The 144,179-nt window shown below is 44.1% G+C and overlaps 2 protein-coding genes and 1 long non-coding RNA gene across 5 annotated transcripts; 2 read left to right on the forward strand and 1 right to left on the reverse strand.

Annotated features, from left to right (window-relative positions):
• Positions 1-10,160: 10,160 nt before the first annotated feature.
• Tbpl1 (TATA-box binding protein like 1) lies at positions 10,161-35,941 on the forward strand. 3 transcript variants are annotated; one of them, XM_006980095.4, is made up of 7 exons: positions 10,161-10,391; positions 29,529-29,707; positions 32,298-32,380; positions 32,531-32,594; positions 33,197-33,300; positions 33,388-33,482; positions 35,411-35,941. In XM_006980095.4, the coding sequence occupies exons 2-7, from the start codon at positions 29,573-29,575 to the stop codon at positions 35,488-35,490; spliced, it is 561 nt and encodes a 186-aa protein (XP_006980157.1). In that variant the 5' UTR covers positions 10,161-10,391; positions 29,529-29,572; the 3' UTR covers positions 35,491-35,941. The 3 variants fall into 3 exon arrangements, with proteins under 3 accessions (XP_006980157.1, XP_006980158.1, XP_076408753.1); XM_006980096.4 differs by lacking the exon at positions 10,161-10,391 and adding an exon at positions 10,826-11,192; XM_076552638.1 differs by lacking the exon at positions 10,161-10,391 and adding an exon at positions 20,400-20,533.
• Positions 35,942-37,558: 1,617 nt separating this feature from the next.
• Positions 37,559-95,108, reverse strand: Slc2a12 (solute carrier family 2 member 12). Its single transcript, XM_006980097.4, has 5 exons — positions 94,848-95,108; positions 73,746-75,086; positions 52,685-52,807; positions 48,191-48,323; positions 37,559-39,641 (listed from the first exon to the last, which is right to left on the reverse strand). The coding sequence occupies exons 1-5, from the start codon at positions 94,960-94,962 to the stop codon at positions 39,497-39,499; spliced, it is 1,857 nt and encodes a 618-aa protein (XP_006980159.1). The 5' UTR covers positions 94,963-95,108; the 3' UTR covers positions 37,559-39,496.
• A 29,792-nt stretch (positions 95,109-124,900) lies between these two features.
• Positions 124,901-129,604, forward strand: LOC121823180 (uncharacterized). The gene is made up of 2 exons (XR_013045032.1): positions 124,901-125,858; positions 129,405-129,604. It is a non-coding gene; the product is annotated as an uncharacterized LOC121823180 (long non-coding RNA).
• Positions 129,605-144,179: the final 14,575 nt, after the last annotated feature.

A 144,179-nucleotide genomic window follows, 5' to 3' on the forward strand; every position in this document is an offset into this window, starting at 1 on the left:
CTCAAAAGAAGGAAGGAAGGGGGGAAGGAAGGAAGGAAGAAAAGAAGGAGGAAAAAAGGAAGAAAAAAAGGAATTTTGGTATTTATCTTTAACTTTACTTTGGTTAGTCATTTAATTTATAAAAATGTTCAACTGTACTTTTCAGTTTAGCAACACATATTTATCTCCTTGCCCTTCGAAAATCCAATTAAATTAACATAATCAATAAAACATAAAAATTGCAAGTTGGGTATGATGGTTCATAAGTATAACCTCAGCACTGGGAGTCAGAAGTAGGATGCTTAGGAATTCTGGGTTATCCTTGGTTACATAGTAAATTTGAGGTCAGCCTGGGCTACGTAAGACTGTGTCCCAGGAAACACAAAAGAAAGAGCTAATGCTTGCATTCATTGCTGAGCAAACTCATACCCACCCGAGCGCACACTTGCAGTGGGTTAATTAAATCAAATGTCAATAACATCTCAATAAACAAGTAAAGCTGTTAAACAAATATATTGAAATCCTAACCCCTAGGACCTGTGACTGGAACCTAATCTGGAAACAGGAACTGAGGAACTGGCATGAAGTCTTGAGGTGAGATCACTCTGAAGTAAAGGGTAGGTCCTCAAGCCAAGGACTGGTGTTTTTATAAGAAAAAAAATTCTGGGAAGAGGGGCCGACAAAAAAGATGTAGGGGTGGAGGTGAAGAGACAGAGTGATCTGTCACCAACCAAGGAATGCCAAGGATTGCCAGGCAGCCGACAGAATGTAGAAGAAATCATGTACCATCTTCCTTCCCACGCCGCATGTAAGGAGCCAATCCTGCTGACACCTTGACTCCAGACTTCTGGCTTCCAGAATTAGGAGACAGCGCATTCCCCATGTTTTCCAAGTCACTGACTTTGTGGTGCTTTGTCACAACGACCTTAAGGAAACGAGCCCAAGGAGCAGCTTGAACATAGAGGAGTAAGAAAAAGCCCGGAGTTGGTATATGCAAACAGGCAAATAGAGGGAACCAATAGCAAATTAGCAAGGACACCATGGCCTTTTGTTTCTACAGTTCTCATCTAGTGGGGCTGTAATTAATACTCTAGCCTTTTCTTCTGATCATTCTGTATTTCCCATGCCCTCAGCCAGAACTTCGGCTGCTAAGGATCCTTTCTTTGTTGAGTTCACTGGGTGAAGAGGCCAAAACAGTTGGTGACAATCTCACTGCCTTCGTGTATCAGTGTTGCATCACCTGATAGAAAGCCTTCTCCCCCTGGGCCTGTTTTCTGAAGCTGCAGCAGCCAAGGTTCCCAGGCAAAGAAGAAAAAGAGGAGGTTATTAGATGATAGTCTGAGAGAAGCCGCCGTCACATCCTGTTTCAGACATTGCTTTTTATGGGAGAGACGGTGTGATGTGACCTGAAACCAGAATCCCATTTTTTCCGTGGTACTGTCTCCAGCTGGGATCATAACTCAGTTTTCCATAAGTCATTTCACCATTCATTTAAGCCAGCTGCTTCCCAGTGGTGTGTGTGGCCAACCCAATTAATTCCCTCGCGGTGAAATGAGCCCTCTGATCGGAGGTGATGCGGACTAGAACACACTGATGCGGGGGAGATAAGGCATCTTGTGAGCTCACAGAGAGTGGAGCTGGCAGAAAGTTTATGCGCAGTAAAAGCAAAACCATTCCCAGAATATGTGATCATTCCAATCAGGGTGAATCTTTGTTCCTTCCACGATGGAAGAGATCCAGTGTAATCAACCTGCCACCAGATGGCTAGCTCATCGCCCCTGGGAATGGTGCCATATGAGAGACTCAATGCTGTTCCCTGCTCTTGACAGATTAAGCACTTGGCAATGGTGTTGCCAAGGTGACCCCTGCTCGGGGAAAGTCCACGTTGCTGAGCACATGTATAGCCTCCTTCCCTACTGCCATGCCCATTCTGCTTAAGGGTCCCTTCACTCAGCCGTGAGATGGCTGACTGGGCAAAGACCCTGACCATCATCTGGCTACTGTGCTCTAGTGTGTCTGCCTGATTAGTAACAGTCTCCTCTGCAGTGGATATTCGTAGTGTGTATTCAGCTAGAATATAAATATTTTTACAGCTTGTACCCATTCAGAGAGCCCCCATATAACGATCTCACAGACTTCCCTGTCATCTGTTTCCCAATCCTGTCTAGCTCCTTCCAAACTGCTGACCTTCTAGACACACCACCAGCAACTGGTTTTAGCTCGTTCCAGTGATCTGTCCGTCATGGTTTGTGTTTGCTTCTGTTTTCTTGTGTTTTTCCCCAGACAAGGTCTTGCTATGTTATCCAGTCCAGCCCCAACCCCTAGACTTAAGTGATTCTCCTGCTTTAGGCTCTGTGAAGATTGACAGATGCATGCCATCATGCCAGCTTTATCCTTCACTGTTGGCGTGCTGGACCAAACAAATACCGCTTCAATTTTGTTAACTTGGAGACTTCACCACTGTCCGTCAGAACCCTACGGGGGGGCTGGGGAAGCCACCTGTGCTACAGCAGGTGGATTCTAGCAAGGTCTTCTACACCACAGGATTCTATCGGGGGAACATACTGAAAGAAGAAAACTGTACTATCTTCAGTATTCTCAACAAACAGAAACCCAACCTTGTGCTAGCTAGTACAAAAAGCTATTTGAAGGATTTTTTTTTAATGTTTTTTGTGTTTTATTGTGGTCATTGTTTATTTGAAGGATCTTGGTCCGCAGTTCTCAACCTGTGGGTTGTGACCCCTTTGGTGTTGAATAGCAGATATCCTGCATCTCAGATATTTACATTATGATTCATAACAGTGGCAAATTACAGCTATGAAGTAGCAATGAAATAATTGTATGGTTGGGGGTCACCACAAGATGAGGAACTGTATTAAAGGGTCTCAGCATTAGGAAGGTTGAGAATCACTGCTCTAGATGCATCTTAACCAAGCAGGAATAAAAACGAATTTAGAATTGAGAGGCAATGAATCAATTATGGCACACAGATTCTATCTAGTTGGCCAGCTCAGGTCAGAAACCCACTTCTCTATTAATTAGAGAAGTTCTTGTTTGTTCATTACATTGGGGACCAGAAGAGAGAAGGACTTCCTTAAAAGGGAGAGGAGCACTCTTCCCAATGGAAGAGTTCTATAGAATAAAAAAATTTTTAAAAGTTCTAACAAAAATGTTTTCCTGGGCTATTCAGATGGGTGAAGGCACTTACTGTCGAACCTGACAGCCTGAATTCAATCCCAAGGATCCACAAGGTGGAACGAGAGAACCGACTCACGAAAGTTGTCCTCTCACTGTGTGTGGTGACATGAGGGTGTGTGTAAGCATTGCGGTTCATGCGCACACTCACCCACCAATGTAGTTCTGCTTAATGTCAATCGGCTCCCCCGTGTGCCACCACAAATATGCCATCCATCCCTAGTAGCGGAAAACTCATCCAGCTGCTGAACTTCAGCTCAAATTCAGACATCTTTGAACACTCTCCAAGATCAGCTCCAGCTGTGGCCAAATGATGAATGATAAATTCATTCTCACTATACAATTGCATGCTAAAGAAGAGGGGAACAGCTGCCCTGGCGGTGGTGGCGCACACCTTTAATCCCAGCATATGGAAGGCAGAGGCAGGCGGATCTTTGTGAGTTCGAAGCCAGCCTGGACTACAGAGTGAGATCCAGGAAAAGACTCCAAAACTACTCAGAGAAACTGAGAGAGAGAGAGAGAGAGAGAGAGAGAGAGAGAGAGAGAGAGAGAGAGAGAGAGAGAACAAATAAAGAAAAGTGACACGTGATGTGGTAAGCATCTACAAGATTTTTCCCAACAAGAGGAAGTGAGTAAGGACCACGCTTCTACAGCTAGGAAGCAAGATCTCTGGTCATCCAACCAGAGTTCCAAGTTTTCCCTTGTATTAGATTCTGCTTCAAAGGCCCAAGAAGAAAGTAATCTAACTCCTCATTCTACCAGGATTGAAGCCTGGGGACACTGCCCTTGGAAAATGGACCACCTTAGGCACCCTTTGCCCTGTTGAGAACTTTCTAGAAATGCCTTAGAACGTGGCTGTCAGTTAATGACATTTGAGGAACTCCATCCGCTTGTTATCAGAGATCTCACAGAGACATGAATTTTGAGTATGAATCTTCCCCTTCTATTTCTTGGAAACTAGCCTAGCCATTCTACCAATCTCCAGAGAGCTTAGTTCAGTCGCTCTTGTCATGGACTCTGTCTGGGAGGAAGGGGAGGGGACAGGCTGGTGTTAGGAACCCAGGGTATAGCAACATACTCTATCCTCTAAGCCGTTTACCACTCAGTTGGTGTAATGGGAGGGACTGTCTTTACGTTAAGGGGGCATTTCAGAACACTCTGAGGCGGACTCCTGAGGAATGAGAAAGCTCTGGCCCCACCTCCTCCCTGGTCTCCATAATCATAGTTTGCATTAACTTGATGGGAGAGAAAAAGGCTAGTTGCTCTAACTGGCACAGTAGATACCTGGTGCCACCAGTACAGGATAACTAGCCCACTGGCAGAAAGAACTGTGCCTGGTGGTGTGATGTAATTTTCATCCCAGTACCCGTCTCTTGTAGGACTACAGGGAGGCGAGAGGAGCCAGCACATTTCAGTAGCCTCATTTTAAGATCTGAGTTTTCTCACAGGAAGCCTTGCTGAGCCCGATAGTTGACTTTTGTCTTAATATGTCTGTAATAAAGGATACATCTTGTAGGGGTTTTTTTTTAGTTACTAAAACACTGCCTGTAGGTGCTTTTATTCATACAAAATGTGATATTAAATTATTAAAAATTCGACATGTCCCTTTATAGTTCTGTGCTTATTTCATTGCTAACTGGAACAGCTTGTAGTGATTTTAGTCTATGTACTAATAACTTTGTTTGTTTGCTTGTTTTTGGGACAGGGTTTCTCTGTATAGCTTTGCGCCTTTCCTGGAACTCACTCTCTAGACGAGGCTGACCTCGAACTCACAGAGATCTGCCTGGCTCTCACTCCCGAGTGCTGGGATTAAAGGCGTGTGCTACCACCACCTGGCCTAATAACTTTTCTTTTCTTTTTTTTTTTTCCTTTTTTTCCCCCCAAATGTCCTGTTTATTTAAATAAGTGCACTTCACAGTAAGTTTCTCAAGTCCTATGACCCTGACGGCATCACCAGCTCTGTCTCTTTGTAGGGTCACAGTCGCAGTGGCTGCATGGCCTCTGTCGGTGCGGGTACAGTGTCCCCATGCTGAGCTCCACATTCTCTAGTGTCAGGGACGGACAGCTGGGGACAGACAGACTAGCAAGCCTCACTCCTTTCCTAACACAGTGCCTCAAGGGCAGAAGCAGCAACATAGTGGAAAAAACTCAAAGATGTGTCAAGACCAGGACTCAGGTCCTTACAGGGCTTCCATCCAAAGCTGTACATCGCCTCACTGAGAGGCCTCCAAAGAGGTGTGGTCTGCTAGGACCAATCACTCTGAAACTCTTCTCCCAAGAGCAGTGAGACAGGGATGGCCAGGGTCTTGCTGTCCGGGCTGTAGGTGAAATTGGAGACAGGGACACCATTGGAAAGGGCCTGCGTAGGGGCTGTGGTCACTCCCAGGATGGTCACCTTCCTCAGCAGTAGGTCAGCCCCCTCCTTGGTCACATGTACCAACTTGTTCACGATAGTATTGTTCTTGGCCAAGAAGGTGACCAGTGTGTAGGCCCCACGCTCCAGAACTCCAAGGCTCTCTCCATCATCCCAGAACAGCTCTCCACAGGCCTCGCCGCTTTCTGTTAATGCCACAGCCAGCGCCATGGGCTGCTTTCGGGACTCCGTGGTTGTGAGGCTGGGACCCTATAGTGGTATGATGTAGCCTGCCCTCAGGTGCACATTGATGGTGTCGAGTGAGGCTTCAAGCGTCAGCCACTCACCCTTGCTGTGTGGACAGCAGATCGGAGGGGTGACGGGAGGAGACGATGGTGGAGCTGGGAGGCTGCCAAGGCCTTCCACTGGTACCATCTGCAGGCTGTACCAGGTGCCCTCGGGGAAGCAGCCAGTCACTTCAGTTTTCCCAGGTTCAAGCACAGGTGTGATGAGCAGGGCTGACCCCCACAAGAGCTGGCGGTCCACAGTCCAGGTGTTGGGATCCTCAGGGAACCTTCACAGGAGAGACAGGCATGAGGGTCTGGAGACCGGAGTTCTGCCGTCAGCTGTTCAGCTGCAGGAACAGTCAGGAAGCCAGTCTCTGGGAAAACTTCAAGCTCTGTGCCAGAGTCCGGAACAATTCTTTTGTTTGTTTTTTTTTTTTTTTTTTTTTTTGAGACTGGGTTTCTCTGTGTAGCCTCGGTTGTCCTGGAACTCACTCTGTAGACAAGTCTGTCCTTGAACTCACAGCAATCCTCCTGCCTCTGCCTCCTGAGTGCTGGGATTAAAGGCATACACCCCCAAACCCTCATGCCACACATCCAGTTTTTTTGTTATTGTTTTGTTTTTCGAGACAGGGTTTCCCTAATAACTTTTCTTGAGGATGTAGCGAAATGTCTGACAAAGGGAAGGGAAGAGGGGTTTGTCTCCAAGTTTGAGGGTCCACCCTATGATGACAAGAGGGCATGATGACAGGAACGTGAGGCAGCTTGTCACATTAAATCCACACTTGGGAAGCAGAGAGAGATGAACACTAGCAGTCAGCCAGTCCTCTCCCTTTTATTCAATCCATGACAACAGCATGTAGAATGGTGTCATGTGGTGATATTGTGTCCCCCAATATATTGTGCACCCTAATAAATTTATCTGGGGTCAGAGAACAGAACAGCCACTAGACATAGAGGCCAGAAAATGGTGGCACACACACCTTTAATCCTATCACTTGGGAGGCAGAGATCCACCTAGATCTCTGTGAGTTCAAGGCCACACTGGAAACAGCCAGGCATGGTAACAAGAGCCTTTGATCCCAGGAAGTGATGTCAGAAAGCAGAAAAGTATATAAGGCGTGAGGACCAGGAACTGGAGCTGGTTAAGCTTTTAGGCTTTGAGCAGCACAGTTCAGCTGAGATTCATTCAGATAAGGACTCAGAAGCTCCCAGTCTGAGGAAACAGGATCAGCTGAGGACTGCAAAGGCGAGGTGGCTGTGGCTTGTTCTGCTGCTCTGATCTTCCAGCTTTCACCCCAATACCTGGCTCCAGGTTTGTTTTTATTAATGAGACCTTTTGAGATTCATGTTGCAGTGTCACTCACATTTTTGTATTAAGCTTTCTCACTGGACTTTCTTTCGGGACCACCAGCCCCCAAATAATGAGGAGACTTAATATTAATTGTAAAAGCTTGGCCTTTAGCTTAGGCTTGTTCCCAACTAGCTCTTATAATTTAAATTAACCTGTATTAATCTATGTTCTTCCACGTGGCTTTTTACTCCTTCTCCATGATCGACTTCCTAGTGTCCTTCCTTGTCTCGCTGGCGTCTCCCTCCTCTCTTCTTCCCAGAGTTCCTTTCTCTCTGCCCGGAAGTCCTGCCAAACCTCTGCTGACTAGGTCCTGGCCATTCAGATCTTTATTAAACCAATCAGGTGCCTGAGGAAGGCAGGGTAAAACGGCGACACATCTTTTCACAGTTTGCTCAAATATCCCGCAACAACATTTGTGGTGATATTGTGTCCCCCAACATATTGTGCACCCTAATAAACTTATCTGGGGTCAGAGAACAGAACATCCACTAGACAGACACAGAAGCCAGGCATGGTGGCACACACACCTTTAATCCCAGGACTTGAGACCTCATGTCTTGCTTGGGAAAGACACATGCCTTTAATCCCAGGAATTGATGGCAGGAAGCAGAAAGGTATATAAGGCGTGAGGACCAGGGACTAGAGATCTTTTTTAAGCTTTTAGCAGCAGTTCAGCTGAGATCCATTCAGATGAGGACTCAGAGGCTTCCAGTTTGAGGAAACGGGATCGGCTGAGAAGTTGGCCAGGTGAGGTTAGCTGTGGCTTGTTCTGCTTCTATGATCTTTCAGAATTCACCCCAGTATCTGGCTCCCCTGAGTTTTTTATTTAATCAGACCCGTTTAGATATTTGTGTTGCAAACATTTAGTGTCATTTAACTTCAGTTAACCCAATCGAGAAACTCCCTCACAGGCATGCGCGGAGGCCGGTCTCCTAGGTGATTCTGAACCCTACTAAGCAGACAGTCAATATTACCCACCATGGTCTTTATGTTACATTTACAGTTTCGGTCATCTGACCAACGATGCTAACTTTTCTGGTCTGGGATGAATAGGGCGCCACTGTCCATCACTCCTGGACTAAACAAGATCTACCTTTACAGCAATGGTTCTCAACTTGTGGGTTCCAGCCCTTTGACAAACCTCTACTTCTGAACATATTTACATTGATTCGTAACAGTAGGAAAATTTCAGTGATGAAGTAGCAGTGAAATAATGTTATGGCTGGGGTCCTCCACAACATGAGGAACTGTATTAAAGGGTCACAGCATTAGGAGGGTTGAGAACCACTGTTTAACAGCTAAGACAGTTGTAACTCTGCCTCTTTAGCTGTCAATATCTGTGTTAATGAAGGCACTTGGTTTACAATGGACCACACATTGCAACTTCACAACACAGTCTTCTGGGCACATCAGATAATGGCACATCATAAGAGGAGAGACGATAATTGTTTTACTTCTTTCACTAGACAGGAATTTCTTGGTCAAAAGGACAGTATATGGGATAGTTTTGTTTTGGTTTGGTTTTTCGAGACAGGGTTTCTCTGTGTAGCTTTGCGCCTTTCCTGGAACTTACTTGGTAGCCCAGGCTGGCCTCGAACTCACAGAGATCCGCCTGGCTCTGCCTCCTGAGTGCTGGGATTAAAGGCGTGCACCACCACCGCCCGGTGGGATAGTATTATAGCACAGAAGTATTCTAGTTGTTAATGGGAAATGGTCATATTAATTACTTTTGTCTGGGAGAACAAATAAAGGGGGGGGGGGGTTCCACAGGCATCAGTCCACCATGACCAGGAGTGCCTGGTAGAAGAGTTCCCATCATCCTCCCAGGAAGAAAAGTGATAGAAGGGACCAGAGCAAGGTACATCACCTAAAGACACACCCAATGACCTGTTTCTTCCAAGCAGGCCTCACCTACCTTTCATTACCACCAAATAATGCCATCATACCACAATGAATCTATTGAGAGAGCAACCCATTTGTGTCTGGAGGCACCATCACAGATACACTCAGAAGTGTGCTTTACTAATCATCTAGGGTTAATAATAATCCAATCGGGCTAACAATCAAAATCAGCACCACAGCTAACAGAACTTGCAGGGAAATTATATCCAATTCTATAGAGGTGACTCCCTGGCTATCATAAAAGGCAATCCAAAGTAACACACATGCTGCCTTCTGGGTATCCTGCTGGGCTCCGTGAAAGAAGGTATCTCAAAAAGACCTTAGAATCAGTCACCATTGTTGTAAAATTGCCTTCTAAGCAAGGACAGTAGCTCTTGGAAATGGAGCGTTTCTGGTGCCATTTCCTTAGCAAATCATGCCCCGTCACTCTCCAGCACAAAAATCTCACTTTCCTTAGCATTTGGAAGCAAATTCAAACTCCTGTCTGTAAGGCACAGATGGTTTCAGGTCTTCCTTAGCTCCCCTCCAACTTTATCTGCAGCCACTCTTTCCTAGCTGTGTGTGTGTGCCATGCCCTATTCCTGTTAACACCGCAGCTAGCCAGACCTCAACATCCTCTTTCCCTCCCTCCTCAGTCCCGTCCCTTTTAGAGCTGTCAAAACCAGTCTCCGCCGGCATGACTTTCTCACCCAGCTTCTCGTCCATTCTATCCCACACGAGATACAGCTTACTCGCTATTGCTCAACAATAAATCAGTATGAGGACTGAAACAAATCTGCCCTGCTGAGCTTTTAAACGTTCAAGTGCTTTTGTGCGTCCACTTCGGAGTAGGGAGAAGAGAGATGGGCAGGCATCCTGGGCTACTGCTCCAGTCATTAAATTCTCAAGGGCTCGTGTACTCCCCAAACCCTCAGATGTCAGCCCAAGACGTTTTCAAAAGGCCAAAGTCCCCCCCCCCCCCCCCGATCAGAGGCCAAACCATTGTAGGAACCCGATGCGCGTGGCCTTTTCCAAAACCCAGGCTGCCCCGCTGGCTACCTCCACCGTCCCGGGCTAGGCAGCTCGGGAGAGGGCCGGGGCCAGGCTGGGCCGCGCGGTGGAGGCGCCGCTCCGCTCCGGGGCCGTTAGGAGCCTCGCTCCGCCGCCCGCAGCACCGCAGCACGGCTCCCGCCGCCCCGAGGGGTCCCGAGGGCGCACTCGGCCCGCCCGGTGCGGCCGTTCAAACCGGCCAGGGTGCGTGGCCAGCGTTCAGTCTGGCCCCGCCGCGACCGCCCGACGGACACACGCCTCTGCTGCGCCCGCCGAGCCCGCCCGCCCTCGCTGAGTAAGGCCGGGGAGAGCCCCCCGCCGCCCCCGCCACCACTTCCCGGGTTCAGGACCAGGGCCCGATGGCTGTGAGCTGGGTTCTTTTGTATACACCGATGGGTTCTGGTTTACAAAAACACCACCACCACCATGAAAGCCGATCTGCGCTACGCTGCTCCCCGGCGATCAGCTGGAAATCGGCGCAGCGCAGGGTTAGCAAACTCTTCTTCCCCCTGGGCGAGCCACAAGGAAAAATGCAGCCGGGGCTCCCAGCGCCCCCGGGGCCACTTCCGCCGAGCCCAGCCCTTGGGCTGAAGGGCCTGCCCGGCAGCCACAGGAAGCAGGAAGGCGAGCCCGAGCTTAGCGGCTGGGGCGGGCGGGGAGGACGGGCGGGCGGGGAGAGAGGACGGACGGGCGGGCGGGGAGAGAGGACGGACGGGCGGGCGGGCGGGCGGACGGGCGGGGAGGGAGGGAGGAAGCAGCGAGCGCCGGAAGTGGGCGGCTAGCGAGGATCCCCGGAGCGCCCGGGCCTGGGCGGCGCTCTAGCCCGCCGCGCGCCGTCTCGGTGCCCGCCCGCCTCTCGTCTATTTATTGTCGCGGGGGAAGCGGCGGCCGCCCTGTACCCGGAACAACAAAAGCCCGCAAGACCGGAGCCCGAGCCCCGGGGGCTCCTAGCAACGGGCCGGGGCGGGAGTTCCATGGAGACTGGGGAGCGGGTCCGCCTCATCCTCATCCTCTTCCTCCAGCTTTTCCTCCGCGTCCGACGCAACCGGCAGCAGCGCTGCCGCCGCGTCCTCTGCGACCGCCCCGTCTTCCCACGGTAACCCCCCACCCCCCCACCTCCCACCCCCGTCGGCGGTCCTTGGTGGGGGTAGGGATGGGGATCGGGGATTGGGGGTGCGGGGGGAGGGTGGTGGTGGTGGTGGGGAGGCGGGCCCCCGGGGGGCAGCCCGAGACCGGGGGGCCGTCTGCCTGCCGGGCTGCGGTGGTGGGCTGCGCGGGGATGGGGGGGACCCGAGCCCGGGGAGCGTGGCCGCGGGGCCACCGGCTAGTGGAGAGGACCCGGTCGGGCGGCTTGGGCATCCCAGTGTAAAGGATAACGGGGTGGGGGTGGGGCGCCCCTGCTTCACCGGGGGAAGACCGGCAGGGATGGTCCCCGGTCGTGGAGCCCGGCTCCTTCCCAACCCCCCGGGGGGGAAAAGGGGGCCATGCCACTCAGCGAGGGGTCCGCTGCTTCTCGGAAAAACTTGCAGCGGCGGCGGCGGCGGCCCCCCGTGCAGGGGCGCGAAGGCTCCCCCAAATAGCGGCGCGGCCGCCTCTTGCTTCTGGCACTTGCCCGGAGGAGCCCCGCTTTATAATAATAGTCATAGCCGAATTAGGCTTCGCGGGGTGGGGGGTGGGTGGGGGGACGGATCTGGAAGGCGGGAAGAGAAAATGAATCGGGAATAGGTTTTGAGCAGGGATGAGAGGTGGTGGTGGTGTTGGTGGTGGTGATGGTGGCGGGGGATAATCGCTTCATAACCGCCAGCCAGGACGGGTCCTAGAAGTAAATAAAATAGGAAATGACTGAAAGAGAAAAAAAACCCTCCTTGTGCCGAGCTGCGCATCTGCAGGCGCTGCCAGTGTGCACATTGCACCCAAGAGTCAAGCCGCAGCCAGTCCACATCTGTGAGCTCTGTGACTTGCATCTGTCACCTGCGGTTCCAGAGCCACCCTGGCAGTGACTAGTGTGAACTTGTGTGTTTCTGTTTAAAGAGAGTGCCTTAGAATTGTGACTTGTGTGTGAAACCGTAACAGATGCCCTGGGGTAATTGAAAAAGGGAAAAATGTAAGAAGGGCATTTAGTCTTCCGGCCATAATTTGCAGTCTCTTTCCAAGTTTGAGAAAATAGCAGTCCATTCAAATCAAGAAGTGACTTTAAGCGCTGTCAGGTTGAAAGAATTATTTAGGGTTTGGATATGCCCGATTAAATATTCATCGGTTTGTGCTCTTCAGCTTTGCCTCGCAAACTATTTGTTTTATGCTTTGCTCAACCATATTATGTTGAGTGTCGTGGCACATGCCTATGATCCCAGCATTTGGGAGGCTGAGGCAGGAGGATTTGAGTTCAAGGCCCACTTGGGGTACATAATAATAAGTTCCAGGTCTTCCTGATATATATATATATATATATATATATATATATATATATATATATATATATATATATATCTGTCTCAGAAAACAAAAGTGAATTTTCCATCAGTAAGTGAGTTTCTCTGTGGTACAGGAAAGGTCATGCTCTACAGTCAAAACATTTTTGTGGTCAGTAGGAACAAAGGCCTTCATACAAAATTGAAGATTAATGATGAAAACAACACTGATAATCATAAAGGCAGTATGTCAACCATGGGTTCAGTTTGTCCCTTGCTAAGCCTGGCTTCTCCTAAGCAGAAGGATGTCATCATGACGCCCGGCCCTCTCCTATACTCTGTGCTCCCAAAATGAGTACCAGAAGCTGTAATGATCTGCTGCTGTGTGCTTTCTCGAACAAGAACCAGACAGGGTATCCTTTTTTCAGTCATATGTTTTCATTTTAAGCTTCTAGCCAGGACTTTTGGGTCCAGGGTTGTTAGCCGAAGTACTTCCAGGTTTACAAGGGAAGAACAGTTTTCCTTTTTAAAAGGATTGGAAATTTGAACATTGGAAAACAAATTAGGTTTTAAAACTCAGTATTTTCGAAGCCGTGGTGAGACTGCTACCCATTTTTTATATGGCTGTTCTGTGGAGGCTGTTTGGAGATCACCCCACTGGAGGCTGTGGTCCTGAGCCCCGAGGTACGCCCTCCACCTCAGAGCTACCTTTAAACCGTTGTACTGTACAGCTGGGCCGTTTGCTGAGACCTCTGTCTCCTCCGGTCCCTGAATGCAGGTCAATTCTAGCTTCTTCCTTTCATTAGTTCAGGTTCTGCTTTCTGTGGTATTAACCCTAGCACTCATGTTCTTACTTTCTCTGTTTACTTGTGTCCTGATCGAAACTGATTTTTTTTTATACTTTTTGTATTTTTTTCTGCCTCTTGTGGAGTTTTTAGCACATGCCCTGGGCTTGTGTATGTTTTTCATTAATGGTACTTTGTTGCATTTTCATATGAATCCTTTTATTTGGAGAACTGGAGTGGGCATGTCAGAAGTTCTATATTCTTTTAGAATAACTGTTAGCTGTAAACCCATTCCAATTCAAAAGACTATTGGAATCATGTGAAAATATTTGAGCTCTTTATCATGAAAGGTGTTTAAGAAGCACGTGTGGCACTACTGTTATTATAGACAGTCACATTTTTTGAAGATAAAAAGGTATTGCAGACATTATTGTGTTAGTGAACCTAAGATTTTGTAGTTCTTAGTCTAAAGTTATATTTAACACCATCTTTTCTTACCATTTTGCATCTGAATATCTGACTAAAACTACATTTTGCAATTTTGAGGGAAGTGCATAAGTAATTTCCACACATTTTTCTTCAGGTGGGAAATAGTATCATGAAAAATTTTTGTAGGTATATCTATGAGTAGAGCATGCAGAATTTGCTATAAAGTACAACAGATCATGGAACATAACAGTATTTTAGAACATGGCATTTCTCATCAGAAATGCGACATTCTTTAAAAGTTAGCCAATTCTGTATAATATAGTTGAGTGGGCATGAGCACATTTTAAACAAAGGAGGCCACTGAGTAACCTGGTGACTGATTTCTTTCTGTTGCATCATCAACCATGTGATGAAATTATTACTATGAAAAATAAAATTTCAATTGACTTTGAAAGAGTTTAGAGTAGAAAGTTTTCATCATGTCTCCAAATTAAAGCTTTGAGTGTCATGAGATTTTTAGCTGACATTTGAACTATAAAATTTTACTGAAATTTCTATCCATTTTATTTCCCCTCTTTTTTTGACTGGTGCCACTTGAAGAGTGTGTGTGTGTGTGTGTGTGTAGATGACAGAGAATTGACAAGCATGGGTCACAAGCATAGCTGATGCACGTTTGGATTTGAGATGTTGTATTACATACCTATTGGTTCTGTAATTGTTGGTGTATAGATGTCATCCTGCCTCATATAACGAAGCTTCTAGAGCGTCAGCACCGAGTCGTCATCATATTGTGTATTCGTATCCTCTATGTGTATTTTGGAGATTAATTTGTTTACTAGGTGGAGATCACGTTTATTTTTATTGCACTTAGGGCTTTCCAGGAGGAGGAGAACCTCTTTTTGTAGTGCCAAGGTTGGGACCCAGAGAAGAGCCTTTCTGAAACCTAACTTTTTGTCTGTGTAACATTCCAACTTCTCTGTGTAGTGGTTCGAGTTATAAGCACCCAGAACATCAGAGACAGGATTAGGGCTTTGTTTTAACCAATCCAAGCAATTGAAAGAATGACCGATCACCACAGCTTGAGTGATAGATGCGGGGTTGTTTGTATCTTAGGAGTGCCACTGTGGGACATTACTAGGAGTTGAGACAGACCTGGGGTCTTCCAGGACATCTCAACAAATGTGATTTTTGTATTATGGTGCATTATGTCTTGTCTTTAGAAAGGGACATAGAGAATGTGTTGCTTTTATATTTGTGAAGATTCCAGAAGTATGTCACTAGTCGGTTCACAATGGAAATTCTGCTCACTTGGTTTTATTATTTGTGATTAATGATAACACAGAAGATAATTTGTCTAAATGGCTGGGTTTGTGCAAGGAAACATGTTACCAGGGATCTTATGAAATGTTTAAAAATTACATCAAAGTGTTTTCTTGGGCAGTTTAGATCTCTCTTCACATGAAGTCAATGAAACTTTAAGATTTCATGCAGTACGAAAGTTTGGCTCTAGCTTATTTCAACCATCTCGTATTCACTCATGACAAAGAATGCTGAGGCCTAGGCTGGTGGCCAGTGGGGGAAGCACTTGGCTTGCACATGTGAGGAATCCACACGAAGTCAGGTGAGGTAGTGTGGCTACAAGTCTTGTGGTCCTGTGGCTAGAACAGTTGCAGAGACTGAAGACTAGTAGGCTAGTTAGCCCGGCATAAGCAGCAGTGAATCCAAAGAGAACCTGTCTTAACTAGGTAGAAGGTGGGGACCCATATTTGCGGTTGGCCTCTGATCTCCATGCTGTGGCACATGCATGTCCAAACTCAGGCACACACAGGCATGAGCCCATTTGTGTACACACACAAGATAGAAGTTAGATGGTGTGTTGAGGAAGCATTTGCTCATGACTTGTGAGTGACAGTACTAATGGTGCCTAGCAAGAAAGACAGCTTCGTGTATAGATGGGCCTGGATAAGGGTAAGTTTTCCTCACTAGGTGAAGACTTGCAGCCTCTTAGAAGTAAAACATTAAGTAGTTTCTGTGGGGTTAGCCTTCCTTCTGCTCTAAGTTTGAAGCTCTTAGTTGTAAGGTAGTAATTTGATCAGGATTGGTTCCATTTTCTTGGTGTTAGAGTTGCTATGACATTTAAAAGTATGGACTATGCCTACCTAGCAGCTGCCCGCGTTCACCATCATGGTTCTGCTTTTTGTTAGTGCTATGGCGTCATTTTGACAAGTGTCTTTCACCTCCCAAAGCCCCAGTTCCCTTGTCTGCAATGTGGAGTTAATGTCTGTGCTACTGAAAGGGTTGCTGTGAGGTTTAAGTGGAAGGACTAAGAAGGCATTTGAGCAGGTGCTGTGAGCATTGGTGCTACAGAGTGTGTTCACGGGAACCATCAGATCGCTGATTCCTTTCTTTTGTTCCCAGACTGTCTGCTACATTATTGAAGGTCCTTTTGCTCCCAGGCTGTTGAACTCATCTCTGCCGTTAGCTTTTAGTGTGCGTGTGGTGGGGTACTTCTTGAAATCTGTAATTGTCACACAGGCATCTGGTTATCACTTATGGCAGACCCACAGAGCATGGTCTGGTTCTGGGTTACAGCTGTGGAAGTGTGTTTCCCTGTGGACCCGACTGCTTCGCTCCACAGTACTTCCAAATAAAAGAAATAGCCCCATTGATTCATTAGCGGAATTAGTCTTCTTTAGAAGACCTTCCTTTTTACTTGTGTACTAACTGATGGTAAACTGAAGTTTGTTAGAGCCCATATCAGTCATTTGAGTTTTCCTCGTCACTATAACTGTTGTACAGTAAATAGTTTTCTTAGACTTTTAGAAGTGGCTGAAGCTGTTGGTCTGTGCCAGTGATTACAGAGGCTTTAGAACTGAAAACTTTTTTTTTTGATAGTAAGGCTCAAACCAGACATTGTGGCTACCTAATCAGGGAAATAATTTGATAATTATAGTTAATTGTCAAGATAGCTAACTAAGTTAAGTCCAGGTCTTGTAGTTTAATTGAACGTTGGAAACCACCCAAAAAAGAAGTTAGCCTGGCCTGGTGGAGCAGGCTTGTAATATCAGTACCCAGAAGACTGAGACAGGCGATCACGGAGTTCTAGACCAGCCAGAGCAAGACCCTGTATCAAAAAGAAAATTTTTGCTTAAACAAAATGGATTTCAGACTTCTGTCTTCTATTTTGTCTAATATTTAAGTCCTGTTTTTTTCAAAGTAATATTTTTATAAAATACTAATATACCATCATTAGACTACATTAGCTGAGGATTCAACTCAGTGGTAGTTATTGCCTAACATTTGTGAGGCCCTGAGTTTAATTCTCAGGTCTCGGTCTCTGTCTCTCTCTTTCTGTCTCTGTCTCTCTCTTTCTGTCTCTGTCTCTCTCTGTCTCTGTCTCTCTCTCTGTCTCTGTCTCTCTCTCACACACACACACACACACACACACACACACACACACGCACACACACACCAATAAGCAAGGTGTGTAATGTTTTAAATACATAGGGGTGAAGTTCCATAACTCCCTTTTCCATGTTTCAGCTGCATTTTACACATGAGATTAGCAAGTATGTTTGTATTCAGAGATAAGACTTTGTTCTCCTGATTAAAGAAAGTGAAGTCAGTTTGATCCTGTTGATTTAGTTGAGCAACTAGATTAGTCAGAATCCATCCTGTGTTGATCAAATTGTGTTAACCCTGTTTTCACAGCCACATGGATGGATCCCAGATATATTAGGGGGCAGGGGAGTGAGGAGAAATGATTGGCTTTTGTGCCAAAACACAACAACAAAACCCTATATAGGTTTATAGCTCCTTTAACTTCAAATACTCTGAGGATAGTGTCGGAATACTTTTGAGAATGCAAGTCCTGAGCCTGGCTTGGTAGCTCATCCAGTGCAGTGGAGGTAGAGGCTGGCCAGAGCTACATATTGATGTCCTGTCTCAAAAAGAAAGGAAGGCTGAGTGGTGTGAGAGACTGAATGAATGCCTTACTCTTTATGTCATGTTGCTCTTTACAGCAAAACTTGCTGGTTTGGAGATAGTTCTGACACACTGCTAAGTGTTTCTCAGGGTTCTTTGCACCATACTGTTTGAGGACCAGATGTTGTTGTACAGATACGAGGCTATAAAGCTAATCTAGAACAACGGGGTGCAGATAGGAAGATGGGTTATGGTTTGTCTGAACCTCAGCTAACTCACAGTGAACCTGAAGCTTTTGTGGAACAAGCTTTTGTGAGGCCCTGAGTTTCATCCTCACCCCTCCCGTTTGATTTGCCTGACTCTTTTCTGGAGCCCCAGGACCTTTCTCACTGTCCTGCTTTTGGCTGCTGTGTGTCTTGTACATCTCCTTACCCATATCTTCAGGCAGCCTGGGGAAGTAGTCCTGAGCAGCCTTTCATTGATCGTGGGTTGGCCACATCCTGGGATCTCTGCTGTTCTTGCTTAGGGAGGACATGGAAGTCCAGCCATGCTAAAGAAGGTAGTCATCAATTTATAGATCTGCAGCAGATGTGGTGTGCTACTCTGGAAGGTTCTCTGTTCTGTGGTCTTGTCGAGGTACAAGGAAAATGATGTATGGCATAGCATATTAAAAAATTGGATAAGCCAGACATGATGACTCATACTTGTAATCCCAGCACTTGGGAGGTAGGTGGAGGCAGGGGGATTAGGAGTATAAGGTCATCCTTAGCTGCATAGTGAGTTGGAGTCCCTACATCAGAACATGTGCTCAACTACAATAACAACAACAAAAAATAAAAATAAAAAGTCCACATGAATAATTCTCACATCTTCTCAGCAGCATATTGCTAATATGAGTTCTACTATGACAACTTAAAGCTTGTCAGTAATTTAAAAACTCACTGCTGTGCAGACCTACTTGGGCAGTTTCATACCTATCTAATGAAGGTGTGGTTACTGATGAACCACATATATGATGGTGGTTTCATTGTAATGGAAATGAAAATTTCCTGTCACCTAGTATGCTGACTGTATCTTTTCTATTTAGGTTTGCTTAGATACACAAATAGTCACCATCCTGTTACTATTGCCTCTAGGATGCAAGGCAGGAATCACACTGCACACATGTGTAGGCCTCGGAATGGTAGGCTGTACCACACAGCCTGGGTATATCCCAGACATATCTCTGAGAAGCAGCGAGTATTTAGCTGTGTGTGTGTTAAAAATGTGCACATTCGTTTTAGCTTTTGGGTTTTTCACTTGTTAAAATTAGAAGAGCTTCAGATGTCTGAAACCAGTGTGTCTTTGTTTGTCTTGAGGTTGAGGTTGGATCTTGGGTTGTATCCCTGACTGGCCTTGAACTGGTGATCCTCTGGCTCCCCCATTTCTGAGATCACACTTGAGGGCCACCATGTCTAGCCGTGAAACTATATTAGTTTGTCTAAATAGAGAAATGACCATTATCTATGAAGTGAATAGTATCCTGAAAGAGCCTTGACAGGTTAATCATTCTGTGGTGACCAGTTTTTATGGAATAGCTTTAAGAGATGCATCATGAGGATCCTTGTGTGAAATAAAGAAGGGAGTAATTGGGGGGGGGCAGATGTAAAAAGTACTATGTATAAATGAGAATACATACCTCTTGGTTTACCATTTGTTTTAAATAAGTCTAAATCTTAATTTCTGTGATACTTATTGCCACCTTGAATAAAATCTGTTCTTTCCACTTGCCCCTAGTCCCACAATTATTTGATTTGTCCCAAAAGTATTCAACCAAGTTGCTGATCCAAGAGTTAAAGACATTTAAATTGAGTATTTCTCAAGAGATCTGGAATCTGCAATCTAGTAGAGAGAACATAGACAGATCCCTTCCTTTGCTGATGTCTTCCAGTTCCATGGGCTGGCTCCTTAAGATCTCCTTTAAGACTCCTGTCTCGTTTCTCCAGATAGTTGAAATTACTTCCGTCCATCATTCCTCCTAAACTAGCTCCCCTTATCTTGTTTATTTCCTAGGCCACACCTTCTGATTGTTTTCATTGCTGGCCTGTTTGTGGTCTGCTTTACCACTAGACTATAATGGCTAAGAGTTCCTCCCCTGATCCTTTTTTTCTGAGTTGTATCCCCACAGGGTTTAGTTGACGTTAGTTATATACTAAATGTGCAGTTGGAGTAAGACTTTGTTAGTTGAAGAAATGGGGACAGGCAGAAAGTGATCTGCCATTACAAGCAGTATGCTATAAATTAGAGGCTGGAAGGGTGTGTTTTAAGTAGATTCTGTTATAAAAGGAAAATTGGAGGTGGGAAGCACACAGCATTCCAAGCCAAGTAGATTAGATCCTATTTTGTTTGTCTAAGAGAGGCAAGGGATTTTTTTTTTTAGTAGGAATGTGGCAGAGTTAGGAAGATAATTCTGGTAGTTATCTGGTAGATGGACTAGATTTTGGAGATTGCAAACAGAGAAGAGTTCTAGTGGGAGGCTTTTGCCATAATGGTGTGCAAGAAATCCCGAAATAAAGTGGTTGCTTTGGACACAGAAAAGAAGCTAGATATTATTAAGTTATCTGAGCATAAGAGAAAAACGGTACCTCAAGGAGGGCTCTGAAGTTTCATGGGGTATGGGTTTCATCCAGGGTCTCGCTCTAGCCTAGACTAACCTGTAACTCTGTCTGTAGCTAGAGTTAGCCTTAAACTAATGACAGTCCTCCTGCCTCAGCCTCCACAGTGCTGGGATAACATACATGAGTGAACATGTCTGAGATTCTGACAGTTTCAACTGAGATGAGTGAATGTTGGCTGGTGACTTTGTGTATTAACACTAGAAGAAGCAAAGTCAAGTGTTTCTGATGGGATTGGTAAGTTTTGTTTGGGTGATTTGGTTCAGTTTAATAGATATACCTAGTAGGTAGTTGGAAATGTGAAATCAAGTCTCTGATAGATCACGATTGACCAAGGAGCCAGCCATAAAGTTCATAGATAGCAGCTGAAGCCCAGAAAGCCACAGGAGGACTATGACTTAGGACATATTTTTTAAAACATGAAGAAAACAACCACCTCTTCAAGCACACAGAGGGTTTGTCTTTATCCAGTTTTAAGGTATCCCCAACTGCTGCAATTTTAATTTAACTTCTCAAGGGCTACCTTAGACTTGAAGAAGGACATCTGATTTAAGGAGTAGACAGAGCTAGAGAAAGACAGAGTCTCACTCTGAAACCCACGGTGACCTGGAACCCACCTTGTAGTGGCCTTAACTCCAGGCAGCCCTCCTGTTCTGCCTCTGGTTACTGGAATTACAGGCATGAGCCGCCTCACCCCCCAATCCCTTCTCTGTTTAACGACAGTCTGTAGTCAATGAAAATAGGGACACATGGAAGACCCGCTCAAGAGGACCTTAAAACGAATGATCATCTTAAGCTTAACTTTCAAATGTAATGCCTGAACCTGTAGTACATAGAGTTTTCTGGCTTCAGTAGGAATCTAAATCAAATTTAGCAGAATTATTTTACAATATGTGTACCTGATCAGTCTTTGGTGGTCCTGCCCACTTTCCCACATACCTGCTTCTCAACCAACCATTTGTCCCAATCCAGACTCCCAAAGTCAGTAGTCACCATGCGTTTTGATTTAAAATAGTTTTATCAAGGCTAGAAGTATTTTTTAATTTATGGCTAAATCTAGGTTCCCCCATACTAATTTTGTTGATCTGCTACATCAAATTGTATGCTTTATTTTGCTTTTAAATTTGAAGATACGTGAAGTGTTTTTGTGTCCCAAAGCTTGAAAACGATAATGAGTCACCAGAAACCCTTTCCATTTTTGAACATTTCTCTGCTCATGGAAGAGGAAGAAAGGAGATAACAATAGTAACAGCAAGAATACCTAAATCAAAGCTTACCATGTGCAAGTGCGGTGCTAAGTGTTTCCCATGTGTGCCCCAGCACTCTGGCAGGTTGTGGCCTGTGTTTACACACGAGGGCACCAAGGCACCTGCTTCAGAACCTTTCCCCCAGTCGAAAGGATCATAAAAGATTGCTTTCACTCAGTAATTTGCTGAGCTCTTGCACGCCTGTGTGTGCGTGAGAGAACAATTAAACTCTACACATTCTATTGAATGTGTTTAGTGCCTTGGGAACCGTGCCAAGGCCAGGATACAGAAGAAGAATTAGACGGTGCTTCTGAGCAGCCTCTGTCTCTCAAGAAGAATCAAACGGGACAGATTTCACTGGAGAGATTGCACAGAATGGAAATGTCTGTAACCGAGCGGTGCACAATAGCATGGTAATGGAATTCAGAATAAGGACACTCTGGCTTTGTTCTGAGTGGCAGACTTCTCAATTACATTTTTTTTTTCCAATTTTACTCATAATGATTTTAATTACTTTCTACATTAGAGTTTCTAGATTTTCATTTCCAATCCAGACCAAGACCCTGCTTGAAAGGTAGATGCTTTGCTGATGATTTATTCTGTATCTCCTTGGATGTCTCACAACTTTTGGGAGTTCAGAATGTCCCTCTCCTGGGCAGTCAGTCCTTCCCTTCAGTGTCAGTAAATGATAAGCTTAGCCAGAGACCTGAAGTCACTCTCTGTTTTACCGTTTCTCATCCCTGTATCTATCACGAAGCATTTACCTGGTCCCTTGAACTTTTCCTTGTCACCTAGTACTACTGGGGTCCACTCTTCCCTGGACCACTGATCAGGTTTCCTCACCAAGCTCATCTTCTAGTCCTCCCATTACAGAGTGGTAATGATTTACTTCTTAGATGTAAATGCATGACCTTCCCACCCCAACCTTCCAGCTCACCACCGCAGCTGGGGCAGATAGAATCCTTCACGTGGCAAGGGTGACAATTTGACCTGTCCTTGCCTTTCCTCTTTTCTCCCTTTAAGTCTCCCACTCTCCATGCTGGCTCGCCCTTCAGGTCTAAACTTATTAGTACAATGAACTGTTTCAGCAGAAGGAATACATTAAGTAGGCTGATATTTATAGATGAGCCTTATGAATAAGGAAAATGAACCAACGATATAAAACAGTTAACTTCGTTGGGCGGTGGTGGCACACGCCTTTAATCCCAGCACTCGGGAGGCAGAGGCAGGTGGATCTCTGAGTTTGAGGCCAGCCTGGACTACAGAGCGAGTTCCAGGAAAGGCGCCAAAATTATACAGAGAAACCCTGTCTTGAAAAACCAAAAAAAGTTCAAAGACCTGTAAGTGATTAATAGTATTTAAAGAGTTTACTCTTATTAATACTCAGGAAATACTCAACTAATTCAGTGTTGCTATTTTTTTGTATCTCAAATTGTAAAAGATTTGTTATCATTTTTTGCTTTATTTTGTATGCATATATGTCTGTACATCACACATGTTGCCTGTAGCCTACCGAGGTCAAAAGAGGGTGTCAGATCTCCTCGGACTGGAGTTACAGACAGTTGTGACCCACCATGTGAATGTGGGAGGAACAGAAGCCAGTGCTCTTAACACTGAGCCATCTCTAGCCCTTGTCAAAGGGCTTTTCTTGTCAAAAGATTTTTACAAAATCCCTTCATGACTTTATAAGGTAGCACTTGTATATGATCACAGTCTTGTTTAATATGCTCAGATAAATATATGAATCCAATAGCCTAGAAAAACTTAACCGTGATTATGATATGGGTTTCTTTTATTCTCCTTTTGAGTATTTCAAATACAATCAGAAATGACATGTTTCTTTAAAAATCACATTGCAGTGGGTGGTGACATGTGCTTTTAATCCCATCACTTTGGAGACAGAGGCAGGTGAGTCTCTTGAGTTTGAGGCCAGCCTGGTGTACTAAATAAGTTTCAGGCAGTCAGGGCTATACAGTGAGACTCTGTCTCTAAAAGAGGTGAAAATGTATACATACATATAGAGAGTTGCGGACAGACAGACACACAGACTAACAGTGTCTCAGTTTCCTTTTCTGTTGCTGGGACAGAATACCCTGAAAGCAACTTAAGGGAGACAAGATTTATTTTGGTTCACAAGTCACGGCTGCAGGAGTTTAAGGCAGCTGGTCATATCACATCCATAGTCCAAGAAGCTCGGCTTCTTTTCTGTCTAAGGAGTCCAGGGTCCAGCCTGGGAATGTTGCTGCCACAGAGGCTGGATCTTCCCACCTCGATTAACCCAATTAAGGTAATTCCTTAAAGCATGCCCAGAGGCTCATCTCCTGGGTGATGCTAGTACCATCCAGTTGACAATTGAGATTAACTATCACAGTTTATTTAAAATACTAAGGAATATATGTAAAATCAATTTTGTCTGTGCATAATAAGGAACTGGTATATCTTTATGTTTGAACCCCCAAATTTAAATTTGTATTTAATAAAATGTGGATGGCTTCTGGTCTCCTGTGGTTCAGCATACCAAGGTACAAAAACTGGATTCTGTAGAAAGCATATTCAGAGTTGGAATCTCCTTTCCCTGGCTAGCAGTGGTTCTGGTAAAATTCACTCCTGGGGTGCAGGGCAGTGGCAGCAAGCCACAGTCCCCAGGCAGCTGCGCAGCCTGGAGGGGAACCTTCTAGTAGTGCTCTCATTCAGAACAGGAACAGCGTTTAAATCTCTCCTACTGCCTTTTAGACACCATTGCCTAGAGATAGTGACTTCTTTTCATGTTGCTTTGTGTGTGTTTTCAATAGATAGTTGCCAACAATCAGAGATTATTCCTAATAATAGTCTTCGTAGCTCTCTGTAAAGTTTTGTCTTATTCAATTGTCCTTCGTTTATATTTATTTATCTCGGTGTGTATGCCCACATGTCCACATCAAGTGTGTGGAGGTCAGACAGAAGACAACTTGCTGGAGTTCTTTTCTTCCACCATGTGGGTCCCAGGAATGGAACTCAGGTTGTCCGACTTGGTAGCAGTGAGAGCCTTTACGTATGGAGCCTTCTGTATCTTGCTGGCCTTCTCTGTAGAGTAGATTTAAAAAACAAACCCAAAACCATGATAATCATTGTGAAGCAAGTTATTTACATGAATGCCATCTGTTTTCCAGTCTTCGGGCTATTTGTTTGTGAGGCAGGTCTCACTTTGTGTGGCCTAGGCTGGTCTTGACTCTGCAGTGATCTCCTCCTTGTCTTCCAGGTGCTGGGTTTACAGGTATTAGGGTCTATAGTCAGAATAAGTAGTACAGTTAGTAGGTAGAGGTGTGCATAGCGAACGTTAATTTTGTTGACTTTAATGTAATGAGCTGTGTTTGCTTCAGCATTTACTCAGGGTTTCATATAATATCGGTGCCATATCCTTTCCTGTGGCTTTCTGTGAGTCCAGGCATACTATAAATTCTTTTCTTGCATACTTGTATAAAAAATGATAATTGTAACTCCGAGGACTGATGTCAGATGCATAAGTTCTGGAGACAAGCACAGGAATGTCTTCATGAGAGAATGGCACCTCCAAAGAAGCTTTTAAAGGTTTCCAGTTCTCCTCTGCAGCTGTGCTGTGCCCCACACTGATCTGCCTTTTTCCCTCTGCTGCCCCTTGAACGGGAAGGTGGTCTAAAGGGAGTGCAGGAAGTTTAACCTGGAGATAATGTATCGAAAAGGACAGCAGTTCTAGAATTAAAATGGAATTGACTGTATAATTCCTGAATTTGCCTGCATTGTGTGTCTTCATCTTCTCCCATGAGACACTCATCTTTGAATAGATTGTGCAGATTTGTGTGGCTAGATTTCAGACATTGAAAGCCACCTGGACCCCAAGAAATCTGTTACTGAGTTTTGATATGGAAGGATTCTTGTATTTTCAAGTTGATGAGGTAGATGACATTCTCTCCTGAATACTTGTGTAAAGCTCTGTTGGGGATGTCCAAGTTATTACTCCATTATCTCACCTAACAACAGTCACAGTCGTTCCCTACTATCACTCACGCCCATTAGATCTGCAGCGATCTTTGAAGCTACCCTTTAAATCCTTTATATTGGTTTGTTCAACCAGAGTCCAGTCAACGACCTTTTTACACGGATTCTTTTTGTTACTTTTAATTTTTAAAATGGACTTTGTGTTTTTCAGTGTTAAATATTTTAGGGTGTACCTTAGTGGATTGGCCAAGGAATCATCAGACTTTTTTAGGGGCCTATAGTAAATAGCTTAGGCCTACGAGTCTTGCTCAGAACCATTCACCTGTGCTCTTGTCATTATGGAAACATGAGCATGGCTGAGTTCAGTAAAACTTTTACTAACCAGGTACTGGCCCATGACTGGTGTGTTGACCCCCGCCTAACCTGTAAGGATCTGGTTCTTTCCATCTGTTGCTTTAATGGCTCTCGAGTTTTCTGTCAACTCATTCAGAAATGTTCCGTTGCCATAATTTGCTGGAAATGCATCCACAACTTTGGTGCATGATACTTGCTGTGTTCTTGATAACGGCACTTGACCCTCCCTTCGCCATACTTAGGATATCACCAGTTTGCAAAAGAGGAACTGAAGACTTGGAGAAAGCTGGCGACCAACCGACCAGTGTCACAGCAAATGCAGGCAGCATGGCCAAGCCCTCCTCTGCAGTTGACGCTGCTTCTCAGAGGGGAAAGAACATTCTTTTCCCGAGAGGCAAAATACGATTTTTTTCTCTTGTTCTCGGGGGAGTGTGGACTGTTGGGTAGTGTGATGGAATCAGGAAGTACAATGGCTGTTTTCCCATCTACAACTCGGGAGCTTTATAGAGAATTGGATGTTGGTTTGGAACTGTTAGTTTGTCTGACTTAGAAAAGAGGGATCTCTTGGGAGCAAATGAGTGGGCCTGTGTGGCCGTGTAACTTGGTCTGTCACCAGTCTTGCCCTGCTTTGGCACTTCTCAAATGATGGATGCTAATTTTGTGGTCAGCCTTTGAGGCTGCTCTAACATCCACAGCTGCAACACCAGTCTCTTAGGGTAGCACCATTCTTTTGTTGTGTAGAAGCAGATTTCTTTCATTGTACTTTTTTGGTCCTCCATGGGAGGTTAAGGTTACTTTTGCTTTGTTTCTATGACAGTGTTTATTGTGGCCTCTCCGGTTAACTCTCATGTGGAAAGTGTGGTGTGGTTGCTGTTGATGAAGTTTGTCGTCAGAGCCGGGAGGTGGCAGTGTTTGCCAGGCGATCCAAGGTTGCAATTGCTGAAGTAACTGCAGTGAATACCAACCACCAGGCTAGAGAGCCAGAGACCGAAATATAAGTGCTGTGTTGTCCATGCAGTCACTGCCCAGGCGGAGGCTGTCAGCTTCCACTGTGTAGAGTGCTGGGAACTCGGCATTGCAGGAAAACAGGGCAGCTGGGACGTTCAACACTTTACTTGGAGATATTTGACAGATCAAACTCAGACTAGGTTTTTACTTGAAAAATGAGACAAAACACATCAGGCAGTGAGTATGCAAGTTGTTGATACTTAAAATAGAAATAACTATTATTTAACTGTAATCCTAGTATGTATTTGTTGATTTAAAAATTCAGATTCAGTTGGTACATTACAAGTTCAAGTTCATCCTCAGGTACATAGAGTTTGAGGCCAACCTAGGCTACATGAAAGCCTGGCCAAAAAACAAAATCCAGATTCTACTGAAATGGAGGAAGAAAAAGTCGCTGTAATGTGCTAATTCTCTGAATAGAGAAGTTAACATTTTGACATATATACACACACACACACACACACACACACACACACGTATATTTAAATTTATAAACCAAAATAAACTATCGGGACCTATACTAGTTAAATGTATGTGTGTACAGGTGCCAACAGAGACCAGAGCTGTAGGATCCCCTGGAGCTGGAGTTAGAAATGTTTGTGAGCTTCCTGATACTGAATTCATACTCTGGAAGAGCAGCGAGTGCTCTTAACCACTGAGCCATCTCTACACAACTTTATACGCTAACAAACAACACGAACCTCCATGGAGCTTTTGTATTTTATACTATTCATCAAAGTGTACGTTGGGCCTGTAGAGGTGGCTCAGTGACGAAGTGTACTTGCTGCCCTTGCAGAGGACCTGTGTTCAGATGCCAGCACCCATATGGTTGGTACATAGAATTACCATCTGTAATTCCAGGTCCAAGGAATTTGATGGCTCTTCTGACCTTTGAGGGCTCCTCCAAATATGTGGCACACATAGATATAAGATTTAAATACATAAACAATAAAAGAATATTTCATAGTATGTGTGATGCTCTTTTTTTTTTTTCAAGACAGGGTTTCTCTATGTAATAGCCCTGGCTGTCCTGGAACTCGCTCTGTAGACCAGGCTGGCCTTAAATTTATAGAGATCTGCGTGCCTCTGCCTTACTAGTGCTGGGATTAAAGGCGTATGTCACCACCACCCGGCTTGAGTGATTCTCTATTTAACCAGTCCCTTTTAGATGGGGACAGTTTCTGTGTATAATCTTGTTTAGTCTTTGCTTGGCCCAGTCACTGCTGGTTGACAGCAGTTCCACAAGTGCTCACATATTCTAAATCTTGATGACTCCGAATACATAATTCATCCAAGAAGAACAGTAACAAAATTATAAGTGTTATTAGAATTGACAGGAACTGAAAACATACACCCAATAAAGCGACACTGAACCACCAGGTTATAATGGCCTTCGAAGTTTATACAAAAAGAGGAAAAAGGAATTCATGCTTAAGTATTTTCCAGTGTAAGAATTTAGGAAATGAGTTGAGCAAATCTAGGAGATGAAATAAGCATGGGCCAAAAAAAAAAAAAATCCAGAGAGGATCAACTCAACCACAATAAAGACCTGTCAGCAAGGTGTGAGGACAGAAAAGCACAGGAGAGTGACTCCAGATTTAAAGTGGGTGAGCGGTGCTGTGGCTGAGGCTTGTATGGACCAGTAAGAAACCAGGAAAAATTCTGTGCCCTGGAAATTAAAAAGTAAGAAGATACAGAAATTTTAATTTAGCATAGCTACAGAAGACGTCAGTTATCCCAAAACACTTACTAATGATACTGAATTAATTTTCAAAAAATCTCAAGCAAATTACAAGTTCAAATATTTTGAAAATAAGCTTTTTTATATTGTTTTCCAGAGAATTTTAAGCAATAAGAAACTACCCTAATTTTTCTGAGACAGGCATAATCTTGATACTCAACTTAGATAGGACAGTACAAAAAAAGTGTGTGTGTATATACATATACACATATATAAATATATACATATATGTGTATATGTATATATGTTATCATTATAGCCATTAAAATCCTACTTACAAATGAGGATACATTAACCCTAAGTGAAGGATTAAAGGGAGCTCAGATGTACACATGGAACAGAAAATGAAAGATTAAAGGCCAAGAGTATAAGAAAAAATAGTGAAATTAAGGTATGGTTGGTACATAGAATTGAAATCTGTATGGTTGTATATAGGTGTTATAAGTTTTTACTTAATTTTCTGAGACAGGGTCATACTAGTCATACCTCAAACTTGGGGCCATCCTCCTGCCCTAGCCTCCTAAGTGCAGGGATTACCAGCAGGCACCACTGTCAGTCACATAATTGGATCCTTATGTAAAATGCTAGTTTTTTTTTTTTTTTTGTATTGTGCCTGCAAGGCCTCAGGAATGACTGGACATTGGGACCATGAGGTCTAGCCCTTGAGTGCAGTGTGCTTGGAGTCTGACTATAGCGCACCTGGAACATAGGGGCAGGTTCTTACATGGAAGAGTTACTCACTTTAAAGGATTGAAAGTTATTTAAAGATAATGTTTATCTATTGTGGCATTTTTAGTGGTAAGAGGAAACATGATTTGATTCTTGTAATATTGGTAAAATTTCTTTCATTTTAGTTTTAAGAATATTTGTGAAAAACAAATTAGCAGAACACTTAAGGTCAATGACTTTATTTTGTTTTATTTCCCAGGATGTGATCTTCGTGGTGGGAAACTAAGTTTTTAAACTACCCCAATGGATGCAGACAGTGATGTTGCATTGGACATTTTAATTACAAATGTAGTCTGTGTTTTTAGAACAAGATGCCATTTGAACTTACGGAAGATTGCTTTGGAGGGAGCAAATGTAATTTATAAGCGTGATGTTGGAGTAAGTATCTGAATCTCTGGATATGTGCTCTCTAGCCTAATCTGACAGTGCTGTGAATGAGAGTGTGTACGGAGAATTTGTGAGCACCTTGCTCTGTGCTGCTTGTAATTGATGCAACAGGGAGCCCTGTAGAAGTGCCTTCTCATCCAGTAGCGGGTACTGGGGGTAGCCATTCACTCTGAGTCTTAGTGGCTTTATACCCTAATTGAATGTTTATTGTGTGTAAATCTTCCTGTTCCTTTTTAGTTAGCTAAGATATATTTTTAATAATAAATTGCTTAAAATGTGATTCATATCCTAACCTAGATTTAAGAGTTTGTTTATATTTTGTGAAACCTATTACATTTGGGCCAGGCAGTGATGGCACACGCCTTTTATCCCATCACTCAGGAGGCAGAGGCAGGCGAATCTCTGAGTTTGAGGCTAGCCTGGTCGATAGATCGAGTTCCAGGATAGCCAGAGATACACAGAAAAACACTGTCTTGAACCCCCCACCCCTTGCAAAAAAAAAAAAAACCCATTACATTTGAAAGTGTTCAGTGTTGTCTTAGTGATTTGGTGTCAGCTTTATAAATGACCATGGGTACGCATTTGGCTTTGATAAAATACATGTTGAAAAATGCAGCTAATAAACATTAGAAATGTGAGAAATGCAAAATAAAACTACATCAAGATTACTGGTGTTTTAGTTACTTTTCTATTGTTGTTAGATACCATGACCAAGGCAATTTATAGAAGAGTCTATTGGGAGCTTACAGTTTCAGGGGTTTTAAGATCCTCCTGATGGGAAGGTAGGCAAGCAAGCCCGGGGCCGGAGCAGTGGCTAAGAGCTCACCTCTTGATCCATAAGCCTGGGGCAGAGTCGGGAGTCAGGGAGAGACTGACACTGGGAGTAGCATGGGCTTTTAAACTTCAAAGCCGGCCGACCCCCATGACACACCTCCTCCAACAAGGCTACATCTCCTAATCCTTCCCAAACAGTTCCACCAACTGAAGATCAAGTATTCAAACATATGAGCCTATGGGCCATTCTCATTCAAACCATCACAGCTGGCAAGGATGTGGACGGAAAAGGTCGGGGAGAAGGGAGACCTTACAGACTGCTGAACTGAAAATTCAGCATCTATGGAAATAGCTAGGTCACAGAATCAGGGTAGGTGTCCATACGCATCTGAAAGGATAAAGAAAATGTGGCATAAATATACAATGAGTATGTCATTTCTTGGGAAAAGGATGCAATGAAAGTCAGCATGTTAAGTGAAATAAGCTAGACTCAGAAAAACAAATATCACATACTTTCTCTAATTTGTGGATCCTAGATTTTCAAATAGATAAACCATTCAAGTTAATATATATAACATACACATATGACACAGCAGAAGGAAGACTGGAAAAAGAAAGACTATTTGAAGTGGGAGCAGGGAAAAAGGAAAGAACATGGATGGTGAATATGAGGAGAGTCCATGATGCACTTATTAATTAAAGCAATGGCCTTATAAACACCAGCACTCTACAATGACTGTACACAACTTTTGAAATGGAGGGTTAGGAGCTGGCTTAATGGGTAAATCCCTTGATGTGTTAGGATGCTCAGACCCATGTGGTGCTAGATGCGGTCGTGCGAGTGTGCTGTTCTGTGCAGAGAAGGGAGGCAGAGGTGAGGTCCCTGCAAGGGCATGGGCCAGACTCAGTGGAAAGCAGGGACAAAGACATGCCGCGGTGTACGCCTGCACACACACGACACACCATGGTGTACGCCTGCACACACGTACACATGAACAGTCATACCATCGATACAACAAATGATTTTTGAGTTAGGATTGTATCTGAAGGCTCATTTATATTCTAAAAGCTAAATGCCAGTGTACCCTAAGTAAATTATCTCAAGTTCTTAGAACTAGAAACTAAGAATGAACTAAATTCAGCTAAAAAAAAAAATCTCATTGGTGGCCAACTAAGATTTTGAAATGTGTTAGTAGTATCTTCCTTTAACAAAGAACACAGGGGGTCAGGTGCCAAACCCCATGTCTGTGTGGGGACTATAGACTGTAGGATCGCGCATCGTTGGCCAACTTGGGTTCCCTGATAAGGCCCCCACTCAGGAAAGCAAAGCAAAGCAAGAATTTGAATTGACAGTCTTGAGGTGGGAGAATAATAAATGTAGAGTAATTTCATTTCTCTGTTTTTTAATTGTGAAAACTCACAGCATGTTTTAGTTTCACCCTCTTGATCTTTGTAGATTGAAGTCTTCCTCAGATTGAATTATGTTTTAGTTTCACCCTCTTGATCTTTGCAGATTGAAGTCTTCCTCAGATTGAATTGTGTTTTAGTTTGCTAATGTGCATATGGTCAGGCAAGGGGAGAACTCTGCAGGGAGAGATGTGTGCACACCGTCTTCTTAGGCCTGTTTACACACTTGTAACTCAGTCTTCAGACTTTATGTTTAGTATGAACTCGACTTAAAGATGGTGACTTGATGAACAGTTATTTCAGCCTTGCATGAGCTTGGCGTCACATATGGACATTACATGGGCACGTAGGACAGAACAGTCTGAGGATGGATGCTTATTAGATGATTCTTTTTTTCCAGAAAGTATTAATGAAGCTTAGGAAACCTAGGATTACAGCTACAATTTGGTCCTCAGGAAAAATTATTTGCACTGGAGCAACAAGGTGAGTGCCGCCTGGGTAAGCTTTCTCCTTTGCTTGGCTCTCCACGGGGAGGACGTTTGCCAGGACCGACAGTCAGGTACAGTCGATGATGCTTTCAGTATAGAGTGCATCGTCCGTGCCACTAATCATCTTTTTCTACTCCATCTCCAGTGAAGAAGAAGCTAAATTTGGTGCCAGACGTTTAGCCCGTAGTCTGCAGAAACTCGGTTTTCAGGTAACATTTTCCAAAAATATGCATACTGTTCAAAGATTTAATTCTATAAAGTTAAAAAGTTTAATAGACTAAACAGATCTCAAGAATTTGGTAGCTAAGTGTGTAGGGATTTGGAAAAGATCCTGGTTTTTCCCTAAATTGCTTTCCCATGGAGACTTGTTTTCTTGCAGGGTAATGCTCTTTAAACTCCAGTTGAAGTTTCTTTCCCTAGCATAAGCTTACCAGTGTCGAGAGAAACCTCTACTATTTAAAAGCAGCTTTTGACTGGCTCATCACAAGGATCACTGCCATCTACCTGAGCCCACAGAAATGCCTTTGCATTGAATTTAAGAGCCCAGTCTTCACTCTGTGAATTGAATTCTCTGACAGCTTTTCCATTCTGACTTTTGAACTCCTTTCCTATTCTTGCTCTTTTCTGTTTTAAATAATCCATTTTCAATATTGAGTTATACCTAAAATTTAAAAGATGACATACATAGTTTCAATTATATAATCATTTTAAAAAGGTGTTATTGAGGGTTTTTAATTAGTACAGATTACCTTCATAAGCACTTTTTTGTATGTTTCAAAATAATTTATGGAATTTTACCTCTCTCCCATAGGTAATTTTTACAGATTTTAAGGTTGTGAATGTTTTGGCAGTTTGTAACATGCCCTTTGAAATCCGTTTGCCAGAATTCACCAAGAACAATAGACCTCATGCCAGGTAGGTCTTTGGGGACTCAAGACAACATGCAAACGTTGAAGCTGCCATTCAGAGTAAACAACAAAACGTGGTTGTGTTTTTGTACAGCTATGAACCTGAACTTCATCCTGCTGTGTGCTATCGGATAAAGTCTCTAAGAGCTACATTACAGATATTTTCAACAGGAAGTATCACAGTGACAGGTAATGTATGACAGAGCCACAATGGCTCCGGATTGAATGATTCATTGATGAGAACAGTGTCTAGTGGGCAGTCTCTGCACTTGCGAGGCAGAGGTGGAAAAACAAAGTCAGAACAGTGTCTAACTTGTCTCCTATAATCACTTCCTTTAACCTTCATAGGAAGTCAGTCCCCTGACTCTAGGCACTGGAGGTTAGTTTTCCTACCTTTGTATTACTTACATGTGATCTGTACTGTGCTTGTCTTGTGTCTGCCTGCCTTTCTCGTCGTCTTAATGAGGCTCATTCTCAGTGTCCCAAGTGATTGTATTTACTTCACATACTCTCATTGTTTCACCTAGAATATTCCACTATAATCTTATATATACATATATATAACATGATATAGTGCATTTAAATTACCTAGGAAAAACTATTTTATGAGCTCTGGTGATAAGCAAAATATTCCGATATAACTGATTCCTGTCTGTTATGTTCTCCATGTGTTTCATTATCTCTTGAACCTTTTAGGTAGTTGGAAGGGGTGCCTTCGATAGGCAGGCCTGTCCAGGGAGGCATTAGCTTGCAGGCCGATTTTGAAGTGCACTGTGATGATAAATTATACTTGGACGTTGCTTAGGAGTCAGGCCCCCAAAACAAAACTGAGCTAAGATAGATTCCTAGTCTTCTTGAATTTTGCTGCTTCGATTCTTGAGAAAATGAAGAGTTAACAAATCAGCTGCAGTTTAACTGATGCCGTGTGTTTTCCCATCTTCCTGGGGCCTTTCAAAGCCAATTGCTGGGCTCCTGCCTGAATCCTAAAAATGGGGCAGTGAGGAACAGTTCCATTGTTCTCTTTCAAATGCTTCTGAACTTCTGAACCTAGGTTTCTGAAAGGTCTCAATGTATAGTTAGGTCTCTGTTAAGTTTAGGATAACCCAGTGTAAACCTAAAGAAATGTGAATTTGCTGGGGGTGGTAGCTGACACCTTTAATCCCAGCACTCAGGCAGGCAGATCTTTGTGAGGCTAGCCTGGTCTACATAGTTCCAGGCTAGCCAGGGCTACAGTGTGAGTGAGACTCTTGACTTAACATGCCCCACCCCCAGAGTATATTTACTGAACTGACAAATAAGACATCGTAACAGATTTAAGAAAAATAACCTGGCTAATTACTATGCCTTGTGTTTGTGATCATTCCTTTTAAATGTTTAATTATTGACCTGATTAAGTATTATGCCATGTATCCATACATCTGGAATGTCCTGTGAAATGGATAGTTCCTGAGAGCACTGTAACTGGGTTTTCATGACTTCAAGAGGTGATTATATACTAGTGAAACAAGTTTTGTTCACTAGTTAAGAAACCATTTTTCCTTTTTAGTGTTTCCTTTGCCTACTTAAATGATCCAGGGTCCGTGAGTTAATTCCTAAATAATGAATTACTCCATAGCATCGCTTCATCACCTGATGCTTCCCCCAGAACTCTGCCAGCCACCTCAGTGCTAATGTGTGAGGCTAGAGACTTAGGCCCTAGAATCTAAGAGCCAGTGTTTAGGTAACACCCTTGCATCCCTTGGCTGGGCCCCTCCTGGCCTGGGACCCTCCGTTGAGTCTGGACTGATGACAGTGGCCCAAAGGACGGTGAGTGTCCAGTCGGTTTGTCCTTCCTTCCTGCACTGGTGCAGTGCCGTCTGTCCCCTCGGTGGCAGAGCAGTTTTTTCATGCCAGTGCCCCAAAACTCAAGCACCTAACTTGTGTTTTAACTGTCTAGAAAGCCCCTTCTCTGGGTTCGTGCTGGGATTATGGACATCCAGGATTGTGTAAGTGCGGTATTTTGAACAGTGGCCCGAGCTTCTAAACCAGGGCCAAGTGTGTTGACCCTGGGAAGTCAGTGTCCCCAGCTGCCCCTCTTGTGGGCCCCTCTCAACCTCTCCCCGTTCTGTTGGTTACAGGGCCCAATGTAAAGGCTGTGGCCACTGCTGTGGAACAGGTCTACCCATTTGTGTTTGAAAGCAGGAAGGAAATTTTATAACTCACACTTGGTTGAGCGGTTAGTGTCTAACTGAGCACCTTGAAACCTGCTGCACATTGGACTCAAACCTCGAGGAAAACTGGACCAACAGTGACTGAGGAAATAGACTCGTTCGTACTCACGGCTACAGTGTAAGCTCCAGGCCCTTTGGATTTTACTTCAAACTTTGCTGTAATATAAAAAGGAAGTTTACAAGACATGACGTTGCTGCTCTTACAAAAGGACGTTCTATTTATTTTCGCAGTAATTCTCATGTCCTCACAGGCAGAGCTGTCAGTGTGCACTACCTTAAGAAAATTGTTTTATTGTTGTCCTTATTTTTCCAGTTGGAGCTAATGGGTTTTATTTGTGAATAGTCTTTTACATTTTTGTATGCTGAATATGGGCACCAAAGAACCTGTAAAAGTTATCTTTTTAAATTGAATGTGCACAAATAAAAGTTTGGAAAAGATCTCTCTTCATATCCATTCTGTAACTTTTATTGACCATTTTCTCTTTTAAACAAACTGTATTCATGATTTTTTAAAATCTATGCAGGCTTAGACTTTGACTGAAGTATGTGGGTTTTTTGAAGTGTGTCTGTATATATAAATATGTGTGTATGCTACATGTATATAGTATCTTTTCATGCTCTGTTACCAAATACCAATTAGAATTTTTCCTTGAAGATTGGAAATAAAAAACATGTATATAAGCTCTAGGTAACTAGGGTAGAACTCCACAGGTAAACAGTAATGTTCTGTGTTACTAATTTAATATGGTAGAAAATGGTAAAGGCCTTTTAAAAGCGAAGGAATTGCAGTTTTACAGAGGCCATTTCCTCTCGATGGGTATAGGAAGGAGGCTGTGCTAGGCTGTACCTCGTATTACCTTTGTGACTCTGCAGAGACTCGCTGGAGATGGAGGAGCAGTGGAGGTTCTTACTGATCTTAGGCTGGTGCTCAAGGCTGACCCACAAGTCTTGTCGGAAGTTGACACCACTGTGTTTTAACAAGAACAAGCCCACACGCTGTGTCTGTGCCACTGTGTGGTTAGAGCTCGGCTCGAAGCAGAAAGCCATGGGCAAGCTCATCTCTGCCCTCCCTTTGTCTTAGCAAGTGGAGGTGAAGGATGACTGGATATGTGAGCGCTGATTGAAAGGTTAGACTATTTGTAGGAAACATGGCCCTCAGCAGTGTGGGCTCTGGATGGAAAGGCAGGATCAGACAGGTGTTAGTGTAAGCAGTAGTGGGTTTACCTACAAGGGAGCTAGGTGGAGTCAAAAATTAGATCCCACAGAAACCCAACTATTTCCCATGAAACTCTGAATTATTAATATAGTTCGAAATATTTGCAAAAGCTTGCAGCATCTAAACCTCTGTGCTTAGTACGTTTTCTACATAGTATAACCTCTTACAAGGCTAGCTTAAGCACCGCACTGAACAGTACATAGGATTCTATAGTCAATTTTGTCTTCTAAAAGCTGCCGTACCCTGCCTTTCACTCCTTCAGAAAGGAGGAGCAAAGGCTAACTTTTATACTTGCTTTTCCCATAGTTAATTGTGATTTTTTTTTTAAGTCTTCAATTTTTCTATTTGTTTTTTATTTGCTTTGTTTTAAGATCATTAGTCAAAATCCTAATACCTGGGGGGCAGGGTGGAGATGCAGTTAGAGGTAGACTAAAAGCTCTCTGGTCTTCCCACTTGTTTGATTAGCAGTGAACTCCTGTTTTGTAGTGTTCACACACACACACACACACACACACACACACACACACACACACACACACACACAGAAATACAGGCGTGAGGCAGAGACTTGTAGGGAATGTGCAGATCCAGATGACGTCACGTGTTCAGTGTTGAGCGGCCTGAAAGCCAGGCCGGCCTGAAGCTCTTGGGAATGGTCTGAGGGGTGAAGAAAGCGCGATCGAGTCTGCACGCTCCTGCTGTGGGCACTACCTGGCAGCCTCCTGGGCGGTCCCTAAACAAAGCTGGGAAGGAGCGAGTGAGCTTCTTGTCGCCTGCTTTCTACAAGTACTGTAACATTTTTATATAAATAAAAACTGTGAATATAGACATACAACGTGTAAGTATTCCCCCTTTTTATTTTTGAAAACCAAAGGCTTCATGTGCTGGGGGTGGGGCGGGGCTAATACTGGGTAAAACATTATTTTGAAAACCAAAGTGCTTAGTTCCATTTTTGGGGTAATAAGAGAACAATAGAATGTTTATGATACTTACATCGAAGTCATTAGTAATGCGCTGCCTTTGCTCATTTCTTGACCGTTCACAAGGAATACCAAATAGCCAAATATGTGTGTCCAAATAAGTTTAAAATCACTTAACAATTTTTAAAATATCTTAATCTCAGACTTGGAGGAAAAAAAAAAAAGAAAGCTTAGGTTGATAACCTGCCTTGGGTTTTTGGTTTGTTTTTTTGTTTTTTTTTAATGTGGCATGTAATTCCAGATACGGTAAATTTAAAATGATGCTCTACAGAACACACCTTGCCTTCTCCTCCTACAACAAACAGAAAACAGCACACATTCTTACGTGATGTGAGATATACCACGACATAATCGAGATTAAATCTCCCTTCCTCACAGCTCCTTCCTGCCTCCTTTAATTTAGCTGATGCTCTTCAGAACCAGGCCCTCCGGAGCGCCATGCCCCTGAGGCTCGGGGGCTGCTCTCTTGGCTGCTGTGTGTAGATTCATGCCTTTCCACTTTACTAGAGGGGAATGTGATGGGCCATGGACCTCTCTGTCAGACCGGGACCATTTGGTAGTGAAAGGAAGAAAATCCCAAATTAAGGGAATTTGGGGCTCTTTGGGGGGAGTTAATATTTCTTTGAATTATTTTTCAAGTTAGGCTGTTTGTACCTTAAGGGTTATTTTTTGTGTACCATCTGTAGTTTATTGAATGAGTCAAGATTCTTTATCACAGGTTTTTCTGTCATATGCACATTCTGTTGGTGAAATGTTTTATCAAATCTTAAAATTCAACTGGAAAAACAGGCTAGAGAAATGCATCCTGTGGGTCAAACCCACCTTGCCAGTATGGCTTATCAATGTACATCACAGAAAAGACAGAGGGACCTGTCCTGATGTGGGTGTCCCTTTATTCTGTGTGCATTCGTCTGAAAAGTGAGCACTGAGAGGCAGACTGCTGTAGCCTGAGGTAAGGAGATTCCTGAGGAGTGGGAAGAATGCAGAAAGCTGTAGATTGCTACAGGTTACCTACCACAAGCGCCTTCCCAGGACGCAGTCTGTATAGATGTGACTTTATAACTTAAACCTAACTGCTTAGAGATCTGGATAAATAATAACCTTATGTCGGACTCCTTTGCTAATATTCACTAAACTAGTTCTAAATAAATATGGTCCCAGGATTTTTAAATTGACTTTTCTAATCACTTTTAAAAAGGGAAAAATGGTTTATCTTAGCATTTTAAAAATTGGACGTAAAACTTATAAAAGAATATTTTGGTTAACTAGTATTTCGTTATGTGTGGTGTACTAGCTTGGTGAGCTTGGTGCTGGTAGACTTGAGTTGTCACGAGGGTCTTACCCAGGACACCATCCTGATCTATAACATAGGTGCAATTGAACCATCATCCACAGTGTTTTGACAGAAGACCCGGAGCAAGGAGTGTCTTCAGAGGCCACGGTGGCTGAGTGCCTGTCCTGAAGGCTTCCGTGTCTAAGCATGAAGCTGTGACCGGCATCCTACACAGACGGCTTAAGGCAGAGGCTGGCCTCGTCGCTAGGACGTAGTCTTTCAAAAGGCTGCACTGAAGTGAAGGTAGAATGTATTGAATCTGCCAGGATTTCGGTTTGTTTTACCTGATACATTGGGGCATTGGTGGCGCCAATTCGCAAAGGTCCCATTTGGGGAGGAGGAATGAAAGGCGGTCTTTCTAGCTTCAGGGTGTCCGTGTCAAATCTCTCCATGCCATTGAGGAGACACCATGGCAGAGACCCCCCTAAGTGCTGCCCCTGCCCCATCTGTAAGGATCTGAGCCCTTAGGTCCCTGCAGAAGGCTGCTGTGGCTGCCCCCGTCCACACAGCTTTGTACACTCCGGGAGCCGCTCTCGGGGCTTGCTTTTTTGAAGCACTAATTCTTCCTGGTGATGACTCATGAAACAAATGTTGTTTTTCACGTAGTTCCTGAAAAAGAGAGAGAGGCGTTAATGAAAATGTCATTCTTCACTTATATAGTACTTGAAGGAAATCTGCCTGCCGCGTTATTATTTTAAAAATCACCCTGGGGGTGTCATGGTTTAGTTCATGGGAAAACATTTTTATGGTGAAGCCCTAATGTGTTGAGAGTTCTGAGATGTACCTACAGCCTTTGGTCGGTCTCATGCAGAGAGTAAAGTTAGGCCGCCATCCTCTCAGAACACGGCCACAGCAGCCCTCGTTGCAGGCCAGGACTCCAGGAGTCAATTGAATGCTACCAACAGAAAAATGTCACCACAAATCCTGATTCATTTTCTTGCATTTTTCTAGCTTCCCATTGTGCCCGTATTCTGCCTTCTGCTCCCCTTTCTGCAGCACAGATTATTTCCACCAGCCTAAAGTATGCTCTACCCTTTCATTTAACAGAAAGGGGAGTGCCTTGGAACCGCCCTCTCTTCCATGGGGAGGGAAATGGGTCACAGTAGGCAGTGTGGGTGGAGTTTGGATAGTACTCTGGCTCCCAAGGGACTTGTGCTCTCAGGAGAAATTGAGAAGCACGTGATTGGAGGGTGTAAAAGTGCGGATGAGAAAATGGAAAGGGTGACTGATAGTTGAGGCAGGAATTGCTGATCAGATAGAAGTTCAAGTTGGGAACCCTTGTGGAAATTCCCAGAATACACCAAGGCAGTACTTAGATGACTGTGGTCTCTAGACAAGGTACGGGGGAGATTGGAAGCCTGATCTTCACAGATGGCATCAACTAAGAGTCACAACAGAAAGTGAGAGGTGTTGTTGAAGTTATCTCAAAAGAGGAGGAAAGTCAGCTGTCTTAGGGAACTGCGCCAGGTGGCCTCCTAAAGTCCTGCTTCAGGGCTGTGCCCCTAACCTTAAAAGAACTAGTCAAATTCCATTTGTTCTTCAGATTTAGGGCTAGAATGAACTGAGAAGTCTTAATCAAAGGTTTTCCTGAATGGCAGGGTGGGGGATGGGTCGAGGAGGAAGGAATCTCAAGCCCAGTAAGAGAAGGGAAGTGTGGGTGACAGGCACCGTGGGGAAGGACAGGAAAGCTGCTTGTAGTGATGGGAAGTGGAAGGTCAGCCTGTACCTTTGTCTCCTCCACAGTAAGACTCTAGGGATGTCCTCTCCTGGGTTCTCTTTCCTGCCCTTCTGTGAGCCTCAGCGCCTACTTCATTGACTCTAAATATTGGTCAAATCAAGGGCTTGATCCAGTCTTGAGCCCCATTCTCCTCTATTTCTGACGAATGATCTCACCTGGTTTCATAAGGCCAGTGGCCTCCCACATTCAGACTTACATAGATTCATACTCAGCTGCCTATATAATGCATATACTGTGTCTCTGTTAGTGTCTTAATGGACATTTCCAAGTTAACATATCCAAAATGACTCTAGCTACCCCTGCACCGTGAAACCCAGGCCCCTCCAGGCTGCCCCCTTTCACCGCGGAGTCAGTCTCAGACTTGAAGCTTAGAGATGCTGCCCTGGCCACACCTCCCTCCTCTATCCAGCTTGTTTGTTCGTTTATTCGTGCATTCAACAATGTGCTTCCGCTACAAACCAGGGGATTGATTGTTCTAGGTGATGAGGAACAAGAAGGAAGAGAATGAAAAAATCCTGCCCCTTGGGGTTTACTCGTTCACATCATTTGTTGCTCTTGCAGAGGACCTAGGCATGCTTCCCAGTCTGTACAGGGCAGTTCACAACTGTCTGTAACCCCAGTTCCAGGGGGACCGGATGCCCTCTGCTAGCCTCTGCAGGCAGCAGGAATATATGTGGTACATACACACCCATGCAGGTAAAACACTTTCTTTTTAAATAAATTCCTGCTCTCAAGGAACTAAACGTAATGAGAGATAACTAATAAGCCAAAGGAATGTTTGTGTGCTAAGAACTGAAATAAAGTAGATCTGGAGTCTGATTTAAAGTAGATCGGCAAGAAAAGGGAGGTGGCACTGAGACAGATACCTACCTAGGGGAAGGACATGAAAAACAGTTGCTGCCTTGAGTATGCCTGGGGAGTTCTGAGGTCAGGGTGGCTGAAAGGGGGAGGGTAGTAGGAAGCATTAACTATATGGCTTTTCCTCTACATGATGAACCCCTAGGGAATGGGAACAAAGGGATGGCTTGGTCGCCTTTTAAAAGGAACAGAAAGGGGGGGGGGCTGCTAACAGTAACAAGAGTTCATGGTACCTCAGACTAGGTTGGAAGGAATGGTTACCTGTGGAAATAGGAGTCAGCACAGCCTAACAGACAGAAGGTGGGGTGTGAGAGGGAGCGATTCGGGAAGGACTGGCCATTGTGGCTGCAGCAAAGGAAAGACATTGGCATAGAGTGAGGAAAACAGGTCTGAAGCCAGTGTGTAGACGGACTTTTCTTTGGGCCACCATGGGTTGAATTAGCATGCTTAGCTTATCTCTCAACATGAAAAGAGATGTAAGCAAGACATGAGTAGGCATGCCTCAAGTTTAGGAGGGAGATCAAAGCAGATGAATTCCAACTCCCGGTGTACACGCTCCAGAGGGCATGGCATTGGCCCAGATGAAGCCATGAGTGTGATGGAGAAATTACAAGAGGAAGCCCAAGCTCCCCAACAGAGAAGACGTGGAAGCAGGTGTGGACAGGTGTCTGGTGAGAAATGAGACAGCTGGAAGGGGGGTCCCCACGTGGCAAAGCTACTACTTCAGAAACGATTGCACACTCCCCTAAAACAAGCACTGAGAATTGATCCTGTTTCAGGGAAGTGGGAGCCATAGAAGACTCATAGTTCATGAGAATGGGGAATGAGCAGAATTGATAAAGAACTTGGCTATAAATAAGGAAATGGCAAATTTGGAAGAAAAATGGCACCACCGTAGCCCTTTTAGAAGATGGGAGAAATGGTACATAGGTCACTTGACAGAGTATTTGCCTAGCATCCAGGAAGCCCTGAGTTTAATCCCCAGCACACGGGTACACTCGGGACACAATCCCCTGCACTTGGGAGGTAGAAGCAAGAGGATCTGATGTTCAAGGGTCTTCTCAACTCCATAAGGAGTTCAAGACCAGCCAGGGATTCATAGAACTCGGTGAAGAGTGAGATCCCAGCAAGTTTCTATTTATGCCGGTAAAAAGTACAATACCATAATGTGGAGAGTGCAGGAGTAAACAGGAAGTCTTGGAAAGGGGAGAAGAGAAGGGGTATGATGGGGCTGATGTCATAGAAATAAGAGTTGATATTCTTCAAACCAGAAGGGCTGGGGTCTTGAGTGCCAAGTCCGCCAACTGCCAGCACAGAAGACTTCAATGACCTATCCACACCTGCTGCTGCCGTGCAGCAGGAAGGGCCAGCTGAGGCCAGCTGTGCTTGTGAGCCTCCCCAGCTTCGGGCGGCCAGGTGGTGCTCCGTGCCCACAACACACCTGGCTTGAAATGTCAGTGGTGTCCCGGCCCTGGCTAAAACCTCTGGTCCCTTCCCACCCAATGAGAACCAACCAGCTCCTTGCTCAGCCTACTTTATCAACCCCAGTGGCTCTGACCTCCTAGAGCTCTTGCCCTGCCCGAAACAGGCCAAGCCCGTTCCCGAGTTAGCTAGCCTCTGTACTCACAGTCCTCTGCCTGCATTCTCTGTCCCCTTACCTCCCTGGGCTGGCGGCTGATCACCCAGATTGTATCCTAAAGGTCATCTCCGCAAAGCCTCCTGAAGCCTGCCCCGCCCCAACCACTTAGGAGCTAATCAGCACCTTTTCATCGTCCTGGGGGTGGTTTTGTTTGTTTGTTTTTCTCAGTTGCAAACACCCACAGACCTGGCCAGCAAGCTTCAGGGACCCTCCCCCCCCTCCTCCTTCCTGTCCTCACTTTCCCAGTGCTGGGATGACAGGCATTCGCTGCTGCCAGCCCACTTTCACATGTATGATGGGGGATCGAACGGGTCCTTATGTGTGTGACGACAAGCGCTTGACTGACGGCCATCCCCCAAGCTCTCCGTCTTTAGAACCAGCTCATTTGCATACAGGAATGGACACACCCCATTAACTGCTAACAATAAAAAGGCTTCGGAACTAAACCATTAATAAAACACTAACTGGTTTGTGTTCACCTAAGTGGAGGGAAAGAGTAAGGAAAATCACACGTAAAAAGTGAATATAGCAAGCATCCCTCTATCAGATGAATTGTAAATGTGATACTCCATGTTGGGGTAGCGGTTGGCAGGGCAGATATTCAAGACAAAACCCTTTCAAATTACATGATGCCAGCTATGTTTCCTGACTGAGCTGAGTCACTTTATTTTATAAGGAACTTAGCATCCTTGGAAGAATATTTGTTTTCTCAGCTTTGTAAAAACTGGGGCTGGGGTAGGGGCCAACTCCAACTAGGAGAGAGGAAAATCTTAACCAACGTGTAGTATCGAATTTAAAATTAATTTGATATTATAAATAGTTTCCTTTCTTAGTCCTTAGGAAAACTATTGGGATTTACACTTGGGGATTGGTTTCCCTGGTGACAAAAGTTGATTCATTCGTTTTATTAACTTCTAAATTCCTAATGACTCCCTCAGCTCCACGGTAGACTTCCTCGATCGAGTTGACTTCAGTTTCTATGTTCTAGCAAGTTCCATGGGCTTTCCACTGCCCTGCATTTCCTTAGTTAATTTGATCCCGTGCTCAGATCACAAACTTTTGTCTCTGGCATTTCTCTCCAGGGAACCTTGCTTAACAATATGTTTCCAACACTTCTTGTCAGTTTACATAATTCGGGCTGCTTACACATTTTCGTTTTAAAAGCATTTCTCAACCTCCTGCATCAAGCAGAGAAAAGCTTTCAGCTCTTTAGTGTTGTGTAATCAGGAGTTAAAAAGCAGAATTCTTTTTCCTTTCAGATCTCGGTGCATGGCTCCCCCCAGCAGCAGGCACCTGATAGGTACCGCTGTTGCTATCACTGAGTTGAAGGCACAGACTAGCATGTCATCATCTTCCCATGCCTCTCTGTCCCAGTGTCCTCATCGGTTTGGGCTCCCAGTGCTGTTGAGGGGTCACAATAACTTTTCTTTGGTCCCCTCCTACTTGTCAATGCATGGCTGTCCCAGACAGTGCCTGGATTAAGGTTTTGAGTAACTGCGTGACTCAAAAGTGCCAAATGTGGTTTCACAGACAGCCGTAAGTCACAAGTGTGTTCACTTAATATTCTCCCCCATGAAGAATGCTGAATAAGTTTTGCTGGGTTTTAAATACACAAATCCTACTGTTAAGGAACATTCTAGAAACCCACTAAATAGAAAGATTCTGTCTTCAAGTTGTCATGATTTGCAGTTTGCTTCCCTTGACAACTCCACTTGAAAGCTGCCTAATGAGAAAAGTTTTAAAAGTTAGTCTTCCTGAAGGAAATACAGTATTGATAATAAGCCCTTAGTGATGTCCAGTTTGTTAATTGAAAGTAGCAGTTCACTTAGCTATTCAATCCTGCTCTCCCCTCAACAGACTTTCACTATTGGTCACAGAACCTTTGAAAGCTTGTAAAGCACATTTTGTGCCTTGAGTCCTACAGGAGTTGGATAATTCAAAGTGCATATACACCAACAGAATTCACCATGAAGGCAATGAAATGCAAGTCTGAGGTCTCTCACTTGCTCAAGCCAAGGAGTCATAACCATGCACTGATGATTTTTTTTTAATATTTTTCTTAAGCAGCTGCCCAAATTTGCTTGGGCTCTACAAAATGTTTCTCACCCTGCCACTGCCCACATGCCTACCACCGATGCCCATGTTGACTACCAGATCTGTATATCTAGAGCTGTTTCTCCCAAGTCCCAGATTTCTGTGCATGCTAGCCTGCCATCCCCTGCACTTGCATGTCTCATAAGCATCTCAGAGGAGATCTGTACAAATGGAACTCAAGGGCCAAGCCCAACCCCACTGGGGCCTCTCCCAAACCTGCCCCTCTTCCCCGACACCTTGCTGCCATGAATGTCACTATTGCATACATAGCAGGTTGGTTCCAGACGCCTGAGAGCAATTCTAATTCCCTCTTTAACCTCTCATTTTATTTGAACACATCTGCTAGGAGAGTGGCTCCATGGGTATGATCATGTTCTATACAAGCACAAGTTCAAACCCTCAGTACTTAGTAGAAGTGGGGCATGGCTAAACATGCTTGCAACCCTAGCACTGAGGGGTGGAGTTGGGAAGATCCAAGCCAGCCAGCTTAGCCAAAACAGTGAACATCAAGTTCAGTGGCAACTGTTAGCTCAAAGCAATAGAGGAAGACGCCAGCAGCCCACCTCTGGCCTCCTTATATATACTCATGATTACAAGTATTCAAACACATGTACATGGTTCACACACACTATAAATGAATAAAAAAACAACAAAAAACCCACTACTGCCTTTAAAATAAAGTTCAATATTTTACCACGATAGACAAAGACCCTGCCTGACCCCTCTCGCTTCTGGGTTCATCTCCCAGTCTCCCAAGAGCATGTTAACCTTTGTAGCACAGCTCTGAGGACAACATTCCTGGGTGTAACCCTGCTCCTTGCTCCCAATATCTTCTCTACCCAAATGTCCCTTTCAAGATTCAGCTCTAGTATCCTCTCCTTTGGGAGGAAAGAAACTTTTATACAATGAAATCCTCAAACAAAAAGAGTAATTTGTCTTTGTGGTAGCCAACACAGTATACCACGAAGATCTGATTTCTTGTTCACCACCTAAAGTCGAACCAGCTTCTGTTGTTTCCTACATTTTCAGTTCTTTATGGGGTGGGGGGTGGGGGAGGTGAAACAAGGTCTCACTGTACATGGCATTTGCCAGCCTGGAACTCACTATGTAGACCAGGCTAGCCTGGAACTCAGAGATCTGCCTGTCTCTCCCTCCCAAGTGCTGGGATTAAAGGTGTGTACCAGCACGCCTGACCTGAATTCTTTGTCTATTGCCTAGCCAAGAGGAGTTGAATCATGTCTGACAAAGTAGATAAGAAGTAGGTAAGTTAATGAGGGTAGCTGGTATACATCTCATTCATTTTAATCCTTACCGCTCCTTCTTCCCATTGCATGAGCTGTGGTAGACTGCAGACGGAGCTACATCTTATGACCCTCAATAAAAACCTGCTCTGGCTGGGCGGTGGAGGCTGGAGGATTGAGATTTCAAGGCCAGCCTGTTTTGAAAAACCCAATCAGAAAGAAAACCTGGGCTATATGCTGTCCAGCAGGTCGGATGAAGGGTTTACATGCTTATACCCAATCTTCACAGGCAAGTTACCTAACCAATCAGCCTTCCCAACAACATTATATGTTAATCATTTTCATTCTGTTGTCTTAAAGTGGCCTCATCTGCAGTAAAATGCAACCCCAAACTTGATAGTCAACTTATGATTTAAATTGAGAAAAAAAAATTTTTTTTGCTTAGCAAAGTAAACTACTTTAAAGATTTCAACTATGTCAAGGTTCATAAACAAAATGAATGTTTTCCACATGTCTACTCACAATAGCCCCGGCTAACGCAGGACTAAACGGCTGGCCTTTATGAACATCTGCACACATGGTCCCACCACCAGCTCATCCATCAGCCTGGAGCATCCCTCTGATGGAAGCTAGGGTGTCTCTGTCACCATTTGTTACCATACCTGCCTCCCCAGTGCTTTGACACTATTTTTAAAAGAAAGTCACAACCTATTCAAAACTAGAATACAGTTTTCTCCTTTGTAGGAAAGCCCAGGACTAAGCATGACCCCATTTCCACTGTGATTTACTCCTAAGAAGGACATGTTTCCCTTCATTCCTAGACGGTGGCCACCACCTCCCTCAGGCCATGAGTTTGATCAGTTAGAACTCAGTGCCCTGCCTCTGAAAGCTGTTCACGGCCCACTTGCCAGTTAAACTATTTATCTCATCTCTCTATGTGAAATTCACTTAAATGCCTAGAATTTAATTCTAAATGCCTTAATCCTGTAAGAAAGACACTCCTTACCTTTACAAAAATTAACTTGAGTGTGCCACATTATAAGGAGTTATAGACATTTAGAACCAAGAGTTTTTCTGTTAATTATAGCCTTACGTGTTTGGGCTCCAAAAGACCCCTAAACCTGTTTTAGATGGAGGGCTAAAACAGTGTATAGTCCTAGCCCAGGATGGGAATCATGTCCCAGCAGCTACTTAGTACCCCAAATGAAGGTGGCCTCCTGGGTGACAAGCTAGAAATGAAGTTCTTTCTTGGACAGAGAAGAAGGTTAAAATGAGGTCTCAATAAGCTGGTGTAAAAATTACTATGTAGCTAAGGGTCATCCTGAATTCAATCATCCTGCCTCCACCTCCCATAAGCTGGGATCACAGGCATATAGTACTGTTCCCTGCTTGGAATTCTTTCTCATCACTAATAAAGTTTTAAAAGCCTTGCATATTGGTAAGCAATGGTTTGCACACATTTGGGACAAGGCTAAGGAGCTAGAATTATACAAGCAATCTTGCAGCAAAGGGGATATTCTAAAATAACTTCAGATGTTGTTACTTATATATAAAAACCGCATTTTGATCAAGGGCCAGTGATACTTACGCTTTTGCTAGCTCCATTGATATTTGTTCCAAAGAGCATCCCTTTGTCTCTGGTATAAACAGAACAACAAAAACCAGGGATGCTAGACTCATGATTGTATATATGAAGCATACCCACGACAAGCCAATACGATCTATAAGGGACAAAAGAAAATGATTAGAAATGTATTCTGTGCTGCATTGGTCCCATTTGTAAATATCACTTCTCAGATCCTGTAGAAGCCCTATGTGTCTTTGTACGTGCTAGTAGTCTCCATGGAAATAAGATTCACAAATTCAAAATATCGCCGGGGTTCTTTTTGTTTAGTTTTACAATACAACCCCAGCTTTCTTAGGTAAAATGCATAGTGGTCTTTTAACCATCACAAATTAAACTCAAAGCCATTTTCTGGGTGCACATATTTTTCTTTTTCAACATGGTAATGTATCTTTATTAATGTAAAGAGCACATGTTCACTTATGTTCTAGTTTTATTTCTGTTGCTGGGATAAAATACCCTGACTGAAAGCATCTTAAAGAAATGGTTTATTTGGCCTACAACTCCACTTTATAATCCATCACTATGGGGAAGTCAAGGCAGCAACTTAAAGAATCATATGCATGGTCAAGCGAAGTGATAATAAATGCATGGGCCCATACTTGCTTCCTTCCTAGTGCTCACCCTGCTTCCTGTACGTATATAGTCCAGAATCCCCTGCCTAGGGAATGGTGCCACCCACTTTGAGCTGAGTCTTCCCATATCAATTGACAGTCAAGTCAATCTTCCATGACATGCCTATAAACCAACCCAAAATAGACAATCCCTCGCCGAGACTCTCTTCCAGGGTATTTGTGTAAAGTTGACAAAGCTAAACATCACCATTGCAAAAAACAAAACTTCAATGCAGAAGTCTATAAACACCCAAGGCCAGTTTTCTCTTACCTCCTCCTGACTCCCTCTAGGGATCAACACTGTTGTAGTTTGGCCATTTTAAATGACACATTTGTGCAGGTGGAGTTTTCTTGAAATGAGCTCATCCTTTTTACTCTGAGTTCAATCAATTATTTTGTGTTGGCAGTATTTCACCATTTTTAATAGCCATCAACATATCTGTAAAGCTCCCTTCTAGGTCCAGCAGAATACAAGATAATGGAGCCAATGAAAGAAATCTGCTGGCTAAGATATTATCAGCAAGAAGCACTATCCTCAACATTTTGATGGATTTCACTTGTCAGCTTTCTTGGCCACTTCTAAACAAAGATGTAATCCCTTTCTAATTTAATCATTGGCCAAGTTCAAGGTACATTACGCTAGACATGACCCCATGCAGGTGGACCAGCAGCAGACGTTCAGGATGACAGGGAGCAGTGGAGAAGTATCTAGCTCTTTTTATACACATGCATGGATGAATTGCAGGCAGGATTTGCAAATATCCCTTAATAGCCACAAATCACAGTTGGTCAGGGGAAAAACTGACTTAAGTAGTTATATACTGAAGCCATTTTTATAACTTCAGTGTGGAAGGATCTAAGCATAGTAACCACATGTGGGTGAGCTATGCTGAGGTGGGGAGGAGCAAGAAGGAGGAAGACAAAGCCATTTCTTTTTTGAGATGTGTGTGTGTGTGTGTGTGTGTGTGTGTGTGTGTGTGTGTGTGTGTGTATGTGTGTGTGTGTGCACGTGTATGCTTGTGTGTGCACATGGGAGGTCTAAAAGCTTCAGGTCTTATCTTCTATTGCTCTCTGCATATTCCTTTGAGTCAGGGTCTCTCCCAGAGCCTGTGGTTCACATTTTCTCAGCTAGGATGGAAGGCAGCAAGCCCCGATGATCCTTCTGCCTCTGCCCCAGCTCAGAGTTAGGGTTACAGGTGTGTGCCAGATGCTCAGCTTCTTAAGTGGGTGCTGGAATCAAAACTCTGATTATCATAATTGCCCAGAAAGTGCTCCCAACTGCTGAACTATCTCTTGAGCTCCAGGGCAGTTCTTTCTGGCAGCTGTAATCAATCCTATCTCTGTACTTTTCTTGCTGCTAGTGCAGGGTTTTTGCCAGGTGGTCTGCCTAATCTAATACTTGTAGAATTAGTTGGAATTAGTAATACTCAAAAGATTATCTCATTAAACTTGTTCCTCATTCTGTGTGAAGACTTGCAGTCAGAGAGAGATCATGGCCTCACTGCCACACTGTCTCTCTTACTCAGACCCCACATCTGCCTTTCAGGATGTTCTGCCTTGTCTTGTAGATGGCGTGCAGTGAGTTACACCTCCCGACCTGGTCTTTGTGATACACACTCCAAGTATTTGTCTGTGTCTTTACCCTTTCTTTGAGAGTCCTTGGGTCCACATCAAATACCCAGAACTCTCTTTCTTAGCCATTCTTCACAGAGCATAGGAGGCAGGCTCTTACTCTCTGGGCCATCCTCTCTTGGTGGATGCACTGCCTTTTTTTTTTTTTTTTTTTTTTTTTGGTCTTTTGAAATAGGGTCTTTCTGTGTTTCTCAGGATGGTCTTGAACTCATCCTTCATCCTTTGACTTCAGCACTCCAGGGTTGGGTTTATAGGTATGCTTTACCACAGCCTACTGTGTACTATAATTTTCAATGAGTTTTTCAGAATAGTGTACTAAATTCATTGTCTGTTTACCAGGAACAAATATGGTTATATTGATACAGATGACATTTCACTAAAATTTTGGTATCCAAAGGCTTGATGCCATGTTAAAAAAAAAAAACCTCATATCTTTTAGGTCATTCTAATCCATGCTTAAAAATTGGATCTTTGAAAATACTTAGAGATCTTTAGACATCCTGAGTAGAGGTCAAAGATTTTAGATCATTCCTGGCTTCAGATACCAATTGGATCTGGTTGTGCTAGATCTGGTTGTGCATAGCTCGTGCCTAGAATCCTAGCTGAGGGAGGAGGCTGAAGCAGGAGGATTGCCATGAGTTCAAGGCCAGACTATCCTACATAATCAAGTTAGTTCTCAAAAAGACAACCACCACTGAAAAGAAAAAGAATCTGTTTTCCCAGGATTCATGCTAAGGGCCCATCCAAGGGTCTACCTCTTCCTTCCTTAGCTCATCTACTATGTCAGCCAGCCTTCCCACAGAGATTCAGGTCATTTGTCACCATTTTTAGTCCATATTTTTTTTAACTGAATAACAGATGTGTGTGTGTGTGTGTGTGTGTGTGTGAGAGAGAGAGAGAGAGAGAGAGAGAGAGAGAGACAGACAGACAGACAGAGACAGAGACAAACAGAGACAGAGATTAATTTCAAAAATCTTGATGGTCAGTTTTGCAGGGTGCTGCTAGTGAACCACCTTATTATTTTGAGAACTAAAAATAAAAATTTCAGGCCGGGCGGTGGTGGCGCACGCCTTTTAATCCCAGCACTCGGGAGGCAGAGGCAGGTGGATCGCTGTGAGTTCGAGGCCAGCCTGGGCTACCAAGTGAGTTCCAGGAAAGGCGCAAAGTTACACAGAGAAACCCTGTCTCGGGGAAAAAAAAAAAAAATTTCAACCACTCATCTTGCCTTATATAAGATCCACATTCAGAGGAGCTAAGTGGCAGTGAGAAGAAATCTCTCTTTAGAGAAGCATTCCGGGTTTTAAAAAAAAAAATTAGGCAGACTGGAAGAACGAAAAAAACCTTGGGTCTGGGTGACAAGGGAGTTCAAGATGGCCTGGGATGGGGTGGGGCAGCCAGATTGGGAGCATGACAGGCCATCCTATGTCACTTGCCAGGGAGTATGCTAATGGGTTAGAGACTCACCCCTTCAAGCCTCCATGTAGATCTACATAAGAATTTACAGAGAAAGCCGAGCGGTGGTGGTGCACACCTTTAATCCCAGCAGGCGGATCTCTGTGAGTTCGAGGCCAGCCTGGTCTCCAAAGTGAGTTCCAGGAAAGACTCAAAGCTACACAGAGAAACCCTGTCTCGAAAAAACCAACAACAAAAAAAGAACTTACAGAGAACACAAAGGACAAGAGGACATGTGACCTGAAAACTATTAAGATCCCAATCCTGCAAAAATCTATATACCCAGTGAGTTTCTTCCCTAAAACTAAAAGGGGGTAAAAGTCTAGTAGAAAGAATGGAGACACAGCCTACCAATGATGAGACATTCCATTCAATTGTAAATGACATATTTGGAGATAACTCAAAAAATAAAAAAATAACTACCGGATAGTTGGTAGAATGTGAACAGAGTGATACTAGGGCAGATTATTAATATTTTAAGGGTGATAGTTATATTGTGGTCTTAACTTTCAGAGACTCATGTTGAAATTCAATTAACAAAATGCATATATATATGTCATATGTATATGACATGATTCAAAATAATCCGATAAGGGGAGCATGTAGGGTTAGAAAGGAGTTAAGATTGAAAGCTGCTTAAGTTGGATGATAGACACAGATGGTTCAGTGCCAGCCTCTCTACTTTGGGGTATATTTTAAAATTTCCACAATAAACACTTTTATGAAGATCATAAAGACATTAATAGAAAAGACTTCTTACCAGTCACTGTCAGAAATGTCAAAGAGATGAGAAGATTGATGCCCCAGTTCATGCTAGAGGTCAGGGCCATGGCTCGGCCTCTGATTCCACCAGGAAAGATCTCACTGAGCAACAGCCAGGGCACTAGAAGAAAGGGAAGAGTGATGAGTCAGCAAAATTAACCAAGACCCTTCCCACCCCTTCCCTGCTCTCTCTCCAAGTGGTGCCTGGGTTTGTGGTGGGAGGTCAAGGCTGTCTCTTACTTCAGCAGGACAGCCCTGATAATGACAAACCCCCTCCTCACTAAGGGAGAAAGGCTTCAGGATAAACACTGGATGAGCTTGACAATGGCTATCATAAATAGAGGGGGTGGTACAACGTAGCCCTGAAAAAATGCCCATGGCAAGCGTGAACAAGCTTTGAATATCTATCTGGCACAGGAGCCTCAGGTCCAAATTCCCAGCTTTAGTGGGTCCAGAATGGTGAACTTTCCTCTCTTTCACCTTGGAGAATTCTGAAGTCATAGCCAATGAATGAGGAGGAAACAGAGCTGGAAAGGTAAAAGGTCACATTATCTCTCCCTTTTCCGACTGGGCGCCATGGCCTGGGGGAAGCTAGGCAGAGAGAAGTCCTAAATTAAATATTGCTCCCAGATTCGATTGTAATACCAGACTAGACATCTAAATTTTTGGAAGGAGTCTCTTCCTACTATCAAAATTGATCAGAGGACTTTTTATTATCTGAGTGACAGGGAGCATTGTGGGCTCTGCTTGATTAGATTAGGAAGGACAGAAGACAGCAAATCAACTTGTCTTTTGCTCACAAATTTGGTTGGCTCAAACAGATGGGTTCTTGCTGTGGGCTAACTTGACAAACACCTCTACATTTTCCCATTTGAACGTCGCCAACCCCATCCAAGCAGAACTATTGATGTTCTTCATTCATAGAGGAATGATTGCAGCTTTGAAGAGTTAACGTTGGGGGACCAGCCCCCACATTTATTTACCCCAGGGACTCTTGAGGAATGAGGGATAAGAGACTTAGAGATGAAGAGGAGAGAGAAAAAGATAGAAAATACAGGATAGACTCAGAAGGGCCTGGATCCTAATCCATCGGGCCTCGACTATCTCTGCCCTAGGGTATTTAAAGGAATGCCAAGGGGTGGAGCAAAAGACCTCCTCCCCCAGCACAGCCAAGTGCAGACCATCTCAGACACCTGCACTCACGTCCGCGGTCCAATCATCCTCTCTATGCAGACCTCCTGGGTAAAGCCACTAGGAAACCTAAAAATGGGCTCCAACATTAATGACTTGCCAAGGTCACAAAGCTCCTAAGTGACAGAGGTGGCCCTGAACCCTGACCTCTTTAAATCAATATGCTTTCTTGGTAATGGCTCAATAAATATGTGTTGATTAGTGAACAAGTGTGAATGTAAGAGCATCTGATTAGACAGAAGAATGGAAACCCACTGGAAAGATGCTGTTTATGTAGCTGCCAACCGTGTAACCATGGCCTGGAAGAGGCTGGATGAGGCTAAGGGCTCGGGACGGAGCAGTCAGCAGAGTCTCCAACTGAGCAATTTGTCTCTCATGTCACAGGCGTGTGCTACGGAGAAAACATCAGCTGCTGGGTATAACCATTAAAGTTGTTGTTTTGTTTTGTTTTGTTTTGTTTGTTTTGTATGAAAGCCTGGTAGGCCTCCAAGTGAATCTATCCCAGGTTACCCTGGAGACCTGGAGGCTAATTATAACAAAGGCAGCAGGATTGTTATTGTTCTAATGAAGGGAGACTATACGAAAATAATGGTGTACCCCTACCCTCTCATCTCCACCTCTCCTTCCCCACCCCTCCCTGCACTCCAAGAGGCAGGTTATTAAAGATTATATTCCTGAATAATAACTTTTCTTTCTCCCTCATTATTTTGAAGCAGGGTCTCATACAGCCCCAGCTAACCTTGAAATTGCCACAAAGTCAAGGCTGGCCTTGAGTTTCTGATTCTCCTGTATTCTCCCAAGTACAGGTATTACGGGCATGTGCCAATGGTGTTCCTCTTAATGAACTCATCTTAGTATTCAGATGACCTTGTCTTGGGCTCTTTAAGAGGGAAGACCCAGCTCTGGGTAAATGGCAGCTGTATATTAAAAAGGAAGCCTTTGTGGAACCTGCATGGGACTCGACTAGGCCCTCTGCATGTGGGAGACAGTTGTGTAGCTTGGTTGTGTTTGAGGGGCCCCTGGCAGTGGGATCAGGATCTATCCCTGGTGCACGAGCTGGCTTTTTTGGAGCCCACTACCTACGGTGGGACACCTTGCTCAGCCTTGATGCAGAGGTGGGGGCAGGCTTGGACCTGCCTCAACTGAATGTACCAGGCTTTGCTGACTCCCCATGGGAGCCCCTACCCTTTTGGAGTTTTGGAGGAGGGAAGGAAGGGTGCATCGGTGGGCAGGGGGGTCGGGGGGTGGGAGGAGGGATGAGAGGGGGATCTGCAGTTGGTCTGTAAAATGAATTTTAAAAATTTAAATTAAAAAAAAAAGATATCCCTTGTAATAAAGACTAGTCCCTGGGCAAATACAGTATAAAAAGTAGGTAAACCATTTTGTTTGTTCTTTGGTAAAGCATCCTGAGTGCCTGGCTTACAGCTATGTGTCACCATGCTAGGCTTAACTTCAGTTCTCAAAGCTCAACACTCTCCCCTCCATAGTACTGCTTACCGTGGGTATTGAGAACGGTTTTCGGTGGAGCTGAGGGCCTCAGAGACCTTATGTTTTGGTAGGCAGAAAGAGAAGATGGGGGAAGGTACACCCTTTCATTTTGTTTTAGAAGGATTGGCTCAGGTCTCCATGATTCAGCTCCCAGCCCTATCTCAACACCCATCCAACCCACTTCAACTCCACTTCTCGTCATGATGGCCTCATGGCATTATTCAGTGGCTGGGTGTTGCTGAGTTCCTCAGAACCCAAGCGGCCTCAGGTGAGAATGAGCTGAACTGGCTGTTATAGAAAGCGGTGGGTGCCACCGAGACAGGATGGTTACAGGATTTAGCACAGTTGGTGGAATACTTGCCTAGCATGCATGAAGCCCTGGGTTTGATCCACATTACCATATAAACCAAACATGGGGGCACATGTCTGTACTTCTAGGTGGAGGCAGGTGAATCAGGAGTTCAAGGTGATCCTCGGCCACAAATGAAGTCAAGGCCCTCCTAGAATTTTCTGTCTCAGAAAAACAAAGGGGGGGGGGGCGGAGAAGATCGTAAAAAGCACTGGTTACAGGTGGCATGTGCTCCGTCTCAAATGCCAGGATCTTGTCTCAAAAAAACTAAAGACCACTCTGAAAGTCAACCCTAGGCAAACAGTGAAGCAGCCAAACCAAGTCCAGGGGCAATTTAACCAGCCCAGGTAATGAACTAAAGATTGAGAATGAGACTTCCCTCAGTTTATGTTCTGGTGAGAACTTGTCAGTTAAGCCCTGCTCTTGACATTTCCAAAAATAAAATGCATCATTGCTGGAGCTTCTGCTTCCCTTTTGATCTAATGGGAAAAAACAAAGAACTGAACTTGGCTGATACAATACTGACAAAATTGGACATCGTAGCAATGGCCAAATGAATGCTTAACCATCCCGATATAGAGCAGGTCAAATTAAAGTAAGGAGGACATTATTTTAATGTTGATGATGGAACTGTAAAATCACAAGCTTTCAGATCCCAGGGGAGCAAAATCAAACTCTGAATGTACAGCAAGAATGGCTTCCCATAACAGACCGAGGAGCAAGACAGAGCAAGAATATTGCATGTCTTGGTGTTTTCTCAAAAGATGCTGTGAGGGCCCAGAGCAGAAAGAACAGAAGAGCTCAGCCTTGTATATAGGGAAAGAGCAAATGCACGAACCTGGAGATTCAATATAGCCACCCTTGTAATAATAGCAAGGGCAGGTTGCTTTTTAGCCTCAATGAGATGGCCCATTTTCTCTCGAAAGCCCATATCACATGGTATCAGATCATCAGGGCCCCACAAGAACTTGCCAGATCCAGCTGGAGTCTACAGACACAGAGTGCCACCAAAAGACCAGGAAGGACAAATATGGTGATGTCACGCTGTGGGGGCGGGGGGCGGGGGGGGGGGGGAGATACAGCCTTGGATTGGGAGGGATACGAAGGTAACAGTTCTGTCCCGTGTAAGTCCCCCCTGAGTATTTCCTGCCTCTTACTTATTCTGGCCACTGCCCCAGTTTTTCCTACAGAACCTGTCTGTCATTTAACGCCCTCCGCTTTCAGATTTAAATCCTGGGCACACTTTCCATTTGGCAGGAGTTTTCCCTGAACCACCTGGCGTGTGAACCCAGAGTCTGAAACTCTCACTGAGGTCTTGCAACTCCTGCCAGAGAACGCCTAACAACTTTCAGAGGGAGTTCCACACTTGAGCTGCAGAGAGCTCAACAGTTGGATTTGCCAAGGGAGCCATGCCCTGCCCGTGGCAAAAATAAATCCAAGCCCCGTGCTTTTATGGCCTCTACCAGCAGAATATGCCACGCCTGGCTCTCCTGCAAAGAGTTGTTTAAAATGTGAATAGGAGGGCTGGAGAGATGGCTCAGCGGTTAAGAACACTGACTGCTCTTCCAGAGAACCTGGGTTCAGTTCCCAGCACCCACATGGCAGCTCACAACTGCCTGTAACTCCAGTTCCAGGGACCCAACATCCATGGCAAAACACCAATGCACGTTAAATAAAAAATAAGTTTAAGAAAAATGTGAATAGGAGCGGCAATGTACTATCCCTTCCCACCAGATGCTGAAATCCTGAGACTTAATCTTTTACTTAGTCTTTTAACAACAGATTCTACCATAGGCCACCAGCTCCAACCTGAAGAGGAGCAGGTAGCTTTCATTTCTTTTTTCCTTTCCTTTTCTTTTTTTTTTTTTGGGCGGGGGAGGGGGGCAGGTTTCAAGACAGGGTTTCCCTGTGTAGCTTTGCACCTTTCCTAAAACTCACGCTGTAGCCCAGGTTGGCCTCGAACTCACAGAGATCCACCGTCTCTGCCTCCCGAGTGCTGGGATTAAAGGCTTGCACCACCACCGCCCGGCTTCATTTCTTTATTGGTTTTGTAGTCTCACTGCCCTCACTCTCCCTGGGTTGTACCACTCATGGTCTTTTGCAAAATACATACTTTTTTTCCATGAACATTATCTGGAACTTGCTTAGATTACAAACCAAGACAGGCAATGAAATAAAAAGTCTGTGTTTCCCAGTTAAGGAATCCTAATCAAAATCAACCAGGATGATTTTTCAGGAAAGTATGTTAGGGGAAACTGAATGAAACAGAATGGCTCTTAATTTAAAACAAAATTAAACTTAAAATGAAGCCTCTGCCCTCCTTTTTAGATAACTTCTCACCATGTAACTCCTTACTACATAGACCATGCTGGTCTCGAACCGTCAGAGAGCCACCTACCTCGGCCTCCCAAGTGCTGGAATTAAAGGTGTGCTCCACTATGCCCCACTAAAAAAAGGAACCCCTCCCCCTTTTTTTAACCAGGCACCAAAAAAGAATAAGAAAGAGCTATGTCACTTTGGCTTCAAATTGACCCTCTCCCACTCATGTAGCCTAAAAAGTAACTTGAAATTTGAAGAACTAAGTATGTTTGTTACTTATAACTCACATTAACGTTTTCATCGTCAATTTACATACCAGCAGAGGATGCAATGTCCATCCTGCTAAGCAACCACTCTTCTAGATGTTTCCAGTAGGACTTAATGTCATCCCTGTTTGAAACTTTTTCCCATAAGCATATTTTCACTTAAGCCTGCCAAGTCAACCCAGAATCCTCTCGCCAAAAGCCCTAAGCTCTTCAGTGGGAAAAGTTACAAACTTAAACTGAATCAAAGTTTAGTTTCACATATTCTAAGATAGTTTGTTTTTTTCCCTGAATGTATGAACACCATAATTAGTACATGCTAGAAGCATCTCAAAATGTTTACAAATTACTGAACACAAAAATAAAAATATATTGCAGGCACTGTCATGTGATGGGTGAGAGATTTGTTTATCATGTTTCTGTGGGTGAATGTCACTTATTTAGAGAGTAATATGTTATGTTTCCACTTTTGAAATGGATGAAATGTACAATTCTCAATAGTAAAATAGGTGGTGAGTCGAAGGAATTCAGTTCTAACCATGTCACTCGGTTCTTTGAATTAACAACAAAAGTTATTTGTGATGATCTGTCAGCTGGTAATTTGATTAGGTCATTCTTTATTTTTTTGTTGAAAGCACATCACTGGAAATGAAAGGACTCTTATCTAGTCGTTTGAATCATTTCTCAACACCTACATAATATTTCCAAGTGCCTTTTTTTTGCTGGTGTTCTTCAGCTTTATTATTTGCCATGGATATAATAATAGTAACTCTGATGGAATAATAAATGGCTTTCTTTTCAATAGGAGACTATATATAACTAAAGAGACAGGAGGGGCAATTTAAATTGATTTTCACTCTGTATGGTGTATACATGGGAAGCATGTATGCTGGTGGGTGTACACGCCCATGTGTGTGCAAGAGGAGGCCACAGCAATGTTGGCTGTCTCCCCCTATTCTCCACTTGACTGCCTTGACACAGAATCGCTCACTGAACTGTGTAGCTGGCCGGCCAGTCAGCTCTCAGCAGCTACCTCTCTGCTCACCAATGTTACGGGGTGTCAGGTAACTGGTACAGTCATACTCAGCTTTTTATGTTAGGGACTCAAACTCAAGTCCTTGTGTTGACGGAGCAAACATGCCTGACCATTGAGCCTTTTTCCAGCCCCTATTTTATGCTTTTTTTTAAAAAAACAGAGTTTTGTGTAGTATGTAGCCAAAGATGACCCTGAACTCCTGACCCTTCTGCCTCCAATTTCCAAATGTTGGGATTACAGACATGTGCCACCGTATCTGGCTTAGAAAGGAAAAAAATTTAAGAAATGTGTTGTTGTCAAGTCGAAGCTTTGGAAACTGATTTCCTTTGAAGTATCTTGGAGGACCCTCGTAGAGTATAATACATATACCCTAAAAAGACAGAAGCCACACTCAAAATGCAAACAAACAAATATTCCTTGCCAGTCACTGCTTTTATTTCTCTTTGCTAGTTGGAGCTTGAGGGACATGGTATTTGGAGTATTGTTGTATGTAGATGAAATATTTTGTACTGTACTGCTTTCATTATAAATGCTACAATTAGGGAACTACTGTGGTTTTTATTGCTCCAAATGCTCCCTGGAACAATTCTTAATGTGTTCTGGAAAATAGTTAAGTAACAAATGAATGTCTGTGCTTATTAAGATAATGTTAAAACCTCAATCTGTTTCTTTAATGTCTCTGATATGCAGGATATAGTGTTCCAGGACAGAGGGTTATCATGGGAGCACTGTCTGGAAGCTGAACACATGTCTTGTGTGCACAGTTGCTAACGGTCACAGAATGGACGGTGCCATTTCTCTGTGTGTTCAGTCCTGCTGCTATGCAGAGGCTCCTTGGAGAATGGTTCCATTAGCATCGCCACTGTATCTTCTAACTCCAAAGATGCCCACATTTCTTCAAGCTTTTCCCCTGTCAGAAAATCCCCCCCCAAAGTTAGTGTAGCACTAGGCAGATGTAATGTTTCTGATACACTGTGACAACCAGCACCCAAGGGCCAAATATCTCACCAGTCAAATAAACCTTGCTAACTAGGGAGAAAAGAACGGTGATCATTGTGCAAATGTGGGTCATATCTGAAAGGAAAAAAACATTCTACAGATATTAAAGGGAAGCCGGGCGGTGGTGGCACACGCCTTTAATCCCAGCACTCGGGAGGCAGAGCCAGGCGGATCTCTGTGAGTTCGAGGCCAGCCTTGGCTACCAAGTGAGTTCCAGGAAAGGTGCAAAGCTACACAGAGAAACTCTGTCTTGAAAAACAAACAAACAAAAGGGACACTTATCACACCCACTATGTGAATACTACTATACTACCTACATTTGATGTTAGGTAGTATAAAATTCTACCGTTTAAAAAAATAATTTCTGTAACGTGCCCTATTTTTATCCAACCAACATAGTGTAGCAGGAAGATGAGCACTTGAAAAAGCCTTTGACGCGGATGGTTCTGAACACTAGGGGCCTGGGGCCTAGGAGGAAATGCAGAGCTGATCAAGATCTCTTATGAAACACATGATGCACTTCTGGAATGTCAACCTTTGTCTTGAACCCAGCATGGGTTTGGCATGGAACCGCGAAGGAAACTTCCAAATTAGAACCTGCTGTTCACATGCCTGGAATTGTCATAAATTGTAGCTGGGTGAGCATCACATGAGCAGTGGTTTTAAAAGAGACAGAGCTAGCTAGCTCTAACCTCTAAATTGAACTGTCATGGCGGATGACTCTTCTGCTTCCTGCTGATATCATCCTAGAAGGCACGGGTTCAGCTCTGGCAATGAAATAAAGCAATAAGCTAGGCTCGGGTACCTTGAAACTCTCAAGCACTCTGGGAAACAGAAGAGGGCATCTGAGTTTTCACATAAGTGAGTCGGAAGACAGTCTGTCCATGTGTCTCTGGCACTCTTTCATGCCTGTGAGCAGGGGCTCTGACAGATCTTCGCTACAGACCCCCTCAGGCTGTATTACACAGCTAAATGACCTCCCTGGGAAGAAAGGGACAGCTTTGGTTATTGTGAAGTAACTAAATGCACTGCCTCCAGGGAAGAAAACAGGTTGGCTTATTGTCTCTATTACCAAAGATTTGGGTTTTCCAAGCTCTGGGTTCCTCTGTCAGGTGGCTCATCAACTGTGTGGCTATTTTATATATAATCATGTTGACCTGTGGAGCCTGGGCATCTTCTGCCATAAGTGCTGATATCCTCCTCATTGTTACTATGAATAGCCTTATGTTCTGACCAAGGAGTCTTACTTCTTGTCTGAACATCCAGGATAACCTGTTAACTTGCAAGTGGGTAAAAACCACAGCTCCTTTCCAGTCACTGACACCTTAATTACTTGTGGCTAGGGGATGATCTTTCTCTAAAGATCTTTCATTACAGTTATTAACTGTACTTTCCCATTCAGACCAGAGGAATTGAATGCAATGTTTAAGGCTAAGATAACTCACTAAAATATGTCTACAAGCTCTAATACTAATCAGGTGAGGAAAAAAAAAAGGAAGAAAAAAAAAAGAATTTTTCCAAGTCCCAGGTTTAGACTGTCACATAATTCCCTTAGGAAAAAAAATTACAAAAAACTTGCCTCAAATCTTTGTTTTGCGTCAAGTTTTAAGATACTTGATTTCGCTAGGCACAGTGGCTCATGCTATTAATCTCAGCATTCAGGATAGCTGAGGCAGGAGGGTATGTATTTGAGACCAGCCTAAGCTACATAGTAAGAGCCAGTCTCAAAAAAATAAAAAGAAAGTCTTAGATGCAGAGAGACACATTACGTCATCTAGTTACAAGAATCATGAAAGTAAAAGTAAGGACAGCTCAGGGGGTAAAGGTGCTTGCCACCAAGCCTGATGGCCTGAGTTCAATCCCTAGGACCCCCACAGGATGGAAAGAGAAAACTGACTCCCCAAAGTTGTCCTCTGACCTCTGAATGTACACAATGACATACATGTACCATCACCCCCTACTCACAGACAGATACATACACACACATAAAGAAGTGTAGTTTAAAAAAGGAAAAGGAAAATAAGTTAATGAATTTAAGTAATAAGTAAGCATGATTAGTCCATGATACTGCTAAACTCAAAGCTCTTTTTAAAAGGAGCATTAGGTCTCATACTTGGAGGACAAAACGGAAAATCTTGGAAATCAGCATTTTTGTCTAGCACCCTAAAAAATGGCCTTAATTTTAAATTTAACCTTCCTTACACATCCATTTTTAGAGATGGTCTTTTACCCTCAATTGAGTACTTTTATTGAAGTAGAATTTTTAGGCCTCCACCTACCGCCCTCTCTAGATGCCAGGACTGATTTACAACCACAGGAAACTGGGGTATATCAGGCCCACACCAGAGGACTTGCCCACAGCCACACACTGAGAGTCTGAATTACCTGCACAGACTTAGCCGAGTGAACATTTTGTTTCTTGGCTGAATTTACACATTCACCAGTGTGATCTTCTGTAAAAACCTGTCTGGATTCCTAGGAAACCCTGACTACAGGTGACCCACGATGGGCCACACTTCCCAACGCTGCAGGTCCATGTCTGCAGTGTCAATCCAACTGAGAACGGAAGGACAGTGAGGCTGGCAGCGACATCATACACATCATACATCACTGGTGAGCCATGGAGCACTTCCTGTGTGTCCGTCCCTGGGTGGCTTAGGCAGAGGGCTTGCTGACATCAGCGTTGGCAGTGTCTGGACTTCTCAGGTCTAGACCGTAATCAGAAGTCTGACACCACTGCCCCGAGTCCACCCAGCAGAGACTAAGTGAAGAACACCTTGTACAGATGGCTTCATTCGCTGTGTTACTACACGGTGAGGCGGATGCTACCCGCCTACTGTCCAGGTTAGCAAACCAAAAATTTCCGAGATGAGTTTATTTGTCCAGACTCCTCCACTGTGGAGCGTGATTGAGACAGGAAGTCCCAGGCAAAAATCCCATCCAAATTCTAGCACTATGTCATACAGACTCAATACAGACTCAATTGCCTTTTTTTTTTTTTTTTTTTTTTGACCTTCTCCTAATCTTTCATGCTCATGTCCATCCTCAGGGGCACTTGACCTGCCATCATTTATCCGAGCTGAAAACTCCCTCTTCCAGACACCCACACTGCTTTATACAAAACTTGCCCCAATAGGACAGTCTCAGAAACACCCTCTGTACTTTCAAGCCTGAAGCAGCCCTCCTCCAAGGACACCTCTCCTCTTACCCATCTTAAGTGTCTGCTGCTCTTGCTTCCACCTAAACTGAACACTGCTCTGCCCTGAAACTGTATTATGTATGTTTTCATTGTTGTCCGTATCCCTTGTTCCATCACTGGCTCCACGGACGCAAGGCGTGGCCTCTCCCATCCACACCTGAATATCCAGCACTTGGCCCATGCCATGTGTGCCATGCTGAGCCCCATCCCCCTGCTGGATGAATGAATGAAGGATTTCCACCCTTTTCTCCCTCTGTCTTCTCTTCTTGGCCTTTTCGATATGCTTAATCCTGCCTATTTTGCACTCCAGAGTTGGTAGACAATTTAAGAAGGGATGCTCTGACGTCACCTGTCACTCAGTTTTCGGTGTGATGTTCCACTTGACTATGTGACGCAAAGGCAGTTTAGTTGAAGGGTCATAGTCACAACCTCATTACCTAACTTAGTATATGACCCGGAGGAAAAACTTCCTCATATCTGCTCTTGGTGAAAAGATAGTTAGGAACAGGAGAAGGGAGAATTAATTTATGGACATCGGAATTTTTGGATTAGAACAGCCACCCGTGCCTCCTGGGAGGTGATGGTGCTCTAGAGTGAACAAGGAATGGAATGAGAAACCTAGACAGCGGAGCTCACTAGTGGAGAGTCAGGGGCTCAAGCAGGTTCTTAAGAAAGGAAAGTATGATGGAAGATGGACCAAATGTTTAGGAGATACATTATAGGAGAACCGAACCCATACAGGATTAGGGGCCAACTGTGGTAATGGCATTTAGAGTGACATGAAATGAACTGTAGCACTATGAAGATATGGACTGAAAAAACATTATTGTTACATATGTTACATTGTATGCTGGCTGTATACCATTCTGTAGTGATACTTGTTAGTAAATACAGATGTACAAATATTGTCCTCAAAAAAGAAAAAAGCACAGCCACACATATTTGTTTCTAAGTTCCAGGGGGTGTTGTAGGGAGGACTAGGTCTCTACCCAGATATTACCTCAAATGAACTCATGACATAATAACAATAGGCTCGGAGGTTGGCTCATCTTTACTTGTGGAGCGTAAGTAGATGTTCTCATAATATCAAGAGTCTGTGATTGTAGGCTAAAAAATTCTCAGTAATTAAAAGGAGCTCAAATGATGGTCAAGAGCACCTTGAGCACACACTGGGAAAGTCGGGTTAAGACTCTGAACCTACGTCGAAGTGATGGACAAGGCACCAATAGTTGACTATTTAATAAGTGTCATGGGGCTGGTGTCCTGTTTTAGTTTCATGCAAGAATCTTGTGTTGCACAGACATGAACAAGAGCTCTTTTCTCCTCTGTCCTGTGAACCCGTTCAGCAGATGGGCGAAGGCAGAGGACTCCTTCACAGAATGCTATTTTAAGTGCAGAAAAGGAAGGACACAGCATTACTTGATGCCACATTTAGGTCCCTTCCTCCTAAATTCTAGCTCTTAAGGCAACCTTGTTATTTCACAGTTAGAGAATAACCTTCGCTGAGGGCGAAGTGACTCGGGGCATCCACTTTAACCTAAGAATAGCAGCACTTTCCTGGCAGAGGAAAGCCACGCTATGATCTAATGTAATTAAAGAATGTTGCTCTAAGCCAACTCATGCTTAAGAAGATTTAATAAGGATAGTTTAATCTTCCTTTCAATGTTGCTTTAGAACAGCAAGTGCTTTCCCCTTTACACCTCTACTTATACAAAGGATTTGTTTGTTTTACAAGTAATCAACTCTGCAAACTCCACACTTGAGCAATAATCGCACCGGGCTAATACGTTTTATAATGTGTTCAAATCTGGTATGAAAAGCTCGCTCCTAATAACATTTTTAAAGCCCTAACTGCTTCTTGAAGTTTATGCCAAAGCTCTACAATAAGATTTTTGAGTATCGAAATGGAATTTCCCCTATGGCATGTTTTCTTTAGGAAAGAAAAAGAAATCACAGAATGGATATGGACATGAGTTGCTAGCTCTTTGCAAAATAAACAAAGGGCAAATTTCTAATTTTTTTTTAATATTTTGGCTTTTCTAGACAGGGTTTCTCTCTGCAGCCCTGGACTTCCTGGAATTCACTCTGTAGACCAGGCTGGCCTTAAACTCAGAGACCCACCTGCCTGCCTCTGCCTCTTGAGTACTGGGATTAAAAGCATGTGCCACCAAAGGACAATTCTTTACATCCTCCTAAAGACGTTAGGAAAATCTCTATCCCCAGGACACAGCGTGATGTTCTTGTTCATGTCAGGAGGGTTGATTCAGAAGCTGGCCTCTGTCACAGCATGACCCAGCCTCCCATGTGACACCCAAGCCAGGTCTTGGAGCTGCCATTTTGAGACAGACACTATGGGATGGGTGAGAGAGTTAATTCCTTTCTCATACCCTAAGCGCCTTCCATCATGAGCTTCCCCATCCAGTGGCACTACTTTGGACCTAGACGTTCTCAAAAAGACTAACTGGCCCCTGTTGTGGCCAAAAGCAAAGGTGCCCAAGGAAATCCAGGATGACTTCCAGAACTCTGGGTCCAGCTCTTTGGGCCTTAACACAAGACATGCATGGCCTAGCTGCCTCCCAGCTGGTTCTGAGCACGACTGTCTCCCAGCTTCTTTTCTTATAGGCAAAAAGCAGACAGAGTTTTGAAAGCTGTGCCCAAGTGATGTATTGTTCTGTAGCAAGCCTCGCGATGGTGTCTGGCAGCAAGAGGACTCGCTCTGCCAGAGTAGCATTCCTAAGTTATTGGGTCCTTCACCTACCCACTTGAGCTGACTCTGAGCTGCACTGCATTCTCAGTTTGAATGGCTTTTCCCAGCTCCCTTCACCATCCAAATGCAGCCTGGCATGATTTATAAGCAGGATCATAAGGTACTCACCGGCCGGGCGGTGGTGGCGTACGCCTTTAATCCCAGCACTCCGGAGGCAGAGGCGGGTGGATCTCTGTGAGTTCGAGGCCAGCCTGGGCTACCAAGTGAGTTCCAGGAAAAGCGCAAAGCTACACAAGAGAAACCCTGTCTCAAAAAACCAAAAAAAAAAGGTACTCACATAAGAAGGACAGGAAGAAAAAACACAAGAACACAAGACCCATATTTTCTTTTCCCAGGAACACAGGATCTACTAACTGTTCTCCAATTACTAAACCAAAAGAAGTGTACAGAAGCGATACACGCTGTCACACAGGGACTGAGTTGTACTGTTGCACTGTCATTCACGGTAGTACTGTGCTCTGTGGCATCCAGAACGCATTGGCTCACCTGGCATGCACCGGGCTCACCTGGCATGCACCGGGTCTCTCTAGCAGATGCCACATTACTATGCCCACTGACTGGAAACAACTGGGAGCAGAAAATGGCTTGTTGCCAGGCTGTGGTGGCGCACGCCTTTAATCCCAGCACTCGGGAGGCAGAGCCAGACGGATCTCTGTGAGTTCGAGGCCAGCCTGGGCTACAGAGTGAGTTCCAGGAAAGGCGCAAAGAGAAACCCTGTCTCAAAAAACCAAAACAAAAAACAAAAACAAAGGCTTGTAAATCAATAAATTAAAGGTCTGGGATTAGAACTCAGGGTTTCTACCTTTTAACTCAGACTCATTGTGTCCTGGAACTGAGTAACTCTACATGAGACATTAATAGCTCAAACAACAGAGGCCTTTAAAGAATTTGAGTGGGTTCATAGAGGAGATTTTTGGAAGCCTCAAAGGTAGGAAAGATTGGGATTGAGTAAAGCGGGAAGACACTACCTATGTTCTGTTTCTTGACTAGAGGTGGGGGGAGAGTGGGAAATAAAGAAGCCCTAAGGGGTAGAACCTCACCTCACCGGGCAATGCGTGCATTTCACTGACTGTGCATGTATGTGGAGTTTCAGTGTCCTTCTGTGTGAAAGATGGCTGCAGAGTACAGAGCTTTAGTCTCCAATGTAACTAATACCACAGATGCACTGATACAGTTCAGGGAGCTGATGGAAGGCCCCGAGAAACTGAGTTTCCCTCTCAGGAATGGGTGAAACCATGGTAGCGAGTATGGAATGAACCAAAGAAACCTGGACCTATAGACCTTAACCTGTGTGACCTCAGAATCTTTTGCAGATTCTTACTTCCTTTCCATAAAGAAAAAAAAAATACTATCTTCTTTTCAGAAAGTTGATTTCTCTGATACAGTAAAAAGTCGGCATGCAAGGAAGATGGACAGGTGTGAGCAAGAGCTAGAATGGAAATACTCGGATACTCTCTCAGTAATTTAGTAATAAGAAGGTAGGGCTAGCCAGGCGGTGGTGGCACATGCCTTTAATCCCAGCACTCGGGAGGCAGAGCCAGGCGGATCTCTGCGAGTTCAAGGCCAGCCTGGTCTACAGAGTGAGATCCAGGACAGGCTCCAAAACTACGCAGAGAAACCCTGACTCGAAACTCTTCCCCCCCACCCCACCCCACCCCACCCGCAAAAAAAAAAAAAGAACATAGGGCTATTGGCAGGATGGCAGAAATAGGAAAAATAATAAATACAGGATCCATTGTTAAGGGAAAGCCCAAGTATTTGGTCACTGACTGGACTAAGAAAAACCTCCATAATCAACCCCGAGAGCTGGGCTGCAGGTGTGGCAATCCCATGGAAAAAAAACGGGGAAGCGAAGGTGGGCCCTGATGTAAGAGGAAAAAGAATTCAGCCTGGGCCTTGCCCTGTTTGCCTGGTGGAGAAGCCCTGAAGTAGGAAAGTCTCGCCCATGGGGACAAGATGGAACAGGATGCCATGAGTGACCAGAGAACTGGAGGTAAGTGAGACCCACCGACTTAAGAGAGATAATTAACAACCCGAGAAAGCAAACACAAACGCCTTCACAGTGCATTAGTCAAGAACACCTCTTGGTTTTCTAGCTAGAGAAATGAAAGCCATGAGATATTAATGAAATGACCTCACCTTGTTTTATAAAAATGGGCAGAATGAAGGCTAGTCATACATATTGATAATTAGCATCTTGATTATTTTTTAAAATGTCTCTCAAACCAAAAGATTAAATTTCAAGATCCTTAACCTTTTGAAATACATTTTTCTATACTCACATGTATTCTCTTTTAGTCCATAGATTACATTATGGTGATTCTGTGCGGCAGCACATTAGCTAAGATGGGACTACATTTCCCAGAATCCCTTCCCCATGCAGTCCTGGGTGATAGTGTTCCGGAAGACAAATCTGCATGAGTTTGGAAGCACAAAGTAAAACCGCAGGCCAAGCTCGCTGGTTGGTGCAAGGCCCTCAGTACCACCGTGGCTTAGCCTCCATGCCACATGACACCATGGGTCCTCTTACTGATAGTAGGAAACAGGAAATTTGGCCAGATCTGCTTTTAAAACTTCTCCAAGGCCAACGCCAAGCACAGGAGAGACCCAGCCATTTCTCTGCAGATGGCCAGTGTCCTCAGAACTTATGTGGGAAGATACGAGGGTAGACTGCAGTTCCCTCCCACACACTCCTAGTTTACTACGGCAAATTCAGAAGGTTTTGCTTCTCCCTACTCTGATTTAAGCTTCTCTTCTGCCCGGCAGATATTCTGGGTCATAATTTAAAAAAAAGAGACCACAGCCTTCCACAGATGTCTCTACCAGCTTCCCCTCCAGGGGCCCTGATTAAATCTTTTCCTTTCCCTCTCCCTGACCTTTGCTTCTTCAGCTTCTCCCAGGTGTGTGATGGTTCACTGGGTAAAGCATCTACAATCCCGGTGTTCATAGGGTGAGATGCAAGGTGGAGGCAGGAGGGGAATCCCTGGGTGCTCATGGGTCAGGTGCCTTGCCATATGCAACAGCAAAATAACCCAGAGACTCCAGTCTCAAAGTAGGTGAAGGCTGCCATCCAAGGGTGTCCTCTCACCTCTACAGGAATGCTGTGACACACAAGGTCCAGCATGCACACACAAGATCGCAAGAGCACATGTGAATACATGAACATACATAACACACACATGTACTAAAAAATTTCAATCTGCTCATCACCCGGAGTGATCCCACTCTACTGCAGTTACCCACATGGCCATGGATGACCCTGGCCCTGCTCCACCTGACGTTCCTTTAACTGACTGTACTGTGCACACCGTGCATATTCTGAAGGGCTCACTAGCTTACTAGTAAAGGTTGGTGACACTGTTAAATGCGTCTCAGTATTTAAACAGTCATCATGGCAAAGGAGGAGCCTACAGCTTCACCAGACCCTATATTAGGCTCCCTGAGCATGACCCTGGGTACCCCCATAGCACCCAGAACTATGCAGAACTATGCAGTTCCAGCTGGCAAGTTAAGAAGGAGGAGGAGGAGGAGGAGGAGGAGGAGGAGGAGGAGGAGGAGGAGAAGGGGAGGGGGGGAGGGAGGGAGGGAGGGAGGGAGGGAGGGAGGGAGGGAGGGAGGGAGGAAGGAAGGAAGGAAGGAAGGAAGGAAGGAAGGAAGGAAGGAAGGAAGGAAGGAAGGAAGGAAGGAAGGAAAGTAGGTCTAGCTTGTTTATTATTATTTTGGTCTTTGCTCTATCAGCTGAACTTGAATTCTAACTGATGCACATGTTCAATATTTTCGAAAGTTCAGTTATCCAAGTGAATCTATATCAAAGACTTAAAAAAAATCATTATCCCCCCCCCCAACTCAGGGCAGCTTAGCCTTAGAAAAGACACACACTTACCTACCTATAGCAGAACTTCAGAAGAGAGAGACTGTGTCTCAGTGTGGGGGGCTGTATGAACTAACAGCCCAATGAAGAGATGATAGACTATTTTTATTCACTCTTATTTCCAATGGCCCTTCAAAGAAGGGACTGAGCTAAAAATAATTGACTGCTGTGTCTGAGTCTGGAGTGTCCCCTAAAGGCCTGTGTGTGAAGAGCTTACTTCTAGCCTATGGTGAAGTGCCATTAGGAAGTGGTAGACCCTCTTAGGAAAGCCATTAGGCTCGAGGGGGTACATCGTTGAAGGAGATGTTAGGATCCTTGCTTCCTCCCTTCTTTCTGTTTGTGTCAATGAAGAGAATTCCCCTTGGCTGTGCACTGTCTGTCCTGTTATGCATTGGCTCCATGGCAAAAGGGACATGTGATCATAGACGGAAAACTCAGACATCGTGAGGCAAAAAAGAATCTTCCCTCTTTTCAAGTTGATTTCAGATAGTTAGTCCCAGTGACAGAAAGCTGTCTAAATTCCTTAACATTTACTATCAAGGCCAAAGGGAAACTAGATCCAGCTGAGGACCATGCCCTTCCACATATGAGCTACTGGAGGGGGCAGCCATTGGGTATTCATATCCAATACCTAACACTAAGCTTAAATTGCATTTAAAAATAAAAAGAGCAGGGCTGGAGAGATGGCTCAGAGGTTAAGAGCACTGGCTGCTCTTCCAAAGGTCCTGAGTTCAATTCCCAGCACCCACATGGTGTGGCTCACAACCATCTGTAATGAGATCTGGTGTCCTCTTCTGGCCGGCAGGCATACATGCAGACAGAACACTGTATACATAATAAATAAATCTTTAAAAAAAAAAAAATAAAAATAAAAAGAGCAGAGCGCCCTTTAAGGGGACATAGAAGGTAACTAACAAGGGACCTTCTAATTGTTTCCAAAATCAAACTAGATTTCCTACAGAGGGGACCTCTGTTCTAACACAATAAGATAGTAAGTGACATGCTAGGGTAGAGAATGTACTGCATTCAAAATGTCCCAAAATCTAGAGAGAAGGGTGACATGGTGTTAAAAGACTCTACTGGTGAATAGGTTTGTCCATGTCCTGAGTGGCTTGGGTCCCTGAACCCTGGCTAGGGGCAGCAGAGAAATGAAGAAAAGACAGACACACAGACACATGTACAATGAAGCTGGGACCAGAGTAGGGCAGAGGTTCTGTAACCATTGGCAACCTGGAATCTCAGGGTGTTTGCTATGTACGGGATGTGGGGCAGGGGAGGATAAGCTAGTCTTGTAGACATCACACACATTGATCAATGGTTCATAAACACATTCCCAGCCTTCTGAGGAAAGCTTTGCCTGGCCCAAATGGGTAACAGCTTTGACAATTTACCATGGGCTGTTGGTATCTGTGCCCTGGACAGGCCTAGCTCATGTCAAAATAAACATTCATTCAGAACTTCACTCACTCAGGGCTTCCTCTACTCTCTACATAGGTTGATTCCAAAAGTTCAAGATCAACAACTCTCTTACGATACTGTGTACCACAACATCAACTCTTTGAACTGAAGAGGGTCTCTAAGTTAAAACCATGAGGGCATACCTGTTTTATGCTTTTACTCAGATTCTAAGGTAACTCTTGATATTTCAAAGAATTAGATAAAAATAATAGCTATATAAGAGAAACATTTTTTAGTTTCATGGTGAACATAGAAGACAAAAGATTCTGGCAAAGAAAGCCAGTAGATCCATAACCATCATGTAATGTTTATCAGATGAACAAATCTCACTGTGCTTGCTTATACAGAAAAGAAGGTCAAGTTGTTCTTTGGTATATGACAACACTCATACCTTATTCTCCTATAGAATAATATATGAAGCCTTTCTTGAAATAAAAATGATGCTTCACCAACTGTCATTAGTTAAGAACCAGAGCCATCACGTAAGTATATCATGGGTGAACAACTTTCTGAAAACAAGCTATATATGTCTTAATAATCAGAATCAAGAATGAGACAGAATAATCAGAGGCTGGGGCATAGTAATATATACGCTCTGTGCCCCTTCACAGCATATATGGGGAAATCTACCTACCTATGGTGCCAGAAGATTGCCTCCTCCTGGCTACCCAACCTAGTTATAGCTACTTAGTCCTGAATTGCCTCAGGTGACTAGGCACAGTGCAGGATCTACCAGATCCCTGCCTTCCTGTCTGGAATTTGAAAAAAAAAATCCTATCTAGAAACTGATATTTTGAAAGTAGGTGTAAAACTTAAACAATGAGGTAATAGGATTAGGGCAGGAGAGGCTAAGCAGCAAGTTCAAGAGTATTAACTGACGGAGATCAAGCCGGCCAACTCTACTGATTGATGTTAAGAGGCCAACACAGGGGCTATACTGTAGGCTAGTCCACCAGTCTCTTGGAAGATAAGAACAAGGTCTGGCCTGTTCATGACTACTTCCCAGCTTCAAGCATGGCTCCTGGTCAGTAAAAATCAAGTTCCCTGACAGACATCACCTGAATACATAGTTAATGAGTTAGCAGTGGATGGCAAAAGCATGACTTCTTTCTAGACACTTCTCCACATGGTGCCGGAGACCAACATTCCCCCACAGAATCCCTTCTTCAACGAGGAGCCTATGCATGCCTCTTGGTCTGGGACTGTCAACAGTTCCCTTTACTAGAGAAGATTTATCACCTTGATCCTTATAGTTTGTTTCAAAATTAACTCTACTAAATGGAGGGATTGAAGGAGGGTAGAAAGAGGGAGGAGAAAGAGAGGAAGGCAGGGAGAGAGATGGGAGTTGGAGGATGATGGAATCCGAGATAGGAGTGTTAGAGAAACACTACTCTTGATTTTAAGCATTTTTTTCCCTCGTGACCTGTACAAAAGACCCTCCACCACCCCCCTACAAAATGGTTGGGACTTCTTGTGAGTCAAAAGACTACAGAACTGAAACAAACTATCTTAGCTCTGAGTTTGAACAGTCCAAGTCTAGGAAATGAAAGAAGCTTGCAGGTAGGTCCCTGTAAGTCATTAACTTGGATTGTTAATTCCCCCATTTAATAAAAGTGCATGCAATTCCCCCAGAACATTGCCCTAGTAAATAAAACTTACTCAAAGAAATAAATTCTTCTTCCCATCTCATAGTTCACTTCTTATTCATTATTACTGGAACGCAACAATCATTGTATCTTTCAGAAAATCTAAACAATTAATTGTTTTTCCTTCCACCCATAAAGAGATTCATGGAATACAATGCAACCTCAATAAAGCTGCATTCATAAAACAATGAATCTCTTCCCAGGTCTGATTCACCCCTGGTCAATTGTATGCTCCTGTGAGGAGAATAGTGATGAGTAACTAATGCTTTGAACAAATATGAGCTTTGTGCTTTTCAGAAGCAAGTATGCACGAGGCACATTGCCTCCTTTGCAGAACATCAGGTACCACTAGCATGCTCATTTGCTTCCTGTGCTTACATGTGACAAGACTCTGAGTAGATTGCTCGAGCCAATTAAAGGCAGTGCAAAACAATCATCAAGGGAAAGAGCAAAGGAATAAATGAAGTACTTACTGGGTCCTAGACCAATTGAAAAAGCAGCAACATAAACAAGCAAGCTGGCCAAGGACAACCATTTGTAAGCAGCTGGGACAATGGCAGGGTCTGTGACAATCTGGTGTTCTGTTTGGCTCAGTCCAGCATTTGGTAAAGATGTGAAGGTCAACTCCCCTTTCTGGTCCACGCCACTTCCCACGGACATGAATGAGCCCTTGCTGTGGGGAATGACTCCTTTGAAGTGTTCCTCGAGACTGCTGTTGCTAGTTGACAGGTTCCCTGTTGCATAGAACATGGGCTCCTCTAGGGACTGGTTAAGAGGACTATGGCTTCTGCAGATATTGGTGAAGTTCATGTTGATGTTGAGATTCACGATGCCCATAGTCAACAGTGAAGCAGCCATCACGGAGGAGCCAATGCAGAGGAAGGTTTTGCTACCAACATGGTCCACAAGGAGGGTTGCTGGGATGGTGCTAACCACCTTGACCACTCCAACCCCAGTGGAGGCAAGGCTAGCTGCCTCATTGCTTTGGAAGCCAACAGACTTCAAGACAGTTGATGCATAGAACAGTATGTTTGGCTGGCCAGTGGTTTGTACAAAAAATACTAGTGTCAGACCTATCATGATTCGGGTCCTCATGTTGTCCTTGGAGCGAAACAGATCCCAGAAAGTATACTGATATTCATCTTTCAAGGAAGATTTGATCAAAGTAAGTTCTTCGGTGGTGTCTGAGATCATTCTTAACTTCCCGAGAACTTTGCCAGCAGTCTCCTCTTGTCCTTTCATGACCAGAAAACGAGGACTTGGAGGAAGAAAGTACATTGCAATGGCTTGCAAAAGCCCCAGGGGAATCACAAGACCAAACATATACTTCCAACCGTTGGAGACATTGGCAAATGCGTAATTTGAAATGTAGGCCAAAAGGATGCCAATGACAATCATCAGCTCGTTCAGTGACACAAGGAGGCCTCTTCTGTGCTGGGGAGCAATCTCTGCAATGTACACACAAGTGGCAATGGAAGACAAAGAAATAGAAACTCCTACAGCAATGCGTCCCATGATCAGAACTGTATAGGACAAACTCATTATCAAGACCAAGCTTCCGAGTCCTAGGAGACAGGAGGACAGGATGATGGTCAGCCTTCTTCCATACCTGTCAATCAGCACACCTCCAGTAAGGGAGGCCAGGAAAGCCCCAATGAGGAGGGAGCTCACAACCATCTCCTGCTCATGGCAGGTCAGGGCTAACAGGGTCCTGATCTGAAGAAGGGCTCCAGAGATGAGCCCAAGTTCGTAACCCACCAGGAGGCCGCTGATGGCCGCAGTGACAGATGTCAGGAAGGTAAACATGCTGCAACCTGTAAGCAGAAAAAGAAACCGTGAAATCAGTTCGGAGAGGTTATTCCAAACATGCCATATCCAAATGGAGACTTACCTTTGGGTCAGGCTTTCATAATGTTGACTTTAGACACACATACACACAGCCATGGTAAAGTAATACACCATGGTAAAAATAATGCACTAGCCAAAAAGGATAATTTACAACAGAAGGAACAATCTTTTTTTTCTCTTTGTTGTTTTAGGAGTCATGGAGGTGTTTATGAAGTCCAGCTTCCTTCTGGCTAGGATGTTGGTATTGTTTTTAGTCAAGAGTAAGTAGTTGCAAGATAAGCAGCTGGCAGATGATAAAGACTGAACAGAAAGGGTACCAGCTACTGTGTGCCTTTGGCATTGGATTAGATGTCCTGATAACCTGCTTGTCCCAGCCCAACCCACTTCTCGAAAGACAAACCTCTGAGGGCAGATAGGAGGGGAAGGGCCTCTAAAAGGAGGTGTGGCTTCCTGGCTCTGTGGAGCCCACAGAGACCAGCCCCCCAGTCTCTTGCCTTCATCCCTCAGTGGCTACCATCAGGCTGTACTTGACCTTTGCCAGGCTCATGGGAGTCTTGGAAAAAGGGGCAGAGGTGGGAAGAGGTGTATAAATGCTGAGGTGTATAAAAGTCAAGGCTGTGTTAGAAATAAGGAAGAGGAAAATGGGTGTAGGGCATGCAGCCCACAATGCCTGTTGCTCATGAGAGGAAGAAGGAAGAAGGAAGACGGAACACAACAGAGGGGAACAAAGGGGAGTTGGAACTCTTTTTAATGTAAAATCCTAGGGGAAAAGTCAACAGTTATTACTTTTCAGCAACAAGTATGAAGATATATATAGATATATGTATACACACACACACACACACACACACACACACACACACACGTATATAGGATCTTGTAATGTGATAAGACCAAAGAGAACAAAACAGGAAGTGGTGGCTGGGGTTATATATAGTGACAGCCATTTCTAGGACAGGACAGAGAAGCTCTTGTCATGTCTCAGGAACCGTAAGAAGGACAGCACACAGTGTGTGTGTGCCGCAATATGAGCCTGCCAGTAGGGAAAGACAGAGAGTTTAGACAGGCACAGAGGAGGCACCTATCTAAAGTGTAGGGTAGAACCCATGGGGAGACCTTTCATTGTGTTCCAAGTATCATGGGGCTGCATACCCACTGAGTAAGTCAGAAAGCATGAGCACCACGTTTGGGAGATGCTAATGCTTTGGCAGGGAGACTAGGTCTCCAGTGACCATGACTGGTCACTGGTCCCAAGGACATCATAGACAAGAGATGATGTTGGGTCAGATTTGAGTGCTCAGTTAGAACTGGAGACAAGTAAACAAATACAAGACTCCCTGGCAAGCCAAACAAGTGCCCAGGACTGTAATGTCTCGTGAATCGGAGGTGGACTAAACAAGTGAGTTGGCACCTCAAGTGGCCCTTTGGTTGAACAGATCAGTGGATGCTTCTACAATACTCAATATACATAGGCATGTTTGTATAGACTGCCTGGTACAACATACCCTTCTAGGAAAGGTCAGGAGTAGAACTGTTTGTACATAGTAACAAGAGACAGGAATATCAGAAGATTCATTTTGGACTTAACTAAAATGTTTTCTTCATTTCCCCTGTAAGATAAAAATGTCCAAAAGGAGCTGGACAATGGTGGCACACACCTTTAATCCCAGCACTCGGGAGGCAGAGGCAGGTGGATCTCTGTGAGTTCAAGGCCAACCTGAGCTACAGAGTGAGTTGCAGGAAAAGGCGCAAAGCTACACAGAGAAACCCTGTCTTAAACAAACAAACATGTCCAAGAGGGAAACTGAGTACCTGTAGATCTGAAGCACCTGGGGCAGATCAAGGCTGGAGAGCTTAGCAAATGTGGTGTTTAAAAGCCCTGCAGCTGGGCGGTGGTGGCGCATGCCTTTAATCCCAGCACTCGGGAGGCAGAGGCAGGCGGATCTCTGTGAGTTCGAGGCCAGCCTGGGCTACAGAGTGAGTTCCAGGAAAAAGGCGCAAAGCTACACAGAGAAACCCTGTCTCGAAAAACCGGAAAAAAAAAAAAAAAAAAAAAAAAAAAAAAAAAAAAAAAAAAGCCCTGGAATGGGTGAGATCACTTAGGAAGACAGAATACAGGAAAAGAGGCAGGGCTAAGATGGTGGGGGGGGGGGGGGGAGGACAACACCCCTTGAGACCTCTGATACAAGCGCCAGGAACAAGTGTGGAAAAGCAGTAAAACTTAGCACGGCAGGCTGGCGACAAGTGTGTGGGCACAGCTAGCACAGGCTGAGGGAAGGCCATTTAACCCTGCCTGGGTTTGGCAGTGAGCAGGGTGCCTTTTTCAAAAAGCTATTCAACCTGAGCACGGTGTTGCGTGCATTTAATCCCAGCACTCAGGAGGCAAAAGCAGGCAGATCTCTTGTGAGTTCAAGGCCAGCCTGGTCTAGTTAGCTAGGGCTACATAGAGGAACCCTGTCTCAAATGAACTAACAGATAAATAGACAAAAACAAAACAAAACAAAACAAAACAAAAACCGAAAAACTGTTCAGCTCTCCTGAAATAAACAGGTCAAATTAAGGGGATCCAGTTACTTTATGTCACAAACAGCCAAGGTATTCTCCACCGCCAGGAATTTAGTGGAATATGCAAAGTGGGCAACTAAAAATCAATCAATAAATAAATGGAGGCTGATGTGCAAAGTCAGTTGGCAGCATGCTCACCTAGCATGCTCAAAGCCCATGGTTCAATCCCCAGCACCGCATAAAAACTGAGTTTGGTGCAAATGCCTATAATCCTAGCACTCTGGAGGTATAGGCAAGATGATCAGAAGGTCAAGGTCATCCTTGGCTATGCGGAGAATTCAAAGTCTGCTACAAAGATTATGTGTATAAATAATAAACAAAGCCATGAATAGTAAGATGAGAGAATAAGAATAAAATAATCCACATCAAATAAAGCTGACTTATAAGGATCAAGTCATTAGACTAAAACTGAATCAGTAATTCATCTAATCAGAAAATAACTATCAAGCACCATTACTTCGTAGGCACTTTTCTAGGTGCCAAAATACATACAAATACACATATACATGCAGAGAGCATGAAATAAGACAAATACGGTCTTGGCCTTCAAGAAATTTAACCACCTGGTGACATTTCTCTTATTTATTATATTTGTTTTGTTTTACTATATACAAAATGACGTAGCCTCTTACAGATCCATTTATGTCCTCAGTTTCCACACACACCTTTTCCCCAGGTGGTCTTAAACATTCCCACCAGCAATTTTCTCTACTGCAAAGAGAATCAGGTGAAATCCTCATAATAGGATAAGTACGGGTGTATTCTCTCTCTCTCTCCCTCTCTCTCCCTCTCTCTCCCTCTCTCTTCCTGTGTGTGTGTGTGTGTGTGTGTGTGTGTGTGTGTGTGTGTGTGTGTGTGATGTACAAATGTTAAGAACAGAGGACAACTTTTGGGAGTCAGCTCTCTCCTTCCATCTTGAGATATGGGGACCAAACTCAGGCATCCGGGTTGTGTGGCAAGTGCTTTTCCCTGCCGAGGTGTCTTGCCAGCCCAAGAACATTCTATTATCCATGTTTCCTTTTGCCATTACTGATTTTAGCTCTGCTTGCTATGTGGACTTGTGTATGCACGTGTTTGTCAACTGGTAACTGGCCTTTGATGTTCTGATGGATGCGACTGGTAATCCTTGAGAATGAAACCTTGGAGGCAGCCAAGAGGGTGTTCGCAGTGACAGGGGTAGCCAGGGACAAGTAGGATGTAGTGAAATTGACAGCTGAAACAACTTAGGGAACAGACTGTCGCTGCCACTGTCCCCTTCCTTGCTTTCCCTTTTTGTAGATGGAAAAGAGCGTTCACTCTTTTTTTTCCTACAAGGGAGACTTGTGGTGATTCAAGATCCCCCTCCTTTGACGAGAGATCTGCAGGGGATGGGGAGGGTGGCAGCTTTGTGTGGTCTGGCCTGGGAAGAACTCCTTACAAAAGAGGAACCTGGCTCCTGCTGCTACTTTCTGCACTTAGATCGTTTGTCTCTTTCCTTAGCCAGGGCACAAAATACTGAGAAACAGGGATATGTGCAGGGAGAGGGTCTGGAAGGCATCCCAGTTTGCCAACATCCTTGAGACCCAGAACACTGAGTATAACTGTTCAGGGAATAATGATAGCAATTCTCTATGAATTGCTGAAACATTTTACTTTAACCTGTGTACATCACAGCATATTATTCTCTCACTATCCGTCTTTCTATTTTATCTATCTCTGGCCAATTTGCCATTAAAAGGATAAAACCTTGCAATAGGATATTCTATGACTTCAGCCCTGGGGGGGGGGGGAGATTCCAAGGGTGGGACTTAGTTGTTTAAAATCTGAATTGTCCCCACCATGTGCTTCAAGGAGCACTAGCCCAAACTATTATCTCCACCTTACCGCTAGGACTTATGACAGCTAACATTCCAGTTCAATCCTGAGGCTGTCCCATTGGGTTTGGAATACTAGTTCAGTGTACAATGCTTCCAAGATGGCCACCCGTGACTTCTCAAGTCTTCCAGCAGAGAACATTTCCTGGTACTGCTTCCTCACATAAAATCATGAAGAGAGACACAGAGTGGCCTCTCCTTGGGCCTGCTTTTGGCTAGTGATGATGCTAAGGAACAAAATGTTATCCTATAGATGCCAGGAAGTAGACAGAACTTTTCCGAGAGCTCTAGCCGTGAACAGAGCGAAACTGGATGTAGCCTGAGGTGATGGCAGGAGATAAAGTCTGTGTTTGTCAAAACACAAATGGAAGAGTTTGGGGGCAGCTGGATGGTTTGAGAAGTAGCCAGGGCTAGAGCAGAGAAGAAGACGACCCAAAATTAATGCAAAAACAAAACCTCAATAGCAACCACCACCACCACTACCATTCCCTGCAGGCATCAAGTTAAAAGCTTGCTGCCAGCCTCCCAAAGCTTTTTGTCACGGCCCTGCTTCCCGGTTCCCTTTTGTCACATTGCTGTTCTCCATGAAAGTGCCACAGGGAATTCTCAGCTTTCTAAGCTGAGGCAAGCGGAGGGCAGAAAACTCATGGCAGACATGGGGACTATTGCGACCTCTCAGGCTATTGGGTTATGCTCGTCCCTATGTCTTCTGGCTACTTTGCTGGAAGGCCCACACCTGCATTGGCAAAGTCTTGGTGCCTTTTGATGCAGGGAAGAGTCCTTACCAAGATGATATGAAGATGCGGTCACAATCAAGAAGCTGTATGCAAAGCCACGGCGGGGGGGGGGGGGGGGGGACGGGGGGGGGACGGGGACGGGAGGGGGAGGGGGCGGGGCCACGCAGAGCCACTGGGCAAGGGACAGCGGTCCTGGCTGCCACAACAATAGTCGCACTGTCACTGCTCAGGGTGAGTCACATGAAACCATGACTGCAGCCCACACTCAACACGGGATGCTCCATTTTCCACAATATTTTGAGTTTCTGCCCGCTCTCCTCTTCCCTCTCTTCCCCAGATGCCAGTCCGGGCGAATGTACATAATGGGCACACAATAGCTACTTGCCACCTCACTAAATCCCACCGAGGGCTGAAAAGCAGGCACGCACAGGTTTCCTTGGCAAGCAGCCAGGTGATTATACAGCCTGGCCAACTGTGAAAGCGTCTCAGATTTAAGGAACCCTCCTCCGCGCATTGTTCGAGAAAAATTTGCAGTTGCCCCTCCAGCGGCCTGACCACTGTGTTCACCGGCTCGTTCGCCCTGGGCGCCTTTGATCCCAGCTCATCTTTCAACGGCCACCTCAAGAGCCACCTCCCCTCAGAGGACCCTCTTTAAGGCGGCCGCTACCCTGCTTAGCTGCATTCTGCTGGCTCGTGCAGCCCCCCTGTGCAAAGATCACTCCGCGGGCCTGTCTCACGAGAGACGCTGGTTCCTGGACCTGATCGCCCTCACGTTGAGGCTGAAATGTTTAACTTGGAGGCCAAGCTCTGTTCTCCACGCTTCTCTAGTCTCACTCCTAATCTTCTGCACCTGGTAAGACGATCAGGGTTTGTTGATACTGAGTAGAAACAGCACCGCAGAATGCTCTACCTCCATTTTCTCTTTCACACAGTAGCATTATATACTGCTCACATGCCGAGCGCTATAATTACATACGTGCTCGCTATCTGACTAGCATACTGCCAGCATTTCCAAAACATTTCAGAACAATTATTAGCTTGTTAATATCACACCACTGCGGTGACTACAAAGTCTTGTGTGTATATTTCAGTAACATCAGCCTTATGTGGGGGGGCCTGTCCCGTGTGACTGCCAGCCCGCTCACACTCATGGCTAGCAGTTCCCTTTCAGGGTCCAGGCTTTCAAATTCTACATCACTCTCCCAGTACCAAATTCTCTGGCCCAGTTATACGTCATTTACTGTTTCCAGAAACTTCTAGATTCTTTCCCAGACTTGTGCGGCTCTTCATGCTACACCCTCCCTCACAAACCACCAGTGTTCTTCATCTTCTCTCTGTGTTCCAGGAAATCTTATTCATCTTGGAGGGTGTAGCTCAACTATCTCCACTTCTTCAGAAGCTCCCAGACTTCCCTTCTTTGGTTCACATGAACCATGTATCTGCAGCCTAGAGTGCCCAGATGACAGGTAGTCCTGTGTGTGGCCTTAGGCCAGAAACACTGACAGCATGAGGGTCCATGGCACAGGCATAGAGGCCCTAGGATGGCTCACGATGGTGGCAGTCTGGCTTAGCCGGAAGACTCTCACACATGGACTCCCAGAGGTTGAGTGTACACAAGCATTTAGAGACCACTTCCATGGAGACCCGTAGTGTAGAATTCCTAAGTCCCAAGATGCTGCTGCTTTGGGGTCCCGTGATGTGTGTGGTGGAGATGCTGCCGCTTTGGGGTCCCGTGATGTGTGTGGTGGAGATGCTGCCGCTTTGGGGTCCTGTGATGGGTGGTGGTGGAGATGCTGCTGCTTTGGGGTCCTGTGATGTGTGTGGTGGAGATGCTGCTGCTTTGGGGTCCCGTGATGTGTGTGGTGGAGATGCTGCCGCTTTGGGGTCCCGTGATGTGTGTGGTGGAGATGCTGCCGCTTTGGGGTCCTGTGATGGGTGGTGGTGGAGATGCTGCTGCTTTGGGGTCCTGTGATGTGTGTGGTGGAGATGCTGCTGCTTTGGGGTCCTGTGATGTGTGGTGGTGAAGATGCTGCTGCTTTGGGGTCCTGTGATGGGTGGTGGTGGAGATGCTGCTGCTTTGGGGTCCTGTGATGGGTGGTGGTGGAGATGCTGCTGCTTTGGGGTCCCGTGATGTGTGTGGTGGAGATGCTGCCGCTTTGGGGTCCTGTGATGGGTGGTGGTGGAGATGCTGCTGCTTTGGGGTCTTGTGATGTGTGGTGGTGGAGATGCTGCTGCTTTGGGGTCTTGTGATGTGTGGTGGTGGAGATGCTGCTGCTTTGGGGTCCTGTGATGTGTGGTGGTGGAGATGCTGCTGCTTTGGGGTCCCGTGATGTGTGTGGTGGAGATGCTGCTGCTTTGGGGTCCTGTGATGGGTGGTGGTGGAGATGCTGCTGCTTTGGGGTCCTGTGATGGGTGGTGGTGGAGATGCTGCTGCTTTGGGGTCCTGTGATGTGTGTGGTGGAGATGCTGCCGCTTTGGGGTCCTGTGATGTGTGTGGTGGAGATGCTGCTGCTTTGGGGTCCTGTGATGTGTGTGGTGGTCCTGTGGCGGTACATATTGGGTGCTAGCTTTTGTCTAACTCCTACAGGCCTTCTCCTTCCCTGCACCTCTAACTGTCCCCCTCCTTTAGCACACAGCAAAACCCAGACCAACGGAAACTTGACCTCCTTCCACAGCTACCATAGCTTGACTTTTCCAGGAAGGAGGAGAGGAGGAACATCACTTGCTTGCTTTTCATTCTTCCAACCCCAGGTTTGACCTGGTGGTACATTCACTGGTATCCTTTCTGGAAACGAATATTCTCTCTGCTCTATTGGCAAGAGAGGTACTGATTGGCAATTGTAGCTTAGTGCCTGCCTACATTTGGATTACTGTGGTATTGACTATTCCGTCCACTATGGCTGGAAGTGTGACTTCCTTTCTTCTCCCCGCCATCCTTTCCTTCCTTCTACAGCTTTATCAGGATAAGCCTAGAGGTTTGCTTTTTTGAAAATTTCCACATACTTGTTGAGTCCTTTTGCTCAGAAAACAGTTCTTCTATTATATTCCTGCCATATTACTTATATATTAATTACACATGCTCTTATTCTCTTCCATATCTATCTTTGTGACCCTTTTACCTATCTCCTTTAATAGTTTTCTTCTACCACATCATGGATTCAGAAAATCAGTCTTCCGTGTGGCTTTATTCTTTCTGCTCTCTACATGCCTCGAGATGGCCAATTCTCACCTCAGGTCTCATCAGCTCTGTCTTCACCTCTGCCCACTCATCCTCATCAGGTGTTGCCATGGTTTACATGTTGATAGTCCCTTAAATGTCTGCATGTTGGAGACTTGACACCAGTGCAGTAATGCAGGAGGTGGTTATTCCAGTGGAAGGTCCTTAGGTCACAGGGACCTTGCCAATGTGAGGGAATACTGATATTGTAAAATGGGTGGTTTTTTGTTTTTGTTTTTGTTTTTTTGTTTTTGTTTTGTTCTCTCTCTCTCTCTCTCTCTCTCTCTCTCTCTCTCTCTCTCTCTCTCCCTTTCTTCATTTTTTTTTTTTTAAAGCCAGGGTCTCACAAAGCCCAGGCTGGCTTCAAACTTAGTTTGTAGCTGAGGATAACCTTGAACTCCTGGATCCTCTTGCTTCCATGTGTCAAATGCTGGGCTTACAGGCATGCACTACTGCACACAACTCTGGGGTGAGCTTTGGTGTGAGCAAGTTCTTAAACATGCCTGATCCCCACCCTGTGTTTCTTTTTGGCTTTCCAGTTTGTTATAAGATTTTTTTTTTCCCATATCACATGTGCTCTCAACATTATAACCTTTGGATCCCCACAACTGGCCAAACTAAGGGAGGTCCTCAGCCTTGGACTTCCAGCCTCTAAAAACATAACCTAAATAAATAAAGTAAGCTACCCTGCCTCAGGTGTTCAGTAATAGTTAAACAACAGTCACCTCATACAGATAGTCCATTAATTTTTTAATCATTCATTGTTATAAAAATTACTTTGAGAGGGGCTGAAGAGATGGCTCAGCAGTTAAGAGCACTGACTGCTCTTCCAGAGGACCTGGGTTCAATTCCCAGCACCTACATGGTAGCTCACAACTGTTTGTAACTCCAGTTCCAGGGTACCCAACACCCTCACACAGACATACATGCAGTCAAAACACCAAAGCACATAAAATAAAATAAATTATTTTTAAAAATTACTTTGAGAACAAAAGTAGGTTTCTAAAATTTATGTTTCTAGTAAAAATGAGAAGAAAAAAACCCCATTCTTCTCTATTGTATTTGGAATGTCTGGCCAATTACCAGATTTTCTGAGTTCTTTTTATTTTTTAATTCACGAGCCAGATATGATGTCTTTTCCTGTAAGAACCCTGAGACCTGAAAACCTGGGGCTTAACACATCAAGGAATTTATTTCAATTCCAAATGTAGTCAATGAAGATGCCTCTGTTGGGTCTGATGTCTCCAGTGATTTCCTCGGCTTCCCTCTGCCTCCCCCTCCCTCCCCCTCCCTGCCTATCTTAAAGCACAGATGTTCTCTCCAGCCTCAGCCAGACTTGAGGAAGTTCTGAAAATCACAGCGATGGAAAAGTGCAGAGAGAATTAATATGACAAGAGAGCAGTGTAGGAAGAAGAGCTGGGATGTGGGAAGAGCTGGGCCATGGGAAGAGCTGGGCCATGGGAAGAGCTGGGCCATGGAGCAGAAGAAGCTTGGAGAAGTCAGTTCCTGTGGAACTGCTCTCCCTTGACCCTTGGACCATGGAGACATGCAGTGGGACCTCGAGGACTCTAACACGTCACTCCCTGGTCTCAGACACTGTCAGTGCCGCGTCTTCATGTTCCTCAGTGTGGCACCTTCTCACTCACTGACAGCTATGTCTGGTTTCCAACGCTCCAGCCACTCGGCCTGTGTTTCCGTGTCTACACGGCTTTTCAATAGATGGTTAAGAGGAATTTGATAGAAACATCCCCACAGCCGTCCTGCCTAGCCGCCCCTGATGTTTCTAGATGAAACTTCTCAGCGTGTGGGAGCTGTGCTAAGATGTAGACATTGGAAAGTCTATACTGTCTTACAAAGAATTCCCATGAGGGACTAGTTAACAGGTTTGTTTGTTTTTTAAATAGTAACATACCTTTTGTTTTACAAAATTTCAGATGTGTGGACATAGGGTGGAATTTGTTTTTACTCACATACATAGGAGTGACCTTCCGTCACTGCATTTTCCAATTAATAAATATAAAACCACAAAGAAATCGTATGAGGATTTGAAGTTGTTTTTCTATTTAAAAATGGTTGAAAAATCGCCCTCCTGTGGGCTTTGTTGTTGTTGTCTTATTCGTTTTTTGTTTTTTGAGAGGTGGGGGGGTCTCAGGTAGCCCACAAGGATAACCTGATATTAAATTCCTGATATTCCTGCCTTTACCACCCATGTGTTGCTGAGACCATGAAAGTACACCCACCACACCTGGCTCCTTTTGTGCTTTGTAAATCCTTAAACATGGGAAGAACATAAATGATAGTGTAAATCCTATAATGGGAGTAATTTTAGAGAGAAAGATCTTTTTTAAAATTTAGGCCTGGATGGTCATATAGGCCTTGAGAGAGCTAGCTGCTCCTGGGGAATTCTGCCAATGGACAGATGGGCCAGGGAGACAAAGAGAGAAAGGACCCAGACACTTCATATGAGAAGGGAAAATCTGGAGAGGGAGACAGGGAGGCATCAATAAAGAAGGGCTAAAAGTGCAAGACACGGGCGCAGTGGTAGAAAAGGCTAGAACCTGTTGTCAGTTCGCGGGGACTTATGGGAAGAGAAGCCAAGAGTACAATTTGGTGAGGGACGTGAAGATTTTAAAAAACCAAGTTTGCAATAAATCCCCTGTGGTGGCTGTGCCTACATAATAGTCTGCTGAGCTCATCAGTCAATTTCTGAAGAGCCTAGGTGGCTGGGATCTGGGACCCGGGAAGGGAAAGGCTACAGTGTTCTTATAAGCTATAGCGGGTTTCAGACCCAAGTTCTGCAGCTGTAAGGGAAGGGCACGGATCCAGGGAAAACAGAAAGCTGGGGCAGGAGGGATCTGAAAAGTCACAAGTCCCCCAGTGACTGTGTGCCTGAGGGCTGGAGGCTGGAGGAGGTAACCGTGGGGGGTTGAGCCTAGCTTGACTTTGAATTTGAAGCCACTTTGGTGGGCTTTTCTAAACTGATGTAGGCTGTCTCCCAGGTGTTGCGCCTTTCTTGCTATACACCGAGTTCCCCCGCAGTCCCTGCCTGCAGCTCCAGATTCCTCTGCCGTCTTCTTTCCCTGCTCCAGACCCGCTGCTCCCATCAAACGGAAATCCTTGCCACTCCCTGAGGGCGCCAACCTTTTTGATCCAGTTTTCTAGCTGACTTATTCTCTCCAGTTAGAAGGTTCTACAAACTATTGGCCTCAGTTTGCAGTTACACTTTTTTAAAATGTATACGTGTGTGTGCTTGTACATGTCTTGACATCAAGCGTCTCTGTCATTGTTCTTTACTTGTTTGGGGGACATGACCCCCATTCTTTATTGCTTCTGATTTGGAGCTCTAGACCAGGGCCTTGGACCTGGTCGGTTGTTAAATAATTAATAGAGTAACTTTTAGATCCATATGACAACTATACAGCATCCAACAAAAAAAGAAATACATAGTCCCTCCTTAAAAATTTTTTTTGAAAAAAAAAGTAGAAAAGAAAAAAAGTGTACAAACACACACACACACACACACACACACACACACACACACACACACGTGTGTGTCACATCACAGAACCAAGTACTGTAGACAAATATATCACAAGAACATCTGTATATCTAACATCAAAAGACATCCTGGAAGGTATGCTATAACCTTCCAGGTCCACTGTCATACAGTCCCTAGTTGATCAGCATGACGTTAGGCAGTACCTGTCTTTAGTTACTTTGATTTTTATCTTTTAGATGAGTTGGTAGAAATCTATAGGCAGGGGTACTGTGCTAGATTCTTTACCTTGAGGCATCATAGAGCATGTCTCTCACACAGTACAGGCTCAGTACATTTCTGGATGCAAATCCTCTTTTGTTGACTCCAACAAGCCCTTCTTTATTCATCCTGTGCATGGACCAATCACATGTACACCATGTGTAGCCCTGACGTGGGCACAGAGGGTAGACAAAGCTCATCTCGATGGTCAGCCTTGGTGACTCCAGTGAGCACCGAGTTTCCCAGGATACCACTGGTGACGATCCTTGTGCTATATACGAAGCATCTCTGATAGTCATGCTATAACAGAGAGGCGTAATTCCTAGCTGTTACGAATTATACAGAACTCTGCAAGCACTGTCAGTCAGCTCAGAGCTCTGATGGGTAAAACAACATGTGTTCTTTATGATACCTTTTATGCCTCTGCGTGTGTGCAGGCTTGGGAGAGGGGAGCGTGGCAGGGGGTGCATGTAGAGGCCAGAAGACAAGCCCAGCAGTCATCCTCAGGAATGCCCTTCGTGATCAGGTCTCATTAGCCCAGGCCTCACAATTAGGCTAGACTGGCTGGCTAGCAAACCCCAGAGACCCTCTACCTCCTCAGGGCTGGGATTGCAAGGACATGCCACAGTACCTGGCATTTTTACATGAATGCTGGGAATTTAGCCCAGGTCCTCATTTTCCCCAGCCCAAGAACTTAAAATTTCGTAAGGAAAAAAATATATGAACACGAAACTAAGGGAATTCTCTAAAATGGAATGCTGTCAAGTCTTGGATGAGCTTAACCCCCAGTTCTGGATTGGGCAGGTCAGGAAGTTGAAAGAGTGCTGGTTTTATGATTGATCAAGATTCGGGATTCTGTGGTTGAAGTCCCGCGCTGCCCCCTGCTCTCCCTGTGACATGGGCAGCAGGGCACTTTGCCTGCCCCTCCCAGGTCCCTGGGGCTCAGAAGTGGAGGTACAGGCTGGAATCAGCGAGCCTGATGGATTAGTGGCTAGACGTTGACAAGATCAGCAAGACTCTCTCTTCCTCTGTGACCTCGGTCACAGGATGAAATCCTATGACTCAGTTGGTCATGCTGGGAGAGTGGCTGTTGGATGGCAGTTAAGTATGTGGGGAGCTGTTCTTTGGCCAGTTTCGGTATGTGAAATGGGGTTCATCTTACTCCAGTGGTCATTATGAGATTAGAAGGGATCTTGTCGGGGTTGGAGAGATGGCTCAGCATTTAAGAGCACTGACTGCTCTTCCAGAGGACCTAGGTTCAATTCCCCGCTTCCACATAGCAGCTCACAATTGTCTATAACTCAAGTATCCAACACCCTCACACAGACATACATACAGGCAAAATACCAATAAAATAATAAAAAAATGAAAATCGAATTAGAAGAGACATTGTCATTGAAGTACTTGTCCCATGATACTCATTTCACAGAAATCTTTTTCATCTGAATTGATGTAAAATGGAACCATGTGGGTATTAGACAGGAGCTGCTCAAAAAAAAAAAAAAAAAGAAAACCTACAAAGGCTACTCTACACCTATCAAAACCTACTCTACACCTATCAAAAGACAAAGAACTCTTTAGGGCCTCAGATGGGAAACAGAGAGTAGATTTATGGACCTCTGAGCCTGGTAACAGCAACCATGCCTACCAACCAAATCAGCTCTTGTGATGTGCTCTGCCCTACGGTAAGGAGCCTACACCTGCTGGAGCCTGGAGATTCGGCCAGTGATGAGGAGTAAACACAGGAAGGACATGAACATGCTGCACTCACTCACCAACCTGCAGACAGCCAAAATTACACTATAGGAAACTACCGGAGTAAACCATGTGATGTATTCAACAACTCACAAGAGCAAGAGAGACAGAGAGAGACAACCACACAAGAGACAGTTGGCACCAATCACAAAGCATGGACATCACATGGGTCTCATTCAAATAAAGCATACTTACTAAATTATAAAAAAAAAAAAGTAAAGCTTGAAACAGTTTCTTACAGGATATCACAGGAAATAAAATAATGCCTTATGTCCAGCACAATAACCATGCCTTTTCATAAATTTGTGAATTTCCTTGTTTTTAAAACCCACATCCCTGGATAATGCATTACAAAAAAACCATTTTTTTTCTATGATTTTTGTCTTATGGGTTTCTACAGTTTAGTTCCCATTGGAAATGAAATATTTTATTAGCGTGGGAATGCTCCCTTGCTGTGCAAATTGATCCTAATTACAACTTTTCCCCCCTCTAGTCTTAAAAAGTCTTATACATCTGAAGCTTAAGATGCTATTTCAAGCACGCTTCCAAATCAGCTCGCCTCACAGCTCCCAACTCCAAGGACCACAAAAGTGCGGAAACATTGTGTATGAAGCTATGTGGACATGGCCTATGGCCTGGGACAGTGTCAAGAGCTGACTCACAAACTTCTCAAGAGAAAACATCTCCCACAGTGGAGTGTGAAGTTAAATTGCATTTGTTTATCAAGGGAAAGAAATTCCTATAAGTTCAATAAAAGAACTGCACTTTTCTCCCTGATACGTCGATAGAATTCTATAAAATGAGTCACTGTTCAGATACAATGGAACCTGCTGGCATTAGAATTATGTGATAAGCTATTTAAGTCTTAATGCTTTTGTACAAAGTACATAAATAATTAGTATGCCATTGAGACAATAGCCATTTCACAAACGTACACGTGAACGTGCTAAAATGTAGAAAGGACAACGATGTCAGTGAACAAAACCAAACCAGAATGACAGAGAAAGAGCTCACAGAAGTTTATGATTTACGAGGCTGGTCGTCCGATTCCACTGCAGCTGAGAAGTATTTTGAGAGCATGCAGGGTCTGTGACTGGAACTGAAATTGGATATTTTTTGAGGGACTACAAGATGAGAAATTGTCCTCATTTGGTATTTTGCAGAGTCCTTGGGGAAGACTGAAGGAGCTACGCAGCTCTCCCCTTTCTCACCCCCCCCCCCAAAAAAAAAAAAACTTGGTGCTTTTTCAGTATTTGGTAATGCACTCCCCTGGCAAAGACTGTTCACAAGGAAAAATTGACATAGTGAGCTCTGACTGCTCACCATCAGAATCTTATAAAACCAGTTCTTGCTCATACACTTTGGGTAAATAGCGGCTTCAGCTTGGCTGGGGAAGCTCATTGCTCACAAATGGAGGGCTGTGTGGGGCTCTCAGAAGTTATTAACGAGGAGGCTAAATAGTGCTTGGGTTCCTCTTACTGAGCAAATGCTCCCTAAGAGCCATCTTTCCCGGGCTACTTTTGAAAGGAAACTAAAAATCTCACAAATCTAAAACTGCATTTCAAGATCAGTGGATTTGTTCGAAATTATGCACATCACGGTATTTGCTCAGGCTGCTCCGTGATATTTTGAGAGCTACATCCATCAGCTAGGGAAAGGGCGTGAACACTGAGAAAGTGTCCACCGGAACATTCATAAGACATGTTCGCCCAAGCTCACCTGAGAGTCCTGTCCGTTACCACCAAGCACCTCCCCCGGAATCTGCTGCTTCAGCTACTGTGGTAAATCTGGCAAAGGGCCGGGCACTGTTGGAAATATTTAACACCTGGGACGGGGCACTGGCCTATCAGAGGGGACTCTGGTTATCAAAACCAGTTCCGGCACGCAGGTGGATGTCGGCAAAGTCTCGGCCTGCGCAGGTGGCTTGGCTGGTTGTTCTCGCCCAGGCTCTGGCCATGTCTGCCAACCCCCTGCCACAGCCTGAGTGCCTGCCTTTGCTGCTCCTGTGGCCGTACTTGGCCCCGGATCTGTGGCAAAGGGACAACGTCCCTGCGTTCTCTCTGGGTGACAGCTTGTTCTTAGAAAGGGACAGGAGCACTCCACTTTCTACGTGTGCCTTTGTGGTAGACCAAATCCCAACATCCCCTTCCTAGGAAGCCCCCCCCCTCCCCAGGAACCATTTTCTCGAGCCTGACATCTAATTGAAGTCCCAAGTTAGAATTCTGGCTTGATTTCCAAAGTGAGGTTAAAAATGTCCAGTGTCAAACAGGCGCTGGCTGGATCCAAAGGGAGGTGTCTACCTTTCAAACTGGTCTGATCCTCATACTGAAGGCCTCTAGTTCTTTACAAATCAGTGTCCCCAAATCCTGTCATTTCCTTATGTATGCCCACAATTTGCTGTCAGCCATCCATTTGTTAAATATGTGGTTTGAAGGTTCAGTAATTTTGTCATTTTTTTAAAAAAAATATTACATTTACTTATGTAGTGTGTGTGTGTGTGTGTGTGTGTGTGTGTGTGTGTGTGTGTGTGTACGCACACATACTCATGGGCACTCATTATATTTTCGCAAGATAACAGGCCTATTGTTCCAATCCATCTTCTCACAATCAGATCTCTACCATCAAGCCCAGCTGGCTGGCCTGACTTTCTCCTCCCTGAAAATGAGTTGCTTCCCCACAAGTTTCTTCCGTGAAGACTCCCAGGTGGGCAGCCCAAGAAAGCCAGACCAGCTGCATTCAGATGTTCCAGATTAGGCTAAGCCTGAGGGGACACTCGGGACAGCCTTATTTACCTGCACACATTATCTCAGCACTCACAGCTATAAAATCTTTAAAAACAGCTCCTCAGGGTGGAAGTGTTTGAAGTCCTAGGCTTTGATATCTTCAGAGGGATGAACAGCAGACCCTCCAGAGGGTCTGTGAGTCCGGTCCTCAGTTTGTCAGTTCTGGAGTATTTAATTCAGTGCTAAGAACCTGAACTCATACGACAAATACTGCTCTTGGTTTCTGACCATTTTAGGCAGAAGAAAGATGAAAATCAGTGATGATAAGGCAAAGGAGACTTTGAGAACTCTCACTGGCCAGGAATTTGGATGTCAAAATAAGGAAAGCATGGGAGGTGAGGTTGAAGGAGCAGAGATCAAAGCTCCTAGCCAAGAAATCTCTGAAGTAAGTTCCATACCAGCCTCTGGGAACTTCCCCCTTCCACCCTGTGAAGATGCCCTGGCTGCACAGTCTCCCTTCACCTGTATCTGTCATCAGGTGCAGGCATCCAGATTTGAAACTGAACTTGACCCTCCTTCAGAAGGTCAATTAGAATGTGTCTATGAACGCTGTAAATTTTACTGACAATGTATTCACTTTGAGTCATAGCTTCTTGGAAAAAACAATGAAGTTCATTAACTTCCATTCATCAAGACAAGGCACCCTTTTAATTTATTATGTATGCAGTGTTCTGCCTGCAGGCCAGAAGAGGGCGCCAGATCTCATTACAGATGGTTGTGAGCCACCATGTGGTTGCTGGGAATTGAACTCAGGACCTCTGGAAGAGCAGCCTGTACTCTTAACCTCTGAGCCATCTCTCCAGCCGCCAAAGCACCCTTTTTAATTAAAGAGTTGACCTGCCAAAATGTGTGCAGGAATATTGGGGTACAGGTCGGGGAGCTGAGAGTTTGTGGTCTGTCTTTTTGTGTTTGTTGTTATTTGCTTTTTCAGTATCTCACATGGTTTAAGCACCTTAACTTGGGTTATATAACCTAATCTCCTTTTCTCTTGCTTTTTTTTTTTCCACCTAGGAATATAGAAAAACTTTAAATACAGAAATGTGCTTATAGCCACCAAGCATATTTGAAATATTCTGAATTTCCTGGATAAAAGAAATTATTATGAGTTTGAAATTAAAGACGCCAAAAAGAGCTCTTGGCAAATGTTTCAATAAACATCAACCTCTTGATTAAAATGACCGAAAATATAATCCCAATATTAGAGAAGGAAACACTAGATGATTTTTTTAATACCATACAGCATGGCTCTATAATACATTTATACATATATGTATAAGATTGCTCTGAGGTGTCAAGAGATACTTATGACAATTTAGGGAAATCTAAAAGGTTTGCATTCATCTAAATGTAAACTATATCTAACAAACCCCGAAGCTGTATCCATCTGAGATGCTAGGGAAAACTTAAGGGTTTTTTCTTCTACGTAATGAAGATTCATTTGAAATTATATTTGATAGATTATTTGAGGTATTCATTATTCCTTTACAATGTTATAAGCAGCGGCACTTTACATTAAATTCTGCATATATGTTCAAGATATGTATCTATACACCACCTTCGAGGGAGGTAATTGTGAATGTGTACCTTCTGTGAAAGCCACCTTAAAGTTGTGTGTGTGTGTGTGTGTGTGTGTGTGTGTGTGTGTAACACAGGGGTTCACTATGTCATCCAGGTTGACCTAACTCCTGTCTCCCACTGACATTACAGGTGGATGGTAAAAATTAGTCCACTTCTAAGGATCGTTGCAGAAGCCAGGCTGGCAGTTACATTTCCTCTTCTTTATGACACTGAGACACAAGGACTCCATTTAATTGATCCTTTGCTCGTCAGCACCACCTCAGAGCTCTGCTGTCTCTTGAAGCTCAATTCTCAGGAATTTGGAGATAAGACCCCTCTAACCACCAACCTGATTCCCCTTGCCTGCTCTTAACAGAATTTCCAGTCAGCGGACAAGGCCTTGGGGAAAGAGAGGGGCTACATTCAAAGATGGCCCCAGAGATCCATTCTTGACTAGACACGGGACAAAAATAAAAGCAGGCTAAGCCCCTGAGCAAGGCAGGAAAGAAGACAGCGTCTCTGTTCCTGAGGTGGGACCACGTCACTTCCACGGGAGGCTTTGTGGATTCTGTGCCCAAATCGGGCAAACCCACAGCTTCAACATCCTTGGGTAGACCCATTCCCAGATGAAAGGCATTGAGTGGCTTCTGTGTCACTGAGCATTGGTGACTGTTTGTGACATTCTACTAGGCAGCATGGGAATGGAATGTATGGCTGAAGCATGTGGAGCCATTGAAGGTATTAATCGTAGGAAGGAGAGGGTCATTTGTATGTGGTATCTTATAACACAAGTAGATAAATAAAAAGAGGCACCAAAAAATAAAAAAGCTGGGATATGTGTTTGACCATTGTAAATGTGGGAGCAAAGATAAACATCTAGGCTAGCACAGATAATGCAATGAAAACTACTGACGTTCTCTTTGGGGAGGAAAAAGTATTCAATGAATCTCATTTTGCAAGGCAAGTCTCCAGGAAAGCAGGGACAAGAAAAGGAGGCATTTGGGGCAAAGAATAACACAAGTTAAAAAGAAAGTTGTGTTGTTCACATACTCAATAATGGTATGGTCTACTTAAACGGTTGGTTTTTAAAAGCGATGCTCACAACGTCCACTGGCTCCACACCGTCCATTTGCGACAATAAATGAAAAAGTGTGTGCTCCCAAACGAGGCTCTGATCTGCCTTTTCCAAGAAAGAAGAACGTATGTCTGTCTGCCACTGCATTATGTAAAGCAAACTGGTGGAGCCCCTCGCAGCCAGGAGCGGGAATGGAACTCGGGTCTTAACACATTAGAGTCCCAGGGAGACTTCCAGTCCCCACGCGTACAGCTCTGGGTCACTTCCACGTCGCACCAGAGCCCTGGGTTCCTTTCTCCACGCACCCAGCGCGCTCCCGTGCCGCGCGCGCACCCGCCCTCCCAGGCACGCACCGTCCCGGGGGGCTCCCGGGGACCGGGCTGGCCCCGCTGGCGGCCACCCGAGCCGGCCCCACGGTCTCACTTTACCTCCCGCGCAGGCAGGATGCCGGCCGCCGCCGGTTCCACAGCTGCCATCGGTCTCCGCCTCTCTCCCCTTCTGGTTCAGCAGACTGGGGCCCTCTGTGTTTTCAACAGGTACCATGGTCACGGTAGAAGTTAGAGCTTCTCCCTCGCCACCAGACCACCCGGACCCACCGCTCTGACAGCAGTGGTCACCGTCCCCATGGGCGGCATGCTAAAGCAGAGTGGGAGGGGTTCGGGGCCCGGGCGGGGGGGGGGGGCAGGGCGGGGGGTTGGGGTGGGGGTAAACCTTCGGGGCAAAGCCAGTGTGATTTGTAACCAACTTTGTTTCTATTTCCGAAGGCTTTGCCCTTTTCGGTGACAGAGGCTGTTGCTATTCCCAGCAGCCTATCACGAGCAGGGGGAGGGCCGTGTCTCCAGGATTTGTTTTGCCTGTAGATGCGAGTTGGAAGCAAGAGGTTAAGACTTGGGAGGCAGCGTTTGGCCACCGGCTAGGGGCTAGCTCTTGTGTTCCCCCCCGACAATGTGAAAAGCAGCTTGGAAAAACAGAAGCGTGAAGATTTAAATGCCAGTCTGCAAGCCGAGACTGGGGAACAAATACCCACAGATGGTATCGGTTAACCTCGCAGAGGAAGACTTGATGTAAAGACATACCAGAAGGAAAAGTGTATCCATTTCTCTTTTCTTTTCTTTTTTAAGCAAGCCTGCTACCCTAAAAGCCACGACACTCATCAGTTTAAACAAAACATAAAACGTGTTTGTTTCAACGGGGTTTGGGTCTAGGTAAATGCCTTGCATAGCTTTCGCTCTAGGCCTGTGGGGCGAATGAAGGCCTGCTCCCAACTCCAAACGCACCAATTCTTTAGACACTTTCTAGCCCGAGTTTATAGCAAAGACGTCCATTAAAAAAAATGCACAATTGACCTCAAGAGCGGAGCAAACAGTAGCTCCTCTGTCAGGTTGCTCGTTGGCTTGGCCAGCAGGAGGATACTCGCTTGCTCGGTATTCACAGACAGCTTGAGCTGTTGTAACATGAAACAAATCAGGGCACCAGAGGGAGGGGTGTTTTACTGGTTTGTGAATCTGTACTTACATAAACAGTCAAACAGACAGGATATTTTTACCTCCGGCTCTGTAGTAGCAAATCATAGCCATTGAAAACCCGCGCGGCCTCATCTTAGAAATCATCTGGAGTGAAAACCAAAATGTATGAAGTGCTTGTAAGACAGACATTATGCTACATGCATGAGCCCGAGTGATTCTATTCCCAAATAAAGCTTGTTAGAGAAAATGGAGGCCAGTAACTTGCCTAAACTCTTCAGAGCAGGGTTGTGGCTCAGTAAGTAGTAGAGCACTCGGCTACACCCACAAGGTCCTGGGTTCGGAGCCTCAGAACAGCAACCAACAACATACCCAGTGTTCTCTCCTCTTTCAAGGCTATCCGGAGTGGAGCTGGCCTTAGGAAGCCTCACGCTGTAATTCTCCTGCATCCCAGCCTCGTATGTCTTCTTGACCTTCACAGATGCTGTGACACACAGATTTTTTTTTCCTCTTCGCTGTTCCTCCGCAAGGGAAGCAGGTCTGTACTTGACTAGGCAGTGACCTGGTTTTGCTTATTTCCCACACTCTGGGTCATAACCAAGTTTTTCCTTAGCATCATATGTTCTCATCGTCCGTCCCGTCCCCCCCCCCATCACGAGTCATTTCTGTATTATTCCTTAGGAAAGACAGGAGCAGGTGGCAACAGATCTGTAATAATTCAACTGGTGTTGATTAGACGCCTGCTGTATACATGCTGGTCATGCTGGGAAGAGCAAGCCAAGCCCTGAATACACAGCTCATGCCTCGCTAAGCTCAAAGCCCACCCCGGTTAATGTAGCAACACCAAAGAGTTCAGAATACAAAACGACTGAAGAAACTTTTATTTGTTCCCAGATGTGTTACAGGAGTGGCAGGATTTATCTGTGAGGCACACATATTTATCATTTCATCATATTCTCTTGCCCAGAAGCTATTATGAACTTAATTAGCATGGGATGGGACAAATATCCTTGCCTTGGATGACTTGTAGAAATGCTTCGTTTTATGGCATAACCACCCACCACCACCACCATCACCACTGGACCTATGTTAGCAGGAAGTCTTGTGTTGTTTACCGTGGCGGTTGAGTAGGCACAAGACAAACCCAGTTCTGGGATGCCTTGTTATGATGGTGAGCGGCTCAATAATCCTTGCCCTCCTCTTTGTAACTCTACTATTCAGAGACTCCATAGGCATAAACCAGAAGCCAAGAAGAATAAGGAAACAACGTGACTGACCACATCACCTCCTGGCATCTGACTCTGTTTCTTGTCTCGCTGCTGTTGGCCTGACAAAGGCCACTCACTGGCTGTCTCAAGCTCTGGCCTGTGCTCACTTTGTTCTCTTACATCAAAGTTGCCTCCGAAGTGCAGCGCCAGGGTGTGCTGTGTATTTTCAACCCTCAGATGCAGTTTCTTTGACCTTGCTCCGCCCTTCTGCCTTCTCACTTCTCCATTTCCCCCAAAGCAATTGATAGAGATCAGGATTCTGGTTACCCAAGCTTCTGGTTAGTCATAGACTCTAGAGGCCTTCTTCAAAGCAGGCAATAGAACCTTCTCCATTCTCCCTTGAAGCGAGGTCTCACTCCATTCTCAGAAGGAATGCTATGTAGAAAGGCCAAGAATGTGAACACACAGGTCTTGCTGAGCTTCCATTTTAGCTGTCACCATTAGACTACACCCTATGGTCCATTCACATTTCTATGTGGCTCTCCTGTCCTTTCTTCATTGAACCCAAGAATGAGAACAGTTTTCCATGGATCATGAGAGCTTCATTTCTGGAGGTCCCTACACCACATACAGGTTTAGCTAGACAAATGTGCCATGGTTACTTGGGTTAGCCAGTCGTTTGTTATGGTTGTCGGCCATGACTGTCATGTCATGATGGGTGCTGAGAAAAGCCACCCCATACTTCTGCCCCTGCAGCTACCAGACTGATCCCTGTGAATCCAATAAGCTTATCATTACTAGAATGTGCACTTCAAGAGGGCAGGAAGCTGTACATTCCTCTATCTCCATATTTCTAGCTCTTGGGAGGAAACCTGCCATGCTGTACATGCTCAACAAATATCTGTCACATAAATGAGTGATCTCAATTATCAGTTAGGGGGCCAAATGACTAAGCTTTCGAAACATCGAAACCCATATCACGATTGCTTATGACATTTTGTTCCTGCTCTCACCTTTCTCTTTGGGGAAAACACCACTGCAGGAGGCCTGGCCCCAATGGACTCTGAACCATTCATGCCAACATTAAAAGTTCTTCCTCCATTCAGAGAGCATATAACCAGCCGCCAGAAGACAGGCACTCCATTGCTCAGATCACCAATCATTTTGCCACATTCCACTTCTGAAGATCATCGTTCCTAGGCAGTGCTGTCACATCTTCAGACACTGTGGCTTACAAAATGACAATGTGGCACAGTAGATGCTTGACTTTGTGAAATATTATTGCCTTCATTATGCAGAAATAGAACTCAACACAGCATCAAACATGCTCAAGATCAAAAGATATTTTCCAATGTCTGATTATGAAAATTTTGACTCATACAGGAAATCCTACATTCTATAACAGGATTTTACTGTTTGCCCGCTGACCTGTCTACCTACCAATCCCTCTATCTATTGAAATATATTCACTTTTGTTACATTTAAAGTAATTGTAAATGCCTTCTATGCAGTATAATTCACTAGAGGTCTACACTCTTTAGGTTTCTTCTTCTTTCAGCCAAGTTTTACATACAGTGTGGAGCACAAAGCCCAAGAATGCCATTGTCCACATTCAGGAAAGCACACACAGCCCGATCCCTGGTTACATCACAGAACATGACCAGGACCCTAGAAAGTTCCCACCCCAACCTCTGGTGGTCTGTTTGCTCTCATTGTTTGGCAAGTAAGTCACCTCCACTTGTTCTGAATACATACACAAGGGAGGAGTGTGGACTCTCAGGTAAAGCATCTTTCACTCTGCTTAATTTGAGATTCACCCGTGTTTGCCCGTATACTATCAGTTCATTCTCTGTAACATGAGTGAACACACCAATTTATTCGTTCCCTTTTATGGACACCTGCATGGCCTCAGCTCTCTTCTATCATAAATAAAGCTGTTATGAGAACAAGTATTTTTGCAGAACATAACATCTCAGGGCACAGCAAGCCTGCTTGATTCCAAACCCACACGCTTGCCTTTATATCCTGCTGTTTCTCTGTAGTGCATCACTGTTTATGTGGACATCTCTGGAGGTTTCAACCTAAAAGGGTTCACTGAAGTATAAACACAAATGGAGAAACGCAATCCTTAGACAAACAAGGATTCTTGCTTAGCCATATGCCAATGAATACCCACCCTGGCACAGTTGTTTGGAAGGATATTTATGTTATCACTTGCTTATGCTATCTGTATAATTTTGCTTTCTACATGATTCCTTGTTTTGTTTTGTTTTGTTTTGAATTTTGAAGTAGAGTCTTGCTGCATATCTGGCTGGACTGAAACACTATATTCAAAATAGGTAAAGGTGATTTATGGGGAAAACAAGACTATTATTACTTCTAGTGGTTAAGGTGGGGATCTCTTCTGAAGAGATGTGATGGAACTTTCCAGAGTGATCATGTTCTTTGTTGATCCTTCTGCCTATGCCTTCTAAGAGCTTGGATTATAGGGTATCTTCCACCACACCTGGATGCTAAGTGTTTTCCGAGTTTCTTCCATATGCTTAGAGTTTTATGACTCACAACAGACTGTTTAAAGCTTCTTAAATTACAAAGTGAGCATATTTAAATTCATTTTATGACCACTGTGTTTAATATTATATATTAGTCATTCATAAGACAATGAAGCAATACAAGAAAACATTGATATTGTTATTTGAAGTAGAAAAATCGGTAGAAAATTATATACTCAATAAATTCACATAAGCCTTCAGAAATATACATATATATTGTTCAAGACTACTAGGGAACTTTGAAAAATTAAAATAAAATATAATTTACGCATGGCACGTCATGTGTAAAAAATATTATCTTAAAAATTGTGGTATGAGAATACATCCTAATGGTAGGTGCTTGTTTATCATTCACAGGGGACTGCAATGAGACTCTCAGCAACACACACACACACACACACACACACACACACATGCGCGCGCACACGCACATGCACACGCACTCACTCATGGCTTGCTTAATATTACTATGTTATTGAATGTATAATGACTACAGGTCTGAAGAAAAGTCATGTATACTGAAGACAGTAAATGTACTTACAAAGCATTTTTTAAAATATAGCAGCAAAAATGTCTTGAGAAAGGGTCCGTTTATTTTTTTCTAATGTGCACAAAGGTACATTTAGACTACTAATGAGGCTACTCAAGAGATTATAATATTTCTTTAAATTCCACCAGCATCTTCTCTATTAGTCCTCTGTCCATAGAACTTGTCTACATAAAATGAGCGCAACTTTTATTTTGGTAGCTCTTTTTATTTTTTCAAATAAATTATCTCTAATGTTTAAGATTTCCTCAGTACCGTTCTCACGCCACTTGGATGGAGAGTATTACCCAATCACTTTTCCTTTAAGTTAATCTTCCTGCCATAGAGGAATGTCAGGAACATCTGCTTTGTCACGTGTAACAATAGGCTGTGTGTATTGGCTGGGAAGTGCTGGCCTTCTTCATTCCACCTCTCCTGTTTGCCAGTCGAGGATGAGGGTGCTGCACAGAGAAATCACCATTCTCCAAATTTCAATAATCTGAACAACCGAAGGAAATTTAGGACCAGAAACCTTAATGAAATAAGACATTTCAAAGCCAACATCTTAAAATCAACTCATCAAGGGGGCCGGGCATGGTGGCACACACCTTTAATCCCAGCACTCAGGAGGCAGAGGTTGGCAGATCTCTGAGTTCAAGGTCAGCCTGTTCTATAGAACGTGTTCCAGGACAGCCAGGCTACACCAGAAACCCTGCCTCTTCGATAAAATAAAAAATTTTAAAATAAATAAATAAAATAATAAAAAGAAGATCAACTAATTAACTCATTAAATGTTGAGCTTGTGGACATCTTAGAGCCTGGCATGCACTTTTCCTCCTTGACTGTGCAGCATCTTCCCATTGAGAGGACCCATGTGGATAAGTGTGGGAGCCCGTTTTCAGGTTCCTCGTGGCTTTACCCAGCAGGTCCGCATAGAGGATGATTAGGACCACGGGCCTGAGTGCAGGTGTCTGAGATGGCCTGCACTTGGCTGTGCTGGGGGGAGGTCTTTTGCTCCACCCCTTTATAAGTACCCTGGGGCAGAGACAGTCAGGGCCTGTTGGAAAAGGTTCCAGGCCCTCTTGAGGCTATCCTTTATTTTCTATCTGTTTATCTCCACAATCTAAATCCTTCTGTATAATATTTCCTGCAGCTTGCACTCAAGAAAACTCTGGGGAGCTGTGGGGTTGGTGGGTAAACGCCCCACAGATAAGCTTGTATCCTGAGCACCGGATGGGAAGGCTTCTCCCTGTGCTCCCTCATTTCCTGTCATTCATTCCTCACCTCTCACAAGAGTGACAGCCAACGCAGCTATATCAAAAGAAAGGTAAGGACTTGGAAGATGGCCCAGTCAGTAAGGCACATGCTTTGCAACCCTGAGGACCTGAGTTCCAACCCTAGGACCCGCATCAAACTGTCGAGCACTACCACATCCACCCTCTCCACCCAGCCAGCCCCTGCACTTCCTTTCTCCATGCCCTTAGGGTCCCTATCTCACCAGACCAAGCCCGGGTTCCAAATCCAATACTCCAGCCTTATCAGGTCACCCCTGCCTGCACTAAAACCAACCTAGAGGACTGGCCCTGCCCGCCCCACAATACATAGGCCCCTCCCATGCCACATCCAACTTCTCTACCTAGCCAGATCTACTCATACATTCCAGGCTTGGACTAGGACGCATGCCCTGCACACCAGTCCGGTCCCCTCTGTCCACCTGATTTCATTCCACCTAAGTCATTTCCAATCTCTAGGCCCAACCTGCCCACTCCTCCTTTATTCTGCCTCAACCTGCACTGTCCCTAAGAGATGCAGAACTAACAAAAGAAGTCCACATGACCAGATCTTATCACAAAATACAAACAATATAAATATATATAAAAGATCAAGCCAGTATCTCGCCTCCCAAACTTACTAGTCCTATAAAAAACGTTTATCAATGAGAATTGCCAAAATCAGTGGTTCTCAACTTGTGGGTCCCAACCCCTCTGGAGGTCAAACAACCCTTTTCACAGGGGTCACCTGAGACCATCAGAAAACACAGATATTTACATTATGATTCATAACAGTAGCAAAATTACAGTTATAAAGTAGCAACGAAAATAATTTTATGGTTGGGGGTCACCACAACATGAAGAACTGTCTTAAAGGGTCACAGCACTAGGCAAGTTGAAAACCACTGGCCTAAATGAACCCCAGGACACAGAATCTTAAAAAACAATCATAAACTTTATCAAAGGATTCAAGAAGTTAAAAAAAAAAAAGAAACAAAGAAATGGCTCGGTGAAGTTAGGGAGAGTAAGCAGCCAAGTGATGCCCAAGAAAACAGAACGGTAAAACTGACCAAAATAATGGGGATAATCTAGGACTTGACAGTGGAATTTAGTCAGGAGATAGAGGCATTGAAGAGGACTCAGGCCAAAATGAAGGTGGAATTGAAAAACTCAATAACCCAGCTAGAAAACTCAAAGAAAAGCTTTGAAGATAAAATAGAGGACCCAGACCAAATAAGCAAAGAATGAAAAATTAACACACACACACACACACACACACACACACACACACATGTGCACACATGCATGAGTGTGTGTAAGAGAGAGAGGGTAGAGGAAGGAATGTACAGAAAATGTGAAACAATATGAAAAGACCAAACCTTCAAATAATAGGAATAGGTGAGGGAGAAGAATCCCAAGTCAATGGCATAGACCAGCTCTTTAACAAAACCACACAGAATAACCCTCCTAAACTAGGAAAAGACATGCCCATACAGATATAAAAAGATAAATAGACAAGATCAAAAAATAAAATTCCCATGGCATGTACTAGTTAAAATACTAAGTACACAGAACAAAGAAAGTACATTGAAAGCTGCTGGGGCATGTCTTTCTGTATGCTATGAATATATGTTGTTCCAATTGGTTAATAAATAAGCAGCTTTGGCCTATGGCAAGGCAACTTAGAGGCAGGTGGGAAATCCAAGGAGAGAGATAGGAAAGAGAAAGGTGGAGTCTGGAGAGACATCAGTCTGGCACCCAAGGAGCAACATGCCAGCAGGTCAGTAAAGCCATGGAACATGTAGCAAAACATAGATTAAATAGAAATGGGTTAATTTAAGATGATAGAGCTAGCTAGCAAGAGACCCGCCATACAGTTTGTAAATAATATTAAGTCTCTGCATGATTATTTTATAAGCAGCTGAGAGACTGCAGGGCCGGGAAGGACCAGAGAAAACTTTCAACTACAGATAGCTGCAATGAAAAAACAAAACAAAAGAACAACAACAAAAACCCCACATGTCACATATAAAGGAAAACCCATCACAATAACAGCTGATTTCTCATTGGAGATGTTGAAAGCCAGAAGACCATGAAAGCCAATTGAGACTAATACACCCAGCACAATAATCCACAATAGTTGAAAAAGAAATAAAAAAAATTTCACAATAGAAATAGCTTTAAAAAGTTTGTATCCAACAAACCAAACCTAAACAAAATACAGGAAGCGATATTGCAGACTGCAGAGATGAATAACACAGCCTAGAGAGTGTGGAAAGAAATACAAAGCTATAATTACAAAAACACAAAATACCATCAAGAAGACAAATGACACTGAAAATCAATATCATAATGACCAAAACACACACATTTCAATAATAATGAATAGCAATCATCACTATCCTAATATCTGAAAAAATAGACTTCAAACTAAAACTTAACAGAAGAGGTAAAGAAGAATACTTCATTCCAACCAAGGGAACAGTTAACTAAGAAGACATTAAAACTCTTCTGCATCCAGTTTCATAAAAAATATATTACTAAATTTAAAGACACAGAGTAACATCAACCCATTAATTGTAAGTTATTTCAATACCCCATTTTTCTCGAATAGACAGGTCATCTAGACAAAAAAGTAATCAAAGAAACATTAGAATTAAATGATATCATATATCAAAAGGACTTAACTTGTATTTCCAAAATATTCTATCCCAAACTCAAAGAATAATATTCTACTTAGAAGCTCCTCTAAAATAGTCTATATCCGGGGACACAAAATAAACCTTTACAAATTGAAAAAGATTCAAAATAACTTCATGTATCCTACCTGACCACAATTACATTGATAGCAAACAAATCTCTAGTAAATACACAAACTCATGGATATTAAACAACTCATAACTTCATGATGGATGCTTCAAAGAAGAAATAAAAAATTTCCTGGAACTAAATAAAAATGAAAACACAACACAACAAAAAAACCTGGGACACACTAAAAGCAGTCCTACAAGGGAAATTTGTGGCTCTAAGTATTGGCATTCTAGCCTGCCCCTTGGGGACCCGCCCTACGTCCAACGTCCAACGTCCAACGTAAAGCAGGAAAACTCCCTACCTTCTTCTTCCTCTTCCCCTTCCTCCCTTTCTTGAGGTGAGGTGTGCACACCTCTGCTTTCTCTCCCTCTCTCTCTCTCTCTCTCTCTCTCTCTCTCTCTCTCTCTCTCTCTCTCTCTCCCTTCCTCCCTCCCTCCTTCTCTCCTCTCTTCCTTCTCCTCCCCTTCCCTCCCCCTTCCCCTCCCTTCCTCCTCCCCCCTCCCCTCCCTCCCCTCCCCCCACCTCTCTCTCTTATAATAAACTCTCCACATGGGTGCTGTGTCTATATGGTGTGAGTGACTTTCCACCATGCCACACAGGTGCCTACCGCGTCTACATGGCATGTCTCCCTCACCCACCGGGCCACCTTGGCTCAACCAGCCAAGGCCTCTCAGGTGCCCTATCATTACATTGGTGCTGCATGACTCAGCAGGCTCCCCCTCGTGTTTTCTGTACTATCTAACACCATCACTTTTCCGACTGGAGGACCTCTGTGGATTCTTCACCCCATGGGTAAGATTCCTCCCTTGGTTTCCATGAGTGAAGACTCATCTCATCTTTCAACCCTGGTTTTTGCGCCTTTCAGCCTCACCTAGAAGACCCGATACAGGGCAACACGCATCTTGAGCTTTCAGCCCTCTGGACTCTGTTACTATGGCTAAGAATATGGCAAAGCTTGAACCCACTCACTCCATGGCCCATTAAATAACAAAGGAGCACAAATAAATGACTTAATGATGCAACTCAAAAATTTGGAAACAAGAACAAACCAAATCCAAACCCAGTTGACAACAAGAAATGATAAAAATCAGAGCAGAAATTAATGAAATAGAAACAAACAAACAAAAACAATACAAAGAGTCAATAAATCTAAGAACTAGTTCTTTGAGATGATAACTAAGACTGACAGACCCTTGGCCCAAATAATCAAAAGAAAGAGAGGCCTCAAATTAACAGAATCAGAAATGAACAAGGAGATATTACAACAGACACCAAAGAAATTCAGAATACTGTAAGGGAATACTTTAAAAAACTATACACCATTAAGCTAGAAATAACAAATGACTTAAAGATGCAGTCCAAAATTTGAAAGATTTAAAAGAAATGAGTGAATTTCTAGATTAGCCAAACTATCAAAATTATACCAAGAAGAAGCCGACAGCCTTAATAGACTCATAAAAAAAATTGAAAAGACTTCCAACTAAAAAATGTCCAGGGCTAGATGGATGCACAGCAGAATTCTACCAGACTTTCAAAGAATAATATAGCCAATCCTTTTTAAACTATGAAAGAAAGGACGGAAGGGAGGGAGGGAGGGAGGAAGGCAGGCAGTCTGGGAGGGAGGGAAGAATACTTCCAAACCCCTTCTATGAAGCCATTATCACTCTAATACCAAAACAGGTAAAGACACAACAAAAAGAAAAAAAGCAAGCTCTACAGGCCATTATCCCTGATGGATTTTAAAATGCTCAATAAAAACCGGGTGGTGGTGGTACACATCTTTAATCCCAATACCCAGGAAGCAGAGGCAGGCAGATCTCTGTGAGTTCAAGGCCAGCCTGGTCTACAGAATGAATTCTAGGATAGCCAGGGCTACACAGAGAAACCCTGTCTCAAAAAACAAAAACAAAAAAGGCTCCAGAAAATACCCGAAAACTACCTGGGCAGTGGTGGCGCACGCCTTTAATCCCAGCACTCGGGAGGCAGAGCCAGGCGGATCTCTGTGTGTTTGAGGCCAGCTTTGTCTACAAAGCAAGTTCCATGACAACCAAGAATACACAGAAAAACTGTCTCAAAAAATCCAAAACAAAAACCAAACAACTTGCAACCAGATCATCCACCAAGTTGACTTTATCCCTGAAATTCAGGAATAGCTCCACATATGCAAGCCAATATGTCATAAACCACATAAATGCACTTAAAGACAAAAACCACATGGTCATCTCAATAGATGCAGTAAAAGTCTTTGACAAAAAAAAAATTCAACATACTTTCATTATAAAAGCCCTAGAGAATGTAGGACTAGAGGGAACATACCTCAACATGATAAAAAAAAAATTATGTATGAGCAACCCACAGCCAACAACATCCTAAGTAGAGAAAAGCCTGAAGCAATCTCACTGAAGTCAGGAGTAAGACAGAGCTGTTTGCTATCTCCGGTCCTTTTCCATATTATACTCTAAGCACTAGCTGCAGCAATAAGGCAAGAGAAGGAAATTAACAGGTTACAAATAGGAAAATAAGTCAAACTATCCCTATTTTCAGATGACATAATATTATACATTAGAGATCCCCAAAATTCTACCAGAAACTTCTAGAAATGATAAACAAATTCAGCAACATGTCAGGATACATAATTAGCTTACACAAATTAATAGCTTTTTTGTACATCAACAACAAATGTACAAAGAAGGAGATCATGGGCATATTCCTATTGCAGAATATTGTATCACACTGTGGATCCCAAGAACATGTTATTTACTGGAAAAAACCTGTGTCTAGTTGTGACGTGGCTAAGACCTAGCAGATACCTTTAATCTAAGAGCTTTCTGCTTGAATATTGTAAACAGGATTAAATAAACTCAACCATAGGTTAAGAGGCAGAGCAAGCCACCAGTCAACAGGGGAAAAAATGTAGAGAGTAAGAGGGAGTCAGTAGGATGGATAAAGAGATGCACAGGAAGTAGAAGGGAGGGACATTGAATTTGAGGAGTTTTGTTTAAGAAGAAAGCAATTTTTTCAAAGACGTTGGGAGAGGAGGAAGGTCAGCCAAATGCTTTCTCTGCTTCTCTGAGCTAGCAGGCTTTCACCCCAGCATCTGGCTCCTGTGTCTTTATTGATAAAATTGAGCAATTGGGATTTTTTTTTTTAAAAAAAAAAAAACAAAAAACCCATTCCCATTCACAATAGACTCAAAGAAAGAAAATAATCTAGGAATTAAACCTAACCAAGAAAGTGAAGAACTTCTATAATGAAAACTTTAGACTTCTGAAGACAGAGACAAAGAAAGACATTAGAAAACTGAAAGGAATCCCATGCTCATGGATTGGTAGAATTAACATTTTGAAAATGACCATTCTACCACATGCTGTTTACAGATCCAATGCAACCCCAATCAAATTCCCCATCTCATTCTTCACAGAAATAGAAAAAAAACTATGCCAAAATTCATATGTAACCACAAAGACTCCATATAGCCAAACAGTTCTGAGCAAAAAGAACAATGCTGGAGGAATTGTCAATCGATCTCAAGAAATATTACAGGGACAGAGTAATGAAAACAATAAGGTATGAACACAAAAAAAGACATGGAGACCACTGGAACAAACTGAAAAACTCAAACGAGTATATGCAACTTCAGCCATTTAATATATGACAATGATTCCCCCCCCCCAAAAAAAATGCTGCAGAAAAAAAAGCATCTTCAACAAACGGTGCTGAGAAAACTGGATGCCCACTTGTAGAAGATTGAAAGCAGACCCATTTCTAAATCCCTTTGCACAAAAACTAACTCCAAATGGGCCAAGACCTGAAACACTGAAACCGCTAGAAGAAAACATAGGTCGTATCCTACACCTACAGAGGAAAGGACTTCCTGTATAGGACCCCAGTCACCCAACAATTAAGGTCAGCAACTGACAAGTGAGACTTCATAAAACCAAAAAGCTTCTAAAGAAGCAATCAGTGAGGAGGAGGCGCACAGAACGGGAGAGAATCTTTACCTGCTATCCATCTGATAGAGGACTAATATCCAGCATATATGAAGAGCCCCGCCCCAAAGAGCCAAAACAATGAGTGGCCCATTTTTAAAAAATGGGCTTGATACCTGAACAGAGGATTTTCAAAGAGGTCAGACCAACTGAGTTACCAGGGAAGGGCGTTCTCCAGCCTCTTGTGCTGCCTCCAGGCTGTGCGGTGTGCTCCAGGTCCTCAGCTCTGTGACTCCATCTGTCTTGACAGGTGACTAGTACTCCACAGTGTACATGTACCCCATTTTCAGTACCCATTCATCATTTGAGGGGTGCTTAGGTCAGTTCCTAGCTATTGGGAGTAGAGCAGTAACGAACATGGCTGAGCAAATATGGGTGGAGTCCTTTGGCCTATGCCAAGGAGTTGTATAACTGGGTTATGTGGTAGGTTTATTTTTAGCCATTCTGACCGGGATAAGATAAAAATCTTAACGTTGTCTTCATTTGCATTCCCCTAATTGCTAGGGGCCATGAACATTTTTTTTTTTGAGAATTGCTTAACCGTTCTTTTTTATGATCTTTCTTTCCAACATAATATTTTTATTGATTATTTGGGAATTTCATACAATGCACCCATTCACACTCACTTCCAATTCCTCCCAGGTCCACCTTCCCACGCTTGTACCTGTTTGTTTTTGTATTTTGTTTTCTCTTTCGTAAGCACGGGCAGCTGTATAGACAATGTGACTGGGACAAAGCAACATGTTCTAATATAACATACTGTGTACATGGCCTGTCCAGCTAAGGGCAGGATTTGATGGATATTCTTGAAACTTTTTTTTTAATGGAGCAATGGACTATTTGGGAGCTGATTTGGTCCATCAAACAGGAAAATATTTGCTGTGATTCTCCTGCCTCAGCCTCTTTTGTAGGTAGCGTTACAGGTAAGCATCACTTCTGTAGGTTGATTTTGGCTTCTCATACATAGTGCACAAGCATGCCTATATATACATAAGCCCTTTCCAGCCCCCCTCCCCGCCCCCCAGTAAAGGGCATTCAGGAGTTCTGCACCTATGTCTCTTACTCTGGTGGCATATGTCCCATCATTCTTGAAGCAGAGACATCACAAGGCACTGAGACAGATGGTGTCTCTTGATCTGGCTTGTGGCTCCAGGGCTGTGGAGGAGGGCTATGCTAGAGGGCACCTGGGCTTACTTCCTTCTCTCTATAGAGAGTAATGAACAGTGTTTCAGTGGCACAATTGGTTGGTGGCGGGCACTTGCACAGAAGGAATTGCCACAGAAACATTATCACGAAAAGTCAAAGGTTCAAGCCACAGCACGAAGAGGGAAGGGCTAGAGAGGTAGATCAGGCAATTCCCCAATCATACAAATTTTATAATACTTGATAGCTCCTTAACATTTTATTGAAATATTCAAATATGAATACTTAATATTGAATTTTTGTTTTAAACAGAGGCCTCACATTTTATCAATTTCTGGCCCTAAAAACTTGAATCCATCCCCTGTGAATATATTATGAAAATGTGGGCATTCCCATGTAACTGTGCCTGCTAAAAACCTCTTGGGTCCACTCAAGAATCTCCACTGCCACTCTCTAAATCTAGACTGCCTTATCACCTCCCTGTAACAAATCTTTCTCTGTCCCTCTAGTCAGCTCCCAAATAATGACAGAGAGACTTATTAGTAATTATGAAAGCTCAGCCTTCAGCTTAGGTGCGTCTCAACTAGCTCTTATAACTTAAATCAACCCATTTATATTAATCTATTTTCTGCCATGGACTACCCATTCTGTTTCTCCTGTGTCTCCTGGCATCTCTAAATTCCTCTCCTTATTTTCTCTCTGCCCAGAAGTCCTGCCTATACCTCCTGCCTAGCTATCAGCCATTCAGCTTTTCATTAAACCAATCACAGTGACATATCTTTACACAGTGTACTCAAATATCTCACAACATTTCCCCCCTTTTTGTCTAAATAAAAAGGAAGGGGTTTTAACTCTAACATAGTAAAGCTATATACAGTAAGAACAATTACCAGGTAAGAATTACATTCACAATGTCCAGTTCATTTGCATTTGGCAAATTCAGAGAAAATGCTCCATTATCTATCCTATCTTGGTGAGCCTAAAGTTTTGTACCTAATTTACTTTCTGTTGAACTTGTGTTACCATCCTAAAACTATCTTCTTAGACCTCAAACCATTTTCTTAGATAAACAATTTAAGTTTTTATATTTATATCTCCCAACTTTATACACTTTATACTTCTTTTGTGAGTTTCTTTTCTGAATTTGGAAAACTCAAAGTTACAAAGAAAACTGTAACTATAATTATCTCATTTTCAACTTTATCAGAGAGTAAACAGGAAGTACAAAGTAAGAAACTTTGAAAACTATAGAAATGACAGAAACAGCTGGCTGCCTAGGCAGTCACTCAAAGTTCCTCTGCAAACGTTGGGGCATCATCTTTGGCCTACTGGCCTAGAATATCTGACAGATTCTTCTGTGAAGCAGGAGTTTGAAGGGCTGTCCTACTTTGTCTTGGCAAAGTTTGGCAGTCACCTTCTTTTGTGCCCTGTTTGTCCAGTTTGTACAGCATACTATCAACAGCCAAGGCAAGGGCAGTTTCTTGTCCAGTGGCTAATTTTGCCACAACCAAAGCAAACTACATATAGAAGTGCTTCAATGCCCATCACCCAGGTAAAGTGTAGAAAGCTGGGGATCATCACTGAGCACCTCCATATATTAACTCAATACTCAGCAAGTGTCCACTTTGTGCCAAGCACTGTTCCACTCTAGGGAACAGAGAGGCAGCTGGTAGAGGGAGTACCTTTTTTTTTTTTAAGTAGGTTGGTGCTTCCAGGAGCAGTCATCTCACTGTTATGAAAAGCTTTATGTTACTAAAACATCTTAAATGTCATATTCTGTAGGTCTCTGAAGTGTTTGAAAACCATCTATCTAAAATATATTTCTATATGACCTTGAAAACATACCAAACATGGCTACAAGTCTGACTGTTATAGATGACTAACTACTAAGCTGCATTTCTTAATTATCCTAAATGGTTTATAATAATAGTTTTCAAGGACCAGAACTTTACATTACATTTTTAAAATGAGTTGCATAGGTACAATCCCTTAAACAAAAGTAGAAACATGTATACAGTATGTTGTAGCAAAAATAACCTTAAATTTGAATCAGTGTACAAAAATCCATACCAATATAAAATATTTGAGACTAGTGGTTGTTCAAAAGTAGACTCAACAATCCACCCTTTTAACCCATCATTTCTATACTATATCCCTCCTTTTCTTTTCACAGAATAAGATCCTAGAATATAATCTCCTTTGTTTAGTTTCCTTCCTTATCATGACCAATAACAACTTGTAACCAACCCCCTTAAATGATGGTAAACATCCACTGAATGACCAAAAGCCATCCATACCACCTCTTGGGAATGTGGGTGTCATGTTCTCTAGACTGCTTCCTGTTGTCTGGAGGCAACAGCATCTTTTGGGGACCCTGAGAAAATTGGGATAATGGTCAAATCCTGGGAGAGCTAGCTGTATTGTTGTTTTGTTTAGTCTCTGTGTGATGGGAAAGTGTAGTGCTTATCTGAAGTCTTAGATGGATAGTCTGTGCGGCTGGACCATCACAGCTAGCAAGTTTGAAATTGTTCTGGATGTAGAATTTTGAGGAAACTACAACAGAGGCATTGTAAGAGGCTGAATCACCTGGGCTACTTGTCTTTATTGGTGTCTGGTCCTTTTTTCTGGAAACACATAAACATATGTATATAATGCATTAGCACAAGTATGGAATGTTCAGCACGCACAAGTTAGTTAAAGATGATTTTTTTTGTTTTATGTTTGAACAGGTGAAAGATATCTGTCAACTTTAAAAGTTCATTTGGATTGTATAACCAAACCTCTATCCATACCATATGAAAGGATGGAACATAGTAATAAGTCATGAGAACTTGTAGCCAGCAAGATTTATCATGTCTCATCCAGTCTCAGAGCTGTTCCTATAGTAGAGGGATCAGCATATGTCACCTGTCTGCTGTGGGATAATGCTTTTGTACACTGGTTTATTAAAACACTGATTGGCCTGTGGTGGTATTGTGTTCCCCAAAATATTGTGTACCTTAATAAACTTATCTGGGGTCAGAGAACAGAAAAGCCACTAGTTAGGCAGTGATAGCACACGCCTTTAATCCTAGCATTCCAGAGACAGAAATCCATGTGGGATCTCTGTGAGTTCAAGGCCACATTGGAAACAGCCAGGCATGGTGACTCACGCCTTTAATCCCAGAAAGCAAGCCTTTAATCCTAGGGAGTGATGGTAGAAAGCAGAAAGGTATATAAGGCGTGAGGACCGACCAGAAACTGGAAGCATTTGGCTGGTTAAACATGTGGCTGGTTAAGCATTCAGCTAGTTAAGCTTTCAGGCTTTGAAGCAGCACAATAACTGGCCTCGGATTTGATTTTATTAATAAGAACTTTTAAGATTCCTGCTACATTGGCCAGTAGCCAGGCAGGAAGTATAGGTGGGATAAGCAGACAAGGAGAATTCTGGGAAGAGGAAGGCTGAGTCAGGAGACATCAGCCTGCTGTCCAGGGAGCAACATGTAATGGCACACAGGTAAAGCCACGGAAAACGTGGCAACATATAGATTAACAGAAATAAACTGAGTTTAAGTGTAAGAGCTAGTCAGTAGGAATCCTGAGCTAATGACCGAGCAGTTTTCATTAATAAAAGCCTCTGTGTGTTTACTTGGGTCTGAGTGGCTTCGGACCAGGTGGGACACAGGAAAACTTTCAGTTACACCTGTCCTATAGTCTATGTTGGTTTCTTTTTTTAAATGTTGGTAGCCAAGACTTTTAGGAGGCATCCTTCAATTAAATTTGATCTGTATTAATTTTTAAAAGAACCATAACTTTTTGTTTCCTCTGGAAACAAATGCATAACCTCTTGCCCAACACAACATATTTTTTTTACTTCCATTCTGAAGTTAAGACATTTTTAAAAATATATAGGTTGGTTTAATTTAGCTGTTTCCATAATCCAATGTCTCTCAGCAGCTATTGTTTTTTGTACATTAGCATATTTAAAAAATTCAAAGTTAACAAAACACCATACAGCATCCAGAAACTCTGTGTATTTCCCATCTTTACATGGTTTATTTTTTTTATATTGCTTTACTCTCTTTTTAAAGACTTCATTATTTTTAATGAGAGGGGGATCTGTGGTTGGTATGTTAAGTGAATAAAAAATTTTTTTCAAGCCTTTATTATTTTTAAACTATTTTTTCTATGACTGTCTGTACCCATTTTCTTTTCTTTCTTTGGCATCTAAGCATATTTTTTTCAAACATACATTTTTATAGAGGTTTTCTGTGTCTGGACCTGGCTTTACTAAGTGTCTGCTACATTCTCTGACCACATGACACAAATCTTAAACTGCCATGTGTAGCAGGAATCTTAAAAGTTCTTATTAATAAAATCAAACCCGAGGCGAGTTATTGGGGTCCATGCTGGTAGATCAGAGAGACAGAACAAGCCACAGCTATCTCACCTTGCCAATTCCTCAGCTGGTCCTGTTTCCTCAGACTGGAAGCTTCTGTGTCCTTATCCAGAATGAATCTCAGCTGAACTGTGTTGCTCCATAGCCTGAAAGCTTAACCAGCCAAATGCTTCTAGTTTCTGGTCCTCACGCCTTATATATCTTTCTGCTTTCTACCACCACTCTCTGGGATTAAAGGCTGGCTTTCTGGGATTAAAGGCGTGTGTCACCATGCTTGGCTTTTTCCAATGTGGCCTTGAACTCACAGAGATCCAGAGGGATTTCTATCTCTGGAATGCTAGGATTAAAGGCATGTGCTATCACTGCCTAACTAGTGGCTTGTAAGTTTATTAAGGTACACAATATTTTGGGGAACACAATACTACCACAGCCATGTCAGCTTCCGCACAGCTTGGCTTAGTGTGTGCAGCTGGCTCATGGTGCTAGATGCTGGCTTCGACCCACAGGCAGCGGCTAAAAGCCACATCTCTGTCTGCTGAGCATCAGCGGGCCTGAGAGACTACAGGACTAGGGACTCACATTGGGCTCCTTGTCCAGAACTTTTCTTAGCTTTCTCGGGCCCTATGTTTAGATATTTGAGTTTCACATCGCATGTCATATTTAAAGAGTCTTTCTCTGTCCCTCCAGCTAGCTCCCAAATACCAACACAGAGACTGATTATTAATTATGAAAGCTCGGCCTTTAACTTGTTTGTCTCAACTAGCTCTCACAACTTAAATCAACCTATTTATATTAATATATATTCTGCCATGTACCACCCACCCTGTTTTTTCTGTGTCCCACCTCCCACGTGGACAGATCCAACCACGCAGCACAGGTCTCCCCACCTGCCTCAGAAGATCATCTTCCATATTGCAGCCAAGAAGGGTTTAGTCTAATCAGTGGTTCTCAGTCTTCCTAATGGTGTGTCCCGTTAGAAGTTACCCCAAGCCATAAAATTATTTCATTTCTACTTCACAACTGTACTTTTGCTACTATTATGAATTGTAATGCAAATATCTGATATGCAGGGTCTCTGATATGTGACTCTTCCCCAAAGTGTTGCAACCACAGGTTGAGAACCACTGGTCTAAATCTAGATGGTTTGTTTTGTTTGAGATAAGATCTTGGTATGTAGCTGTAGGGACCTGGAACTCACTATCCAGACCAGACTGGGCTTGAGTGGCCTTGACTATTTCTGCTTCTGCCTCCTGAGTACTGATATTCTAGGCATGGGCTACCAAGCCAGACTTGAAATCAAAATTATTAAATGGCTTCCAATTTTTTTCAAGCTTTCCTCTAAGAAGTTTTTCTCTGCCCCACCAGCCAGCTCCCAAATAACAACATGGAGACTTATTATTAATTATGAAAGCTCAGCCTTAGCTTAGGCTTGTTCCACTAGCTCTTAGAACTTAAATTAACCCATTTATATTAATAAACATTTTGCCTTGTGGCTTTTTATCTTATCTCCATACTGCCCATCCTGCTCCCTCAGTGCATCTCACTTCTCCTGAGCACCCAGATTCCTCCTCTGCTTTCTCTCTGCCCTGAAGTCCCACCTATACCTCCTGCCTAGCTAGTGACTGTTCAACTCTTTATTAAACCAATCACAGCAATACATCTCCACACAGTGTACAAATATCCCGCAACGCCTTTCATCGTGACCGGCGAGATGGCACAGTCACTAGAGTCGAGGCTTACTTACAACCAAAATGACAAACCTTTCATCAGCTTCCCTTAGTTCTAGGGATTGGTCAAAACTCCTTAATGATGCTCAAAATGCCTGAATGGCCTGGTGTGAGCTGACCCTGCAGACACACCTTCTTCTGGTTTAGCTCTGCAATCTGGTCCTATCCTGGACTCGGCTGATCAAGCCCATAGGCTCCTTCCTGGACCCTCTCCCCCTCAGATGCTCTTCTCTTGTAACTCACTGGGACTCCCATTCTCTTCCACCTCTTCCAGTAAAACTAAAAAAAAACATGGCAAGAGGCATGGGCAGAGAAGCCAGGGCCAGCTGAAGGCACTCTTTTCAGATCCTTTCTCTCTGAATAAGCTGGGCACTAAGAGTGTCAGTCAGAGTTGGGCAGGAACTTTGAGCAGAAAGGAAGTCAACACAGGAATTGTAGGACTTATAATCCATTATTGTGAGGCCTGAACAATCAGATTCCGAGCATTCCGGAACACAGCTCAGGACAAGATGGACCTGACACATAGGCTGCACTCCTACATCTAAGCTGCCAAATTGAGCAATGGACAGGAATGTGCTGTTGCCTTAGTCAGGTGCCATGACACACAGCCCTTGAGAGGCAGAAACTGAAGGCTCATGAGTTTGAGGTCTGGCCTACAGAGACAATCTGTCCCTAAAAAAAAACGAAAAGAGGGAGCTAGGAAGGAGGGAGCGAGGCTTTGTGGTCCGTACCTGGAATTCTAGCACTCTGAGGTGGAGGCGAATGAATCAGTAGTCCAAGGCCAGGCTTCTGCTGCACAGCAGTGGGCAGAAGGGAGGTCAAATGCCTGCTATGTGAGCATAAGGAGCCGAGTTCAAGTTCCTAGCACACATGTAAAAGCTGCGCATAGCCAGTCACGTCTGCGATCACAGTCTGAGAAAGCGGAATTAGGCAGATTTCTGTGGTTCACTGACCAGTCAGTATAGCCCAAATGGCAAGCTCCTGATACAGTGAGAGACTGGATCTCAAAAAAGTAAGGTGCAAAGTGATAGAGAAAGACACTGGACTTTGACCTCTGGCCACACACACACACACACACACACACACACACACACACACACACACACACACCACAGGAAGAGAGGGAGGGAGGAAGGGAAGGAGGGAGAGGGAGGGAGGGAGGGAGGGAGAGAGAGAGAGAGGAGAGAGAGAGAGAGAGAGAGAGAGAGAGAGAGAGAGAGAGAGAGAGAGAGAGAGAATACATAAATTCATTGCTTTATTTCAGGACTAGACTATCTCTGCTTCCAAAACTGTGTTCATAGGAAGCTATATGTGCTAGAAAGCATCAGAAAAACCCAGGTCTGTCTGGTCCTGGAGGCTAGCAGAAGCTCCTCTGTCAATCATCCCTGCCTTCATGCAGGTGCAGCTAACTGATTCTTGGAAACCTGTGGCAAGGAAGTCTGGGATATGCAGATTTCTGTTCTTTCTAGTGGGGTGGAAGAGAGAATGGAGGTGGTTGGGGCCACTCTATTGTACTTGTTACAATGGCGAACATTTGAGTTAATTGATTGTTTGGTCATAGAAGACCCAAGCTCACAGATGCTAGAGTTTTACCAGAGCCAGAAGAAAAGCCATGCAAAATACGAGAAGTTAAAGCTGGGCGGACGGCTCAGTCAGTAAAGTACTTGCTGTATGAGCATGAGGACTAGAATTTTGGACCCTCAGAACTCATAGGACAGGTATAGTGGTTCACCTGTTATTGCAGCACTCAGAAGACGAAGATGTCATCCTTGAAGCAAGCTCGCTAGCCCATACTGGCAAGCTCTGGGTTCAGTGAGAGACCCTGCCCCAATGAATAAGGTGAAAAGTGAGTGAGGAAGACCCTGATGTCAATCTTGGACTTCCACATTCATGTGCATCCACATACTTGTGAACATGCATATATATATATATATATATATATATATATATGCATATATATACACATATATACATGCACATATATATGTGTGTATATATACCATATACACATACACATGCAAAAAAACCAGGAGATATGAAGGTGATTTCAGAGGCAATGGGAAGGAGCTGCAACTCCATGGTCCCATGAACATAATCTTGGTTTGGGGTTTCTGTGAAGCCCAGCTGTATTTTATACCTTCTGGTACTCAGAATGGAATGATGAGGTGGCACGTGCTTTTCTCTCTTCGTTGTTCCCGACCCATTCCTATTTTTCAGGTACTCTAGCCTTCACTGTTCTCCTGTGTTCCAGGACGGGACAAGCATCCCTTCTCTCTGCTCCCAAAGCTGTATTGCCAGCAAGACTTCAGTGGGGAGTGTTGTAATAACTCACTGCTCTGTTTCTCCAATTAATAGTCTCTAAGTGCTGAGGCAAGGTCATGGCCACCTTGATCACTAAATTTTTGCTGAACCCTGTCCAGAAGAACAGGATGAAGGGGAGAGGGTTTGCATCATGAAATCCCACCTAGACTTTGCCTTTATTTGTTGCCAAGTGGTTTGAAGGCAGACTCTGGGACTCGGTTTTCATAATAGCTTTACCATTGGTAACTCTGGAGCCTCTTTATGCCCAGATTCCTCATCTCTGTAATGGGATAATAATGATACCCATCCATCTCCTAGGGTTCACAAGAGGATTAAGTGAGTTAATGCGTAAGCAGGATTTAAGCCAATATTTGAACATAGTGCTCCTCAGTAAACGACAGCTGATATTACTGCCAAGAGTTCCATGGATGTAGAAAGTAACACTTAAAAAAAAAAAAAAAAACAACACAACGGCAAGACAACATACATTCTAATGTTTGATCCTTGTTTTCGGACTTTGGGAAAATTAAATAATCCTTGTAAGTTCAGTTTGCTCACCTTTAAGACAACGAGACACATGTCGACTTTGGGTGAAGTGGCTACATGTTTGCCCAAAGCCAAGTGTCCTCAATTTGGCAATATTCCTGTAGTGTTCTTCTGGGAAAGAGCAATGTTCTGGGCCTGCCAGAGAACCTATCTATACCTTCCTCTAGCCAAGGGGTAGGCTTGCAATAGCCTGCCAGCTAACATACCCCATCCCCCTCATCAACAGATAGGCTTGCAAGAGCCTGCACTGATAACTTGATATTCTAACCTAGGGCCGAGGGGGAAGAGTGAGTGGAACTTCTGATCTTGTTTCCTGCCAAGTTTGCTTGTCCTGCTACAGTAGCCTTAGAGGCATTGCTACCTTGGATCCCAACCCCTGTTTCCCTGGTAACGCTAGAAAAGTAAACATCAGCTTTGACACTCATTAAAGCTCGGTCAAAAGAATAGAGGATGTCTGGTCCTGGGTAGAGACATGACCTTCTGATTGGCTCCAAATACTAGAACGTTTCATACTACCATCTCTTGGCTCGGCGATCAAGAGCATTTACTGGTCCTCCAGAGGACTTGGGTGCTGTTCCCATCACCTACATGGGAGCTCACAACTCGATTAACTCGGTTCCAGTAAATCTGAAGTCGTTTTCAGGCATCCACGAGCAGTTCACACACACAGTGTGCACACCCAAAACACTCATATGCATAAAATAAAAATGATAACTACTTAATCCATTTGGGTATGTCAATCACCTGGCTAAGAGACCTCTTTTCAGAAAGGCTGTAATTCCTAAAGCCATGGTAATGAAAGAAACGGAAGAATAATGATTCCTTTAGTGAGATAATATACCTGTTCTTTCTAGAATGCCCCTCAGTGCGTCTCTTACAAAATCACTTTGGCGCAGCTTCTCCACGTCTGTCCCAACTCAGAGAAGCATACCGTTTGTTTTTTCTTTCCTATCTTCCTCTCGGATCCTAGCTAAAGTCTACTTACGCTTTCTCTAGCACTTTGATCTCCCTCACTCATTCTCTGAGAATACCTCTCTTCCGTCATGTGGCTGCTCGCGATCACGTGGCTGCGCACTATCACGTGACTGCTCGCTATCTCTAGCTGTTTGCCAAGCCTCTGCTGCTGAACTTGCTGGCCTGACTCACACAGCATCACTTCATCTCTTTATCTTCTCCATCTTCCTCCTCTGCCCGGTTGCGGAGATTCACAGCTCGCCTGCTCTTGTTGCTTTCTCTCAAATGCTAACAAAATTTGTCCTTGAGTGTCCTAATGAGTCTGTTTCTTAAATTCTTTCATTAATATGATCAAGGTCCCAAGAGGAGACACCAATTTCCGTGGCAGCCTACATGGGGTTCCCCTAAACTTCAAGATGGTAGGTGGAACTGGTGACAAAAAGGGGGTGGGGAAACGGGGCTACAGCTCTCTGGCTGAAGATCATTTCCCTAGCTCCCATCACCTGATTCTCCTGAATCCTCAAGGCTCTTTTCAAGTCTCTTTGCTTTGCTTTGCCCCCCCCCCTTTTGTTGTTGTTGTTTTGTTTTGTTTTTCGAGACAGGGTTTCTCTGTGTAGCTTTGCGCCTTTCCTGGATCTCGCTCCGTAGACCAGGCTAGCCTCGAACTCACAGAGATCTGCCTAGCTCTGCCTCCCGAGTGCTGGGATTAAAAGGCCTGCGCCACCACCGCCCGGCCTACTTTGCCCTTCTATTAACAGTTGTATGGACAGCTCTGAAGCCGCAAATACTTTTTCGGCAAATGTTAGCCTGAGTAGAAAGATTTCCTAACACACATTTCTCTCAAAAGATGTTAGTTAAGATAAAAAAAAAAAAATGGATAAAGGATTGAAAGCCATGTTAAAATTGTGAAGGTGGTACGTGAACACGATCTGATCTGTCCCCCAGGGCAACAGCAACAGCAGCCCGGAGAAGAGAATCGAGGGATGATGCCTTATCTACTTGCCCATTTATCCATTCAAGCTCTACAGTCTCTTGATTAACGAGGTTGGAAGCAGCACGTGACAGCAGTGTGGCATCAGATGCAGGGAAAAAAAAAAAAAAGGCCCCCCAAATCTCCTGTCTTTACAACAGAGTGACCTGACTCAACATTCCAGAAAGCCACGCCCCCAGCTAGAGGCCCCTGGCAAGGTAGGTAACTCCAAAGCAGAAGTTTGAGAGCTGGTTTTCCTTCCCAGGCCTGGCAACAGCCAGGAATAGAAGGGGCAGGTGTGAGGATTAGGTAATGTACTTCTTAAACTCCATCTTCAGATGGTTTACCCTCAGAAAAAGGCACTGGCCACAGTTCCCATTCTGTCTCTGTTGATGAACAGAGGAGACACGGCAAGGCTGAGATAATCAACTTCATAAAGGCAGGAATGGATCTGCTGGAAGGGGGCACTTCTTTCCTGTAGAGCTCACATTCCTCAAGATGTTCCCAGGAATTCTTAACAACTGACAAGGGGATGGAAGTGGCTAAGGAGATGGGTCCCTGGTAGAGCACTCACCGAGCATTTGTGAGATCCCTAGTACTCTACACACACCTAACAACAACAATGTGTGTGTGTGTGGGGGGGGGGGGGCTCTTGATCATCCTCCAAAATGATTGAGAAGTTCTTCATATTACCCGCTACTCTTAGAACGTCAAAAAGACATTTGTATCTAAGAAATTCTGTGGACTACACAGTGAGCAAGCACATTTAGGTTTTCAACATTTTACCTCTACTCCTCCCCAGCACCTCCCACCTAACCTTTAAAAGTACATGGTTGGGGGAAACTGCTTAGAGATGTTTGGGAGGGGGTTGGGGGTAGAGCGGCTTAGAGCACAGAGCCAGGAACTTGCATTTTCTCTTCTCTGCTGCCCCCTGTTGATGCATTAAGGAAAAGGCAGGTTTCCAGTTGCAAGGACAGAGAAAAGAGAATGCTGCAGTCCTAGAGAAATGGGCAGAGGGAGCCACTGGAATTTGAGTTGGTCTTATTGTTTGTGCTGTCTCTAAGCCTGTCTGTGTGTTTTTGAAACTAGAGAAAAGAGAAGTGAGGCATTCAATTGGAAAGCCATCCATCTATCCATCCATCCACCCACCCACCCACCCACCCATGCAAATACTTGCCATGTGCCTACGATGAGCTCGGTACAAAGCAAGGGGACAGAGAAGGATGAGACACAGAACAAACAGACTTTGCCACAGTATCTGACGACCCTCATTGCACCCATGCCTTGCTTTCTCTTTCTGTCCAAATGTGAATTACAAAGACAAATCTTTGATCCAGATTTCCTTACCTTCTTATAACATACACAACAACCATCTTTCCACAGCTTTCTAGATCCAAAACATGCTTTTTTTTTTTTTTTTTTTTTTTTTAGTTATGCTTTCGTTATGGCTTCCTTAGGGTCCTATGATCGTCATTGTTTCCAGAAATTTTATTTGGATTTTTACTGAAAACTTAAGGCTGCAGGTCACAGAGTACACAACTTGAGCCTACCTTGAACATTAGAGACTATCTGCAAAGAAATTTTAATTTAAGTCTTCAGAGTTAAATGTGTGTTGATAGCCTGCAAGGCTCCCCCCAAATATGGAAGGCTTTAGAGTTTCTACAGAAAACATAGGTTCACTGGACAGTTGAAAGATTCCCAGCCTACTGCTGGCTGCCTTGCACTTCACAGAAAATTCTTTTTCAGTGGCAATACAGTATTTAGAGGCTTGTACATGGAGTGGCTGAAATACTTTGTCATAGCAATCATCCTGCTTTAAGGTGTTTACTGCAGAATAGAAGCCAAGTGATTGATGGGAAAAATAAGTCCGCTATTATCTCAGGTGAGTGGGGAAAAAAAATTCATGTCTCACAATCTGTTCCCAGAATCTACCGATTCTGGGGTCCTGGCCGTTCAGGATATTGTCCATGAGCCTTCTAAATTCTTCCTTACTTCCAGAACTCCTGCTTACCACTTACTGGCTGCACAGAAACAGTTCTTCTTCTTGCTTTTGAACATCTGCCAAAGAGCACCTGCTATCTGCCTTCTGCAAAAATGTAAAAGAATGAGTGTCTTGGGCAGCCCTGGCTGGCTTCAGACTCACTGTGGAGCCAAGGAAGATGGCCTTGAACTCCTGACCTCCCTCCGTCCACCTCCCAAATGCTGGGAGTAGGGTCCTGTGCGTGATGATGTCTGGTTAGGTGCTTTGGTTTTTAGTTATCCGAAACCATAGACGTGTAACTCACGTACACTGCTGACCTCCCTTTGCTGCTGTTCTGGGGTCCCCCAAGCACAGGTCTCACTCTACCTGCCCAAGGTCCGGACCAAGATGAGCATCAAACACCAGCAAATAGGATTTCCTCCTTCCTGCCCCTTGCAGGTGCATCCTTTTTCTTTTCCTCTCTACATTATGAAACATTTAAACGCCACAGGAGGCAATTAAAAACATAGAACAGGTTCAAAGTTGCCCCAGGCCTAGGAAATTCATTAATGAATACATTTTGGGGTAACTATATTTCGAGAGACGCTTTGTTTAGCCCTCACCGCAGCCTCTGCTAAGTGCTTCTCACCCCTAATTCACCTGTGGTAGAAACCAGGGTAAACATTTTCTGGATCATCTGTGGAATGAGTGCATCCTGTTGTTATAGCCTGATGAGAGGATCTGTATGTGAGGTGAAGTCAGCTCAGTTCCTTAGCTCAGTCTCTTCTAGACAGTGGTCCTAAAAATTCTGCTCAAGAACACTAGAAAAGAATTTTGAAAAACTCTGTGCCTTTTTGGGCATTTTAAAGCTGATATCTAAAATAATAATAATAATATAAAAAATAATAAAATAACAATAATAGTAATTAAAAATTAGGCAACATTTTAAAGATCAACATTTATCTATTTTGTAGGGCCTGGGTGTATGCACACTCATTCTCTTCCCATCACATGGGTTCCAGATATCAAGCTGAAGTCCACAGGCATGTCAGCAAACACCTTTAACTTTTGAGCATCATGACAGACCATAGATTTTCATCATAAATTAAATAGTCCAAAGTCTGTTTCCCCTGACAAAGTACTGCATAATGTATATGTTATTTAAATATGTTAATTAAAATATGAATTATAGATTCAACTTGTACATTACATCTGCCACATAAGCAGTTGATAACACTCATCCCGCCTCCCCCCTCCCAAGGAAATGCTTAGGCTCATTTTTTTAATTTAAATAATAGCATGACTGTACTCTGTGGCTGTCTTTTCTTTTCTGAGTTCTCGTTCTACAGGTTTTGATTGATGCTAGATGCAAAGCAGGGAGGAGGCTTAGCATGAGATGAGCTTGAGGCCTCAGCTTTACAGGAGGGGCAGGTAGGTCCAACCCCCACCTCATACCGAAATATGTGAAGAAGCATGGATCCAGCGAGGGTCAGGAGGAAACCCACTGTTAGGGGGAAAAAGCCATTTGAAAAGGCTCACTGACATGTATGAAATCGTCATGTATGTACGATACGATTCAAACCCTGTGTCATTTTAGAAAGGACAAAAACTAAGGAGATAGTAAAGGGTTCAGGGGTTGCCAGGGGTTGTAAGGAAGGAGAAATGGGAATAGGCAGAGCATGGAGATGTCTGGGAGAATGGTACTGTTGAATGTGACACTATGATGAAGAGGCAGGATTTCGACCTTGACCTGGGTCCAGAGAATGTGCCACCTGGAGGGAGCGCCAGTATAACCTGCCTTCTGGTGTCACTGATACGATGGTGCTGATTTGTCTAACATAACAAAGATGCCACTCGGGTACAGGATATCAGCAGTGAGAAAGATTATATTGTGGGTGTGTACTGTTAGAATTCTGCCACTCCAGCTGCATGGCCGCACACGCGCAGTTCAGTAGCTAAGTAAGGGGTCTTACATCCTACGTCATCAGTGCTCTGTGTGATCTCACACATGCTCGCAGCCCGGTCACACAATCAGCGCACGCATGGCGTAGCTCTGTAAGCCTACCTGCGCATGAGCAGGGGAATCCTTGCAAAGCCGGGCAGAGAATCCTCCCGTCTCTTCTCTCTGTACTCTCCTCCCCCGCCCCTCTCTCTTTCTCTCTCCATGCTTGTCTCCCCCCTGGGCCTGGTTACTCTCTTTCATCCTCCCCTTGTAAAGCTCTGATACTGGGTTTTGTTGTGTCTCCTGACTTTTTCACCCAGTAACAGTGCCACTATTATTTTTTAAAAACAACATAAACAACTGTAACAGTTCCTAAAATAATATTCTACAACATAAAACAAATTTCAACCCATAAAATTGAAGGTCATTTTGTTTGTTTGTTTGTTTTTGGTGCTGGGGATCAAACCCAGGGCCTTGCACATGCTCAGCAAGTATCCCACCACTGAACTGTATCTTCATCAAATTACTAATTAAAAAAATAAAATAAATTAAAACTTAACTCTTGTATAATCAATCAATGAAGCTGAGTGAGGATTTCATTTTTCTATTTTTCTATCCTTTGGGGACAAGACCTCACTCTGTAGTCCTGCATGGCCAGGCACTCACTATATAGGCTAAACTGGTCTGGAATCTTTGGCAACCCTCAATCCTCCAGTCTTGGCCTTCCAAGTGCTGGGATTATAGGCATGTGTCTCCACATCTGGCTCCTAAGTAAGGACTTCCCTGAGTCTTGGCTGATAAGGAGAAGATCTGTGGATTGTTTTCCAGTGAGAGTCTCAAGTAGCACAGGCTGACCTTGAACTCACTGTGTCACTGAAGGTGAGCTGAAATTCCTAGTCCTTTTAACTCTCCCTCCTGAGTAGTGGGATTACAGATGTGAACTAGCACATCCAGATACTTTGAAATACTTTAAAAAGAATTATTATACAGTGCTTCAGAACCCTTGGGCAATGCTAAGTAAAATATTGACAAAAATGTCAGACGAGAATACAAAACCAACCTTGCTGAAGCAGTTCTGCTGTACATCACAGGAGAAGGTGATGAAGGGAAACACACAGGACTGGTCTTTAAGATCACTAGCTTAGGCTCTAACTCGTTTCTTTAAAAAAGAAAAATAACCCATTTCTAGGAATACAAAAGCTACTGTATTCCAAGGTGCTAATGCTTCCTGACTTACAGACTGGCTTGTTGGAGCTCAGGGTGGGAAACGTTCCCGGTAGAGATCAACGAAAAATAAGCCACTGTAGGTCCTAGGTGGGAACAAGTGTGAATTAAGTAGGTTGTCCCATAGTGACAGATGTCCGCAGCCAGAATTACATCAATGGATGACATTTCTTAGAAATTCTAGTTTCTAAGAAATGCCCCCAACAAAGTGCTACACACTGAGTCACTTCAACAGTAGAAATTTACAGTCTTTACCTGGACAAGGGCTCCTCAATATTGGGCCCCCCCATCAACATCTTGTCATGGAGCGGGGAGGGGCCCGCAAAGCCTCGCCCCTCCCTGGGTATGCATACAGGCAGTTAACAGTTGCCAGGGAAGTGGAGATCCTGAAGCCCCACCCATCCCCGAGGATCCATGGGCAGTTAATGGACACTGGGGGAAGGAGAGACAATTTCTTCAGTGGCGCGGCCCCTGGTAAGCTGTCCAGGCTCTTGTATTTATTTAACCCTTCGTCCATATTGTTGCAAGTAACCTGAAGTGAACTCATTGCAGGGAGGGAGGAGAGCATACAAGCGCCCACACCAGCCAGCTTTGGAAGCAGAAGGGAGGCTAATGAGGAAGAAGGGCAGTGAGGGAGGGGGATGGGAGAGGGAAACGGAGAGTGAATATATTCCAACACTGATAAACCAACCTGACGCCATCTTGAGCTTGAAAGCCATCTTAGAGTAAAAATGAACCAGATTCATTCCTGTTTATGACTAAGTCTGTTTCTCAAGGATTGGGCTTTGCCCCACCTGTGACCTTAACTACCATCGGTTCTGTATTGCGTGTTCCAGGAAATGGCAACCATGTCTTTGTTTCAAACGGTTGTTCTGACCAACTCCTTATGCCTATGTGCTGTTCCTGTAACCCCTCCTATTTGCCTGCTAAATCCCTCATTTGGAACCTCCCTACACCTGAGCTGCAAAAACCCTTGTCTTCCCCATGTCCAATGTTGATCTCTTGAATCCTGCCTTAGCAGGAGACAGTCTGTGTACACAGATTTATAAAAAGCTCACTTTCGTTAATTTGACCATAATATGAGTTGGTGGCCTTTCTCCTTGAATCTGTGGGATTAACAATACACATGTGAAAATACAATGAAATCCAGTATCATGTATAATTAATACACACCTATAAAAACTGTTTAATAAACAATGAATATTTATTGTCTCAAAGTACTAGAGGCTATAACTCTAAGATCAAGGTACTGTCAAGGCCACATACCCTCAGAAGTTTCTAGGATGGCTCTGTTCCTGGCCTTTGCCATCTAAGAACACTATCATGCTTCATGAGAGAGGCATCTCACTCTACTACTCCCCTAACTAATCACAGTGCTTATGAGGTGACTCTATAATATGGTTACACTCTGAGATCTTGGGAGTTAGAACTTTGAGGTATAGGGTTGATGGGGACACAATTTGGTACTAAATAATAGAAATTCTCTAAATATTTGGAGCTTATTTGGAGCCAGGAATGGTGGCATGTCTGTGATCTCAGCATGTAGGAGGTGGAAGCAGGAAGGTCATGAATCTAAGGTTATCCTCAGCTAGATAGAGAGAGTTCAAGGTCAGCATGAGCTATTGGATGTAGCTGAAGTCTTCCTGGTCCTACCCAGCTCCCGTGGCCCTGTGGCCACTTGGAACCAAGTAAACACACAGAGGCTTATATTAATTAAAACCACTTGGCCATTAGCTCAGGCTATTGACTAGCTCTTACATTTAAATTAACCCATAATTCTTATTTATGTTTAGCCACATGGCTTGGTACACTTTCTCACCTTTCTGCCTTTACATCTTGCTTCCTCTGTGTCTGATTGGCAACTCCTAACTCAGCCTTCCTATTCCCAGAATTCTCCTCTCTCCTTATCCCTCCTATACTATACTTCTTGCCTGGCTACTGGCCAATCAGCATTTTATTTATCAACCAAATCAGAGCAACACACATTCACAGCATGCAGAAAGACATCCCCAGCAATTGAAGACTCTGTCTCAAGAAACAAAACTATATTTATAAATGTCAAGGGGAAGGAATACTGCGGCCTTCATAAATTAAGGGCACATTCCAAGGGGCAAAAGAGAACAAGTAATTGCAAAGGTAAGCCGAGGAAGACTGTAGACGGGGCTTCGGAACTGTCATCCTTGGCTATAAGGATCAGTATCAAGAGTAGCATCTGTCCAAAGCGAGGGAGTCCTGCAGGAGTAGTCTTTGTGCAAGGCTGTGTTTCTGATTTTTGTGATGGTTCTTAGAATCAGGTGCCCAGGCCTGAGGTCTCCTCCTCCAAAACTACTCAGGGTGGTTGTTGTCCTCATCATCGTCCTTGTCGTCCTCCTCTCCCTCCTCCTTTCCTCCTTTCCCTCCTCCTCCTCTTCTTCTTCTCCTCCCTCTTCTCCCTCTTCTTGTCTCTTCACCCTCCCCCTCCCCTCCCCTTTCTCACGTGCTGTTTGATGCATGTGACTCCACATTGATTTGAAGGACTTTCACAGACCCTGCTCTGCGCAATTCCTCCTTCTGAGTGTCTGAGAATTTCCAAAGAATCTCTGGTTAAACAACCAGGCTCATGTGTGTCTGAAATTAACCTTTCTCCCGCCCTTGTTCTTTTAAATCAAACATTGCTCCCCAAACTATAAGGTTTAGTAGAGGCTTCATTAACGTAGGACGATTCCAAGATGCCAGTACAGTGAGTGATGGGGTTGGCACCCTTGCCAGGAACTCCGTTCCTCTCTCGCAGGCCCAGGCGCCCCAGCTTATCCCTGGAGACATCCAGAGGAGACCCCTTTCAACTAACTGGCAAGTTGAGGTAGGGCACATGACATCCTGGAACTCCCAGACCTAGCCCACTCAGAGGGGCAGCGGGTAGAGATTTCGGGGAATTTTTTTCCCCCAGAAAGAAAACATCAATTTGTCTTTCTACATCACAACTGCAGTGTGTTTACCTCCCCCCATCCCAGAAATGAGCCAGCCGGGCCTTTGTGTTCCAGCCTGCATTGGGTGCTTTTGTGTGGCGCGGCAGGAAGTAGCGGTTGCCAGGCACCCTTCTCCTGCCTTTTGTTTTGACTAGCCCGGAGAGGATGGGAGGGAATTATGCTGCTTAAAAGGGAGCGAGAATGCAGAGAGTGCTCAGGTCTTTTCAGACTTTTTTAGAGGAATGGGACATTGTGGGCGCGGGGCTTTCCAGGAGGAGGGGGAAGTGGGGGCGTTTGTGAGTCTCACACCTCGAGAGGCAACACTTTGGAAGTCCTCTTGTACATTTTTGGGTCAGAGAAGCATGACAGAGTCTCAGAAGGCTGGAGTTTTGCCTTGCCATCTGGAAAGAGATGCTCCAAGCCACCTCTGTCTGTCAATCCGGGTCTGCAGAGCAAACTGCAGACTGGATTTTTCTTTCTCTCTCTCTTTCTTTCCTTCTTTCTTTTCTTTTCTTTCTTTCTTTCTTTCTTTCTTTCTTTCTTTCTTTCTTTCTTTCTTTCTTTCTTTCTTTCTTTCTTTCTTTTCTCTCCCTCCCTCCCTCCCTCCCTCCTTCCCTCCTTCCCTTCCTCCCTCTCTCTTTCTTTCTCTCTCTTTTTTGTTTTTTGTTTTTCGAGACAGGGTTTCTCTGTGTAGTTTTGGTGCCTGTCCTGGATGTCACTCTGTAGACCAGGCTGGCCTCGAACTCACAGGGATCCGCCTGGCTCTGCCTTCTGAGTGCTGGGATTAAAGGTGTGCGCCCACCACCGCCCGCCTGGTTTGCAGACTGGATTTCAGTCCCCATAGGTGCCTGCCTACACAGACACCACCTCTCCTCACTCTCCTCCCAATTCACTGTGTTATTGTTAATCCTCCCTTGGGTTTTCCACATGCTCCATCTTCACGTTCCACTCCTGAAAGAGGTGCACTAACTGCTCAGCCCAGCTCATCCATTCTGTGCTCTCTCATTTTAATTTTGCTTCTTTAACCCCTACCCAGCACTAAGCCGCTATCTTCTGTCATTACCTTGCATTCCAGGAATGAGAAGGGCTGATTGGTAAAAAGCCTGTGAGGACTGACCATTCCCAAGCAACAAGGACACAGGATGGCTCGCCTAAGATCAGATCCCTCTCCAGATGGGAGCGGTTAATTCGCCATGCTGGGAACCCCAGAGCAGGAGTTACCGTCTGCCTACTTTCATTTCTCTTGATGTGATAAAATACACTGAGAAAAAGCAACTTGGGGGGAGGAATGGAAATTATTTCAGTTTTACATTACAGGTACCTGCCCATCATTGCAGTGGAGTCAAGACAAACTTCGAACAGCCAGCTGAAGTACAGCCATAGTTAATATACAATAATAGATCAATATAGAAACAGAGAAGCCAGAGACAGGTCTGTGCAGCTTTGGGCTATCTGATTCTTGACAACGACGATACGAACATGAGCTGTGGAAAGAACGGCCTCTTTAACAATGGTGTTGGGAAAACTGATATCTATAAAGAAGACTGAAACTTGGTCCCACCTAACAGCCTGAAAGGAAAAATTAGCATGTGATTAATACTAGGGGAAAGAGAGAGAAGGTAGAAAGCTTCAAGGTAGAAACATAGGGAACAGCTCTCAGAACATGTTCCCTTATCTGAGAAACAATAGCAAGAGGGCACAAAGTGACTGGAACTTTGATCCAGCATGAAGGGGCAGCCTGCAGGATAGGAGACTATCTTTGCTAGCTATTCATCTGACAGGAGATTGATATGCAGAATATACAAACAATTCTTCTTAAGTGCACACACAGAAAGAAAAGAAATAATCCCAACAATAAATGGGCAAATTAACTAGACAGGCACGGCTCAAAGGAAGTGCAAATTTGGCCAATGAATACAAGAAAAATGTTCGGTGTCTTTAGTCATCAAGATGATGCAGTTTAAAACTTCGCTGCAGGGAGTGGAGATGGCAGAGTGGTTAAGAACATGGGTTGCTTTCCCAGAGGACCCAGGGTTTGATTCCCAGCACCTACGTGGTGACTCACAACCATCTGTAACTCTAGTCCCAGGGAATCAGCCACCTCTTCACCTCCGGGGGTACTGTATGCAGGGGGTACATAAATATAAATACAGACAAAATATCCATACACATACACACACAAATAAACCTTAAAAAAAAAACACTTCATTGCAATTCCATTTCAAAAAAGGCAATTGTTAAATAAAAAAAATAAAAGCAAGAGATGATGAGCAGATGGGGAGGCCCTTACACACTGTAGGTCAGAATGTAAATTCATTCAGCCACCATAAAAGTCCCTATAGAGGTTTCTCAACTAAAAACTCAACTATCATGATATGTAATTATTTCATTCCTGTTTACATACCTGAGGGAATCTAGTTAGCAAACCATAGAAATTTCTGTACCCTTGAGGTTCTCAATGCACTATTTGAAACAGCAACTTATGGAATCAGCCTATGTTCCCATCAATGGATAAGTGCATAATGAAATATATATATATACATTACATATATTTAAAATGAAGTTTTATTTTGCTACTTTTTTTTTTTTTTTGGTTTTTTCGAGACAGGGTTTCTCTGTGTTGTTTTGGTGCCTTTCCTGGATCTCGCTCTGTAGCCCAGGCTGGCCTTGAACTCACAGAGATCTGCCTGCCTCTGCCTCCCGAGTACTGGGATTAAAGGCGTGCGCCACCACCGCCTGGCTTATTCTGCTACTTCTACAAGCTATCCTCTGACCCTACATGTGCTCCATACACGTAATAAATGTAGTAATTTTACTATGTTCCTCCTTCATGTATATTCTGGGAGATTTCCTCTTTTAGTAGCCGAAGAACCTCAACAGTGTAATATCCTGGGAATGTGATGAACGGTGTAGTTCAAGGGGGAGAGAATGACAAATAGCATTATAATTGTACTTTACTTACTGAAGAGGAAAAAAAAAACACAAGAAAAATGAGGACTGACATTTCACCACTGGTTTTAGCGACATGGGATTATTGTGAACCTGGAAAGTGTAATGGTTCATCTTCTTTGACAGCTTGACTGATTCTAGAACCAACACGGGAAACACATCTCTGCATGGATCTATGTACCGATTCCAGAAACATTTGACTGAGGAGAGAAATCTGACCCTGAATGCAGTGACATTATCCCATGGCTAGGATCCTTTACTGAATAAAAAGGAGAAAAGCTGAGAACCGGCGTTCATCTCTCTCTACTTCCTGCTGTGGATGCCGTGGACCAGCTATTACAAACTCCTTCCTTACCATGATGGACTGTGAGCCAGAACAAACCCAACCTCCCTTGACTTGCCTTTGATGGGTACTTCACCAAAGCCATGGGAAGCTTAACTAATATGGACGAGGATGGCATTTTAGTGGAAGGATGGGTTTCAAGTCTAGTTTTCGCAAGCTCAATAGAAAATGGGAATAGACAACCAGAGTGGGAAGTTACTATGGAGTTTTTCTACTGGGAGAAACAGGAAGTGGGTTAATAGTGTGTGTGTGGGGTGGTGGTGGGAGTGGAGGTGATGGTGGCAGAATCAAGAAAGAGATTCTTTTAACTGGGAGAACCTCCTGCCTGCTGGTGTGCTGGAGACAATGACCCTGGAGAGAAAGGGGGCAGTACACACAACCTTGACCTTCAATAACTAAGAGGGGATGGAGTTCGACACAATGGAGAAACTGCCACAGATAGGAGTGCAGGCTGGTTGGCCATAAAAGGAAGGGGAATGGTAGCTGAGAAGGGAAGGGTTAGTAGCAGGAATGAGGCCTGCTTCCTCTAAGGGAGGGGCATTGAGGGAGATTGACCCTGACCTGGCCTCCTTGAAAATATGTTAATGATGTCCACTGTCATAGAGGTCAGCTGCCAGGTGTCAAAGTGGTCACCTAAGACAATCTAGAGTCATAAAACAATGCATACCAATACTTTAACATAAAGACAAAGCAAATTTGGGGGCATGTACAGCTGAATGGACAGATTATCGTTTTTATTCAACTAATTCACAATCTGGATTCATTTTTGTTTGTCTGTTTTTGCTTTGTCTGCAGCAATCATCTACAGACAACCAACTAGATGTTCTATGGGTCAACTCAACTCTGACAGAATCTTCCTGTGGTTGGATGTGGCCCCTACAGCTGCAGAGTTCAGTCCCACCATATTGCCTTTTCCCTTCAGGGCGCTATTTCCAAGTCCAGGTTCTGACTTGTACCTCTTGATCTGCTGTAAATTGGTTCCCATGATTCCCTCTGGGGTTCAATGCTTTGCTAGAACAGCTCAGAGAACCCAGAGAAACAATTTACTTAGTAGATGATCATGTTTTGTTTTAAAAGGATGCAATTTGGGAAAGGGCCTGATGGAGGATATGAGCAGGGCTCAGTATATAGGAAGGTGCTTCCACATCCTTGGGGACTGAACCACACTTCTGGAATCAGCATGTGTTTGGCAAAACCTTTCCTTTGGAGTTTATGGAGGCTTTATGATATAGCATGACCAAATAAACTACCACCCAGGTTATTAAGTCAATAATCACTTGTCCTGTCCCGTCTCCTCTTAGAGTGGAGCTCAAAGTTATCCTCCATAGTAGCTTGGTTACCTGACAAGTGCCCTGTTAGGTAGGGCTTTACAAAACTCACTTCACTAGCTTAAACTCAGATGTGGTTGATAGGAGCTTCTGATGGTGTCTTAGTTAGGTTTTTATTGCTGCGATAAAGACCGTGACCAAAAGCAGTTCAGAAAATTCTTCATTTGGCTTGTAGGTTACAGTTTGTCATCAGGGAAAGCCAAGGCAGGAATCAAAACAGGAACCTGAAGGCAGGAACTGAAGCAAAAACCATGGAGGAACCATGGCTTGCTCCCCACGGCTCCCTCATGTTGCATTTTTATATGACCCAGGGCCATCTGACCAGGGGTGATACCCCCCAAGTGAGCTGGGCCTTCCACACACCAATCATTAACCAAGAAAAATGCTCTGCTAACATGCCTCCATACAGTCTAATGGAGGCATTTTCTCAGTTGAGATTTCCTCTTCCCAGATGACCCTAGCTTGTTTCAGGTTGACAAAAATTAACCAACATAGCTGGGTAAACAAAGATACTGCTTATCACTTCAGAGTCAGGGATCAAGATCAAAGTACATGGTTTTTTTTGTTTGTTTGTTTGTTTTATTTTGCTACTTTTTTTTTTTTTTTTTTTTTGGTTTTTCGAGACAGGGTTTCTCTGTGTAGCTTTGCGCCTTTCCTGGAGCTCACTTGGTAGCCCAGGCTGGCCTCGAACTCACAGAGATCCGCCTGGCTCTGCCTCCCGAGTGCTGGGATTAAAGGCGTGCGCCACCACCGCCCGGCCCCAAAGTACATGGTTTTTTGTTTTGTTTTGTTTTGTTTTTAAATCATATCACAATGTCCTAATAGCTCAGAAGTTTTTTACCCTTCACCCCTTTGAAAGGTATATTGGGGCTATATTCCGACAAAGCCAAAAATGAGTACAAGGAATTAGGTCAAGATTGCTTCTTGTGAATTTTCCTGAAATTTGGAGTTATGATGGGCTGGAGAATGGCATGGTTCATGACCAAGTGTTTTCTCTTGTAAAAAAAAAAAATGAAAATAAATAAATGAATAAATGTTTCCATTCATAATATGCTGACTTAAGAAGGCTGCTCCTGGTTACCCACATTGGGGGCAAAAAAAGAGTCAAGTATTGTGGCAAGTATTTGTAATTCAAATGAAGGGAAGTCAGGTCCCTAGGGTTTGCTAGTCAGCCAGCCTAGCCTATGTAGTGAGCTTCCGGCCAATGAAAGCCTGTCTCAACACACAAGAGGAAGCCATTTTGATGGCCCAGTGCATAAAGGTGCTTTGAGGCAAAAACCTGACGATCTGAGTGCGATCCCCAGGACCCACGTAATAGGAAGAGAACTGGTTCTCCCAAATTGTCATCTATAAACTCCGCACATGTACTGTCACATGTATACACAAAATACATGAAGTATATTGCAAATAAAAAGTAACAAAAGTGGATGACACCCAGGGACCAACAGGGGAAGATATCCTCTGCCCTTCACATACGCGCACCTATATATACACACACATCGACACCCGAGAAGCATTTTTCAGAAAACTATTGTTACTCTGAAAAGAACATCCTTCCTTCCTTCCTGACAAGGAGGCAGGAAACAGGCTTTGAAAGTGGAGCTTTGTGCTCCTGCTGAAAGAAATCCCACCTCTGCGCTCCGTTGTCTGTGACTGTTGATTGTCAGTGGTTGTGTCTGAGTAACACGTCTATGATTCATGTGGTGTCGGCTCTGGCAATTCAGCCCTTCTCCTCCTGCGGCCGGTGAGTGGGCAGGTGCGACTGTGGGCGTGGAGAGGGTACAGCATCTTCCGCAGGTTTATTGTTTTTGTTTAGTCATCTCTGGTTCCTTGAGAAAATTGTGATTTCTCCAGAATTAGCCATTCTGTTCATCCCTCCTGGTCCTTCTCATTTGTTCTCTAATTTGGGAAGACTATTCACGGTTACCTGGCAACCAGCTAGCTGGGTTTGTTGACTCATGCATCCTAGGAGAGTCTGAAGTTTCCCATGGAGTCAAGAGCTCTACTTGAGCTTGTATGCCAATTTGAAGGAACCTGAAGGCAGGTGGCAGGTCCCCTTGAATTAACCAGATGATTACAGGTGGGATTTCTCAGGAGGTAACTGGCACTGAGCTCAGATGCCCTAGTAGCCAAAGGCAAATGTCTATTCTCATATTCAAGAGTATAGTCACACTTCCTGTATATGAACAGGGAACAACAGGAGCTGAGGGTCACCCCACTGGAATCCTACTGTGTCCAGCTCCACCCACATCAAACGTCTTCCACAGGATGTGAGCCACCAGGCTCCAAAACATCCTCTGATAGCCACCTCCACTGTGTGTGTGTGTGTGTGTGTGTGTGTGTGTGTGTGTGTGTGTGTGTGTGTATGGGCTCTGGTGTTTATCTGATCTCTTTGGCTATAGTCTGGTGATCTTTAATGGTCCTTTCTTCTTTCTCCATGAATGGCTAGATCAACTCATGCAAGAGGCTGGCATGTTCTCCAAAGCAAATTTGAGGTGTGTGCACAAACATAGCTTTTCCTGAGACAGGCTTGCGGTCAGGAGGGTGTGGTGGGCACAGGAGTGAAATACATTGGATGTCGGCAGGGGGCACAGAGGCCAGTTTTGTTGATTAAAGGTCTAGGGGTTTACTCTGATATGGCAGTGTCCACTATCACAGCATAAACCAAATACAACAGGAAGGTCACTGGGTTCCTATAGAAACCAAATCTCGGTGGGAACTCTTCTCTGGGGCAAAGCATGCTACTAGGCATCTGGTGAGTATAGGGTTAGAAAATGAGAAGAGAATCACTAACCTTGTGGATGGATATAAACATGTTTTAGTGAATACTTGCTTCTCCTGGTCCTGTGATGCTTACAAAGAACAGAGCCCACCCTTCCTTTCCCCCAGGCCATGCAGGTTGATCGCCTCACTTACTACCTCTCAGTCTTCTTTTCGTAGTTGAAAAGTCAGTGAAAATCTGCTGCCCTGTCCTTGGCTGTGGTAGGGACAGGAGTACACTTAAGGATGCTTGACCATATGTTGAACCAAGAGGGCAATGAAAATTGTCACTATTCCATTGAGAAGGAACCTACTTATGCATGTGAGCATTCATATGAGGGGGTTTCGTCAGGATGAGAGAACATCTGGGTGCAGAAGGTGGGTGTTATCTCATGGCTCAGACAGAAGCATGTTACCCATGAGAGGACCTGGCAAAGGAAGGCTTTCATAGAGGTCCCTAGGGAACCCTCAGGAACATCAAAGAAACAGGTCAGCTTGGAGCCCATCTTTGGTTAGAGTCCCAGAGAAGCTATGGAGAAATTCAAGGAGACTCAGCAGCCTCCCTTTTCCATGGCTAGTCTCTAGACCAAAGAAGGCCTAGCTGGATGAAGAGGTCTCCAAGTTTGAAGATTTTTTTACATTCCATGGAAGTAGCTATTTTAATGATTGAGATAAATCTGACCAGAAATAACTCTGACCATATGGAAAGAGGTCTTTTTTTTTTTTTCATCCAGAGAAAAGATTCTTGAGGTTTGCCTTAGAGTCTACCCAACTGACAGAGGAGAAAGAGCCCACAGGCAGGTTGGAAAGGGCAATGAAAAGGGAGAATACAGACACAGCATTCTGTAGAAGTATTGCTTCCACGCTGGGCTCCATTCTGTTTACTCACATCCAACAATGAGTGAGAAAAGATGAAGTAAGAATTATAGGGAGCAACTTAGATGAATCAAGTCAACATCTAGACTGTAAGAATGCCTATCTGTTAACAGTATGCATTGAGTCGATGTTAATGAACCAAAAATAAATTGCTTGGAGCCAGGAACATGGGGATTCCCTGTAATCAAGGCACTGGGAGATAGAGGCAGGAACTTTGGAGAAGTTCAAGATCAGTCTCAGCTACATAGTAAGTTCAAGGTCAGCCTAGGTTACATGAAGCCCTGTCTAAAAGAGAAGAAAGGGGAGAAGAAGAAGGAGGAGAAAGAAAGAGGAGGAGGAGGAGGAGGAGGAGGAGGAAGAGGAGGAGGAGGAGGAGGAGGAGGAGGAGGAGGAGAAGAAGAAGAAGAAGAAGAAGAAGAAGAAGAAGAAGAAGAAGAAGAAGAAGAAGAAGAAGAAGAAGAACAGCAGCAGCAGCAGCAGCAACAACAACAACACTTCTTTGCATTCTTTGCTACTATGTGCTACCTTGCTACTGAGATGAGGGATGCAAATGTGAGGGAGAGAACCCACACTGTCAGATCTTAGTCTGGTGGAGAGTGAGACACAGACATCCCTCACAGCCCAAGGACAGCAGAAGGGAGGTGTGTGCACAGAATCACACTGAACCATTCTCACGTCTCATTTGCTCGCTGGTATTTCTTACGTGCATTTCCTTAAATTAAAATGAGCATTGACTATGCTTAGTTTGGAGGTTCCTAGGGGAGAGACCGGTAGATCATAATGGGGGGGAGTGGGGCCCGGGCCTCAAGGTTTGACCGAAGAGAAGCCACCTGCTCTAACTGCAGGCAGCAGCACCCCCACCCCCGTGGGCGGGCATCCCAGTCTCTGCTTCCTGACGGGGGACAAAGTGGGACCAGTTATATCCCATTTTCATTCTCCCGCCTTTCCTGCCACAGTGGATTAGATCCCACGTAACCATGGGTCAAAACAGAGCCTTCCTTCTGTAAGCGGCTCTTGTCACAGCAGCCTTTAATCCCAGCACTCGGGAGGAAGAGCCAGGCGGATCTCTGTGAGTTCGAGGCCAGCCTGGTCTCCAAAGCGAGTTCCAGGAAAGGCGCAAAGCGACACAGAGAGACCCTGTCTCAAAAAACCGGAAAAAAAAAAAAAAATGAGCACAACTTTTGATCCTGTAAGGAAGGCTATGCTTCTTTGTGACAGCAGCACTCAGTGTTAGGCTGGTTCATCCTCCCCAGGCATCTGCAAGAGCAGAATGAGGGATGAGACATGGGATGATCAGATCTGGTTCCTTCCCCCACTTCCGCAAACAATGCCCCACCCCCGGAAGGACTGGCATTGGTGGGTGAGGAGAAGGCAGGCGCATGGAATCCATCTCCAGGGGAAGTCCTTGAGACAGTATCATCTCTCAGTCATCGCCCGACCTCACAAAAGAGGTGTGTGTCTTCTTGGGCTAAACCCCCTGCCTCAAACTCCATCACCTCCTCAGGTGGTGAGTCACTTCTGTATCTGGTCTATTGAGTTTCCGCTCCTTCTCTCACGCTGCCAGCTTTCCTCCGTAGAGCTATTTTCCGAGCACAAAAGCTGAGCCTGAGATCTGCGGCACAAAGAAAAGCTTATTCTGAGTGCCTTCCTCCCGTTTTAAATTCTGCAATAAAAATATCCTGAAGTCTAGGCACACGAAGTCTGAATTTGGTTTCTTAGATATGAACGGAGAAAGGGCAATTCCCATTTGTTCCATGTTGCCTGCAGAATTAGGAATAAAATGCAAATATCCCAATAATTTATTCTGCTTCTCTTGTTAAAATAGCATTTGCAATTTAAATGATAGGGGTTGTAGTGGATTGCTTTGCAATTCATCTCTGATAAGGGGGAGGAAAGACATCAGAGAGTTTATCCCTTCTTTCCATGCTTCATTAAGAACCTTTAGCAACGGGATATCTGCACACTGACAGAGTCTTGGAAAGGTGCTATTCCAGCCAGCTTGCAATAGTTCGTCTGGACGGGAGACCTTCGGCTAAGAGGCTCTACTGGTTTCCCAGAGGTCCTGAATTGATTCTCAGCGCCAAGTCAGATGGCTCACAGCAGCCCTGTAACTCCAGCTACAGAGGAATCTGATGCTCTGGGCCTCAGCAAGCACCTGCACTCAGGTACACATACCGCACCCTGCACCCCCTCCCCCACTCATATACACGTAAATAGAAATATTAAAATAAACGTTTAAAATAGTCAATCCCTAATATTCCTTGTGAATGGAAATCATCTGCTGGCATAAGCAAGTGCCTCCTGAAAGATCCGTGGCTCAATGTGACTTTAAAACAAGTCTTCAAGCCAGCTATGATGGCGAACACCTGTCATCCCAGCTCTGAGGAGGAGGAGGCAGGAGGAAAGCAAGTTCACGGCCAGCCTGGGCTAAGAGGTAAAACCTTGTTTCAAAACAAAACAAACAACAACAAAAAAGGGTGGGCTGGAGCTGTTCAGTGGCAAAGCATCTTTCTATTGTGCTCTGGGCCCTGGGTTTAGTTTTAGCACTGGGAAAACAAAACAAAACCTTTTAACCAGAAAAGCTTGCATCATCAAAATAGAACTACAAATGCGACTGTGGACAGATGGACAAGCTTCACTCATTCCCTCAATAAGGAAACGGGTTGCACAGATATTGTTCATCGTAATCTCTTCACTTCAAGGTAGAGAGAAGATTCATGCCATTAGAACAACAAATGAAGTGATGGGTCTTTAAGGGCATCTTTGAAGTTGCAAGCCGAGTCAATTCCATCTGGCCTTGGGAGTTTTACCACAGAGATATCTGCACATCCCATGTTTATTGCTGCTCTATTCATGATAGCAACAGTACCAGCCCGCATGTTCCTCAGCAGATGAGACAAAGGAGAAGTATATCTACACAGTGGAGTTTTACGAAGCCATAAGAAAGAACGTGATCAGGATGTTTGCAGGGAGATGGATGGACGTGGGGATCACTATGTTAAGTAAAATGAGCCAAGCTCAGGAAGACAAATACTGCATAATTTTTCTCTTCCGCATAAGTCTAGATTGAGGCTGGTATTAAATCAACATTTCAAAGTAACACAACTGAAATGCTGATCTTTTTTTTTAAATGACAAATGCTATTTTAACAAGGGAAACAATGAATTATTATAAAAAAACAATGGTGACAATAGAAACCAATCACTCATGGGATTCCCCTTTAATTTCCCCATTGAAACAAAGATTGGGAAACTTTGTTATGGTTCAGTGTATTTTTCTTTTTTCAAGTGTCCTAATTCTTGAAGTGCAAGAGTCGATAAGATTCCAGAGCCAAGCTTGGTGGTCCACACCTGTCATCGAAGCTTTCCGGAAGCTGAGGCAGGAGGCTCACTAGTCTGGGCCATGTAGTGAGACGCTGTCTTAGAAAACAAAAGACAGAAGCTCTGTTTGCTGGGTGTGATGGCTCATTCCTGTAATCCTATACTTGGGAGATGAAGACCGAGTAAAGTCATTTTCAACTACATTGGGAGTTTGAGACCACCCTGGGCTCCGTGAGATTCTGTCTCAAAGAACAAAACCAAGGGTTGGTCATGTAGCTCAGTTGGTAGAGGACTTGCCTAGCATGTACAGGAGCCCTGGATTCAATGTCTAACACCACGTAAGCCACGGTTGTGCAAGCCTCTAATACCAGACAGAACTCAGGGAGAGGAGGCAACAGGATCGGAAGTTCAAGGTCATCCTTTGCTACACAGAAAACGAGAAGTCAGGCTGCCCTGGGCAACAGGAAACCCTATCTCAACAAACAATAAGACAAAAAGATTCAAGAGGCTAAGGTGCAGGCTTGAACACACAAGAAACAGAAGCCACGGGAGACTGAGGGTAGGGAGGCTCAGACCTGAGGGGGCAACAGCAAAGGAAAGCCAAGGCCACAGGGCTGGGAGGCCAGGGGGGAAAGGCAGAAAGTCAAAGAAGAGCAAGAACTGCAGGTGCCTGACGCTCTTGCAGAGGACTCAGTAATTCCAGTTCTAGTGGTTATGACGTCCTCTTCTGGCCTCCACAGGCACTGCACACACATGGTGCACATACCGATATATAGGCTAAACACTGATGCACATGAAATTAAAAAGTAAAAATCTTTTTTTTTAAAGTGGGAGTGGAGATTGGTTCAGTGATAGAGCACTTGCATATCAAGAATAAGGCCCTGGGTTCAGTCCTCATCTAGGGGGGTTGGGGAACTGAGAGCCTTTTCACATCCTTTATGTGATCTTTGATGAGTTAAATAAATAAGATACAGATCTTAGGACCTAAAACAATAAGCTTCTAGATGTCTGTTTTCTGTCATAAGACTAGTAAAAGTGTTTCACATCACATCGCCGAAGAAAAATAAAGAAGGAATCTGCTGTGTCATGCATGGCATGCATTAATTCACATTAATAGTTAATTAATAGTGTAATTAATTTAACAATTAATTAATAATTGATCCCATCAATAAAAGGGAAAATGTATTTCCGTTTTATTCCATTTTACAGAGGAGGGGCTGGGTATCTGAAGAATTACCAGAACTTTCTTGGAGGCATGGTAACGAGGAGGGGAGGGAGGGAGACGCAGTGCAGGACCACACGGTCATTTGACATCTTGCTCATGCGCTCTCAGGTTCTTAGTCAGCTGTAAAGTAGGACTGCAGAACCGTGACGACGCCTGGAACTGGTTTCCGACTTTAGTCAAGCTCACACTACTGACGCACTTTGTGGAAACGCTGAATACATCTACAAAAGAATGGAAATTTGCTGGGCACAGTAGCTCATGCCTGTAACCTCACACTGGAAGCTGAGGCAAGAGGACAACAATGAATTTGAACCTGAGCTATGCAGTGAATTCTAGGCTATCCTGAGCTGCAGAGTCTGACACTTTGTACGCGCACACACACACACACACACACACACACACACACACTCTCTCTCTCTCTCTCACTCTCTCTCTCTCTTACACATACACACGTTCTCTCACACACACTCAAATACACACTCACACGCCCACATGTTCGCTCACTCACACACATACAAACTCATGCATGCACAATGTTCTCTCTCACACACATGTACACATACACAGTCATGCTCCCTCTCACGCACACAAATCCTATGTGTGTGAGGATGTACATTCCTCTAGAAAGTGTTATAAGTTCTCTTTAATTTTAACCTTTGCTATTGTTTATAAAACGTCAGCATGTCTCCTGATCAAAACAGACAATTCCTGTCAGAAAATTTATTTTGGGGATGAAGAGAGGTAGGTCAGCGTACATTGCTTATGTGTCATACATAAGGCCATAGATTCAACCTTTACTGCAAGAAAGAGAGAGACACATTTATGGAGACACTTTCTCAGTTCAGCTTTCCCCTTCCCAGATGACCCTAGCGTGTGTCAATCAGTAAGACATCTGAAATAGTTCAAGCAGAAATAAAGCCTACATTCTCTGAGGGGCACTCCAGCCAAGGCGAACATCTGTCAAGTACAGCTCACTGTCTTGTACCTGATGTTGTGTGCCCTGGATTACTGTGGGTAATTACTGTGGATGACTGAGAGTAAGGAAGGCAAGACAGATGGCAGGAAGCTGGCTGGGCACATCCGCTAGGTCTTACGTTTGCTAGCACTTGTAGCTAGTGCTTCACAGAACAAAGATGGCAGACAAAGCCATTCTATGAGTAGGATAGATCATGACAGAACAAATCTGTGCTCACTGTACCCGAATACAGAAAACCCGTGTACAAATGTACACACGTACACATGTACACACGTACACATGTATGCACGCACGCACGCACACTGGAAAATGATCTCACATCTTCCTAATGTGACCAGTAAAAGAAACAGCTCCCTATTAGAAACTGTAGCTCCTAACTTTGTTTTGTTCTCTCCTCCTAGATAGAATTCGCTTAAAGCATGTGCTGTGGACTGAGTTGTGGTCCCATCTCCAGCCCCTCGCTCCTCTGGTGAAGTTCCCAACCTTAGAATACTGTGGTAGCATCAGCTCCAAGGGCAGTGTGTCTAGTGTCTTTACGGGGGGGGGGGGATTCAGGACAAAATCCTTGTGAAACAGGAGCTATGTGGCTATAAGCTAGGAGCTTCCAGAGGAGACGAGAGAGCTGGAATAGATTCTTCCCTAGCATTTTCAGAGGGAGCCTGGCCACGGGCCGAGGATGTAGCTTGGTTGGTGGAGCGTTTCACTAGCGTACAGGAAAGGCTGGATTCCAGTCCCAGCGTTGCATAACCTGACACAGTGGCACATGCCAGTAATCCTAGTCATAGGGGACAGAAGGCAAGAGGATCGGGGTTCAAGGTCACCCCTGACTATACAAAAGGTTAAAGACCAACCTGCAATATACGATATTCTTTCTATTAAATACAAAACAATCATAGAAATAACAGAGTATCCCAGCAGACACCCGAACTGAAACTGGACTTCCGGCTTCTAGAACTATCTGACAATAAATAGCCTTTATTTAAGACATGGAGCATGCAGCGCTTGGTTCCAATAGCCCTGGGGGCTGGATATTTATTAAACCATCTAAAAAACAGGGAATGACTGTTGTTCTGATTACATCAAATCCAGAGAAAAGGTACCTTGCTTGCATTCTCTGTAATATCACCTGATACCAACTCACATTGTCTAATGCTTTCTCAGCCTCGCACTGACCTGCCCATAGTTCTAACAGGTGCGGGTTTTTCTCTGTTGCCATAGTGAAAAGCAAAAAGCCTTTGTTTATAGATAAGGGCATCCCTGGTAGCCTTTGGTTAAAATGCACTGAAATAATTCAAACTTTTTTATTAATTAATTTTTCTCATTTATTTTACATCCTGACTGCAGCTTCAAACTTTTCCCCCCAATAACATGTATAGTCATTGCTGTTTAAACTGTCCAAGCTTTCCTTAGGGAATCCTAGAACTCATATTGAAAGTATATTCCTTTATATGGTCACTTCTTTATAAAACGGCTTCTAAGCCACACGGATTAGATTTCTACAGATGTGAAAGGCCGCCTTCCATGACTTCATCTCGATTTTTAACTTCCTTTCTTGCTTCTTTCATTCTTACTACATTCACACTTAATTATTTTCCCATTTTCATTGTTTATTGTAATTACTCAGTGAATTTTGGCCTCCCCCGCTCCTCCATAATTTTCTAGTCTTATTTTGCATAGCCAATGTAATCCTAGTCCTATTAAAATTTTCAGAGAGGGCTGGAAGGATGGCTCCAAGGTGAAAATATTAGGTATGCAGGCCTACTGATGCACTGTGAACTCTGGAACCCATACAAAAAGTCAGGGGGCATGTTACACATTTGTAATCCCAGCTCTCCTCTCATGAAATTGGAAACAACAGAATCTCCCATAACCTCTGGCCCATTTGTCCTGGAAGATGAAGCCTAGCAGCAGAAAGGAACGGAGAGAAGACCTTGCCTCAAAAATGTAGAAGGTAAGAACCAACTTCCTCAAATTGTCCTCTGACAGCCATATATGTGTGCTCTGGCACAAGCAATAATAAATAAATAAATGTGTTTTCCCCCTCAAGAGTTTTCTCAATTCTTCCGAATTTGC

This window comes from Peromyscus maniculatus, chromosome 16 (genome assembly GCF_049852395.1).
Source record: "Peromyscus maniculatus bairdii isolate BWxNUB_F1_BW_parent chromosome 16, HU_Pman_BW_mat_3.1, whole genome shotgun sequence".
In the NCBI taxonomy this organism is placed as follows: Eukaryota; Metazoa; Chordata; class Mammalia; order Rodentia; family Cricetidae; genus Peromyscus; species Peromyscus maniculatus.

Bases quoted from the DNA above. Each gene is read 5' to 3' on its own strand.
- Tbpl1 (XM_006980095.4), top strand. From the start codon at position 29,573: ATGGATGCAGACAGTGATGTTGCATTGGACATTTTAATTACAAATGTA. The intron at 32,595-33,196 runs GTAACATTTTCC...TCTCTCCCATAG, and splicing joins TGCAGAAACTCGGTTTTCAG to GTAATTTTTACAGATTTTAA. The intron at 33,483-35,410 runs GTAATGTATGAC...TGTTGGTTACAG, and splicing joins AGGAAGTATCACAGTGACAG to GGCCCAATGTAAAGGCTGTG.
- Slc2a12 (XM_006980097.4), bottom strand. From the start codon at position 94,962: ATGGTACCTGTTGAAAACACAGAGGGCCCCAGTCTGCTGAACCAGAAG. The intron at 52,808-73,745 runs GTAAGTACTTCA...CCTTTCTTCTAG, and splicing joins TTCAATTGGTCTAGGACCCA to TGCCCTGGCTGTTGCTCAGT. The intron at 48,324-52,684 runs GTAAGAAGTCTT...TGTCCCTTATAG, and splicing joins GACATTTCTGACAGTGACTG to ATCGTATTGGCTTGTCGTGG.